Source organism: Ips typographus, linkage group LG6, assembly GCF_016097725.1.
Source record: "Ips typographus isolate SLU linkage group LG6, UJ_Ityp_2.0, whole genome shotgun sequence".
Classification (NCBI taxonomy): domain Eukaryota; kingdom Metazoa; phylum Arthropoda; class Insecta; order Coleoptera; family Curculionidae; genus Ips; species Ips typographus.
The window spans coordinates 529,143-637,882 of NC_138427.1; the positions used below are offsets into that span (position 1 = coordinate 529,143).

General features: G+C 36.4%; 9 protein-coding genes and 1 long non-coding RNA gene across 14 annotated transcripts; 5 read left to right on the forward strand and 5 right to left on the reverse strand.

The window, feature by feature from the left end:
• Positions 1–1,155: 1,155 nt before the first annotated feature.
• On the reverse strand, positions 1,156–11,195 carry LOC145731067 (tRNA-specific adenosine-34 deaminase regulatory subunit adat3). Its single transcript, XM_081982652.1, has 2 exons — positions 10,946–11,195; positions 1,156–2,173 (listed from the first exon to the last, which is right to left on the reverse strand). The coding sequence occupies exon 2, from the start codon at positions 2,154–2,156 to the stop codon at positions 1,191–1,193; it is 966 nt and encodes a 321-aa protein (XP_081838778.1). The 5' UTR covers positions 2,157–2,173; positions 10,946–11,195; the 3' UTR covers positions 1,156–1,190.
• Positions 11,196–14,477: 3,282 nt separating this feature from the next.
• On the forward strand, positions 14,478–21,586 carry LOC145730409 (ionotropic receptor 75a-like). Of its 2 annotated transcripts, none has more exons than XR_014178614.1 (8): positions 14,478–14,772; positions 14,819–15,005; positions 15,062–15,180; positions 15,231–15,492; positions 20,574–20,835; positions 20,885–21,142; positions 21,198–21,331; positions 21,389–21,586. XR_014178614.1 is itself a non-coding variant. In XM_081981605.1 (8 exons), exons 1-8 carry the CDS (start codon positions 14,661–14,663, stop codon positions 21,475–21,477), a joined length of 1,428 nt encoding a protein of 475 aa, XP_081837731.1. In that variant the 5' UTR covers positions 14,489–14,660; the 3' UTR covers positions 21,478–21,586. The 2 variants fall into 2 exon arrangements, 1 of the variants encoding a protein (XP_081837731.1); XM_081981605.1 differs by having other exon boundaries at positions 14,489–14,772; positions 20,885–21,147.
• Positions 21,587–24,178: 2,592 nt separating this feature from the next.
• On the reverse strand, positions 24,179–26,739 carry LOC145730400 (uncharacterized). Its single transcript, XM_081981594.1, has 3 exons — positions 26,579–26,739; positions 24,392–24,605; positions 24,179–24,339 (listed from the first exon to the last, which is right to left on the reverse strand). The coding sequence occupies exons 1-3, from the start codon at positions 26,636–26,638 to the stop codon at positions 24,209–24,211; spliced, it is 405 nt and encodes a 134-aa protein (XP_081837720.1). The 5' UTR covers positions 26,639–26,739; the 3' UTR covers positions 24,179–24,208.
• A 4,233-nt stretch (positions 26,740–30,972) lies between these two features.
• LOC145731066 (phospholipase A1 2-like) lies at positions 30,973–41,420 on the reverse strand. Its single transcript, XM_081982651.1, has 5 exons — positions 41,263–41,420; positions 40,777–41,040; positions 40,417–40,716; positions 31,303–31,503; positions 30,973–31,251 (listed from the first exon to the last, which is right to left on the reverse strand). The coding sequence occupies exons 1-5, from the start codon at positions 41,312–41,314 to the stop codon at positions 31,040–31,042; spliced, it is 1,029 nt and encodes a 342-aa protein (XP_081838777.1). The 5' UTR covers positions 41,315–41,420; the 3' UTR covers positions 30,973–31,039.
• A 2,643-nt stretch (positions 41,421–44,063) lies between these two features.
• On the forward strand, positions 44,064–44,955 carry LOC145730723 (uncharacterized). The gene is made up of 2 exons (XR_014178671.1): positions 44,064–44,607; positions 44,681–44,955. It is a non-coding gene; the product is annotated as an uncharacterized LOC145730723 (long non-coding RNA).
• Positions 44,956–54,777: 9,822 nt separating this feature from the next.
• On the forward strand, positions 54,778–56,999 carry LOC145730387 (uncharacterized). Its single transcript, XM_081981578.1, has 2 exons — positions 54,778–54,936; positions 56,608–56,999. Exons 1-2 carry the CDS (start codon positions 54,811–54,813, stop codon positions 56,971–56,973), a joined length of 492 nt encoding a protein of 163 aa, XP_081837704.1. The 5' UTR covers positions 54,778–54,810; the 3' UTR covers positions 56,974–56,999.
• On the reverse strand, positions 56,983–57,563 carry LOC145730388 (B1 protein-like). Its single transcript, XM_081981579.1, has 2 exons — positions 57,405–57,563; positions 56,983–57,351 (listed from the first exon to the last, which is right to left on the reverse strand). Exons 1-2 carry the CDS (start codon positions 57,438–57,440, stop codon positions 57,010–57,012), a joined length of 378 nt encoding a protein of 125 aa, XP_081837705.1. The 5' UTR covers positions 57,441–57,563; the 3' UTR covers positions 56,983–57,009.
• A 2,952-nt stretch (positions 57,564–60,515) lies between these two features.
• LOC145730386 (uncharacterized) lies at positions 60,516–65,756 on the forward strand. Of its 2 annotated transcripts, none has more exons than XM_081981576.1 (7): positions 60,516–61,091; positions 61,150–61,352; positions 61,405–61,901; positions 61,956–62,055; positions 62,108–62,212; positions 65,398–65,553; positions 65,609–65,756. In XM_081981576.1, exons 1-7 carry the CDS (start codon positions 61,004–61,006, stop codon positions 65,672–65,674), a joined length of 1,215 nt encoding a protein of 404 aa, XP_081837702.1. In that variant the 5' UTR covers positions 60,516–61,003; the 3' UTR covers positions 65,675–65,756. The 2 variants fall into 2 exon arrangements, with proteins under 2 accessions (XP_081837702.1, XP_081837703.1); XM_081981577.1 differs by having other exon boundaries at positions 60,521–61,091; positions 62,108–62,203.
• A 4,087-nt stretch (positions 65,757–69,843) lies between these two features.
• On the reverse strand, positions 69,844–75,360 carry LOC145731345 (uncharacterized). Of its 2 annotated transcripts, none has more exons than XM_081983094.1 (8): positions 75,067–75,360; positions 72,889–73,127; positions 72,305–72,835; positions 71,829–72,250; positions 71,322–71,487; positions 70,484–71,271; positions 70,254–70,425; positions 69,844–70,191 (listed from the first exon to the last, which is right to left on the reverse strand). In XM_081983094.1, exons 1-8 carry the CDS (start codon positions 75,206–75,208, stop codon positions 69,919–69,921), a joined length of 2,733 nt encoding a protein of 910 aa, XP_081839220.1. In that variant the 5' UTR covers positions 75,209–75,360; the 3' UTR covers positions 69,844–69,918. The 2 variants fall into 2 exon arrangements, with proteins under 2 accessions (XP_081839220.1, XP_081839219.1); XM_081983093.1 differs by having other exon boundaries at positions 72,889–73,304.
• A 4,189-nt stretch (positions 75,361–79,549) lies between these two features.
• On the forward strand, positions 79,550–90,928 carry LOC145731347 (uncharacterized). Of its 2 annotated transcripts, none has more exons than XM_081983095.1 (2): positions 79,550–80,270; positions 80,325–90,928. In XM_081983095.1, exon 2 carries the CDS (start codon positions 87,307–87,309, stop codon positions 88,417–88,419), a length of 1,113 nt encoding a protein of 370 aa, XP_081839221.1. In that variant the 5' UTR covers positions 79,550–80,270; positions 80,325–87,306; the 3' UTR covers positions 88,420–90,928. The 2 variants fall into 2 exon arrangements, with proteins under 2 accessions (XP_081839221.1, XP_081839222.1); XM_081983096.1 differs by having other exon boundaries at positions 81,767–90,928.
• Positions 90,929–108,740: the final 17,812 nt, after the last annotated feature.

Consider the following 108,740-nt stretch of genomic DNA (forward strand, 5'->3'; position numbering starts at 1 on the left):
AAAAAGTTTTCAAGACACCGTAAGGTGTCAAAATTTGCAAATGAACTGCCTAAATCAAATTTAGACAACCCAAACTACAATTGTAAAAATTATTGGGATAGTCATAGAAACCAAAAAAGGTCTTCTGGGCTATAAAATTTTAAATTTAACACTTATGTTAGCCAAATACCCATTAGAAGATCCTAAAGTAACAACTAAACTTAAGGCTTCCAAAACGACATCGAAACCCCAAAGTAAAAAATGTTACATTTGAACACACTAGCATGAGTTCAGAAGAACCTAAAGCGTCAAACTTAAAACGAACGCACCGTTCGTCTAAACCATTAATGTTTAAAACCTAATCGCTGATTAGCTCTATGACATCTACATGTCACTAACCAATTCCAAGTATTTAATCAACGTTTAGGCTAACGGTGCAATCGAGCATAAGTTGCTTAATTTAAGTAATAATACTCTTTTAAAATGACTTAAAAGACCCGAAATCCAGAATTGTAAAATTTAGAAATAAGCCATCTAAAAAGACTGACAAAAATGAGCTATCTACTAAAGTATTAAAGTTGGTAAACTAAAGTAATAAAAAGAATTAAACAGTTGATATCATACATCATCCCATGAATGGATGTGTGACATATCAACTGTTTAATTTCCTTACTGTTTACTGTTACCTCTTACCTCATATAGTTACGGAACTAAGAATCGGCCTTAAGTTTTTAGCTACTATTATAAGAATTTAGCTAATATTACTACTAACTATAAAAAAAGAAACTATCCATAATAACGAGAAATTCTATAATGGCAAATTGAAGACTTGACTTATCGAAAGCCACTTCAAAACGCTTTAAAAACTTTTAAGGTAAAATAACACTTAAACTTTCCGGAATACTTTTGAAAAACCGTTGGAAAAACCCCAAGTGGTCAAATTCAACACTTGATCTCTCCAAATTCACTTTCAAAGACCCTGAATTGTCAACTTTGATAATAATAATCATTTATAATATAATTGACCTTAACACTTGAGCTCTTAGAACGAGCGAAACCGACAGAAAACTCCTAATTGTCAAATTTATCACTTCGGCTGACCAACAAAAATTCAGAAGACTTTCAAATTTAACCGTGAGTAAACATGAGTCATGTTGCCACTTAAAAAACAACACATTTTTGTATTTCTGATTTATAATATTTAAAACTGATTACAAGTCAAGTAGTTTGCATTCTTCCTCACACAACCCAGAAAAAGCCTCATAATGGTGGTTCAAATCCTTCACTAAGTGGATTTTACATAACGTCCCCAAAGCCCCGTTGGCTGTGTTTACACCGTAAAACACTCGTTTAATCCGACTGTGCACTAAGGCCATGGCACACATTACGCACGGCTCATGGGTTGAATACGCGTAGTAACCTGTACACAAATAAGGACCTGAAGGGTCTTCCCTTTTAGGCGCCCCAAATTCGATATCTGGGAATTGCTCCTTCAAAACCAGAAGAAGTTTTGGTTGGCGGGCTGAAACAAATCTCTGCGTTTGGGCTACGTTATCAATGGCAACCATTACATGGTGTCTGCAGGGGTTTTTATGAGCTTCGGAGTATCCAAAGGCTACTACAGACCGAACTTTCGGATCTACAATTACAACCCCTTTTGAGGACATGGTCAGTTCAAGCTCTTTGGCCTTCTTAGCTACCCCAATAGCAAGTTTCATGTAAGTTTCATGTTCCTCCAGCTCATTACAGTTAAACAAAGTGTTGTTAACCAATTTTTCTACCTGTTGATCTGGGTGAAAATTGCAGGGCCAAAACTCTCGTACCTTAATATGCTGTTTCTTTGTTTTGGGTGGTATTCCTGCCACTTCAACAATTCTAACTTCATTGCACAGCAAGTCAGTGTCCACACCTTTAGCTTTCAGTAATTCATGCACCTCTTGACCAACTTCTTCAACTGGGAGCAAAAGCACTTCATTGCTTTTCACTCTTTTGAGATGGGCTAACTTTTCAATTGGTAAGCAAGAGTTTAGGCTTAGGATCAATTTTGATGTGGTTTTGGGGTCTTTAATTCTGTCCACGTAAACCTTAACTAATGGAACGTCGGCCCGTAAGTCGTCAGGGAGTATGGGGTGTAGTCGGAGAGGTTCGTCCAGCTTCGCCCGTTTGGATGGAATCATATTCGTCCGATGGTGACCTACCGGGATTAAGCACTGTTTTATTCACTGCACACATACCACTACCGTTGAAATAATAATGTAAAAAAAAAATATACGTAAAGTGAACAGCCGCGGAGAAAGAAATGCAAGAAAAAATGTGTGGAAAAAAAGAGAAAGAGCAAGAGTTTCTTAACTTTTTAAAATATCAGGATATCATCAACAATTGAGAAAAAAACAAGTAACATTTCTTTACAAAAATATATAAAATCGAAAAAATTAATTTCAAAATGTAGCAATATTTGTGGTCTGTTAATCTCTGCGAGCAACATACATACAGGGTGTCCGGATTTAGAGTGTTTTGACAGGAAAACCCCATTTCCCGGCTAGATAGAAAAAAACTAGTATGTAATGTCTAGAGGTCGATTTTTAAGAAAAAGTTAATAGCAAAAACCGTATTTCGATATTTTGTCAGTTCGCGGCCCTAGAGGGCTTTTTTCAAATTTCGCCTATTTTGAAAACTTCTCACAACTTTTTTGTTTATTAAAATATCGAAGTGAAACAAAAACGTTCTTAAGGCACTTTTTTTCTGTGATTCCAGTGGCGTGTGATTCCAAAGCTGCAGTTGTCCTTTCTCCAGCAAATAAAATAACGCTTCAGCAAATAAAACTTTCTATGCTTTTGGTGTTTTAAAACAGAATGTCAAATTTCTATTTAACAAACTAAAAAATATGGATTGATAGCTGCCAAACCGGAGGACAAACCACTTGTAGAAATTAATGGACACACTCCATTTGTGGCTTGTATCCAAATTTGTAGGAATAGATTTTATTGAAAATCAAAGTCACCTTTTTGTCATTTAAATAAATGAAATTTACGTTCCATCTTGAATCTCTTGAGATATTGTTACAATGTTAACAATATCTTTACTTGAGGGTTTAAAATGTGTAAACTCAAAATTACAACCAGAAAAAATTGTCGTTTGTGTTCATATTTCAGTTTTTATTTTTAAAAACTTAAAAATTACTTTCATACTGATATCGACTTTCTTGTCTGTTCTTTCTTGGGTGCTAAAGTTTTATAAATTTTGTTATGAATGACTTGAGGAGTCTATTTTCAGTTCATATTATCAGTATTAGAAATAAAATTGTAAGATCATTCTAAAAATACAGTGCATATTTAAAAAAAATTTGATTTTTTGTCCGTATCTCAAAACAGAGGTAGGCAATAAAAAAAAGTATTTGAACCGCTGGATTATACTCTCCTAAGAATTTAAGATCCTGTAGAAAAAAGTCACACATCTGAAAGATACAAGACAGTTTTGATAAAAAGTTCAAACTTAAAGAAACACGCTATTTCTGCCAACAAATATTCACCAAATGGCAGCAAATTAGGCATCAAGTAAGCATTAAAACAGTGTCGTGTTTTGTCGTGCTAATTTGGGTTGAATAACTTTGCTGCCAAAGTGCTGCTAACAAAAAAGATTACTAGCAAAAAACAATTTTGGCACAGCTGGAGTCAATGTGAAACAATTTGGCAGTTGGTAAGAAGAAATCAATCATGTTTGGAGATTGATCTTTGACACAATTCCTTTTTGTTTTCCATAATGGCAGAAAATATTTCCAAAGTCTCTGACAGTAAACATGCAGAAGGTATTTTTGGCTCTAGATTTTTTTTTTTAGAGATAGTGCCTATAAGAACTTATTCCCTCCATTAAAAAAGTGCTCTAATAATGTCTTATTTTAAAAATTGCGTTTGGATTGTTTAAGAAGCTATAATATAGATAATCTGATTGCTTATGGAATAAGTAATAGGAAGCTATACCATTGCATTTGATTTTTTCGAGATATCTAAGATAAAAGTGCAATTTTTGTAAAAACGCCCTCTATCGAAAAGACCGAAAACTAAATGGAACATTGTTTTGGGACACTCTACAGGACAGAAAATGCCGCAAAAACAAAGTTTCTACGATTAGCCGTTTTTGAGATATTTAATTTCTCTCAAAGTAAACTTCCCACTACTGGACTACTCCCACCACTTTATTTGAAGAGATAGAAAAAAAAGTTAAATAGAAAAATTCTTCCTTTGGATTTAAATTTTCAGAGTTTTTGGACATGTTTCACTTTAGTGGTATCAAAACGCCCCCTAGCGGTGGATTTAGAAAGCTGAAAATTACTTCCAGCATTTTTCCTTGGCCACATTTACTAATAAAACAATTTTTTCGTAGCCATACTATGTATAGTTTTCGAGAAACAGCCGCGTGCACGGCTTATTGGGACACCCTGTACAGGGTGGTCTAATTTGCTTGTTTTTATATGGAAACTGCCAGAACCGTGAAGAAATTTAAAAATCAAAAGGGCGTTGCCCTGGTATTTTTTCAAGGTGAGTTCGATGTCACAAACAGAATTTTGCCTTTTGTATTCTTGTAATTGTCAAATTTTGAATTTTCGACATTTTGGACAAGTCCCTGTAACTTCGGTCGCATTCGTTTTCACGCGAGCAGGGCTTTTTTGACGTCACAATGACGTAATTTGATACTTGCTAAAATTATGGTTTTGCTAAATTACGTCATCGTGATGTCAAAAACGCTCTGCTCGCTCCATGGAGCTTGAAAACGAATGAGGCATTCGTTATTATGAGAATTTGGTGAAAATAGATTGTAGGTACATTATCAAGACACTTTTTTGTGTAGATTACTATGTTAATATTTATAGGTACACAGGGTGTCCCACGACGAAAGACATCGATTGATATTGGAAAAAGTATAAATAGGAGAGTTTTGAAAATTTGGCAGGATACTGATGTGGGCATGCCCAATCTAACTAAAATATTTTCAAGATGGTTGCAAGTCGATCATAACTTTCTTATTTTAAATAGAACACCCTATATATTATTACATATTTGGATTCCTCACAAAATTCTGACCAACTTTTGTGTACAATGCCCTATGCCTATCTCTAGCCGTTTTCGAAATATTTGATGTTTTTCCAAAAAAGTGACAGTTGCAACGCTCAACATATTTTTATACTCTGTCAAAACCGTATTTCATTTTGCAATGAAACTTTGGGTTATTGTAAATAAAGGATCGTTTTGTTAAACTGATGGTGCGTAATGACCCATTTGTATACAGGGTCGTCAAAAAAAAATCATAAACTTGCCTCTAAAAAAAATGAAAAATTTCAAGTTTCTTAAATAGAAACCCACATTTTTTACGACGGAATCATTTTGAGCATTAAAAATTACTATACGTTTCAATTTACTTGCCTATACCTAAATCCAACCCATTTCGTTTTATTTGAGAATAAACATTTTTTATTATATAAACTCCAGATTTCTTGAAAATTTCTCTCTCTAATTACGTGTGGATTTATGTCACACCAGTAGTGTGAATTATGTCTATTGAGAACATTCCATTTTTAGTGAATTTGGCCTCGTCGCTCTAAATAATATTATTCAAAAACAATTCTTCTCCATAGTGACTAGTCAGCAAAAACTCACTAAAAACCACTGTCTTCGGAAAGTTAACCTCTTTTAAGTGTTGCACTAATTTAAATAAAAAAGGGTGAAATTTATGTTTCTTCAGGATCCTTTGAATTGAGCTTTTGGATATGCCTGATTCTACAGAAACTTATCTTATTGACGAAGTTGGATTTGCAACAAAAAAGCCCAAAATTGCAATTTCTACATTTGTATTATTAAGGATTGGTTTTGTTTTAATCGCTTTTCTCTTCACAGATCCCGTATTCTTAAATTTTTCAATTAAATCAAATCAATAAAACGAAATGGGTTGGATTTAGGTATAGGCAAGTAAATTGAAACGTATAGTAATTTTTAATGCTCAAAATAATTCCGTCATAAAAAATGTGGATTTCTATTTAAAAAACTTGAAATTTTTCATTTTTTTTAGTGGCAAGTTTATGATTTTTTTTTGACGACCCTGTATACAAATGACTCATTACGCACCCTCAGTTTAATAAAACGATCCTTTATTTACAATAACCCAAAGTTTCATTGCAAAATGAAATACGGTTTTGACAGAGTACAAAAATATGTTGAGCGTTGCAACTGACACTTTTTTGGAAAAACATCAAATATTTCGAAAACGGCTAGAGATAGGCATAGGGCATTGTACAGGGTGCTGCATTTTCGATGGTTTTACGGGGTACAGAGAAAACGGTAATAGATAGAAAAAAAGTAGCATACGTGTTCTGATCTCTTTTTCTGAGCTGAGATGACTGGCGAAAAGTGGGCGGCGCAAACTTCTTTTGTTTCAAAGATACGGGGGGTTTTCGAAAATTGGTAATTTTTGAACCTCTTCAGTATTTCAGTTGCTCTTAAAATTATCAAAAAAGGAAGAACGGTTCCCGGTAGTAATTTTCATGTAGAATCCAATGGCGTAGTCAGTTTTTTTCTATTTTGTTTAGTTTCTGACATATGACAGTAAGTTACATTTTTTTTAAATGAAACATCCTATATATTTTTACGTCATTTAATTGTTGATTTTTACCTTTTCAACGGTGTATTACAACATATAAGTTTGTAGAGGTTAATCCTGTTATTTTAAAAAAAGACCTTGCTAAGCTAAAAAAAGGCCAATATCTAAAATACCAAACAAAATCGGAAATTAAATAAACTAACACATCAGAAAATTAAATATTTTTAATAAATCTACAAGTTACAAACAGTTCTACCGTCACTTTAATAAGAAAAGTGGCCATTTCAATTTCCTACTATTTTTAAGGTAAAAGTTGAAAAAACTGTTTATAAACGACATGTAACATGTTAATATCAACATAGCCAAATTTTGTTTCGACTGTGGGTATTTTTATACATATTAGTTAGCACTTTTTTGTTAAGGAAACGCTTTTTTTCTAATTACCAAGATTATCGTTTACAAACTTATATGTTTTAATACAACGTTGAAAAAGGAAAAATCAACAGAATTAAATGAACTAAAAATATATAGGGTGTTCCATTTAAAAAAATATAACTTACTGTCATATGTTAGAAACTCAACGTAATAGAAAAAAACTGACTACGCCATTGGATTCTACGTCAAAACTTCTACCGGAAACCGTTTTTTCTTTTTTGATAACTTTAATACCAAATGAAATACAGAGGAGGTTTCAAAATGACCAATTTTCAAAAGCCCCCCGTATCTTTGAAACAAAAGAAGTTAGCGCAGCCCACTCTTCGCCAGTCATCTCAGATCGGAAAAAGAGATCGGAACTCGTATGCTACTTTTTTTCTATCTATTACCGTTTTCTCTGTACCCCGTAAAACCATCGAAAATGCTGCACCCTGTACACAAAAGTTGGTCAGAATTTTGTGAGGAATCCAAATATGTAATAATATATAGGGTGTTCTATTTAAAATAAGAAAGTTGTGATCGACTTCTGGTATAAACGGAAGTGCAACCATCTTGAAAATATTTTAGTTAGATTGGGTATGCCGACATCAGTATCCTGCCAAATTTTCAAAACTCTCCTATTTATACTTTTTCCAATATCAATCGATGTCTTTCGTCGTGGGACACCCTGTATATTATGTTTAATAATATATAATAGATTATTATGTTAATATTACTTTTATAGATTCACTATTTCTTGAGTTATGAACTAAACTTCTACTTTTTTAAATACCAGTCATATTTTATTTTTATCCCTTCAGAAATATTTTTTTTGTCTTTTAAAATGACCTATAACATGTATGGTTTCAGATTTGTGTTGCTTAAATTCAATTTCAAATATTTTTTTAAATTGTTTTTTATTTCTGAAAATACATTTCTACAGCAACTTTTTGCCTAGAATCTAGTAGTGTAAATAGTTTTTTTCTAATTTTGGCATATAAAGTGACACTTTTCAAAACTGATTAGAGTGACAAAAGGTTTTACTTTATGTAACTAGTTACATAAAGTATCACTTTATGTAACTAGTTATGAAAAGTTCATTTCATCACTCTCTGTTTTTATGCATTTCCGTAGAAACATATGGGCGACATCCATCATAACATGTCGTTGTCACTGTATGTACAAGGTGCTATGAAAGTGAATATTTGTGTTAAATCACTTTAAAAAACATTTGAAACAATCCCGCATACATGGCCCAGTCACAATACACGACATGATCATTGAAAATTATATGTCTGAAGTAAATAACCCAAATAACAAAGATCGTCAAGACCTAATCGTCAAACTAAAAAACAAATTTATTGAAATGTACCAGATAGATACACACGCCGTTTTCTCTGGGAATAAAATGTATATTCTAATGTTTGACACTCTACAAGAAAATGCGGCTACACCAACGGAATCGAAAGAAGGACAACAAACCCAAGTAGAAAACAGCAATGGCTACTAAATTTGTGTATTGCAACATCAATAGTTATACATCCAAAAAACCACTAGTGAACTATTATTTACAAAAGAGTGACATTAAATGTGCTTTATTTGTAGAAACAAAAACTAAGCCGGACAGTAGTGTAAGCTATCAAAACTGGGACATATTGCACAAGGTAGGAAATACTTCAAACACAAATACTAGGGGAGGTAGTCTCATACAAGCACACAGATCATTAGAAATGGGAAAAGCAAATCCGGCACAACTTAACAATCCTTTAAATGAGATGATGCACTGCACGGTAAATTTTCTACGTAAGAAACTCCACATATTTTTGGTATACAGTCATCCAGGGGCGTATAAACTTGAGGACAATATACTCACCAAAGCAGCACAATATGAAAACGCGATTATAATAGGAGACTTCAATCCCAATAAAGCAAAACTGAAACAAATACAAAACTTTTTATGCAATTCAGACTTCACCCAAATCAACACACCACCAACGTTTATTATGAACAATAACCCAAATTCAACGCCGGATCTTTTTTTCTGTACAAAAAACATCAGAAGCAATATTTCAGACTACATAAATAGCTATTATGTAACCAGTTATGAAAAGATCAATTTTGTGTAACAAATGAATGTTTGTAGGGCGAGCGCAGCGAGGTCCTACAATTTGAATGAGTTACACAATAAGACATTTTCGAAACGTGTTGCATACATAATTTTTTCTAATTTTGACCAAAAAGCGGTAAAAACCATCTTTTAAAGTGATTTAACACAAATATTCACTTTCATAGCACCTTGTATAAACTGTGACAACGACATGTTATGATGGATGTCGCCCATATGTTTCTACGGAAATGCATAAAAACAGGGAGTGATGAAATGAACTTTATCTACTCCTAGCATGGTAATCATTCATTACATAGCTCATTTTGAGTTACGTAATGAGCGATTTTACCGCACTAGTGCGATAATAATCGATTTTATCGCACTAGTGCGATAAAACAACTTTAAATGAAAATTTCTGCTGTAATTGTTTATTGAATTTAAACATAACTTTGATAAAACCATGAACAGACCTATCTTAAATAATAACTATATTTTACTTTTTATAAATATTAAAAGTGAAATGAATTCCTGAATTAGAAAGTTCTTGGATCGAATTTACACAAAAAAAAAAAAAGGCTGGATGAACTATAGGTTGCTGCCAAGGTTTCAAAGTACACGAGTAACACTTTTTCTTGAAAGGGACTCTTTATGTTCTTGGTCTCGCACCAGGTGACAAAACGTTGATACATTTTTTCATATTTCTCCTTTGACTTGGCAGGCAACAAGCCAGATACCACGTTTGCGGCAGCTTCTTCAATATCTGACGGAAGTTCTTCAGACATGTTCATAACGAAATGCACTTTTAAAAATTTGTGACTGACACTGTTAAATTGTCGCTTAAGTGATATGTGGAAACAAATGGCCACCATAGCAACAACACCAAAACAGTACAGCGTAGATGACAAGATTTAAGGGTAACAAATAACTACCCGTAGCAAGCATATACGAGACGTTCCTAAATAGTTCACATTGCACAAAATATGAATTTTTTTCTTACTTTACGCTGCTTCTGATGGTCGTAGATAAAATGTTGTACATCACCCGTGGGGTATGGCAAATTAACGTACTCGTGTGATCACCACAACTCGGTCTACAACCTCGTCGTGGCAACACTCCCACTCGTGACTATAAAAATGCTCATACCCCACTAGTAATGTAAATAACTATTTTATAACTAGTTACATAAAGTGATACTTTATGTAACTAGTTACATAAAGTAAAACGTTTTGTCACTCTAATCAGTTTTGAAAAGTGTCACTTTATATGCCAAAATTAGAAAAATAGCTATTTTCTATTGGACACAGTTTTTGAGATACAAGATACAAGATACCTTTTGGTCTTTTGGTAGTGTCATCAATAAAATAAACATACCTACCTAATCCCTGATATTTAAAATTCAAGGAGAAGACAACCAGTCTATGGGTACGAATGGTGAATACCTTCTATCTCTATGCAAAGCAACACAGGAATAAAAAAAAGTGGCACAACTTCCACTACAGTGCATATTGGACACATTATGTGTGTTTTAACCAGAAGAAACAAAAACTTTGACTTTTTTAAAACTGTGGAGCCAGGAAGTATTATACTGACACTATCAATATTCTCCTTGAACTACACTTTAAACTAATATATTTTTACTTCATATCTAAGAATAACGTTAACTTCCACCACAAATGCCTTATTATACATCTTTTTTGATAGTATTTATAGAATTTTATAGATCAAAACTGATAAATACTGTTTGAGGTTATGTTACACTAATTTACTGCCAGCACAGAGCAAAGTGGCCCCACTGGCTTAAATTGGTGTGCCAGCAAATTTACGACCTGAAAATACTGGTTTAAATAGGATTCTTACCTTAATTATAACATCCGCAATCAGGAAAAACAAGGATTTATGTCGTTTAGCTGCATCTCAAAGATCTTCAATATTCCAGACCAGAATTTAACCTAGGAAAGATTGCACAATACGTTCGAATCACCCGTATAATTTGTAGAATGAATTGACAAATAACATTTAACGTAATAAATAATAATAAACAATAAAATTAATAATAATTAATGTATAAAGTCAATAATAAGAATGAATGAAGCCTTGGACAGCTGGTTCGAATGAATGACAAGTGACAAGTATCAACAAAGTCGGGTCAACTGTCAACTGTCGAAAAGTTAAAGGTTGTTCCGAAATTGCACAATTTGTAAATACAATAGTTTTGATTTTGAAACATTTTCACATAAATGGAACCCAGAAAACCCAGCCCATTTCCGTATACTGTGATGATGTACAGGGTTATTCATTGAATTTTTAAGCTAACCTATTAAAAGCTTGATTGACCTCATTATATGATAGCTCGTCCAAAAATATGAAGAAAGTTTCTATTGGGATTAACCCTCTAAAATAGTGCATTTTAGAAATACAGTATGACATTGTCATGATTAGAGTCCGGATTAAAAAGCACTAAAAACTTTAAAAAAGCACAAAACTCTTTCAGAGATTTACTTACTTTTTTTGAGTTCTAGAAATTTTTTAAAGCTTTTAAACTGCTTTAGAAGCATACGAAAGATCTTAGACATAGAGACATTTGGAAGTTTTTTGGACAGTTTAAATAGCATATTAAAGGTTCTGGAATGCTTTAGAGGCATTTGGAAATTCTTAGACCGTTCTAGAATTTTTTTGAAATTTTTAGACTGTTTTGATATCTTTTGGGAGCATCTGGACTAATTTAAGAGCATTTGGAATCTTTTAGACTGTTGTAAAACTTTTGGAAGCTTCTAGATTGTTTTGAAAGGCTTCCGACTGTTTTAGAAGCATTTTGGTGTTTCTGCAGTGTTTTGAAATCTTTTAAGACTACTTTAAGAACATTGAAGGTTCTGGAATGTTTTTAAGGCATTTGAAACCTTGTAGACGGTTTAGCTTTTAGACTGCCTTAAATTTTTTTAAAAGATTCTAGACTAGTTGAAGATTTTTAGAAACTTCTATACTGTTTTGGAACACTTTCGACTGCTTGAGAAGCATTTTGGAGTTTCTGTAGTGTTTTTTTTTTGTAATTCTAACCGTTCTCGAGATATTTTCCAAAAACTACTTTGATGCACTTTTTACCGAAAATTAGTTCAATACTCTAACACCCTGTAGCTTGGTTATTTTTGGGAGTTCAGGGTGGTTCAACCACTCAAACAAATCGTCTTGAATTGCTGTTTTTAGTGATGTAGAGCAAAAAATTGTATTTGAAATAAAAAAAAATGTGTACAGGGTGAGCAAAAATAGTGATCTACTAATAACTTTGTGCACACCCTGTATACAGGTAACTGTATTGAAGTTCAAACGTTACGTAGTTTGGTTTAGTGGTCCATTAGGAACAATTTTGCATTCTTGTAGTTTTCATATAAATCTAACCGTTTTCGAAATATTTACTAAAAACCAGGCGGCGTTTTTAGTAAATCAGTATAGTAGGCCAGGAAAAACCTTCATTTTGACAAAATTTTGGTGCAAAATTTTAAATTTTAAATTTTAAAAATTGTCTTTAACTGCCTTAGTTAGTTTAGGTCAATGGTAGAAATGTGACGTAAAGTGTAGTTGGTCAAAATATATTTTTTAAGGATGCCATGTCTTGAAAACTGTTAAAAATTCTCTAATTTCAAAGTCAGTGACTAAATGGCGGCAGTTACAGCAAAACGGGCACCAGATTCGTGTTCTACATGCCATAATTAGTTAAAATTCCCTTTTTGGACTACTTTAGGATCATTTCGAAACTGTTTACAGTTTAAAGAGTGTAAGTGTAAGATAAGGATAATGACTTTTTTGTTTTCACTAAAAGGAGTACGGTTTATTTTTCTTCAAATTAAGTCTCTTATGCCTTAAATTATTTTATTAGATTTGTAAGTATCAATTATAAGGGACAAGTCCTGTGAATCCCTGAGAAACAATTTCAACCTTTTGTATTTTTCTTCCCCTTGACAGAATTCAGCAAAAGTCTAAAGGAAAAAAATTGTAACTAGTTTAATTCTCTAGTAGAACCTCAGAAAGACATTTTGTCTTTAAGGGCCTCAGAAAGCAGTTGTTTAGAAGTATTTAACATGGGCAAAGTATCGGAATGTCTTTTACTTAAGATACGGAAATTCAATCCTTCGAAACTCGACTACATGGCAAAATTCGGGGAATTGTTAAGGAAAAAAAATTGTATAGAATTTAATTTTATACAAAAACTTAAAAGGGACTATAAGCCTCTCCATCGAGAACGCCTCAACCGTGAAATTGTCGATCAGATCTTGAAGTTCATGACCTTTGTATAAACTTGAGTTGGTGCTCTTCATTGAGCGGGTAACGGTAACGGTTTTAGGAAATAGAGACTTAAAAAATATAACACCATCTCTTTAATCTCCCCTTCTTTTTTGAAATAGAAAAATCAATAATTATCCAATTGTTTATTTAATTTTTAAATAATAATCTTTATTTTTTATTTAATTTTAACTTAGTTCAACATCTTTACTTTTTAAAATGTTTAACTCCTGTGTGGCGCCAATGGTGAATGTGTGGTATATCTGGAAACTTGGCAAGGGTTTTCCTCTCTTCGAGTCCTGTTTGTGAGTTCACTGAGTGATGATCTTCTATGAGGCGGCTAAATCTGACGAGTAAGTGACTATTTAATAAAAAACCTTATCAACATCAACTCCTCCGATCTGATGATGACTATTGCTCATCAGATTTGGGCACTGAGGATGGCCTGTTAGACCGAAACCGGTTTATCACAAAGAATAAATAGGTACATATTTGCACGCAGTATACAAATTTGTTTCTGTTAAATGTTTATATCTACTCAAATTGTGTTGTGTGTTATTGATTATTAATGTTGCGATAAATTAAAACGGATTCAATTTCTTTTGGCGTTCTTTCCTCTGAGCTAGCCCATAACGTGACAATATGTGATTATTACTTACATGTGCGTAAAAAAAACTGCAAAAACTGCCAAGGAATGATAAATTTAGTGTTTTTGGAGTCCACTGATTGAGAGGAAGATAAATTGAAGCAGTAACTGGTTAGTTCCTACTTGTAAACAATTTATCAATTATTGATTCAAGGGAGATAGGCACAGCTGTCCTTCGAAGGACCTCTCAAAGATTTTTGCCCTATAAATTTGACGGTAACACCAGCCAAGAAGCAGTGTAAGGTAATTTTAATAGCTTGGGTTTCCCACAACCGTCATTTTAATCTGTTTAATTTGATATTAAATTTAATCTGATGTATGTTTACTTGATTATAGTCGGTATCTGCTAATAGTTTCCTGGTGCTAAGAACCTTATTAAAATGTCACGTCATCCAATTCGTCAATGATTTTCTCTCCATAAAAAATGTATATTTGATTCTAATCCACGGTAGAAAAACACGATCACAAACTAAAACATAACGGACATTTTTAATTACATAGCAGTTACACTTGTATTCCAACTTGTAATCAAAAACTGAGAAATTGATTACTGTTCTTAGTAAATTACACAGTGTTAAAAAGACTATTGATTTCACAATGGACCTGACATGAAACGTACAATTTCATAACTCAATATCAGTAGAATATAACATGTTATGTTTAAAGCAGCTATCCCTTATTCTTTTCTTCGTGTGTTATTCGTTTAGTTTCTCTATAAAAAATCCGTTCGGATTAATTAAGTTAAGGAAATGCTGCAACGAAGGTAGGTCATAAAATCGTTGTTTTCAATATTGCATTTGTTTTGTTAGGTATTCAAAATCTGAATAAGATAGTCGGTAAAACAGTAAATAGTAGATCTCTTGCAAGCAATTATTTTCAACACCAGAGGAACAAAAACTATGCTAGCAAAGCTAGCGTTGATGCTAAAAAACTGCATTTTACTAAAATATTTTATTACACAAACTCATCATCCCCTTCAGCTACTAGCATAACAGCGTAAGTTTCCTTTAAAATGAATGTAAACAGTTATTCCTAACGTTTCTGTGTTGTAGATTCACCCCAACTGAAGACAAAATCACCCATTTGAACTTTCTCTTGTTGGTCGAGATTATGAAAATGACTAATTCGGTACTTTTTCCCGTAACTAACAACAGCAACTTTGATATTCTTGGTACTGCAATAACCAGACAAATAGTAACATTTTCAACTTTAATTTTTTAGGGATACCAGTGGTTTTAACCACATCAACCTTTTCGACTTATAATGTTTTTGGAAAAATTGCAACCGTAGAAAGGAAATTCATCTTCAAGGCTGTTCCGCCATCTTATATTAGCAACGTTTTCATTCTACCTTTCGATACCCACGTTTGGCATTGTTGTTTTGGACTTACCGTAGTCATCTTTATTGTTGTTTACGTCATCACGTTTTGGGAATCCAAGGATCACGTGTTCAACAAGAATTTCGAGTCTAGTAAAAGTTTAAGGTATAGGTGAAATCAAATTCATTTAGGATGACGTCATAGAATACACTTATTAATTGCGTTCTTGCTATAGTACAGCAAAGACTAACTTTTAAAAATGAAACTCGCTAGCGCTATATAATTTGCAAATAGCACCTTTAAGGTGTGTCCCAAAATTGTATTGTCATTAATTTTCCATACCCACGGGTAATGTACAATAGCTTTTATCTACGAGACACAAAAATTAATCGTTTTGTAACTCTAACTTTGCGTTACATAATGAGCGCACTGATTACTAGTGCTGTAATAATTCTGGTAACAGTTCTCTTGAGGTGTTTTTCCTCACTAGTTAGGCATTAGTGCGGTAAAATCGCTTAACTCAAAGTGAGCTATGTAATGAATCATTATCATGCTAATCGCAAATAAAAATAATTGCCGCAGGCACATCTTGAAATGACATTAAGATGGAAATATGTATTGTAATGAATTTGTTTCTTTCAAGGAAGGTGAAAAATCTAATACGGAAGTTAACGTTTGCAGGTAATTTGTTGGTTTTAACGCCATTGCCAAGTTCATTTTATCCATGAATGAATAGGCCTAAATGATCCAAATAAATTTATTTCTGTGATATACTAACTTTAACTTAGCAGTCGAGGTTTTTTTACGGTCACAAAAGGATTCCCAACGACTTAATGAAAAACTTGGGCACCATTTTTAATAACCTCCGGAATTTTGCCGAATACATTGCAAATATTAAGATACCAAAAGGCATTTTAGAAGCAGCAAGCACGACTACGCAATATCTCATCCCACAAAAATCCATGAGAAGATACTTCAAAAATTTTGATGTGTTTATAAAACGGCGTTTTGAAAACAGAACAAAATGCTTTAAAGAAAAGCATTAACCATATTTCTAAAGATACGAGAAGGCGGAGATATAAGGTACATATTATCACCTGTTTTTAGTATGTAAATATTCCTGACATACGCCTTTCGCCCCCGTGTGGGGTTGCTAGTCCCCCATCGGGCGCCTCCCCAGGTGGCGGATAGGGGAACGCCTCCCAGATATGGGTGGTACCGAGGAAATCAAATACTCGGGGCGGACCAAAACTGGCATTGTAGCGTCTGACTCAAATTGAGCGGCTACAAACAGCGTCGGACCCAGAGTGGGCGGCTGAACTACACTCGCCAACACGCTCGGCAAGCGAGGCGTTTTAATGCCAAAAACCTTTCACATGTCCCATGCTGAAATGTCGAATTTAAACAAGTTACCCCAGGTGAGTAGTGTCAAACACGCAAAATCTCACACTGATGTCAGATCAGTCTGCCTCACGTTGGATTCTGGGGGAGCCTAAAATTCGATAAATCGGAACGAACAACACAAAATAAACGCCACAAAGATTTATATAGCTACATATAATATCGGAACAATGAGCAATCCAGAACACCTTGTCAAACTAGAAAAAGAACTTGAACACATAAAATGGGACGTCCTCGGTCTTTGCGAAACACGGCTGCCAGGATAAAAAACCACTATTCTGAAATCGGGCCACATACTACACCAAAACAATTCCGTCGAACGCACAGGCCAAGGCGGAGTGGCATTTCTTATTAACAAGAAACTAAAACATTTGATAACTGAAGTAAACTCGATCTCTGACAGGGTTATTTACATGATACTTAAACTAAACAAAAGATACAGTATCCAATTCATTCACGGATACGCACCGACAAGCCAGGCAGATGACGAACGGAAACATTTCTCGAAGATATATCCAAAGCCATGGACTCACACAATACTCACTATAAAATAATAAGTGGTGATCTCAATGCTAAAATCGGCCAGAAGAGCGCAACCGACTCAAACAACATCGGAAATTTTGGTCTGGGTGTAAGAAACCAAAGAGGAGATATGCTCATAAACTACTTAAGTAAGGAAAACTTATACTGTCTGAACACCTTCTTCAAGAAACCTCAACAGAGGAAGTGGACGTGGAAAAGCCCTGATGGCAAAATCAGAAATGAAATTGACTTTATACTCTCGAACAACAGGAAAATATGCACATACGTCTCAGTACTAAACCGGTTTGACACGAACAACGATCATAGGCTGGTAAGAGCATCTCTTAGCTTCAATCTCAAAATCGAAAGAAACAAACTCATTCGAGCAGAAAGGTTTCCTACCGTTGAAGAACTTAAACAAAGAACGACAGAATATCAGGAAGAATTGGGAAAGAAACTAGAACCAACCGAAACTTTGGATAAAATGGACATGAATGAACTTAATCGTAGAATCACTACTGACATCTGCATTGCGACGAAAAAGATTTGCGCAAAGTCAAAAACCGAAAAGAACTCTAAAATACAACCAGACACCTTGCAACTTATGGAACAAAGAAAAAGAACTCCCAGAGACACACCAGATTATCAGGAACTAAATAAAAGAATCCATAAAGAAATAAGAATAGACATTCGAAAGTATAACACCAGGATGATCGAAAACGCGATAGAGGACAATGCAAATATGAGGGTATTAAGGTCAAAACTTTCCTCAGGCAAACACAAGATTACCAAAATGAAAAATCCCCAGGGTAACATGGTTTCGGACAACAGAAGTATCGCGGAACACATTAAAGAGTTTTACAGCTGTCTCTATACGTCTATTAGACCAGACCCAAGAGCTACGAACACAATTATATGCAACGTAGGATCGGAGGACGTTCCAGAAATATCAAGACAAGAAATACAGGTTGCCCTTACGCAAATGAAAAATAGAAAAAGCCCAGGAGAAGACAAAATCAGATGTGAAATGTTAAAAATGGGGGAGCCGTCGTCGAGAAGTCTTTACAAATTCTTTTAAATAAATGTCTGCAAGATGGCAATATTCCGGACGCCTGGCAAAACGCAGAAGTAATTCTGCTATTTAAAAAAGGAGATAATACTAATATAGAAAATTATCGACCAATTAGTCTTCTCTCTCATCTGTATAAACTCCTCACCAAGATTATCACCAACAGGCTAACCAATAAATTGGACGCATATCAGCCAGTGGAGCAAGCGGGGTTTCGCAAGGGGTTCAGCACCATAGACCACCTACAATCTATTAGAACACTCATAGAAAAAACAACCGAATACAACGTACCCCTTCACTTGGCATTTATAGATTTTCACAAAGCGTTCGATTCTATTGAAACGTGGGCCTTTATACAAGCAATGGACGACGCTAGAATAGATTCCAGATATACAAATTTATTGAAAAATATATACGAAAATGCCACTTTTCATGTCAAAATAAATGAAGATTTAAAAACAGATAAAGTCAAAGTGAATAGGGGAGTACGTCAGGGTGACACCATATCTCCGAAATTATTTACCCTGGCGCTAGAGAACATCTTCAAATCATTACAGTGGGAAACAAAAGGCATTAACATCGACGGGTCCTACCTAAATCATCTCTGATTTGCCGACGACATCGTCCTGATAAGTAATAACATACATGAATTGAGTGACATGGTAAAACAACTGAATGATGCTTCAAAAAAGGTTGGCTTAAAAATGAACATCTCAAAAACCAAAATAATAAGTAACAACGAAGAACACATACTTATAGATGGGATAGAATTGGAAAACGTGGAAGAGTATGTATATTTGGGACACACAATAAAAATAGGCAAAGAAAACCAGTCGGCGGAGATAAGACGAAGAATAAGACTAACTTGGGCAGCGTTCGGAAAAATGTAGCATATACTTAGAAATAGTACCATCCCTATTAACCTTAAAAGAAAAGTTTTCGACACCTGTATAATGCCGGTGGCGACCTATGGCCTTGAGACAATGGCAATGACCAAAAAAACCGCAAATCGACTCAGAATAATGCAAAGAGCGATGGAGCGGGCGATGCTGGGTATTAGTCTCAGGGACAGAAGGAGAAACGAAGAAATCCGAGAAAGAACTAAGGTCGTAATTATAATGGAACGTGTTGCAGAACTGAAATGGCAATGGGTAGGACATGTGGCCCGACAAGACCAAATTAAATGGTCAAATAGATTAACACACTGGCGACCAAGGGAAACAAAGCGCAGCACGGGAAGACCACAGACAAGATGGCTTGATGACATCAAAAAGCAAGCGGGAAATAGGTGGTTCCAGATGGCACAGGACAGGACGGCATGGAAAAACATGAAAGAGGCCTACGTCCAGGAGTGGACAGGAAGTGGCTGAAGAAGAAGAAGAAGAAGACGCCTTTCGCCACTTGCGAAAAGAGTGTTTTTCCCACTTCGTATAATATAAACAAATTTTGAGAACCTCTGAAAACGGTCGCCTCAAAAATTCACTCAGCGGTTCTTCAAATGTGCAAACCAAATGTTAAACAGTTTTAATAGTGTCTCTCATAAAACTGTTTGGTACAATGCAGTGCATAATTTGAATGCATACGACACACATGTTTCCACATAATTTATTTTTGCCTCAAAAAACCTTTTTTTTTACCAAAAGGGATTAATTGGCGGTCGATAAAACTGAATCTTGTTTTGTAAGTGGATGATCTATAGCAAAAGAGCGTGATCGACATTCTTTGACGTAAATTCCAATTTCCACACATCAATCTTTTTGGAGTCTTTGAGGCATATTCAGCGAGGCCGGATTAATTTGCATATGACACTGTCAATCTTTTCATAGCAGGGGTTGTCCGAAGCATATTTATTATACCCTTAAGCGAAAGATTTCCTTGGGTTTTACCTTTAATCGCTCGCTATTCTTGAAACTAAGGAAGGGAATTATCAAGAGAAAGACCTGTAGAATGTTACAGAAACCCGCCATTGTCAGCTTCTTCTGTCACATTCTATCAACACTCCTCTTGAGAATTCTGTTCCCTGCTTTTTTTTTTTTTTCTAAGTTAATTATCAGTCAGTATTTACGTGACGGCTAGTTGAAAAAAAAATAGAGAAAACAATAATTGTGATAGCTTTTTATGCCAAAAAAGTCAAATTAATAGAGTACTACTACTACTACTAACTTGTAGTTTAATTATCCGTATATGTAAAAAAAATACACAGATTTCTCATATATTGTAAAATTAACGCACAACAAACTAAACATTGTTTTAGAGCACATCCTGTAGATATTGTTCTAATGGAGGTGAGCTGTACGGCCCAACAAGGTTTTGAAGCAGAACCGAGAAGCAATTCGGGACGAATCGCCTTCATTTGGACTTTAATTGCGTTAATGTTTTTATGCCACTCATTTGCAGCCAATATTGTTGCAATTCTACAATCTACGTCAGAAAGCTTAAATACTTTTGAGTCATTAGTTCAGTCTAGAATATCGGTTGGCTTTGAAAAGGACATCCCAATGCACTATTTTTACCAGGTAGTGAAAACATTTAAAACTAAAATGGTATTACATTAAATTTGTCAAGTTAACAAATTGCACTCCTAATGAAGAACATTTGGATAAACTGAGAAACCCTTGGTTTGTTACGTTGGAACAAGGCGTCAATACTTTGCAGCAAGAATTTTTCGCTTTTTATGCCAACAGCTTGGACGTGTACGAGTATATAAATTTATTATTTTCTGAAGATGAAAAATGTACGTTAAGAGAAATTGTATTGAGACCAACTAAGGCCGAATACTGGTCTTTGGTTAAGAAAGATTTTACGTACAACGAAATGTTGAAAGTGAGGTAGGAATTGAATGCACTGCTTACAACTTAATTTGAAAGATAATTTTCAGCATGATAAGGCTTAGTGAGCGTGGAATTTTGAGCAGGGAATCTAGAAAGTTATTTTCTACAAAACCTTATTGCGAAGGAGGGATGGGAGCGTTTGCTAGTGTTGGTTTTATGGAGAGTTATGGAGCTTTTTTAAGTGAGTGCTTTGAAAGTTTTAAAACTTGGAATTACAACAAAAAATATTGTTTTGCAGTTATGTTATCCGGCCTGCTTTTGAGTTGCATTTTGTTCTTTTTAGAACGCTTAGTAATCTATGTTAGAAAGCCATATAAATTATGTTAACACTTTTTGTTGTAGTTGCGATTATTTTTCAGTCCAATCAATTTAAAGATTTGTTGTTGATAATTGCTGGTTTGTTGATAACTCTGAACAAAAAAATAAAGAAATACCCGTATTTATAGTTCTTCCTCGAGGCTCTCTCGATCCTCAAGGCACCCTTAACATACCGAATTTGTTTCATAGACGCTCCTCAGCTCTTAAGGATTTCTTGACCGAGAAGAATTTTTGGGGGAGGGTGGAAGGTACCTTGAGGGGACCTCTGAGGCCATTAAATTATAGATTTAGATAGCTTTCTTAGTTTTGTGAACGGAGCAGTAAAACAACCGAATTTTTATTTACGCTTACCGCGAAGTATATGTAGAAAATCTTTTGAAATTTTATGGAAGATGAATGAAGATACAGGTACAAAACAGATACAAAATTCCTGTATTGTCCATTAGACATTAGAATTCTATTCTTGTGATTATTTCCTTCCTATCAATTTTGACCAATCGCTATCAAGAATTAGTATAACAAATGTAAATTTTAAGTGGAAAAATCACTTAACAACTGTCAACTTAGCTGTCAGCAGTTTTCCCGGAAAAAAATTCGAAAAAATTTCACACTCCTCACAGCAACATAAAGAATAGTGTTACCCTTTCTAGCTTGAAAGTTATTGTTCTTATTGTTTTAATTAAAATAAAATGTTTATTTAACTCAGGAAATAATCTTACCATATATCCCTCGTGCATACTGGTTTTTAAGTAATTTGTTTTAACAAATAGCATGAGCGAGATATACCATTCTGCTTATTAAAACAAATTACTTAGAAACTCGTTTTTCCGAATTTTTCCGGAAAAATTAAATGCACTAGGGATATTACCCCCGAGAAATTCACTAGAAGTAATGCAGATCGTGAGAACTGATTCCAGGAATTATACAGTATATGCATTTGTTATTTCCTTCCAACCCATGTTTTTCTTATGTAAATTTGTATCATCTATTTTTTTTTATTTTCAGTGGATAATTTGAATTTTTCAACTAAAGTTATACATAAAACCTTTCCTCTTTCAGAAATGGTATTCTAGGAATCCATTGTTTTGCTAAAATGAACATAAAATGAGTAAAAAGCCGCAGAAAACTGGGAATTCCATATTTTTGAATTGCCCTAATTTCAATTTTATTTCATAACCCTTCATAATATATCTTTTTTTGTCTAACTTTACTTAAATCTGTAGTACAGAAAGAGAGCAATATAGGTACTTCAGCTTTTTTGACACTCTTATTATGATATCGTTATGATATTTTAAGATTTTGCGGTGTTTCTATAATTTACAAGGACGCCTTACTCAAGGGCTACTTGAGGAGCGTCTATGAATCCTGATCGCCGAGGGCAACTCAATCCCAAGTTGTCAATACTTCTACGCTGTCCCTTGTAAACTTATCATATGTTCATCATATTTTCTCTGCATTCGGACCAGACCAACTCTATGGGATTGTATTGGCAATGATATCGTGGTAATCTTAAAATTTTGTGGCCAAAAGATTTTATATATTCATCCAGGTAATATTTTTTTGGGGAATCAATTTTGAACAAACTAAAGTCCAAATTTCATCTTTCATTGCTTTTTCTTCAAAATCGAAATATTGTTTCCTTAACCAGATAATTATTTTTTTTGTCCAAGATTTCTAAGATATTTATTTTAAGTCCCTCGCACCATTAATGAAGCCATTCTCATTTCCTGCGTAAAGTAGGTAGATACTATAGTATAACGATCACCTGAAATAGTAGTAAAAGTCACCGTCATTGTATTTATGTGGAATCTTACTTTATTAAATTACCTTGAGTACGTTTAGTGAAACTTGTAAACTACTACTACTACTTAAAAAATTTCAATCGCTTCATCTGGATGTCTGGAAGTTCCATCAAATATGGGCGGTTACTAGTCCTTTTCCATTTAAAACCAATGCTTTTACAACATCTTAGCAAAGCAGAAATGGAAGCGTTAAAAATGCTCCTCCAATTTGGTCAATTAATTGTTTTTTACTAGCATGTAATGACTATTACAACATGCTCGCTGAATAACAGTTGCGTTGTGTTATTCTGTGCTGCTTCAACCTGCCAATAGTGTGTAGTTTTAATTACGTATTGCAAAATTTAGACAATTGAAAGAATAAACATAAAATATAGCGGTGAAATAGCACCCTGACGTATGAGTCAAGTAAATTCCGAAAGGTTGGTAGCATCAAAGTTTTTTTTCATTCGAGCTCTCCTCAGGACCGATACTCCAAGTACTCCACCTCTTCTTACTAAGTAGTAGTGCCATTAGAATTATTAATGCGAGTTAGCCTCAAAGCTAACCATACATTGATAAAGAACTATATTTATTTTGAACCATGTATGTGATAACGTTATTTGTTTTGTGGAAACTAAGTGGAAAGATAAAAATTACCTACTCTCATTTTCCACCCACGAAATATGAGAGTAGGTCACGACTATGTCACGACAAATCATTCCTGTGACTGAAAATTGACTGTGATGGAAAATGTTTACTTCAAATATGATAAGCATTCTCATGAAAACGGCGAAGGCAGTAGAAAGTAAAATTGCTCTGAATCAGAGAAACTTTTAAAATTCTGCCTTAGAGCGGCCATCAACGTTCTGCTTTTATCGCAGCCTGAATGCGTTTCATTGAATCAGTTGTCAATAAAAGATTACTACGAATTAAACAGTCAAAAATTTATTTAATTACTTTTAAAATAATCCAAAGTTATGCAAGGAGTCTACGAACATGACCACTCCTGCTGCTAATTCCAGTATTCCTCCAATTAATTGTGTTTTCCCGAGATCATAATCTATGCTATAGATTATAACACCTACACCACCTATAAGAAATAAGTTTACTGTTTAAACAAATACTGATCAGTTTGAGCAAACCTCCAATGCACCAAAGTGCACCACATAGCAGAACTATAGCGGCCAACTTGGTGTCAGGATCCTCTTTGAAAATTCCATAACAGAAAAAGAATCCTAGAATAATTAAATAAGCTCCTGCAGCATAAATCATTGAATTGGAGACTAAATACCAGCGAATAAACTGGTCTTTGGTCATTGTGGCAACGTTAAGACCGACAGATACTGCGCATCCTATCTAAAATTGACAAAATAATATAATTAGTAGGTACCCAGTAGAAAAAGAAGAATATTTCCGGACGACGATGCAATTTGATGCAAACATCAAAAGACCCAAATATGTTTTATTTTCAACCATGTATGCAATAACGTTATATTGTCACGTTTAGGGGTGCGTAGTGAGGGATGGTAGAGAAACAACCTAGGTCACAGGCAAGCCTCGTTTATTATAAAACAATGTAAACTAAACACTTAAGAGGGGTTATTCTTCGTGTCGTTGAGCGCATGGAAGTTCGGGGAGGGTGAGTTTGGTTTTAGCCCTTCAGCTACACCGTAAAGGGGCACGCAAGGTGTTCTTGTACGATGTGACCAAAGGACCAAGTGAACAACTGACAGGGGGTTCTAACGGTCACTTCAAGTTGCGAGAGAACCCTTCTCTTTTCAGCCTGGGATCCTGAGAGGGTAGCGAGCCGACCCACCACTTCAAGTTAGGGAATGTTGCTCGCCGACCAACCCGGAGACCAGTCAGTGACCTCCCTCTGGGGAAGACCCCAGAGTTCGGTGCCTTAGCCGAGCTACGGTGCATCTTTTATACTCGTCAGCTAACCTCATTACGTTAACCTTGCTGACTATGGTGGTTACTGGGTGTGCACCGTAACTACTAACACGGGTGTGACAATATTTCTTATTTAAGATGAAAATTACCTGTTCACAGCACTTTCCACCCAGTTGATTGTCAATATGCTTTTTGTCATATCTGGGGTTACTTTTTACAGTTAAGAGACTTTTTTTCGCGACCTCTGCAACAGCTTGCAGCTCAGGTGGTGATAAGTAACATCTGCGCCTTCAGAAATCTCCATGTTTAAAGACCTCTAAGAAACATCTTAGCCCAAAATATTAAAGACCTAATAGCACAATAATGACGTTGTCAAGATTGTAAACAAATCACCAGTCGTTTATTATGGTTGAAGTTATTGTTAGATACTAGGTGATCATCATTTCAACTAAGTGATTTATTACAAGTTTCATAAGATTCTGATAAATGATTGAAAATAAAATAGTATACAAACAACGGTGAAAAGTTTTATTTCTGTCTCGAGATAAAGTTAACTACCTAATTTCTCAACAGAAATCCAATACTTTTCACCTGAGTATGTGCTTGCTCAATCAATTTGCATCGTCGACCGGAAAGCATATACAGTAACAGCACTTGTGCAAGAAACTTGCATATTTGGTGTCCCAATGAACTTTATGTAGTAACAACACTTATGCTATCATTCACATTAGTCAGTCTACTTATTTTCAACTATAACAGAGATAACAATACTACTTTTTTCAGTCGTGTAGTCATCAACTCTCGTTTTTTTTATCTTCCTCCAGATCAGTCACTATTTACTTTTACTCACTGTTTTCACGTATAGCTTACTTTGCTCGTATCCCACACTAACACCATGTCGTAAACTCTAGAAACAGAGAAGACTTCGAAACTCGAAAACAGTGAGTCGCAAAACCGAAAAATGTATGATGTAGTATTATGTGTGGGTAGTTGCTCCTTTCTTACATTAGTGCCATTAAAAAGGAAAAGACGTAAAACGTGCAAAGTTCATTCGATACTTAACTAAGGGTTTTTATTTTAGAATGCAATGGAACTCAATTTCACCGAAAGTCAAGCAACCCTTAACCAATCCTTCTTTAGGGTATTTCTTTAAGGGCCCGTAAGGGGACACGGGCATTACTCCCTTAACTTTAATCTGACAGCATAAAAGAATATTGAGGTAGGGAAAGGGGGAAAATGATATTTTCTCAAATCAAGCTCATCATTCGTTCTGACTAACTTCCAGTAAGCTGTTCAAATCAAATCAATATCAAATTATGCTTTATTGTCCAAATAATCAAGTTCCTACTGACAAAGCCAAATTAAACGTTTCATGTTGTCAACCATTAATGTCGTCGTGGACCAACTTAATCATTACTAACTAAAACGCTACTTACCACAGCCACGAGTCTCATAATAAAATTGACATCAAATGTTATGCCTGCGCCTTTTCCCATTTTGTGGATGTTCTCCTATACGAAGTGACAAAGAACCTTTTTTTCTAAAACTCAAGTTGAAACTAATTTAAAGGCATATTATTTATATGTAGAACAGTTATTTGACGTTTAGTATTTGACAGTTACGTTAGTTACTAAAGGTTAGTTTAACGAGCCCATCGGACTCGTTCCGATAATGGATTGGCATCGGCCAGAATGAATCCGCGTGCGGAGTCAGATTGCCCACTTCTACTTCAGAGGGGAGAGGTTGTATAGCTACATGTGTGCAGTCAACTGCACTTACGACCCCAGAAAAACCACCTCACTTCATATCCTTGTTTTACCGTACAGCTATGCTTCTTCTGTTGTTGGAAATTGTATGATATGACTTAAATGATTGATGATTACATATGTGACTTGTTTTAAACGCTTGGAGAGAGTCTGTGTCATGGACCCACATACTTCTGATAACTTCCTTGGGCCAATAAGTGAAAAGTTGGTAGGACACTGTGAACTTTGGGAAATCCCTGCAATTTCTTCTTTTTGTATTCTTAAATATGGAGATGTTTTATCATCCATATACAAAACACATCATCATCATCATGCAGCCATATACGTCCACTCTTGGACATAGGACCCTCGTAGATTTTTCCATCTAGATCTATCTTGTGCAGTGTTTATCCAGTCTCAGGCACTTGTAGAAACTTACTAGTTCAAAGATTTTTTTCTTTTTTTTTCATACATAAATTAGTGTTTTGCTGCCATAGATTTTTAGTCCTACTGAGTTTAAGACCTCGTTAAGTCTTTGTAGCATCTTCCTAGCTTTATCAACCCGATCCGCCATAAGAACAATGTCGTCTGCAAATCTAAGGTGGTTTAGTTTTTTTCGTCTATAGTGCCCATATCTCCAAACTCCACCTTCCCAAACATAAATTCCATTAGGGTTGTAAAAACCCTAACCTTGGCGTACTCCTTGCTTAATGGGAAAGTTTGCGGTGGCTTCATGTAGTCCCTCTGTCCTTATTGCATTTCTAAAAATGTTGTAATATGTATTAATAATTGCTGGGTATCTATTGTCTATTCGAGCTTCTAATAAAGATTGCAGCATTATTTTTTGGTTTATTGTGCGACATGAGTCACACGACTGAGTTATCGCGCGGTAGTTATGTAAATCGGCAATACCGCCCTTTTTATGTAAGATTACGATTACTGGGTGCGTATTCTTGAAACGAGGGAAAGGAATAATCAAGAGGAAGACCTGTAGAATGTGACAGGAACCCGCCATTGTCAGCTTCTTCCGTCACATTCTATTAACAATTCTCTTGAGAACTCCGGTCCCTGCTTTTAAGAATAGGCCCCCTGCTCAGTTCCACTGCGTAGGGGTTGTTCCGTTATCATTCAAGCATGAAAAAGCTTACAGACATTTTGATGTAGGGCATCTCGCCATGTTCGCCATGTTTTATAGATTATATTGTTACAAAGGCCACATAACCAGATAAAGAATTCCATCAAAAAAATAGGGAAAAACTAGCAAAGAACTAAAGAAATCAGTCGAGATATCTCCTGAAAAAATTCTACCAAATGCAACGCTTAAAAATTATAAGGTGCCAAAGTTTGACGGGAAAACTTTGTGGGATTTATACAAAAGACAGTTTGAAGTTGCTGCTATGGCTAATGGGTGGACTGAAGACCAAAAAGCCACCGAATTGGTGCTGGTGCTGCAAGGTAAAGATCTCGAAATACTCCAGAACATCCCGGAGAGTAAACAAGGAGACTACTTCTCCCTTACAAATGCGCTGGAACTAAGATATGGGACCAAACACTTGACGCCTGTGTACCAAAGCCAACTGAAGAGTAGATTGCAAAGACCATCAGAAACCCTACAAGAATTTGGTACTGAAGTTGAGCGGTTATCTCGACTGGCACATCCACAAGCACCCGAAGAGTGTCTGAACCAGATTGCTGTGCAAACCTTTATTGATGGTGTCAGAGGCGCAGATCTACAACCGGCGCTTCGCCTGGTCCGTTTTAACAACTTGGCGGATGCGTTAGTTTACAGACTGGAGTTCGAAGTGGCCAAAAACCTCTCCTACAAAAAAGATAGTGTGCCAGACGCCAAATTTTCGGAAGATCAGTGCCAAGCGGGTGACGTAGTTGTTATGGAGCAAATTGTAAAAAAGTTAGATAAACTTTTTCAATGTCTTAACCAGAACATCAGAACAAATCACCAGTACTCCTCTTCTAAAAGAAACATTACGTTAAGTTTTTAAGTTTGAAAAATGTTGTTTTTACATAGTTCGTTTTAAGTTTAACTTCTTTATCGCAGTTCAATCGTTCGTTGATCATGGCACCCAGATAATAAAATCAATCAAATGTGTTCTTCTAATGAAATTATAGGTTCTTCATCGTCGGTTTCATTTAAAATCTTACAAGAAATCTTCTGGGAAAATCAATGAATAATAGTATATTATAAACTTTAGTCACGAGGTTTATATACTATTTTATGCACTTTAGAATGCGAGAAACTAAAAATAAAAAAAATTACAAAACTAACAGTGGTTACAACGGTACTCTCGTATTACTGATAGTTGTTATTGATTGTTGTTGGCATGGTGGATTCACTTAAAATAATGCGGGATTAAAAGTGTCTCTTTTATCCCTCTAAAGTGCATAAACTAATAAAAGAAACGCCAACGAAAACTAAAGTCTACTAAATGTAACTATATGGTAAAGTAAATTATAATTCACTTTATTGAATAAATGATCTATCTTTATTGAATAATGGTTTATCGTATGATTGAACAGTATAATTTCTAGATTACTCTAATGGGTGTAAACGTACCAACTCAAGTTTACATAGCAGGTGCCATATTGTTGTTTTGTCTTGTATACATTGGCCTTAAGTAGCCTAACAAAATCATACAAGTTTGAATTTTTTGGTTGTCCAAGATCTATATCTCTCATATTAGCGCAAGTTAACAGAAGAGAGAGGAGCAATCGCACTTGTAGAGGCCAAGCCATTCACTAATGATGATCAATTCGATACTTACTGCAATTTGAGATATATTATATAAAACTAAATGAAACAAGTTTGTACAAGGGCAACAACTCAAATACTGTTATTGTATAATATAAGTTCGTCAGTAGTTGAGAAGTTTGGCGACATTGTTTATCTATGACGTAATGATCGTATATGACGTAAAGGCAGGCTGGCAAAAGAAACGAGAGAGAAAACGCATAGATCAATTCAATATTATATCATATGTACTACAACTTACCGATTATCTGGTTATTCTAATTGTTTTTCAGTTGTATCTAATATTTGACTGACAGAACTATCAGTTTAGTGAGTCTAATGCGGGATTTACATAACAAATTTGAGTTCAAAGAAGTTGTGCAAATTTATTTTATCAAATTCTACATCAAATAAATATGTCAACTTTCTTGGATGGTTAACTGTTTCATTTTACACCTACCGCCATTTGCACCGTCGAACTTCAAGTCCAGCTTAAGTTAAGCGTTGTTCAGACTGTGACTTTTTTAACTGTATTCTACACAGTCTGAATCACATTTAACTTAAGCTTGGCTTAAAGTATGACGGTGCAAATGGGCGCTAATCAAACTTTTTTATCGAGGCTGTCAATTTAAAACAGTTTTGCCACTTATAGTCAACTTGTAAATTTTTATTGTTTTTATACTTCAGAAATTAAATATACATGTATTGTAATTTAAAAGTGTATGCATAATTCTTGATTTGGTGTTCTAAGCTTGAAGTTATTTTTCTGTGACCTTTATGTTTATAATTAGTAAAAAGGTTTGAAGTTAAAAAAATTGTACACTCCCAAGTAAGAGCTGCTAAAATCAAACAGAAAAGAGCGGCTCTACTCGTTGTGATGATTGCTTCTTCTGTTTTGGTGATCGAATCAGAACCAGCTAAGATTCAAAGGAGGTGGTGGGTCAGAACATGGTTACAAAGTAAATCTGGATTAAAAATGTTAAAAGAAGAATTCCAGGAAGACCCTGCACAATTCAAGTAATATTTGAGGATGACAGAAGACAGTTTTAATTAATTTCTCAATTGGGTAAAGCCTTTCATAAAAAAAGGGACACCAATTACCGACATTATGCTGACAGTTAATTTTAGGAAGTCGTTAGAGGATCAGAAACAACAACCTAAAATAGGTAACACCTGAAATTAGTTAGGGATCAAAATTTACATGGTGAAACAGAAACAGGGTCCTACCTAACTTTATCCTTAACTTTAAAAAAAATCAATTTAATACTTAGTACTTTAATTTAATTACTTACTTAATACTTAATAACACTCATATAAGGTAGAAATAAAAGCACAAAAACATGTTTATAGGGTACGCAAAATAATATAATTAATTATAATATAACTGTACTATAATAAAATCTTAGTTAAAGAGGTTCGGCTTCCTTGTTGGTATATCCATAAAAGACACCACTTATACCAGTTGCATTGTTATTTTCTCCCATAATTACTACAATTCCGCTTAAACATTTTTTATTTCCGATATCAATCAAAGCAAAATTACATTTTTTTGAAATGTATTCTAAGCTTGCAATGGTTTTTATAAAGACTTCATGTGAAAAACCGTGACTACACGACACTGAAAAAGATAAATTAACCTGACGCAAAGCTGATTACTATAATAGATTACCATCTAAACTTGTTAAACAGTTTAGCTGATATGGTCCTCCATCATTTATGTAAAAATCTTGCTGTGCTACTGGTTTCAAATATCCAAGAACACCTTTGTTTGTGTGGTAAGCTTCAACAATGACGGCATCAGTAGGGCAAAATCTCTGATCGGATGATTTTTCAATTGGAGATTCGAACAACGGATTAGCAACATCTAAACCTGCAGCAAAAAAAAAAGGATAAAAAAATGAACTGATAAAGTTTTAAGTAGTCAAGAATATTAAATACAAAGGACAGATAATCTCAATTATCGTACGTACAAAACAGAGCGTTTTTATTGTTTTCTCCTATAAATATATTATGATTATGTTATAGTTCATTTTCAGAATAACAATAAAATCTATATGTTTCAAAATCTAAACTTCTAATTTATTTATTTTGTTGGCTTAATTTTAGGTTTTGCTGGGACCTATCATCGGAACTATACAATCGGGCCTTAATTCTTGAAATCAGGGAACGGGGTTCTCAAGAGAAGTGTTGATAGAATGCGACAGAAGAAACTGACAATGGCGAGTTTCTGTCATATTCTTCAGATCTTTCTCTTGATAACTCACTTCCCTCGTTTCAAGAATACGCACCCAGTACGACCCTTGGTCTCCCCATAGAAGACGTCGATGATCGTAATATTATTTTCAATTCGAAAACCAACATTTAAGACTGGTTTATAAAACAAAATTAAATTTTAGTATTAGTATTAGTCTTAACTGTAAAAATGAAAGGTGTTTATAAATGATAAATTTATGGGGGTTATTACATGACATGTAGATTGAAGTGCCAGTAAAAATAGTAAATATTAAATAAAAAGTTGTAGCTTCTAGCCGCAATCCCTTTACTTTAAGCGAGAACCCCAAACCAAAACGAAATAGTAATTAAGATACCAAGGGCATTATAAGGACAATAATGCATGAGGTCGATAGGGGACTTCGACCGATGGCATTATTTCCTATAATGCCTGTGGTGTCTTCAATGTTTAATATCCGACTTTCGATAGATAATTGACCTTAATAGGTGTCATTATTGATGAAATAATAGCCCTGTCGGACATTGAAAAAATAAAATCAGGTGGAACCTATCATTTTTGCAACAATACGCAACAATACAACCTGTCAACGCTGGGTTGTCAATACCGAAGTAATTTTAGTATTAATCATAAGAAATTTAGGATTTTGAGAAAATTCAATTATTACTGATACTAACATATTTTATTCTTCTTCTTCTTGTGGTTCCTATCCGTTACGGATGTTGGCAATCAGCATGGCGAGCCTAACCTTGTTTACGGCAATGCGGAAGAGTTCGGTTGATGTTTTTCCGGTCCACTTCCTGAGGTTATGCAGCCAAGATATTCTTCTCCTTCCTGGACCTCTTCTTCCATCGATTTTTCCCTGGATGATTGTCTGGAGTAAGGAGTACCTGGAGTCGTTTCTCATGATGTGGCCCAGATATTGCAGTTTTCGGATCTTGATGGTGTTCATAATTTCTTTTTGTTTATTCATCCTTCTTAGTACCTCTTCATTAGTGATATGTTCGGTCCATGATATCCTCATCATTCTTCGATAGAGTCGCATTTCGAAGGCTTCTATTTTCTTGGATGTGCTTTCATTGAGTGTCCAAGATTCCGTCCCGTATAAGAGGATAGAAAAGATGTAACATCTGAGAAGTCTCATTTTTGTTTCCAGTGTAAGATCATGGCTTCTGAAGAGTTTGCTCATTTTGTTGTAGGCGGCTGTGGCTTTGGCGATTCGTGATTTGATTTCTTGAGTTGCGTCCCAGTTCTCGTTTATACGTGTTCCCAGGTACGTGATGTGTGGTACTCTCTCTATTGGTTGGTTGTTGATGGATAACTGGATGTTGTCAATCTTGTTTTTGCTAATGACCATAATTTTGGTCTTTTGTATGTTTATGTCCAAACCATATTCCTTACTAACCCTTGCTATTTTGTTGATAAGTTGTTGTAGTGCTTGTGGGCTATCTGCGAACACGATGGTGTCGTCCGCGTATCTTATATTACTCAATTTCTTCCCATTTATTGAGATGCCCTCCTCTTCTTCGTCGTCGAGCGCCTCTTTAAAAATCTGCTCGGAGTAGATGTTGAATAGCAGGGGTGAGAGTACACAGCCCTGCCTCACTCCTCGCATTATTTTGACGGCCTTAGTTGTTTCTCCGTCGACTCTTATTGTTGCCGACTGGCCCCAGTACAAGCTACTTATGATATTGTCACGAATAACATAAATTGCACTAAGTTCCGTTACCTAGTCGGGCTCCGGTCTCCCCTAGTGCACTGTCTGAATCAGCAAGATCGGCAAATTGGGGTCACGATGTGGGTATTTAATCAGCGTCTCAAGCCATCGAAGAGGACCGAACTCTGGGGTCATCCCCAGAGGGAGGTCACGAGTGACAGTCCGAACTTTCTAGTGCCCGGACGGCTCGTTACCCTGTTGCAGTGCCTTAAGTAAATCCTTTGGGCGTGTCGGACATAGGGGCACCCTGCTCGTATCGAGCGGGTTCTGCTTGGCGGCACTTCAGAAGGCCTTACGCACATACACCCACACCCACACACCCCCTCTTGGACAGTGTTCACTGCCTAGCCTAATAAAAAAGACATACTTGTTTCTCTTCCTACGCTACCCCCTTAAACGTGACATGGTGGAGGCGCCCCGTTCAATCCCCGTCTATTAATCTTCATATTGATAGACACACCCTCGCAAATTGAAGCCAATTAAGTCACAGGGAAAAGATGAAGGAATAACAGAGGAAAAAGAAGAGAGGCAAAGACCAGAAGAAAGAAGAGAGAGAAAGAAAGAGAGATCAGGAAGACGACTCAACCATGCCCACCCCCACAAGTTCAAGCACACCCCAGAAGAATCAAGACGAGTTTTGAAGGACCAGCCTGCAGGTCCGCAGTTGCTTGAACTGAGTAGGGCTATATCAAGAGCGGCCTGTAGGTTGCCCTAAACATTTTAGTGTATAGGAGCACATTTTAGTTTGTAGTGTATTGGGTAAGATAAAACTAAACTTTTGATAACTAGGTTTCATAAAATAAGTGTATGTATAGTTAATGCAATAACAATATCTCGATTTCTAGACCAGTGACGCCATTCCCGACCTAGGTACTTTGCTGAGGTAGCAAAATCGCGCAAGTATAAGGTGTTTTGTTTATAAATACATGTTATGTCTGTTTATGTAATTGGAGTCGGGCTTGTTTGCTAATTAATTGTTGACTTTAGGGACCACCTAATTACCTCGTTGCGTCCATCGACAAATTGACCTGATTAAAGAAGCGAGAAGAAGAGGAGCAAGCCTAGGAGAAACCAGCATCTTCGGATGGGTTCCGCACCGTCGGTTCTACAGCCGCGTGCACCCAGAGTCCCTTAAATGAAGGGCTGAAGAAGGTTCTCCAGATGGGCTTAGAAATTACGATGTATAGTAGTCCAAAGCAACGTGTGCTAAAAAGAGAGCACGCAATGGACCAAAGATGTCGAAGCTAAGCGATGGATTTCCGCTTAGACAGTGTAGTGCCGAGAGAAGGTACTGGAAGATGGTGCCCGATGCAGGGGACAATTTACGCTTAAATGAGAAGGCAAGAAGATGGACGCAACAACAAGGTTGAAAGGTGACCCAATGAAAGGAATAATTGTTTTTTGGGTATGCAAACATGGCAACGTTTAAAAATCGAGAAGTGGTTAAGATATTTGTTCAATAAAGTTTTTCCACCCCTTTTCTAGAAGATAAGTAACATGTGTTAGTTTAAGAAGTAATATTTGATGATAGGTTGGTTTAAATAAAGTACTCCCCCACCTGCATTAGAAAATAAGAATAGAAAATAAGTGAGTTGATTTTGTAAACATGGACTTTTAGTGTTCGGGGCGAACACTTGTTGGAAGGGGGAGATGTCACGAATAACATAAATTGCACTAAGTTCCGTTACCTAGTCGGGCTCCGGTCTCCCCTAGTGCACTGTCTGAATCAGCAAGATCGGCAAATTGGGGTCACGATGTGGGTATTTAATCAGCGTCTCAAGCCATCGAAGAGGACCGAACTCTGGGGTCATCCCCAGAGGGAGGTCACGAGTGACAGTCCGAACTTTCTAGTGCCCGGACGGCTCGTTACCCTGTTGCAGTGCCTTAAGTAAATCCTTTGGGCGTGTCGGACATAGGGGCACCCTGCTCGTATCGAGCGGGTTCTGCTTGGCGGCACTTCAGAAGGCCTTACGCACATACACCCACACCCACACACCCCCTCTTGGACAGTGTTCACTGCCTAGCCTAATAAAAAAGACATACTTGAGCTACAGTCTTGTTTCTCTTCCTACGCTACCCCCTTAAACGTGACAATATTCAGGTCATTGGTATCGATCCCTGTCTTCTTTAATATTTTTATCATTTTGCCATGTTGAACCCGGTCAAATGCTTTGGCGTAGTCAATTAAACAACAGTAAACGTCAAGGTTAACGTCTCTGCATCTCTGGACAAGGACTTGGACAGCAAAGAGTGCTTCTCTGGTTCCCATCGCATTGACGAACCCGAACTGGTTTCGAGAGATTAGGTTCTCGCATCGATTGTATATTCTTTTATGGATGACTTTGAGAAAGGTTTTCAGCAGGTGGCTCATCAGACTTATCGTTCGATATTCTTCACATCGTTTTGCGCCTTGTTTCTTTGGCAGTGCAATGAACTCTGAGACTAGCCATTCTTGTGGTATTTTACCTGATTTGTAGATGTTGTTGAAAAGTTTGGTGATCTTCTTTAATCCATTTTCGTCTAGAAGTTTCAGGAACTCTGTCTGGATGTTGTCAGGTCCTGCTGCTTTTCCCTCCTTGCTCTGCTCTATAGCTGCCCTCACTTCTGATTCCATTATTTCTGGCCCACTCTGTGCGTTACTCCGGGGATCTGGGGGGCTCTCTCTATTATCCTCAAAGAGGTGCTCTACGTAATTTGTCCACATCTTCTTCTTCTCTTCCATGTCTACAATGATGTTTCCATTAGCGTCAACTAGTTTCCCTAAGTTTGTATTCCTTCTTTGTCCAGTGACTTCTTTCACCTTCCGGTGGACGTTAAAGTAGTCATATTTCAACTGCAGTGCCTCTATCTCCTCACAGTTCTCTTTCTGTTCCTTTTCTTTAGCCATTCGTATTTCGTTCCTTATGATGTTGTTTATCCTTTTGTATTCTATGGTGTTATTCTTGTTCAATCTTCTCTCTTCCATTAGGTTCAATATGTAATCTGTCATCCAGGTTTTCTTCCTTACTCTTTGTCCGTTATCCCTTAGAATAGTGTTCTTAATGTGTTCCACTTTACTTTTCAGGTGATTCAAGTGTTCTTCTACTGAGCTATCTTCTGTTGTTTCTGCCATTGCTGCATTCAGCTCTTTCTCTACACATTCTTTGATCTTCCCGTTTTTCAGCTGTCTTAGGTTAACTTTTAATGGAGCAGCTTTCTTTATCTTCTTCATAACCACTTTGAATCTTCCGATAACTGGCACGTGGTCGGTTCGCATATCTGCTCCCGGGAAGGTTCTCATACTTAAGCAGCTGTTTCTGTACCGCTTGTTGACTAGTACGTAGTCTATTTGATTCCTGACTATTCTCCCAGGTTTATCAAGGGGCGATCTCCACGTGTATAAACGCCTCGGTGGTTGTTTGAACTGTGTGTTGAGGACTACAAGGCCGTGTTCGTCTGTACATTTTTCGAGCATATCTCCTCTCTCATTCCTCTCTCCCAAACCGAAAGACCCGATGAGCTCGGTTTTTTCTCCAGCTCCCAACTTTGCGTTAAAGTCCCCCATGATGATGTTAACTTCTTTTTTGGGTAGCCTCTCGAGTATTTGGGCGACATTCCTGTATAATTCTTCAATTTCCCCTTCATCTTTATCTGCAGTGGGGGCATAAATCTGGATGATGTTTAGATTTACTGGTCGGGCGTTAATCTGTATTAGAAGGACTCTTTCTGAGAATGGGACAAAGTTCATGACACTCTGCGCTATCTCCTTGGTGACAACAATGCCCACACCATTCAGAAACTTACCATCCTGTGTTCCTGCATAGTACACTCTGTGTTCGTCCACATCCACCGAACCCACTCCCGGCCACCTCATCTCGCTAATTCCCATGATGTTTACTTTCATTCTTCTCATTTCTTTTGTTGCGTTGTTGATATTTCCAGCCTGTGCCATCGTTTTAACATTCCAAGTACCAATCCTTATCTCCCTGTTCACTTTCATTACACTGCTCAAAACATTTCCTCCCGGAGATCCGATCGAGGAACTATTCCGGACTTGTTTTGTTGTGAGCCTTGCCATGATGATTTTTACTAGGACTTATCCATTCTGGATCTTTAATGAGGTGGTTTGTCCAAAATTCTTCCTCATCCTTATGTCGTTGATTACTTGATTGTAATTCATCCGCCTTTGGGGCCGATTTCTCAACCCCAGGACAATAGGGTGCCCTTACTCTTGTCGGCTCATCCACCCGAAGCTGTTGGCTGACAAGAGGGGATTACTTATACCGGTAATCACTCGGTCGACAGGGCCTCGTTAGTTGTCTAGCAGGGTACACCACGTGCAGGTGAGGTTGTCAGTTGGTTAGGCTTTTACATTGTTCTGCCTACCCCTTACACACATATTTTATAATATAACAGTATTTTTTTATAAACTCCTTCGGTCATAAGCATTGATTCTATTCTTAGTACTAATATTAATACTATTTCTAAAATTAAATTTTGCTTTATATAATAGGCTTTAGAGTACTTTGACAGTTAACCTAAGAAAAATATGCAGAACTGTCTAAACCTTGACGCTCTTGTTCTAGTAAAGTTTTGGCAGAGAAAGACAGTAAAACAGGGTTATTTAGCAGGTGCTAATGATGAAAAAGAAAACGTTACTGGTCTCATAGCCGTAAATGCTGCCGGTCATCTTAAATCACGTCGTTATCAAGTCGATTGAATACAATACATCATGACTCTCGAGACAATTCATCGACGAAAACCCGTATTATTCTTTATAGACGGTCACCTATCACATATTTCCGTGCATGTCTCTGAATTTTGCCATAATAATGGAATATAACTCATTGCACTGTTTCCAAATGCTACTCATTTATTACAACCATTCCTGAGAAGATATTAAATCACATAGGAGAAAGGGTTAAGAAAAGAACTTTCCTTCTCTAGTAGAAGAAGTAATAAGTCTCAACAAACCTAAAGACATTAGTGAGCTTAGCCCATGGGATCCCCAGGCTTTCTTTAAACCACGGAGAAGATGAACCTTATAAAATAAAACAGCACCCGACAAATCCGAAGAAACCGAAAGATTTTATAAATTTTTTGGAACTAGAAATGCTCCTTCAAAAACTTCGATTTTTAAAAGTATCCAATGAAAAACTTAGAACGGACCATCTATCTCTTTTCATGTTACGGAAGAAAAACTATGAAAACCCAAACAGTATTGTAAGTAAAAATATTACCATACTTATTTCTTAATATTAAGTAACAACTTTTGTTCATGTTTAGGACAGCCATCAAAAACACAAAGAGCAATCTGAAAACATTGAAGCTGTTCAAGATGTGTCAGAGCTGTTGATGAACATGTTAGAACATAAAAGCTGACTCGTCACAAGTTAGGTCCGAAGCTTTACCTTCCCAGTCAAATTTAACAGGATCTACTTCTTCAGATGATTTATTGAAACTACATCTGTCTTTACAAACTAATGAAGATCAAGTTGGTACCAACTGTAATTAATTCTCCTTAAGGATTGATTTATTTTTAACGAAGGTCAGATGAAAGAGAACAGAAAATTAATTAAAGAAAAACAGGAGAAAGAAGAGAAACGAAATCAAAACCTAAAACGTCAAAAAGTTAAAGATAAAAATAACAGAAAAAGAGATGAAGAAGATTCCTTTCTAAATATTTTTTTCTTTTTGTTAAATTCTACTTTTCTATAAGTACTCAAACCGTAAGCATTCATTGAAAAATACATTTTTGTACGACTTGTCTAATTTTGAGTGATTACAGCACCTGTTTTGAAGGCGGGAATGAGGGGCTAACAAACCGGGAAGTAAATACCTGCTGTACTTACCGTTCAGCTAAACAGGAAGTAACATACAGGATTAAAGAAAATTTATTAGAATATTTTCATTTTATTTATTAATTAAGATGATTTTGATGAAGTCGTACAAAAAATAGTGTAAGCATCACGAACAGCACCAGCTTCACTGATCTCAGACAAATTAGAGTTTGATAGTTGTTGTGCAACATCTGGTGACATCTGTACTCAACTCTATGAGTTAGAAAGTACAGATGGCGTTCCCAAATCTAGGAACAGCACCATTAATGCCGCATCATTCGGTAAACACCGATCTGATTGGTTGAAAATGGTGAGGTTTTGTTTTTTGTTTATCAATCCCAATCCTCTGACCGGTTTCTACGTATTACGGCTCATCAGAGAGGCTATAGGGCTTGATAACCAAAGAACAAAACCTTCATCAGATCGATGTTTACCGAATGATGCGGCATTAATGGTGCTGCTCCTAGATTTGGGAACGCCATCTGTACTTTCTAACTCATAGAGTTGCGTACAGATGTCACCAGATGTTGCACAACAACTATCATTTCTGGCATCCAGTTGACTATACTGGAATGAAGGTTTTGTTCTTTGGTTATCAAGCCCTATAGCCTCTCTGATGAGCCGTAACACGGCGAAACCGGTCAGAGGATTGGGATTGATAAACAAAAAACAAAACCTCACTATTTTCAAATTAGAGTTTGTCAAAACTTTGTCATTGATCAGTAAATCTTACTTACTGTTGTTGATTCTTAATAAACTATTTAAATTTCGTAGGAGTCACTTACAGGTATACTTATCTTATTTGAAATTTGTATAAACGTCTTTTAAATTTTAAAGGAAAGTATTGCATTTATGACCGAAAGTATTAAAGTTTTACCACTACAACAAACTATGCTAAGATTAACGTCCATTGTGAAAGGACGCGGCATTAATTATGCAGCTAATCAAGAATCATTTCATATTTTGTGCATCTCTAGTACGAATAGACAGTAATTAGGTAATAAATAAATTACTTACCGGTGATTCGTCCAATTTTTTTACCCTTAGTAAGCACATTGATAGTTTTTCCTATGAAACCAGACACATGGGCTCCTAAAGAATGTCCAACTAAATGGATATTAGATAAAATTGTGGCATCAAATTCAATTAGGTCCTTAAAAATCCAGTTAGCAACCAGTTCTCCAACATTTTTAGTGGCTTGGGCGGATGCAAAATAATTTCTGTCGGCTGTATCCTGCCAATCCACTGCTAGAACACTGGCATTCTGCTTTACTTTATGATACTCTTGAGCCATTGATACAACCCAATCAGCTGTGCCTAATTTGGAATTATACGATGAGGAAGCTATTTAACTTAACACAGTGTTCTCCATGTCACCTGAGCTTAAATATCCATGAATAATTATTACAATTTCCGAACTTCTGCCATCTTCCAATAGATGAGAACCATCAAGATCAGATAGTTTATAGGAAACGCTGCTGTTATCAGATTTGTACTCAATAATGGCAATATCGGATGGTCTTACATTGGTCGAAAAGGCAAATCTGCTTACAAAATCCTCTAGTTTATCTATAGCAACATTGAAAAACTTGGATAAAAATTGTGTTTGGTTATTCGGCAATGCTAGTGATGCTCCAAAACCTGAAAGTGCTTCTGCTTAAAGTGGAACTTTTTATGTCAAAAATTAAAATGAAATAAGATGATGTAACAATAGAAAAGTAAATGTTTTGAATGTGACAAACAAAGAAGTTAACACACGTCAAATTCAAAACAATTACCTACCTTTCTATTACATTGTAACGTCATCCGATTTGTTTTGGGTGGTAGCTAAAATTCTCAAAAATATACAAAATGTTAACTTACCACAATTAACATTAATGACAAAAATAAGAACCAAAAGTGTAAGTTTTTCCATTTTGATGTACCAACAGCCTTGGAGGTAGCATATATTATAGTAAACAGAAAATATAGTAAACTGCTTAAATAGTAAATCGAAAGATAAATACTTTTTTTGTTGTTTTGTATTGTTATCAGTTTTTCGCAAAGCAAATTAGAAAGTTATACAGGGTCCTGCATCTGAACTCCCCCGGAAAGTTACGAACTTATTTGTAATCCGATTAAAATAAATTTTTGGGAATATGTGCAAAGCATGGGCAAGGCATATTTTGAAATTCGTCAGGACATTACAGGGTGTGACAGAAAATTGTTGCTTGCTAACGTTATATTTTTCTTCATTTAAAGGCCACTGAAGCTAACTCAAAGCCAACTGAAGTAAAATTAGTTTTTATTGAATTATTTTGTCATTTATCAAGCAAATCATAAGTTATTATACATCACTAAAATCAGAATAAAACGTACTATATGGTGGGCTAAAAATCCAATATGGCGCCCATAAATAAAAAGAAAGTTGATGACTGCCAAAAAACGAAACGTCGTGTGGCAAATTTGAATCCATCATCAAATAGCTAGTAAAAGGTGACAATGAAAAGATGCTTTTAGTTTTGGGATATTTTTTCAAATAAGGTTAGAAATAAATAAAGACAAAAAATCAATTTTTCAGTTTTTTCCGGATAACTTAACATTTGGTTGAGCTTTAAATTGCGCAACTTTGCCCCAATTTAAACTTTCTCGTATCTCTTATGGTTTCTGAGATCCCAATGGTGAGGGTCGAATTTAAATTACGCTGTATAGTCCTGACTAATTTTAAAATATGCCTACATTAATACATTAGCCTTACACATATTGCCAAAACTTTATTTCAATCGGTTAAACAAATAAACTCGTAAGCTTCCTAGGGAGTTCAAATGGATCCTATCCTCGTATACAGGGTGTCCCACGACGAAAGACATCGATTGATATTGGAAAAAGTATAAATAGGAGAGTTTTGAAAATTTGGCAGGATACTGATGTGGGCATGCCCAATCCAACTAAAATATTTTCAAGATGCACTTCCGTTTATACCGGAAGTCGATAACAACTTTCTTATTTTAAATAGAACACCCTATATATTATTACATATTTGGATTCCTCACAAAATTCTGACCAACTTTTGTATAGAATGCCCTATGCCTATCTCTAGCCGTTTTCGAAATATTTGATGTTTTTCCAAAAAAGTGACAGTTGCAACGCTCAACATATTTTTGTACTATGTTAAAACCGTATTTCATTTTGCAATGAAACTTTGGGTTATTGTAAATAAAGGATCTTATTAAACTGAGGGTGCGTAATGACTCCTTTGTATACAGGGTCGTCAAAAAAAAATCATAAACTTGCCACTAAAAAAAATGAAAAAACTCAAGTTTTTTAAATAGAAACCCACATTTTTTATGACGGAATCATTTTGAGCATTAAAAATTACTATAAGTTTCAATTTACTTGCCTATACCTAAATCCAACCCATTTCGTTTTATTTGAGAATAAACATTTTTTTATTAGGCTGCATGGTTGGGATTAGCTGGTATTCTAGTTGGTCATGCTTTTGACACACGGTGATATTGGAGACCTGCAGGGCATGTTAATAACACTAGTTTTGAGTGTTTTGACAACTGCAAATTGCCGTAGCGGTTACGTTATTCCAACCAAGATTACTTAAATCTGTTTATTATTTACGGAGAATGTGATAAAGTTGTGAGTAGAACATGTTAGGTATTTGCCGCTCGTTATCCAGAAAAACCAAAGCCATCACCAAAAGCTGTCAAGCAAATAATTGAAAATTTTAAGAATACGGGACAAAACCAATCCCTAACAATACAAATGTAGAAATTGCAATTTTGGGCTATTTTGTTGCAAATCCAACTTCGTCAATAAGACAAGTTTCCGTAGAATCAGGCATATCCAAAAGTTCAATTCAGAGGATCCTGAAGAAACATAAATTTCACCATTTTTTATTTAAATTAGTGCAACAATTAAAAGAGGTTGAGCGGCAAATACCTCACATGTTCTACTCACAACTTTATCACATTCTCCGTAAATAATAAACAGATTTAAGTAATCTTGGTTGGAATAACGTAACCGCGGTGGCATATTTGCAGTTGTCAAAACACTCAAGTCACTAGTGTTATTAACATGCTCTGCAGGTCTCCAATATCACCGTGTGTCAAAAGCATGACCAACTAGAGTACCAGCTAATCCCAACCGTGCAGCCTAATAAAAAAATGTTTATTCTCAAATAAAACAAAATGGGTTGGATTTAGGTATAGGCAAGTAAATTGAAACTTATAGTAATTTTTAATGCTCAAAATGATTCCGTCATAAAAAAAGTGGGTTTCTATTTAAAAAACTTGAGATTTTTTTTGACGTCCCTGTATGCAAATGAGTCATCACGCACCCTCAGTTTAATAAAACGATCCTTTATTTACAATAACCCAAAGTTTCATTGCAAAATGAAATACGGTTTTAACATAGTACAAAAATATGTTGAGCGTTGCAACTGTCACTTTTTTGGAAAAACATCAAATATTTCGAAAACGGCTAGAGATAGGCATAGGGCATTCGATACAAAAGTTGGTCAGAATTTTGTGAGGAATCCAAATATGTAATAATATATAGGGTGTTCTATTTAAAATAAGAAAGTTGTGATCGACTTCCGGTATAAACGGAAGTGCAACCATCTTGAAAATATTTTAGTTGGATTGGGCATGCCCACATCAGTATCCTGCCAAATTTTCAAAACTCTCCTATTTATACTTTTTCCAATATCAATCGATGTTTTTCGTCGTGGGACACCCTGTATGTAAGGTGAATAACAATTGCACTCAAAATATACCAAAAATGCTATACACTACTGAACAATACATGTAAACTGCAAACCATTCTAAGTTTCCTTTAAGTACGTAAAATTTTTCTAAAATTACCCTGAATACATTTGTGAAAGATTAGTTAGTTTGGAAATGCATAATCTTTTGACATTCATTTATAAACAATACCAAGAAAATTATTCAGAAAGATTAGTGTTGTACTATCTTTATGATATGTTAAAGTGTTGTGCAACTTGATGACATGATATCACATTTGTTTAGTAGGGAACTGCTACTGCAGTTGTCTACTTATCCATTCTCTGAACTGAAAATATAGTAATTATTATTCCAGGAGCAGAAAAAAAAAGTTCGCCACATGGAACCCAACATATATCTATTTTGGATGACGTCGGTGGTTGTATACATGCATTTATATTAATTGCTAGGTGCTGCTTTGCTTGTTATATCGAAGGTTAGATAATGACACACTTTTATAAAATTGTTGACTGTTAATGTCACAAACATACTTAAATTTTTTATTTCAGTTTTTTTTAAGTATTCACCGATGTCACTTTTTTACCAGTGTTAATTGTTGTGGAGAGAATGATAAGTAATGCTGAATGTCTAAACCAGCCCTACAGGGTGTCCCACGGCGAACGGCATCGATCGATAAAAGAATAACTACACGTTTAGTACGTTTTGAAAATTAGCCTAAGTAGTAATGTCAGCATGCCCAATCCCATTAAAATATCTTCAATGTTATAGCACTTTAAATGGAACACCCTGTATTACATATTAAAACACTCTTGACCATTCTGAATATGTTTTTCTAATTTTGACATATAAAGTGGCACTTTTCGAAACTGGCAACAGTGACGTAACGTTCTACTTTTCGTAACTAGTTATGAGAACACACTAACGAGTGATGAAATGGCCATTTCTTAACTAGTTAGTAAATAAATAGGACAATTTATTAGCTTTTCTGTGAAAGTAAAAAATAAGTACCATCTAATATCAAAAGGAACATAACAATTTAAAAAATCAATTATTGTAAATATTAATATATAAGTTCGACAGGTTGATGCCCGAATTTATCTTGCTGTTGCTTGAATTTCTTGTTACAGCAAGTGATTTGGCACTGCTTGTTTCACCAATAATGCTAGCAGAAATGCTTTTTTTGTTTTCAATTGAGTTGTATACTGCATTTACCATGTAGGTAGTTAATAAAAAATCTGTTGTGCTTCAAATTTTTTGGTTGCATATTTATGTATCTTCTTAGTATATTTACAAAACTGATTCCCTCAATACCTCCTTCCGTAATGACAAATTCACGTAATGTTTTTGTTTTTGTGATTGGAATGGTAACTCGAAAATGCGAGTGTTTATCTATTACATCTTCATTCCAAAGAAACGTTACTTCCACCTTTCGACAGGCGCCTGCTACACCTACAATAAGGACCACCTGAAATATGAAAATAATAATCTAAGTTATTATATCGAAATTTTGTGTAATAGTTTAGGCCTACCTTAGCTAACAGCCACTTGGAATCAGCTGCTTCTTTTAAAAACTCCGACATGTTTTCTCTAGTAAACACATTAGATTTCTTATACCCATCGCTGCATCTTTTTAAATACGCAATCAAACTGTAATAACCTTTAATGTATATGCCTTTCTTCAGAGACAGCTCCGCTCTCAACATTGAATAAAGTGACCATAATGTTGAAGATTTAAGATACCTCTTTTCCTCGAAGTAAGCAAGCATAACTTTTTCATATACCAGGTGTCCAAGAGCACCCTGGACATAGGAAATTAACATGGGAAAACGGTTTTGATTTTTTTGCGCCTGTACAGTTGATTTGATTGAAAAATCGTAATAATGAAAGTTGTAGTACCTATCACGGACTAGTTTTCTGTATTTTTTTCGGATCGCTAACTTGAGCCCTTTCGTCGTAAAACACGAACAAAAATGAGAACATTTTAACTTTTGGCCTGCACTGTATAGGCGGTTGTCGGGCAACGGGTAAACAGATCATTGTTGCTGGTACGGTTGCTCGACAACCGCTTATACAGTGCAGGTAAAAAGTTAAAATTTTCGAATTTTTGTTCGTGTTTTACGACGAAAGGGCTCAAGTTACAGATCTGAAAAAAAATCAGAAAACTAGTCTATAGGTACTACAACTTTCATTAATACGATTTTTCAATCAAATCAACCGTACAGGCGCAAAAAAATCAAAACCGTTTTCCCATGTTAATCTCCTATGTCCAGGGTGCTCTTGGACACCTGGTATGTAATTTACCTTTTTTGATTTAAGCCATATTTCAAATTTTTCGTAAGCTGTATCGTACAGCGACTTAGATTTTTCGGGAATGAGAGTCAGCACAGCTTTTCTTGCAACCTCTTCGATATCACTCGGTAATTCTGAATCTAAGTTGTTCATTTTTCAGTTAAATTATCGCACCATTAAATATCACAGCATAAACAATATTTGACGTGGCAAAATTTTGATATTTTAACAATACACGCACAAGTCACCATGGATATTTCATTTGGAACAACTGGTGGGGGATTGGGAGGTAGGAATAGATGTTGGATATGAAACTATAATTTACTTAGTTTGTACCACTTTTAACTATTTACCATCCAAAATTAGAAAAAATCATGTATAAAACATGTTTCGAAAATGTCTAATTGTGTAACTCATTCAAATTGCAGGAACTCGCTTTGCTCGTCCTGCAAACATTCATTCCTTACACAAAATCGCACTTTTCGTAACTGGTTATATAAATAGCTATTTATGTATCCTAACTTGTATGGGTTTTATTTTAAAAATGTAATTTTTACAATTTGAAGAGTCATAGGTCCTAAACTAATTGAGATTTCATGTTTCTATATTAAGTTTTGGGTTTATCACCCGGTCACATTTTTAATTTTGACAAAGAAATGAGCCCTACTAAGGTTTGCAATATCACTCTGCATTTTCTTTTATATTTTCGAAAATGTCGCCATTTTTACGGACTGATAAGATATAATATCAAAGTCACATCAATGCCATAAACAGTAAATAATTGCTGAATTGGGTGAAACATTGTATGCACCGCAGACTTTAGGAAGAGTATAATGTTCGTCAGGCCATCTATCCCTCAGGTCATAAGCCTTCGGACTGTTTCGGCCTTCAGGACATTATGATCTCTCTAACACTCTTGATACATAAATAGCTATTATTGCAACGTGACCCAACACTTCGGGTCAGATTAAGTGTGATGCTAATTTTGAAGTTTTTTTGAGGGGTAGATATGTGTCTCATACATAATAATAATAAACTTTTAATTGCTAGCACAATTACAAAGTAACATAAGCATCGTCACAAAATACAATTCCAGGTACAACAAAAGAGAACCCACTGGTCAATAATTGACACTAAATCTATTCAGCAAAGGCTGCTTTAAACTCAAATGTGTACAGACACTTTTCCACCCCTCCAACAGGTAGCTTATCACAGATTTTCGAAATTTTTTTTATATTTTCAATTGACTTTAGGTAACTAGGAAGCAGTTGATATGCTTTGATTGCTTTGGTGGCCCCTTTCGAAAAAAGGTTGATTGATGTTGGGGAATTCTCAAATCTCCCCTTGTGACTAAAGTAAGATTGTTGTCATACATGTCCATGTTGAGCACAAAAAGATGCGGGTATTTTTTAACAAACATTACTATAGAGACAAATAATATTGAGATGGCACTGTAAGTATTCCTAGTTCCTTAAAACCTAGTTGGTCTTCTGCCCTGCATCCTACTATTGAGGGCCCTTTTTGGTAGCCTGTTATCCGGCATTCTTACTACGTGGCCTGCCCATCGTAGCCTCTGTAGTCTGACGAATTCTGAGAAAGGTGCCTCTTTGAAAAGTTGGTAGATTTCATGATTATATCTTCTCCATATCTTATTTTAATTTAGTGGCCCGAAGATCCGTCTTAGTATTCTTCTTTCAAACACTTCCAGTGTATTCTGTGAGTTCTTTGTTATGACTGAGTATCCTCTGCTATCATTAATTTCCTGTTATTTTACTAAATAAATTTATATCTATCTTTAGTTGCTACATAGATGACAGAAAATGCAGTCAATGTCTCTGAAATTACATACTTACCTACTAAGTATGATTTTGTAACTTTTATACGTCGATGCTATAGATCTGTGTTGATTCACTTTATAGTTATTTTAAAGATCGACATCGATCATCTTCAATCAATATGTTGTGGCGGTCACTATGAATTTCGCTGACCACCTGGGGCCAATCTTGCTTACCAGAAGTTCCACGGCACGACGAACTTTGATTCAGTGACGTGTTCAGCAACCGTTTCGTTATTGTTATTGTTTAACTGTTATTCATCGTTTCACACGTTGGCCAGAAGCTATTCCAATTAAGGACATCACTACGGACACTGTTATCACTGCTTTTTACACTCATTGGATTTCATGTTTTGGAGCTCCTGTCACCATCACCACCGACCGAGGATCGCAATTTGAATCGCAAATTTTTACAGCTTTAACCAATTTAATAGGTTCCAAGAGGATTCGAACGACAGCTTACCACCCGGCTGCCAATGGAATGGTGGAACGTGGGCATCGTTCTCTAAAAGCCTCTATCATGTGCCATGGTAACAATGAATGGGTTGACGTTTTGCCCACCGTTCTTTTAGGACTCAGAACCAGTTTCAAGGAGGACCTAAAAGGCACAGCTGCGGAGATGGTGTATGGGACTACGTTACGACTTCCTGGGGAGTTCTTCACAGATGTCGATATGCTCCCTGATCCTCAACCTTTACTTGAAAAATTTAGACAACACATGCAATTAATTCGTTCAATTCCTGCCGCTCATCATCATAGAAAGCCGCTTTTGTTCACCAAGATTTGTTCACTTGTTCTCATGTTTTTCTTAGAGCTGATGCCGTGAAGAAACCTTTGCAACCACCATATGAAGGCCCCTACGAGGTTCTTGAACGTATTTCCGACGTGGTTTTCAAGATCAAGATCCAAGGCGAAGCCGTGACAGTCTCAACGGAGCGGCTTAAGCCGGCATTCATCGAAAGATGTCCAGTCCGAGAACTTCAAGAACAGTCTCAAAATGGTTCAGGCAGATCCTCAACTTTAGCAGCGCCCTCACGCACCTACTCCCGCAAGAAGAAGGTCCGTTTCAGTGACCAGGCAGGTTGAACTGGACTATGGTCAAGTCACTTGGGGGGTAGTACCTGTGGCGGTCACTATGCCTTTCCCTGACCACCTGGGGCCAATCTGAATTACCTGAAGTTCCACGGCACGACGGACTTTGATTCAGTGACGTCTTCAGCAACCGTTTCGTTATTGTTATTGTTGACTGTCAGATAGCGATTTGAGCGTTCAAGAGATAGTCGCAAAACTTTAGTACTCACCTTCGTATACGTTTATTTATTAAAAGCATTGTTGCATTTCTGCCTCTTTTTATTTGTAGACATCAGTGCCCACAATGTGTGATGCTGGCGCCATCTAGCGGCGATAAATTCTTCAAAGAACTGGCAAAACAGTGACTCGCCGCTTAGAATTGCAGATTTAGTTCTATATATGATTATAGACGGGTGTTATCATAAAGACCGCTTATAACGCCCTGAAACGTTTTTTATATTAGCAGTGGCAGTTTTATTGTTCGACGCTATAAAACTTCGTATTTTATAAGCTTTTGCCATTTTCACTGACTGACAGGACTATCAAAGCCACATCATTCAGGTAAAATAAACATCAAACAACGTACCGGTAAGGGTAAACCTGTAACGAAGTTACTAAGTTCTTCCGGAGTTCTTATCGAACCGAACCAACCGACGCTGCAGTCAGTTCATCTCGGAGTTCTTCCCGGACCACCGAACCGACCGACGCTTCAGCCAGCTGAACGGTAAATTTTATCGTTCCTGGGGGCAAGCTTTCAAGGTGAAGGTATTTCGGAATCGTTTCCTTCGGACCGCCAGTACAGGATGTTATAACACTGCTGGTTAACTTCGAGGGCCACGACTCCGAAAACCTCTCGGCGATTTGAGTTGTTTCCTCTGGACTGCCAGTACCGGATGTTATAACACTGCTGGTCAACTCCGGAGGCTACAATCTCACTATCGCCTAGGTATTTCCGAACCGTTTCCTTCGGACCGCCGGTACTGGATGTTATAACACTGCCGGTTAACTTCGAAGGCTACGGCTCCGAAATCCTGTAACCAGACCTGAATTCACCCAGGTCTTTCCGAACTGATTTCTTCGGACTGTCAGCTCCGGCCGTTTTAGCCCCCAACTGGTCAACTCTGAGGGCTGACCGTTTGAAAGCTGTTACTGATTCTCTGACCCCGTCTGTACCCCCAGAGCACAGTTTTTATACCGGCCGAATCTGTCATGCATACCGTAACCGTCTGTTTACCGTTTCGAAACCGTCCTAGTTCTCCGTACCGTTCCCCGTTCTGAACACTAGGTTGTGTTGTTCGCTTGTTTTCCGTTTCAAAGTTACCGTATTAATTTAGTTGGGATCTCCAGGTCCGACTGCACCGTTTATTGATTTGAACACGAGGCTGTGTGTTCTCCGTTTGTTTGGTTCTGATAGAGTTTTTAAGTAAGTTAGGATATGAATGATTGTTATTTTTTTCATGGTTAACACGACTTGTTTAGTTTTGCTGACAACCCAGTGTTTCCTTATTTCTGTCCCACTCCATTCATCCATTCACAGATAAACGTGAACTCTGTCTTCGACTGTGTAAAAGCTCCCCAGGTATACGAAGCGAGTTCCTTAGTTACGCTTCTTCAAATAAAACTAAGGTGGCGCCCGAGTTTCAAAACACCTACCCCTAGGTGTGGCAAAAACCGTACCAGGACCGGTACGTAAAGGCGGTTTCAAATTGGCGCCCAAGAGCAGGGACCGTTTTTCTGATTTTAATGAGTGACCGTTTTCCTGATTTGAGTGAGTGACCGTTTTTCTGATTTTAGTGAGGGACCGTTTTTCTGAATTTTTCGTTTTTTCCGTTTTTACCGAAAGCCGATCTCTGTCTACGATGAATACCGAACAGGAATTGCCGACCACCATTTCAGGCTTGCCTGTGTCCGTCCTTTCCGTTCTCGATTCTCAAATTACGTACATAAACCAGCTCAAGAAGGATGGGCTTATTGTGGAACTTTCGAAGTTGGGTTTAAGCACAACTGGGACCGTTGATACTTTGAAAAAGCGATTGATTGCTTATCTGAAAGGTGAAGATGTACCGCAGACCGTTAAGTTGACTTCTTCTGCACTTCCCAGTATCGTCACCGTATCTACCGCTCCGACAACCCCTTCTCTTACGCTTCCTCCTACCACAACCGTGACATTTACAACCTCTTGTGGTATACCGTCAATTTGGTCCTATTTACCGAACTTACCCGTCAACCCTTCCGCTACCGCTGCTTTCCAAACTACATTGCAACCCTCCGCTATTCAAACCGCATTCTATCCTGAAGTAAATCACACCGAAGTACCGAGGTATTCACCGCTACCGTTTCCAAATTGCAAGTCAGCCATAGAACCGAGTCAACACTCGTACAGCCCGGTGTATTTAAAAGTTGAGGACTGGCAAATTTTCTTTAGTGAACAAGATGACCCGGTTGCCTTCCTGGAACGACTTTTAGAGATATGTGATTCTCGTGGAATTAATCCTGATCTACTGTTGCCTCAACTGCCGATTTTATTACGAGGTAAACCTGCACTTTGGTTTCGTAACAACCGCCACCGTTGGAGTACATGGAAACAATTTGCATCCGATTTTCGCTCATTTTATTTTCCGTTGAATTATATCGACGACTTGGAAGCCCAGATTAGTCGCCGTTTGCATCGTTCTGATGAAACTGTTAATGATTACATCACAGAACTTCAGACTTTGATCCGACGCCATGGAGACATAAGTCCAGAGCAAGAAGTAAGATGGTTATACCGAAATCTGTTACCGCAGTTCCGACAAATGATCCGATGTACGGATTTTTATGATGTCTTCACGTTGTCTCAACAAGCTCGAGAGACTGAAAGTTTATTGAACGAATTACAACATACTCAAGCTTGTAGTGTTCCGCCCCGTTCATCATTTTTGCAAAGAGAAGCCGAAACAGAGCGACCGATCAGACCGTTACCGCGACAACATCACCGAGAGTCCCGAGAACAAAGACTCTCAATGACCGAAAGAAATAACCGTCAAGAAACAACCGAACAAACCAGAAATTTTCCCGTTGAGAACCGTGTCACTACCTGTTGGCGCTGTGGAGAAATAGGTCATTACCGCACGGAATGTACACGACCACCTAGGTTATTCTGCTCCAGATGTGGGCGACAAGGTGTACAGACACGACAATGTACTTGTTACCAACAGGGAAACTAGATTGGCGTCGTTTTACCCCGAGGAGTAGACGACGAACCGACCAGCAATCCTCGAAGCTGACTACCGAAAGTTTACCGACCATTACCGAAATCCCAGAGAAAGTAACCGCAATACAGAATCTACCGCCGCCGACCAAAGTAAAAGGGATACGTCGATTTCTTGGCGTAGCTTCCTGGTACCGCCGTTTTGTCAAGGATTTTTCGAAAATCGCCGCTCCCTTGAACCGACTGTTAAAGAAAGGTGTCAAATGGACATGGACTGTTGAACAGCAACAAGCTTTTGATACGCTGAAGACTTGTCTAACCGAAGCCCCAGTTCTGGCTTGTCCAGATTTTTCTCGTCCGTTTGTGTTGCAAACAGATGCCTCAGATAATGAGTTAGGTGCTGCTTTGATTCAGCATAGTTCAGATGGTGACCACGTCATAGCTTATGCAAGCCGAAGTTTAACCGCTACCGAAAAGAAATTTTCCGTTACCGAAAAAGAGTGTTTAGCAATTGTATGGGGCATTGAGAAAATGAGACCTTATTTGGAAGGATATCATTTTACCGTTGTTACTGACCATCAATCCCTATGTTGGCTACACTCTCTTAAAAGTCCTGCCGGCCGTTTAGCACGTTGGAGTATATACCTTCAGCAATATGATTTTGACATTAAGTACCGAAAAGGAGTGTTAAATAAAGTAGCTGATGCGCTGTCCCGAGAACCGTTACCGACAAATTTAGAGCAACAATCTTGCGCAGAAGTAACCCTTCTGGAAGATTTAGAAGAATGCTCTTGGTACAAAGCTAAGAAAGCTGCCGTTGAAGCAAATCCTTCTGCTTTTCCTGATTATTGCGTGAAAGAGGGACGTTTATACCGACATCTCTGGGACCTGAATAATATGTCCGATGCCGACTCGACTGATTCTTGGAAGTTATGTGTTCCGAAAGCTGCACGCCGTACCGTTTTAGAAGAGAATCATGATGCACCGACTGCTGGACATTTAGGAATAGCGAAAACAACCGTTAGAGTAGCCAAGCGATATTATTGGCCCGGCATGTTTAGGGAGATTGCCAAGTATATACGAAACTGTTCGTCATGTCAACGTTTCAAGAGTTCGCAACAAGCCGCTCCTGGATTTATGCAACCGTCCCGAAACAACCGCCCTTGGGAAACTGTCAGTACTGATTTAGTTGGTCCGTTACCGCGGTCCGCCAAAGGTAATAATTACCTGGTAGTCTTTCAGGATCGTTTTACCAAGTGGGTGCAATGTAGGGCCATTAGGAAAGCAACCGCGCGAGCAGTAAGTCAATCTTTCTACGAGGAAATCGTCACTCGTTTTGGCTGTCCAAACATAGTCATTTCTGATAATGGTACCCAGTTCACTAGTCATGTTTTCAAAGATTTGCTCTCAGATCTAGGGGTAACACATCGTTTTACACCTCCGTATACACCCCAGGCTAATCCTGTCGAAAGAACAAATAAAACTTTAAAAACCATGATTGCTCAATTTTGTGAAACCGACCACCGAAAATGGGATGTCCGTTTGCCCGATTTGCTTTTTGCGGTTAATACCGCCAAACATGATTCCACAGGTTTTTCACCGGCTTTCTTAAATTTTGGTAGGGAGTTAGAGCCTCCAAAAGCTCTGTACCGTTTAAAACCGTCATCCGTTGCAACATCTTCTTCCCCGACACAAAGTGATCCACAACCGACTGATTAAACAGATATGACAGACGGCCACGGACCTTCACTTAACTTTTAAAAGTTCTAGTAATTTGTTGTTTTCTGTGTTGTTAATTCGTTATCAAATAGATGTTTCAGTTTTTCCTCTTCTTCTGATGAAGAAGTCATGGAAATTGTCCATGCTAACTATTGAACCGATAGAGCTTGATGATGTTCAGAAACCGGGCATTAGTGATGTAAACGTTTTTCAGAGTCTAATAATGAAAAGTATCGTTTCTTGCAAGTCAGAAATAGTTTTTCCCGTTCTCGCATGACTTCCCGTGTCGGCTTCACCTCCCACGGAAAACTGTCACGCACGCACGGGAAAAAAACTTTTTTCTGGACTGGTAATGAAATATATTATTGTGTTATGTGGGAAACTACAAAAATCAAATGTTTTAAGGTAAATTAAAGCATATCCATCATGTCACTAAATTGTAGAAAATTATAAAAAAATTTACAAATCATGTAACCAAAAGTGTCAACAACGTATTGTTAAATTACACGGCCTTGGCCTCGAGATTTTACATTAGTTTCGGCGATTTTCACTTAAAAAATGCTGGGTTTTTTGGAATGGCGTTTCATATTGTATATAAAATGGGTCGAACATGGTGCAGTATAATCAAAATCGATATAAACACCACAATGAAGTCAATTCCTGTTTTTAGCGTGTGTGTGTTTCTGTTTGTGGCAGTAACGGTATGTATTTTTTTTAACAAACAATAATATGACATGTACATTAACCCTATAAATTATTATACTTTTCTATTCTTCAAACGATTTCAGGTAACTGTTTTCAAGATGTTGACATTTCAAAAATGACATTTTTACAATTTGAACTATCTGAAGTAGAAATATTTTTTATTTAAATTGAAAGTTATTTTATATGTTTTGTTACTCTCGGTTAAAAATGTATTGATGAATTGCATGGACTAGTATTTTTTTAAGAAAACTGGTCTGACAAACATTTTGCAAGAAACACAACATTTTCAAAATTAAGTCAGCTATACTCTACTTAAAAACTAGGAGGAGCGAATGAAAAAGCCTTACTTACACAAGCAAGAGTTACCAAAAAAATTCCCAGATTTTATTTGTGGGTTTGGGTGACATTGGCATAAGTTTATTAATCTTCTTAAGGTTAGAAAAAAAACGTTATAGTGCCGGGGTATAAAACATGAATACATAAATTTAAAGTTTTATTGGAAGTTTGACTAATATAAGCATTGTTAAATTGAATACTAAACATGCTGCATAACCTGTTTATTTATGATTTCTGTTGTGTAAATCATACCGCCAACTGGCCAATCACATTCGATCACTATTGTCAACTTATTTCACAATAGCTCATCTTAGTTTTTAAATAGGGTATAGTAGCAAATAATTACATTATTAAAGTGATTGATACAGGGTAACAAAAATACAAACTTTTATTTCCGAACCACACGTATTTTATATTATTTCCACCCAATAAAAAAAATATCGCGTTTAGGTCAAAACATGCACAATACATACAATTTATGTAGTAATTATTGATTCCAAAACTCATGAAAATCGATAAACGCGTTTAAAAATTATTTCGGAAAAACGATATTAATTCCAGAACTTTGGCGCCTTATAGCGGCAAAATGAAGAAACTTTGAATATAGGTGAGTTTGCCTAGATTGCCTTTAAACTTAAAAACCTTTGAAAAGCATTTTTTTTGAGCAATTTTACGTTTGTTTTTAATAATGTATAACCTAACCTAAAGTCCACAGAATACTAACTTTAAATTCCGTCAACTGCGGGCCTGCCAATTATTAAGTTGAGTCAATATTACATACTGCCAAGGCATTAAAGGGAAGGGATGAAGAACACTTTCTTAATTTTACCAGAAGGGGAAATATCATACTGTTTTCTCCACTAACTTTTAACTTTATTGTAGTCATAAAGGTAGACAGCGAGAACCGTTATGTGGAATATTTGAATATAATTGAAATGCGATTTGTATAAAGTTTAAAGGCCAAATAAACTCGAAAAATTAACAAATTCATATTCAATTATACTAAAATATTCCACATGGGCCTCACTGTCTTAATCTGTGTAAAAAATCAACAAAAGATTTAAACATTGGATAAAAGTTTATATTTTCCAGCACCTGCTAATGAGAATTTCTATGTCCTAAACTAATCGAGCACGCTCGTACCTTTAGAAGTCTACAATAAAGTTATAGTGGAGAAGACTGTAAGTTATTCCCCCTTTTGGTATTCTTACACATCCACTGCGGGTTAAAAAACTTCTTCTTAAAATTTTTTAACTTTGCTTTCATGCATGATTGACTTTGGACCTTCAATAAGTTCCCGTCAAGTACAATTTTTTTAATATCAATTTTAGGGTCACACAGAACTCCAGCAACGTTTCGTCCAAAACGCCATGAACTGTAAAGTAAAACATGGCATCGAAGATATCGTTCTCCAGAATCCTGACTGGGAAACCTTAAACGGCCACTCCGGATTCAAAGACTTTCTAGTTTGCGTAGGAAATCAGGAAAATTTCTTAGACGGTTCTGGGATAGCTCAACGTGAACAGGTCAAAGGATTCATGAGAGAGAATTTAGAAGTTTTGGGTCTTGGTGGATTGAACGTGGATGAGGTTGTGGAAAAATGCATTGTAGAACACCCTGAACCTCGTGAGGCTGCTTTCATGTTGTTCAGATGCACTTACGAAAATGTTGGGGTACCTTTCAAGTTCCCAAATTAAAATATAAGGCTATCTTGATATTTTTATTGAACTGTATTATTCCTCCATCAACCTAATGTAGACACACTTGGCCATTCTGAAGGCTGTTTCCTGTGGAGTTAACTCCGGATGGTAGCAATCTTCCAAGATAAAGTTTAGCAAAGGTTCGTCTTCAATGAATGGTAGAATTTTTTGCTTGAGAATCTCAATGTGATAAGTCCCATCTGGACTGATTACACCTCCCTTTCTGCCCATGCACACTAGTTGCTCCTTGAACTCTGGCACGTCCGGAAAGTGTCCGTGAAAGGCTCTAGACATCATTTCGTCTGTCGCTCCTGTTTCCAGCATGCAATCGTGCTGCATTGCCAAAAATTCCTCTTCTGGATCATGAAGGCTTTCCTAGTTTAAATCTTCTGTCATTTTTTAGCAGTTAACAAAACAAATCTACTTACACTAAGAGCTACCAGAATCAACATCAAAAACAACATTTTACTGCAAAGTTGTTGTAAAACTATTGCACGACCGTTTTCAATTTTTTATTTATAACGAAATTAGAAGGTTGTTAATTACTATTTTGCATTGTCTCATGTATTAAACGGATATGGTAAGATAATAGGCTATTATCGAAATTCGGATACACGCGGCGGTTTGAATGATCATGATGAGTAGTCGAAAAAAAATTATAGTTTTCGTTTCAAACAGTTCAACAAGAAAAATTAATTATTATTAAACTGTCCTGTTTATATTTATTTGATATACAGAGTGTTATTAAGTACAAACTTTGATGGCTCAATCTTTTACTAATTTTAAGCGAAAAGTTCATATAAACATAGATCCACAAACACAACATTTCGGATTTTTAATTTATAGGGCGCCAAAGTTTCAGTGTTTAAGAGAATTGATTTTTAAGAATTTTTCCCCTCACTTTAAATCATTCTAGGCACCTTTCCATCGGTCAAGGGATTTGACTTTAAATTGTGTAGCAGAAAATATGGGACTTGAAATTGACTTAGAAGCTTTAATTCCAGATTGAGCACTGCTATGTTACATTTTTCGGATAAATCAATACCTATTTCTTGAGACACAGCGCCTTAATTGCAAAACGGCCAAAAACATCGCAAGATATGAACCTAAACAACACTTGCCTATGTTAAAATAAAACCAAAAAAACATATTGGTCAATTGGAGACTAATTGAAAAATTTATGAAAATTAACTTTTTTCCACAAATGATAGTCAAAATCGCATCAAGATTTGTTGTTTCGAAATGGCGGGATTTTAAAAAGTTACTGTCCCGGTGGAAGTAGCGCGCAGTTTATTTGACATCACCAGAAACTCCTAATTACGAAAATTACGTGGCCCCTCCACAGTACTTAATTGTACTCTAAAAATTGTGAGTTACCTAATGACACATTAATGTGATTTTTACGACCGAAATTGTGGTTTATTTATTATTTACAATCATACAGATTTAGGAGTTGTCAAGAGTATCTAACAGGAGTATCTACATCGCACAGGTATGTGAATTTAGATTTTCAATATATTTCTTAAGTTCAATATTTGTGTGTTTGGTCGTTAAACATTCTATCATAGAATTTTTTTTAGAAAATAATCAAAATAAAAAGAAATTAAACAAGATGGATTTCAACTCTCAATCTCAATCAATTAGATCCTCCTCCTCATCCACCAACCTCAGGATAATACCTATTATTTACTACTAGTTTCTTACGGCTTTTTGAGTTGATTTTGAATCTACGTGGTTTAAAATACTAATAATCAACCTGTCTTTTCAACTACAGTCAGTCACTTATATGCAACCAGCCATTTCGTCCTCCTTCTTCTTCGTTTTCTTTTAGCAGAGAAGTCGTGAGCGCAGCCTCAATCAGTTGGTTACGCGGCCAACTATTCCGGTAGGTGCCGGAAGCAGCTTGATTTCCTGTTATCAGTGAATGCTTTTTTTTGGTCAGTCCAGCGTGTTGGGGACGTACCTTTGGGTCTTTACTACTACTCTCTCTCTACCTCTACTCTCTATCTACCTTCTGCCCCTGGACTATTAGTCGTTCCAGATTGTTCTCGTCTCTTCTAATCTTAATCTTAGTCGTCTCGAAATATCTGAGAATTCGTGCTATTTTAGATAACCTTTGGGGTTCTTTGATTTCCTGGAAGATAACCTCATTAGTTTTTTTTGCTGTCCAAGGAATTTGCAAGACTCTTCTTCAACACCAGAACTCAAATTCGTCAATCGACGGCTTTCAGTGACGATGTTTTCGCTCCGTAGAGTAGGACCAGGAATATTAGTGTTTTGGTAATTTTTTTGTTTAACGTGATGTCACTATCTCCCATGTTTTTGAAGGTATTTTGTTGTTCTTCTAGCGATTTCACGTCTACGATTAATTTCCTGCCAGCAGCCCTCCTTGTTTACAATCCGTTTTCCCAGATAGACGAACGTGGTTATATCTGGCTGACTATTACGAGCACTATCGATGATCATAATTTTGGTTTTCGAGTAGTTGATATCTAACCCAAGATCTCAATTTACAGTTTCCAGATTATGTAGGATTGCTAGGAGTTTTCCTCGAGTGCTAGCCAACAAGATCGAGAGAGAGGTGTCATCTTGATAGCGGAGGTTGGAGATCTTTACTCCGCCAAACGTAATTTCCCCTTTCCATCCCATGTCACCGTTCTCGTAATTTGTTCTCCATAGATGAACAGAATGAGCAGAAAGATGCATCCCTATCAGACCTCTCCTTAAAATGTCTCCTTTTTCAATTTTTAAAAAAATATCCTTTTTCAATTTTACACATGTTGTACTGTTGTTTGTTGTTTCTTAAAGCAGGCTTACTGGTTTCGAATAGAACGAAACTTGACATGCGGTCAATAAAAGCTTCTGTCTAAACCTTGGTTAATAATATACTATTATTATGCCAAATACTTCATTTTTCTGACATACAATCACCACCATAATTTAAAGAAAATCGCATTATTATTAACTTAGATATCAGGGTGTACTCTTGAAAAGCGGGACACACTGTAGATATATTATATCTAAAGGATCCTAGGAATGGATATGAAATTCCTAAACAGAGAAGATCATATGCACCTTTTATATTAATTTCGAAGGATGAGTAACTTTTTTGTATTTTTTTCTGTCGTATTTCTGGCGGGGTACACGTCAATGCTTCACCGGAGGACATTTTTCTCAATTTATTAATCCGGAAATGAATATCGATCTAACTTTTTCTGACATTTATTTATATTGGTGAGTTGTTTACCACATAGCTACGGTAACAATATACCTGATTGATTATTCTGAGAAAAATGCCTGCTTGGTAGTTTTTTGTTAAATGTAATATTATAGATATGATGGTTGTAAATAAAATAGTATACAAACCTTGGTAGGAAGTTTCATTCCTGTCTCGAGATCCTAGCTAAACCTCGACGCTTCGCGTCTCGGCTATCTAACTAATCTCTCGACAGTAATGAAACTCTTCCCACCTCGGTGTGTAATATACTATTTTCTAATAGACACAGTTTTTGAGATACGCACAAAAAAATCGTTAAAAAGAAAAAAAAATATACAGATGTTATCTGTCATTAGAATGGTAATTTTAAGATCTTTTCAAAAATGAAATAATATACAGGGTGTTCAAATTCTGAGAAACAGCCGTATATCTATCAAACGGTGACAGATATTAAACAACGGTTTTCGCCATTAAGTTTTGTATCAAATTTGAGCTTTAGACACCGACATCAGTTTTTGCCTATCTCTATTAATAAGAGCACTTCCCATTTAAATACGTCCAATTTGGCCCACCCTGTACAATGAACGACGTGACAGGTACACTTCGATGTATTGGCTAGGATATTTTTTTTATAAAATGCATGCACAAAGAAAGGTAGGGTAATTAAAACTATTTCAACTTTTTATTTCTTCATATTAAGGAAATGGCGCGTTTTATGGTCCTGACCAAGTATTTTAGTATTAAAAACATCTGTCTCTTTATTAAGCCTAACCGCTATAACTGAATTTTATATTCAAGGAGACATAAATTATGAAGCTACATCAAGAGGTTTCGGAATTTCTGAAGGATGCTAAGGCTACTTGTAAAGTCGGGAACTTATTCAAAACCCGAGTTGAAGGTTGGTGTGACTAATATTTGATTGGGTTAAAATATTGTTATTGTTTTTTTTTTTTTAGAGGAAAACTACGAGCTGTCACCTTTCGTCAATTTTTTCGTAATGAAACTGTCCTGTCAGTACTCAATAATGAACAAAATCTATCGGTTTTTCATCTACTTCATCCTCAGCATTATTACAGTAGAATACAGTTGGTTGTTGTTTCTAAATTACAGTTTGGGACAGAAAATCCGTTACTTTGTATTCCGTTACATTCACTTATACGTAAGTACTATTTTGACTGACTGAAATGGTCGTATGTTAAAACAAGTGATAGGGTATAATAATGGCCGCCACCGTCCTGACCACTCGTCATCGAATCATCGAAGAAAGCAACAAAGTCAAATGCCTTCAGTGGACATTGTCCTGGACTAGTCAGTCAACTAGAAAGGTCATAGGTTATCGGGGGCTATTGCAATCCGTCACTCTTGAAATATGTTTCGTATGGGTGGTTGCCTACACTGGAGCCGCTTACCAAGTACTTGATGGTACTCTACTGATGGCCATCATCACTAAATGGGACTATCCGTTTCTAACTCATTTGATGTATTTAGTCGAATGTGTCATTGTAACATTCTGTATTTTTTACGTCTCCATCATACCGCACATTTGTATTTATTTCGCTACCGAGGCGCAAGTTCAGACTCTGTTACTGTCCGAGTACGTACGCAAGTTGGCTGCGGACAGCAGGAAATTACTTAGAAGTCAAAATCTAAACCAACTAGTAAATGATAGTTTAAGAAAAATTCTGTACAGACAGATAGAACTTAAAAGGTATATTTAACTCCTCCTGGATAACTATGATCATTTAAGATGGGAATTGTATAGGTTGTACTTGGATAACAGGAGTCTCATCACCACTGTCGGAATGATATACGTCATACCAGGGACGATGTCTTTTGCCTTCAATTTGTATGAATTTGCTGAAGTATAAAATTTAGTTAAGAGTAAAAAAAAAAATAATGATCAAATTTTTTTAGCATGAAATCAACAATATTATATTTGCGTTGAATACCGTTTGTCTGGTTATCACAACCATGTACACTATGTTATGCGGCCAATACTATGAGGATGAGGTAAGGACTGTTAGTACTCTCAATACAATAGAATTTTTTTCGTTGCTACGCAATTCCCTATAACCGGAATAGTATATTGTACACGCTGTCCAAATAAAAACGGTTAAACGTAGAGCTTAGACAAAAACGATTGTTAATAAAAAAAAATAGCTAGAAAATAATTTCAGTTTTGGGAATGGTCAACAATAAGACGTACTAACATCTTTGATTCAACACAAGTGCAGATCTCTAAAATTTAAAAAAGCAAAGAAAAGCAAATCGTGGAGACACGTTACAGATCCGGCGAGTAGGCAAGGATCGGTCTCCATTCCTAAGGCGACAGCTCCTCGCAGGAAAGTATTGGAGGCCCTCAGAAAGCGGCTCCTGATTGACGACCAGCGATGGAAAACCTAATAAGGTGATAAGATGTTTCCTCCGCCATTCCACATTGTGAACATACGGGGCTCTTACGAATGCTTATAATATGCAGATATACGATGTTGAGATACAAAGAGTCGCTGGACTATAAAACTAGAGTTTTCAATGCCCAGCGACTCCTTAACATCAACGATTTGGATGTTGCCTTGGCGTTGCTACAAAAACCAATCAAAGCTCGAATAAAGCGCATATGAAAACTATATGCGCCTTAATCCACATTAAGTGTACCTGTTTCTGTTCTGCCACTTTGTTAAGGGCTTCCCAGGATTACTGTACCAGTCTACTGCCTAACCTAGCGCTAAGCAGTGCCTTTAGGGCAGCCTGGCTGTCGGACTAGATCTCAAACACTCTCCCTAGTGTTTTTGTAACTTCTTTGCTTGTGGTAACTTTAAATATGGCGCAGAATGCTTCCTGAAAAACTGTAACATAGCTTTCCAGCGAGAGGATGCCCCTGTATGGGTCTTGTCGGTACATGCCCGCCAGAGCCAGACCGTTTGGCGTTCTTGAGCCGTCAGCGTTCCAGCATTGCATCTTTCTCGGGTTTCACTAATTCTCTTTAGTTGGGATTTCTAACTTAAACGTCGTTTCCAACCTAAGTCTACTGTCAGATGGACCGTTCATGATTCTAGGATTGGAACGTCCCGGATCACGTCGGCCGCTATACTCGTATATCCCTGACGCAGATAGTTGTCACACCTTGTAGAGCCGCATCCCATCCTGCTTAGCCCCGCAGAGGCTTCTAGGCGTATCCACAGGGGAAGCTCAGGAAGGCCCAGAAGCACGTTGAATGTGTTTTTGAAATTTTGAAGATAAGCACTTTTTTTGATTAAAGCTGTTATTTTACGCCCTCTTGCAGACATGAAGATAAAGCTAAAGGTAAAGAAAAAAAAAGTCTTCCCAAAACTCCGGCGTTTTACACTTTCTTTCTGATCAATGGAATAAGTCCATCGTAATACTTTTACACAAGAAAGAAGATGTAGCCCAAATAGAAAACTAGACCAATTAGCCTGCTATCGGAGATATATATGTAAGCGGTTTATGAGAATAATCACCAAAAGGCTGACAGCTAAACTCGATCTTTACCAACCTATTGAGCAGGCAGGATTTCGTAAGGGCTATGGCACAAATGATCATCTTCATACAATTAAAATCCTCATTGAAAAATGCATAGAGTATAATAAACCGTTAGTTCTCATTTTTGTAGACTATGAAAAAGCTTTTGACACAATAGACCACCATAATATGCTTAGTGCCCTCGCTGATTGCAGAATCGATCATCGCTACATCGACATCATTAAGCAATTATCTTCTTCTTCTTTAAGTGCCATCTCCTCTCAGAAGGTTGGCAATCATCATGGCTATCCTCACTTTCGATGCTGCAGCTCTAAACAACTCAGTGGAACTACAGTTATACCATCCTCTCAGGTTATTCAACCAAGAGATACGTCTTCTTCCTCTGCTTCTTTTCCCCTGTATCTTTCCCTGCATAATGTTCTGCAACAATACATATTTATCTCCCCACATCACATGGCCCAGATATCGCAGCTTCCTTATTTTAATTGTGTTTAATATTTCCTTTTCTTTTCTCATTCTTCCCAGTACCTCCTCGTTTGTTACCATGTTCACCCAACTTATTCTCAAGATCCTTCTATATGTCGATTAGCAATTAAACAAGAACGCAAATTCTGTCATTAGACTTCATGAAGATACTCTTATCTTCCAAATAGAGAGAGGTGTGCGGCAAGGGGATGTCATCTCCCCCAAATTATTTACTAACCTTTTAGAGTACATGTTCAAACGCACAAATTAATGCAATAACATTAATGGTGAAAAACTTAGTCACCTTCGCTTCGCCGATGATCTGATATTAATTATAAATGATCTCAAAGAAGCGCAAGAAATATTGAGCCAGCTGAGCCTAGCATCCAGAGAGGCTGGGCTGAAAATCAATATAGGCAAAACAAAGTTCATGACAAATCTAGTTGCCAGTGAAAACCTAACAGTGAACAACTTAGCAAGTGTACTCCTACAAATAGGTACTTAAGCCACGAGGTTCGATTGGGAAGGGGTAATAAAACCTGCGAAATTGGCAGAAGAATATGGTCTTACATGGGCAGCCTTTGGAAGATTGAGCTACATCTTAACATTTGATATTCCCATGTGTTTTAAGAAGAAAGTCTTCGACTAATGTATTTTACCAGTCGGAGGTGGTGTAACAGATGCCATCCCAAGAATATCGAATCTAAAATGGAACTGGGCGAGTACCTAACCAGAATAAACTACGGCAGATGGACTAGAAAAATAACTGAATGGAGACCGCGAGACCACGCCTTCCCCAGCAGAGGCAGATCTCCCACTCGTTGATCAGATGATTTGAAGCGCATCAAAACCAACTGGTTAAATGCAGCACAGGATAGAGGGAGATGGAAATCTTTACGGGAGGCTTGTGGTCCAGTCCCATGTCCAGCAGTGGACGAACGTATAGCTGTGTGATCATGGTGAACTTAAAGAAACAGAATGACAGTAATTAACCTAAAAATTCAAATGGTGGTCGAGCCGGTGTTTTTTGACATAACCTGTTTATTTATGATTTCTGCTGTGTAAATCATGCCTTCAACTGGCCAATCACATTTGACCACTATTGCCAACCTAATTCACCATCATTCCTCCTAGTTTTTAAATAGTGTATACTTAATGTTTACTGTCAAATTGAGCAAATCTGCCTCCAGACAGACTTGCCATATTTGTTAAAATAAACTTGCTTTACTGACTTTTAGTGGCGTTGTTTCTATTACGAGCTGTGCAAGTTGAATTGGTACGAGTGGAACCAAAAAACCCAGAGAAACTACCGCCTTATACTGACTGGGTCGTCAAAAATCACAGAAATCGTGATAATCAGTCATTTTTCCGTCAATTTTAAATTTTTACTGCAGGTAAGCATGACGTTATTTTTCAGTTGGTGGTGTCGAGAGTTTTTTGTTTATACAGATTTTTAAGTACATCTATAGCGCGACCAACGCTGCACGCAATATTTACCGGACGAGAACCAATTAGATTACCTCTATTTGAAAGTTTGAATAAACATTTTGCTTTAAACTTGAAACGCTACTTCAAATAAAAACTCTGACACTAAAAATATTTGCTTCTGTACATATTATTGATATTAATTTGTTAAGTTGATCTTTTTTGATTTAAGCTTGTCGCCCATTAGTCCCGTTGCTGTCCGTCAACGGACAGTGCCATATACTGATCCATTTATTTTTATGGTTTTTATTCTAACCGTCTTTTTGACTTAACGTGCCACGACGGACTAATGGGTGACAAGTTTTACTCTAAGTAAATTTTGATTGAAAAAAAAAAAAAAAGTTACTTACATAATTAATGCAAATATTGAATTCGGACTGTCGGCAACGCCACAAGAAATCTTTATAATTTGTAAAACGACGGCCATGGTTTTTGTCTTTGAACCACCGTGCATCGTTGTCCAATTCAGAATCTTTCCTCATTACAAGTTGTTTTTTAGTAACAACTTCGCGTTTAAATCGAAAAAAGAAAAAACACCTTGCTAAAGCACAATTATTGATTGATTAGATGTAATTTGTACAACAATACAACTTAAAGCTTTCTATAGTGACTACTTCGTTCACGTCAGTTTCGGAATCCCAAGCAACTGAATTTGAAATTAAATGTTAAAGCAATTTGTTACTAAAAACTGCAACTTTGCACTATTTTTGAACAAGCAGATATAACATACCAAATGGTTTAGATGGACCATATGGATGGATTTTTATCGTCCGTATTAGATTTAGCATAATAATTAGAAAAATTTGTAGCGTAGCGGACAATACAACTAGAAAAGCCAATATTATTACCTCTTAAATAACAACCCTGACTTCTGGGGTCGGTATTCTATAGAATTTATAGGAAGGCCTGAGTAACTCATTCTCGCTTGTTGCGAATAATGAGAGAGAAAACAATCTTTTATAGTCAGGACTACAAGAGAATCGTCTAGAAAGAGGAAAATGGTAGACTTACGCATTTCTCAAAAAACACCAGTTTTATGTATTCTCCTTTGTCAATCTAACCTTTATTAATAAGCTATTATTTGTTGTTTGTTGTCATCTGAATATTTGAATTGTTTAGTTTCTTCTTGAAACTAAAATAAGACTCATAATGACCACTTAATCTTAGGATCAACAAACAAATATGCTCGTCAAATTTGTGACAGACTACTCCAAGCTATCTTCGGGATTATTCATCTTTTCATCATTTGGAAGATTCAACAGACAATAAGCCTAAAATAAAAATTATTGGAAACTTTCTTAGTACAATTGAACAGCGCCATTAGTGGAGTTGGACCAAATTGAAGAAAGAAGTAATTTCTCTAACTCTCCACTGCAAAGACATATGGTATGTTGGTAGTGTGGCTGACGCTAGCTTTAGCACTCACTAACACACCATCAGATTGGGTTTTCAGGATTTATTCACCAAACTTATCTTATTCCGGAATTACGCCAAACGTCAAGTATTGAGTGAAAAGACGTAAAATTGATGTTTGAGTCTCGCACTTGAGTTTGGATAACTGACAGACAAATAGCGATGAAAACATAAACGTATATTTAAATAGAGGTCGCCACAAATATTTCACACTTTTCTTCCGTGGCTGAACAGTCTTGATACCTAAAAAACCTGACGTTTTGGTGGAAAATCTAGCACCGTCTTCAGAGAATCTAAAAAACAAAACAACGGCAGATTCCAGAAAACACTAACTTATAAATAATAAATATTTACTATCGTCATTCCAATAGGTTATCTATTTTTGTAATACCTATGCATATGCATTATACACACACCGGCAAAATTAGGGGAACAGTCAAAATTTACACTTAGTTTAACATCAATTTTCTCTGGAACTCTTCGCTCAATTTCCTTCACATTTTTTATGTATTGCAGCTTGATTCTTAATAAATACATCTGCCTTATTACCATTTTTAAATGGTTTAGTTTTATGTCATATACAGGGACGTAAAGGAAAGAAGGAATTTTCGGTGTTTTTTGAGACACCCTAACATGTCCCAGACATTTTCAATCCAATGTCTGGAGAACATGCCGGCCACGCCATTGTTCTTATTCCGACGACATTCAAAAAGTCGTAGACACAACGAGCCATGTGAGGGCGGGCATTGTCGTTCATTAGCAAAAAGTTTTCTGCGATATGGGGGGCGAATGGTACGACATGGTCTTGAAAGTATCTATCTGCATTTAAAGCTCCATTAACAACCACCAACTCTGTTTGTGCCCTTAAGCATATTCCACCCCAGACCATCACCAAGCCTCCACCATAGGAACCAGTGGGAGTAAAATTAAATTGTTCATCTTGTTCACCTCGGCGGCGATATAACCTTTCTCTGCCGTCGATGGAATGAACACAAAATCGACTCTCATCCGTGAACAAAACACTGATCATTTTCCCACTGATCAAGCCTAGTCTGGTCACACGATGACGTCGCTGGAGTAGTGGAGCTTTCTTTGTTCTATAGGCCTTCAAACCAACTTCCTTAAGCCTTCTGCTAATGGTCCGAGCACTTGTTCTTCTTCCACGTACTTCTTTCAGCTCGCTTCTTAGTTTCGGTACTGTTTACGTCTATTCAATAATGTTTGCAAGACCATGAATCTGTCATCTCCAGCCGTGGTTGACCGTTTTCTTCCTTGACCTCGTCTCCTCGCATACTCTCCTGTTTGTCTCCAACGTCTTACATTACGATGTCACGTTAAGGGTTGGTTGAGGGGGAAGAATATACAGGATTCTACAGGTAACCCACTTTTATTAAGTTATAGGGTAGAAGGAACACGGGGGGCGACGCTTTAACGGGGATGAATGAACCCTAGACTTAGGTCCGAGGGCATTCACCGAGCCGGTAAAGACGTGAAGAACCTAGCAAAGGGAGGTAAGTAGGAACGGCAACTTAAGCTGCTCGCCCACACTATTTCCTTTGCTAGGGCTGATCTAGGGTGTGGCACTTGGTCACCTACTGCTCTACGTTACGTTACACAATAGGCATACCCAGACTAACCCAGAGATCAGTCAGTGACCTCCCTCTGGGGAGACCCCAGAGTTCGGTAATCTGTACGTGCTTTTGGTGCAGTATTTATACCCACATTATGACCCCAATTTGCCAATCTTGCTGACACAAACATTGTACTGGGGGAGACCGGGGCAACTTAGGGTAACGGCACCTAGTGTAATCTTTATGTTACAATATCGTAGTTTTTGATTTTTCTAACATATCAGTAACATCGCTGTATTTGTACCAATTTCAATGAACGTTACAGCTTTTGCCACATCAGTAGAAGCCATATCACCCATGCTGGACTTTTAAGAATCAAACTGATGTATGTTCTTGATTTTCGCTTGACAAAACCAATGACGTATAGCAAATATAGATTACCTTTAAAACAGGTGTGGAAAAATAAATCAATGTCCACATTTTCTTTGAAACCCTGTATTTTCTTTAATAATTGAGACATCAGAGGGAATAAAAAAAGGAAATGTTCAGAAAATAACGGGCTACAATTTGATGTTATAAACTGTTTTCAATTCTCAGTTGTTCTCTCCACAGGGTGTCTCAAAGAGCACAGAAAATTCCTGACTTCCTTTTCGTGCCTGTATATGACATAAAGACAAACCATTTAAAAATCGTAATAAGACAGATGTATTCATGATGAATCAAGCTACAATTCATAAAAAAGATATCAAAATCGAGCGAAGGATTGAAAAGGAAATTGATGTTAAACTAATTCTAAATTTTGACCGTCCCTCTAATTTTGCCGGTGTGTGTAACATAAAAACAAAATTACAAAAAATTTTAGTTTAGTAGACCAAGTGTTAATTCCTCCTCTAGAATATTTAACCATTTATTTCAAGTCTTTTTGAATAAGTTTCTTTCTTGAATAGTCTTAACACCTTTGCGATCACCCAATGTTGGTTTAACTGTTGCTCGGGACGACCCACTTTAATAGGGGAGCAGTGTTACGAAGGGGATTATCAGTTATTTGGTGTTACCTCTTATAGATATCATTGATTTTGTCTTAGTTGTGCTTTTTGTGAAATAGAGGAACTGATGTCAACGTTTGAAGTGTAAGGGAGAAGCCTTTTACACTTCAAACCTTGACATCAAGATGAAGAAGAAGCTGAAAAAGAGAATTTCATAAATATTTGCGAATCACCTTGAATCCATAGAAGCCTTTATAAACAGAGTACATTGTAAAAACAAATCAATTAATTCATCACATTTATATTAATCCGGAGTTTCCAAACTTGTGTTTTCAAAGTCATGCGGAACACAACAACCCAAAAATCTCAAAGCAGTCACCTGATCTTTCGTCATAGACTGGCGTAGTACACTAAAGTATGGTTCGAAACTGTCATTTAGAAAAAACACCACATGACTTATTAAGTTGATGTTGAACGGGTGTGTTTCGTATAAAATGGCTTCATCATCCCTTTTCTTGATCTGTGAATTATTAAGATTGTCCATACTGTGGTTTCTTATAAGAGCATTACTTTCTTGCTAAAATATTAACAACAGTTTAACTGTGTGATTGTAGTTCTATTAAAAAATCTCAAACATACCATTTCTACTTCGATTAGTAACAAATGGACAAGCAAATAAAAAAGATACTCAGTTCCGTTGAACGCGATCTTTTCACAGGAGTTGATGTTTTCAATCGTGATATTGTCTAGGGGAACACGCTCTTCTTTACGATCTAGACATTGCACTAGCATTCGCACCATCGCTTGGGCGCTAATAATATCAAGTAATTATTTTAATAAGACTAACAATAGATACAAAGCACACTTACAAAAGTTTTCTTTCGATTGCGCTCAGCTCTCGAAACATATGAGGGTGCCACTGGCTTAACAAGTACCATAGAGCATTTTCACCTTTGGGAGTTTGTAGGCCTGCAACCAGATCCAAAGCCCACCGCGCCTTTACCATAGCAAGAAAGATAAAAATTTCAAGGCTTGTTCTAATTTTAGTTCCTTCGATAGCGATTAAGTTCCTCAATATGACCTCATGCAATGGCTCCATCCGGTTATACAAAGAACAACACGCGTTCACCACTAGCAGACCGAGAACTTCTTGGGGAAAGTTTAGTGGCGCCATAGTAAACTTCTCAATTAAGTGCACGAAAGTTGTAAACATCGTGTGACATTTGGGCATACGCAGCATATTTGAAAACTGCGTTTTAAGCTTTACTAGCAACGTAATCAGCAAAATACTAGCGTGATAATCTATGTCGTGATCGCGGTCAACGTTTTCCATTAACCTAGTGACTCCTGCTTTAAAGGAGCGAAGAACAAAATCTTCTGGCATGTCTTGACCGTAAACGCATAGAGTGTTGACGACTTGTAAGGCGACGTCCAGATCGCGAACTAAATGAGCAGGTTCCAAGTGTTTCAACCATTTGTACAAAAATGCTAGGAACCGATCGTTCAACCAGGACCTGAATCCTTTAGACTTTGCGAGATGTTTTGTCACAAAATTTAATTGAAACATTAGGTCCGGATGCACAGAGGACTTGGTCAGAACTGTAATTAAGAGATCATCCAGGCGGTCTATATTGTCGCGCACCAACTTGGGTTGATGCTATAATTAATTTCAGTTCGTGTGTGTGTTTTTTTAATAAAAGTTCTTACTTTTATTAGGTAGCCAATAGCATTAAGTGAAGACACTAGTTCGAATCGATAAAGTCGGTTGGATACGGAGATGAGACTTTCGAAGAGCTTCTGTCCAAATTTGATTAGTACATCCTGCTTGTCCAAACTTAGCGATGTGTGGCATTTGAAATGACGACTGAGAGACCTAATGGAGTTTACAAACATAAAAAATTCAAGTTTTAATGATAGACAATTAGAGATTTTAAATTAATTATATTTGTCGTGAATTTAATTTCCTTAACTCAACATAGATCAATGGAACATGAATATAAACATTCAATCCATTGATCCAATGATGATCTCAACATAGACCAATATCCCTGACAAATACTAGCTGACTGATGATGCCAGTGGCAAATTCTATGGTCACCAGGCTGACCTAACCAGCAAAGAAAAATAGAATGTCGCAACAATATAATGTAACCTGTAGTGATTGTTTTGCATATTTGAGAGTTTAAAGTTAATAATGCAAGTATTGAAACTCACTCCATAACTGGAATAACCAGGTATCGGCTATCATCATGACGATTAAGAATGTTCTGGATTAGATCTAGGTGAGTCTCAATTTGCTCCACCATTAAAATTTGACTATACAATCCGCCCAACCAAATTATTCTGCCTTGTAGTGCCGGGCTAGACTCAACGAGCATATCAGTGTAGTAATTCAGGTACGTGCTCAACTGGACCGAGCTGAGTTTGGGATCGTGTACGTTACAATAACTTCTCATTAATCCCAGACCATAAGCCATGGATTCTTTGATGCGAGAAGCATAGCATTCTTTGTTTAAATTCCCGCTAGTCCGCACCGTCTCCAACTCTTTAAAGATTTTCTGGAATACATTATATGTAGTGGCCAAATATTTGGTCTTGCCTTCAGGTTGGCTTAAATCGAGTTCCTTGAGAATTTTCTGTAGAAATCTGAGGTTAGCAGCTTGCTGGTATTTACTTTTACGATTACTTACAATAAAAATTCGGCTGCACACATCTCTGACCGCCCAGTGGATACAACATTGGGCGGCTTTAGCATACAAATGCCTTTCCATATTGCCATGACAAGACATGAAAATATACAAATTGTACATTAGTTTTTCCAAATCGTTTAAGACTTCATACGGGAGACCTATTAACTGGTCTATAAATTCTAGAATCCACTTTACCAGATCGAAAAAATTGTCCGCATCTTCGTCGGCCCCATCTCTTTTCCCAACGATTGTTTTACATTTATCGCAGCATATATCAAGCAAACTCCAAACAGTTGGCAACAGCGCCGGCACCAAAATGGTCGACTGATTGTTTTGAAAGTCATTGGCTATTATCAAACCTTTCATGATGCCACGTTTCAATGCAAAATTTGATTTGGCTTCTTCAGGTTCACTTAAAGCCTCCCGGAAACTTTCAACTATTTTGGAAAGACATTCAGGACCGTTTTGGAGTTTTATCAATATAAACATGGGCTGAACACAATGACTTCTTACTTCCAAAGGGATATTTGTCTACAAAGTACACGTCATGTAATGGAAAGATAACATTAAAAAATCATAATTACCATTTTTAGGGTATCAATCAAACCTTCACACCATCGAGGTTGGAGGTGCTCAGAAACACTACCGGAGTCCATAGCCTTGTTCATAACCAAAATCCAGTTAGCTATTTGCGCCGGATCATGGGAACGAATCATGTAATCCAGGAAAAGCGAAACTTCCTTCCAGAAACCGAGTGCCAAGAGCAACGATACATTTGATGCGGTTATTTCTTTAAGTTCCTGATCATCAAAGTTTAGAATATCTAATAAGAGACGAAAAATTAAGATTTTTCCATAGCCCTTTTCTAAAATTGCGTCGTTTCTTAGAGTGTCATTGAATATATCTTCCAAATAGGACTTCAGACATGATGAAGCTATGCGCCTCTTGTAAATGTTTTCGCGGACAGACCCAATGAAATCCAACAGGACAATTGGATAATCTGGAAATGAAAAGCGACATGTGCTAATGAGTACGTGCTTTACAAAGTATTGATTATGAATATTTCTCCCCACGTTTTGTCTGTTAGAAACTCAAAAATCAAAACAAAAATATCAAATTAAAATTATCAATCATTCATAATCATCAAAAGTGGAACCTTTTTATATGGATCTAAAAAAAGCGCATAATGTATTAAATAGTTATTTATGCAACAATTGCAAAAAAGGACTTTTTGCATGGTTTGCATACAACATTTTTTATAAAATCGACTTGTTTGATGACAAAAGGACAGCAAATATAACATAGTGCAAAAAATACTTTGTTGCACTAAAAATTATTCAAAAAAGTGTAAAGAGGGAATAACAACGAGGAAGGAAGGAGCAATAACAACCAGTGGGAGACAAAAATCGTTCAGTATGGCGGCCGTAAATTTCCGGTTGGCACTGAAAATGTTCTTCTTATTCATATTTAAGATCTCGCGATCTGCTAGTTCTGCAGGTTCCTCTGGATCAGTTCCTGGGAGGTGGACTGCCAGCTGTCCTTCCATCTCTTAGGTGGTCTTCCGGGTGCTCGTTTTTTTATTGTTTTTCATTCAAGTGCGTTGCGTGGCAGTCTTCGCTCTTCCATTCTTCTCACGTGAGCGTACCAATATCTTTTTCTTTGTCAGTGTTCCTAATTCGGTCTATTCTTGTTTTTCCCATTATAGTCCTGAGCGTTTTCATTTCGGCTACTCAAAGTATTCTTTTCGTTTTGTTGGTTTCTTCTCTGGTTTCTATTCCGTATGTCATGATTGGCCTGATACAAGTCTTATAGATCCTGACCTTGCTATCCTTTCGCATATATTCGTTCGCCCATATTATCTGCCTTAAGCAGCCCGACATGGCAGACGCTTTGTTGATTTGGCTTCTTAGGTCCTTCACTGGGTCGTGATAATTCGACAGATCCATACCCAGATATTTGAATTGTGAGACTTGCTCGATGATTTTGTCCTGAACTACCAGCTTACATCTTACGGGATCTTTAGCAAAGGTTATGCTTTTCGTTTTTTGTATAGATATGGTCATGTTCATCGCTTGGCTGACCTGGCAGAATTTGTGTAGTTGTCTCTGTAGATCGTCCTCCGTTTCCGAAAAAATAAATGCATCATCGGCGTAGCATACCATGCTGATTCTTTTATTCTGTCCCATTCCGTATCCCATATTTAGTGATTATACTTTCTCTATAATTATGTCCATTAAGAGAATGAACAGAAATGGGCTAAGGCTGTCACCTTGTCTGATGCCCTGTCTTGGTGTCGGTACCTCTTCCATATAAGTGTCTTCTGCCTTTATTTTAGTCATGTTGTTCTTATTGAGAGTGCGGACTGCTCTTACGATGGTCATTTTTTCAGAAAATCAATCTGCTGTTGCCCACTATTCACAAATCCACTCGTCAATAATAATTCAACGAATTTAAGTTTGCCTTTAACGGACCGAAACCAAAACAAACAATAACAACAAATCTTTGCGGTTTTTAGCTAACTTCACATACCACCAAATATGAACAAAACTGTTTTACGGCTAACTTGGAAGTTTCATTCAATTGCGCAGTAGGCAAATGCGCAATCGATGTCGTTCACAAAGATGGCGACTTCCGTTTTGGTCGCTTAATGCACAAACGGGGTATACCTATTGTTACCTCGTGATACTTGTTCTTTTTACTAGAAGCTTCCTACACTATAAAAAGTTACAACCGGTAGTCTTTGTAGAATTAAAAAAACGTACCTGGATGTTGCTGGCAATATTGTAGACGTTCTTTTTTCAACTTAGGCAAGTTATTTTTATTGTACACTGCGCAGGTTAGTACATCGTTAAGGGAATCATACAGTTCCTTTCGACTAGATATGCGGGGATTGTTCACTTCCATTTTGTCTACTTAACTTGAAAAACTCGAGCTGTATTGAACGAGAATTTGTCACTAAATATGCGTTGTTAATAATATCCAAAGGTTTACACTAAAATTTAGATGCTATATTTTGACATTTTCACATTGATGTCAAATATGAATTGATATTATAAGATCGTGTCAAAATAACCTAACAATTTTCAAAAGTAATTAAATATAAACAGGGAAAAAATATATAAATATATACCAAGTATCCCAGAAGAACGTTGGATCTAAGAGATCATAAAAAATCGATTATCATTTTTTCCGTCTGTACGAATCATTTATTTGACTAACGTTCCCATATAATAATCGTAGATTAGAGTTGTAGGATCTAACGTCGCTAGGTGATCTGCTCTATTGGATAACTCACGATTCCTATCTTGGCTAGATTGATCTAAAGAAATCGGTTTCGGTTAACTCCTTTGACCTAGTATTGGTAGTTCTGGTCTGACATTATTATTTTTACGCCTGTGACTAGTTTTACATGAAAACACACACAGATAAAATATCTTGAAATAGTTGGTCAACACCAGCATGAAATGTTGCCATAATCATAAACATCACAATTTTTCAGTCTATCAATCAGTCAAGTCAATCATCAGTCAAGTTTTTTTTTTATCAGAGGGTCCTTCATTCTGATTTTTTTATATTTCATTAGCAATTCCCTAACCTAACTTACCATATTCGAACGAAAAGTCCAAGAACGACGTAACGCACTAAGCATAGCAACCAAAAATCGTTTATCGTGACCACCCGATTTAATCCAACCACAGGAGAAGTCATATTTAACATATTTATATTTATGTTTGCGTCAACAAACTACGTCTACTTTGATTGGTCGTATAACACACTTTCTTCGAGGTCGTCACTGCTTGGAACCAAGGGATCCTGCAATTTTATTGGGCGGATACACGAGAGATACTATCGTAATTTGTTGTAAAACATAAATCAGCTTAAAGGCCAAGAAACACTTTTCATGCACCGCTCCGATCCAACTGCAATCATACAGTCGACGACTGTCTGAAAGGGGAATAATACTGGTCTTCAATCGGGGTAGTTCACAGTTTTCCGTCAAATATGCAATCCAACTCTCACCCGACACCGATTTTTATTTGTTATCCAACTGCTGGACGAGTCGGTTGATATTTGGAGCCGTTTCACACGGACCACACTGCAGCGCTGCTGAGTAGCGCCACTCAGAAACGCATGCAAAGTATCTCGTGGGAAAAGCATTTAAATAGTTATTTTCCTAAGAAGTGCGGAAAGCAATACTTTAACGACGCGTAGTGGACGTGTACTTGAAATACATGCTTCCTGAATGCATTGGGCACTTTATTCTTATATGCTTACTATCCAAAGCTCCTAAGAAATTAGGAAAGTTACATATCTTCATGAAGTCTACACTTATTTTAAGGAATGCGTCTGTAGTTGGTGCTGGCATATGTATGTGTTTCCTTGACAATGTTTCCAACAGTGGTAGCTCCCATTCGAAATGCAAAGGACAGACTTTTGAACGATTCCCCTGTTGCAAAATAGCCGCAAAAATAAATAACAAAAAAATAGAAAAAAAATATTAATGGGTTATTCCTTAAGAATATAAAGCTGAGAACCCGGCGACACGTGAAAAAGATGAGAACCCGGCGACACGTGTTTTTGCTTATTGGCTTCATCAGGCATGCAACGTCATATGTATATCCGAAGTTTGAGTTTGAGTTTGTTACACAAACTTAACCTATTTTTTCTATCTTTAAGATCCGCACTAATTTTTTTTTCATAACAAAATAATTTTTATTTTAGAAAAAGCTGCGCAAAATATGTGAAAAAATTTAAAGGACTACTTTCGTAAAGAATTAAAAAAGGTGGACCCTGGGGACCCCGGCGACATTTTCTACAAGACCAATTTCTGCCAAGGCCTTCGACCAGCAATTTAGTTGAGTCTGAAGACAGCCAAGCAACAACACTGCAATTGCAGTCGGATGCAGATTCTGACAATGAGGTTGAAGAAACATCAACAAGTCAAGCAAATCAAAGTGTGAATGATGATAGTCTGATGCTCGTTCCAACTCCATCATCTTCATCAACGCACGTTGAACCGTGAACAGTTCTACGTAACCGGCTTCGAAAGCGTAAAAATCCTGCAAATGCTCTTGTGGATATCGAAATACAGAAATTAAAGCTTTTGGAGGAAAATAGAGTTCAACTCAGTGTACCGTCAGATCCACCAGCTGATGAGCGTCAACTATTTTTTAACAGCTTGCTGCCTCATGTTAGAAAAATTCAGGAAGGGTCAATTATGCAAATTCAGGAACGAGGTTCAGAATTTAGTTCAGAGATAAATATGAGGCATATGAGCATCGCACATTCAACACTTTCAGTTACGAAAGCGACACTAGTGGAAGTGGTGGTGAGACCAGAAGTATGTATTTTGCAGAATGATGACATGTATTGAGTTACCACAAAAATGCAAATTGTGGCGCACAGCTGTTTTAACCTGGTTGTTGCCATTTTAAAAAGAATAGCGATGATTTAACAAAATTACAATTCTCGCAACGTGTCGTGTACATGGTCAGGTCCATTTTTTGTATCAATATCAGATCAGGGAATAAGTTGAAGCTTGTTCAGAGATTGATTGACCCATTAACCCCAGTTTTGCGAACAATCGCGCCAGACTTTTGACGGCGTCATTTCTACACGTAGACAGCTAGTTTTTAGGTTGTTTCTATGTGATTATCCTCTAGCCCTGCCCTGATAACATCTTGTAAAGGACTTGATTTTAGCAGCTAGGGTTGTTGCCTTAAGTTTAGTTTTAGGTTCAAGGTTTCCCAACCACACTTTTAAGTAGAATAGTTAGGTAGTTTAGTTTTCTTATTAAATATTTAAATTTAGAAACTTATTGGGAATTCTTTTTTTTATCCCTGAAGGAAATAGGAAAGCATTAGATCACTGTTTTCTTTAATGTGTCGTTAACTAAAACTAAGTGGGGCAGCTCAGGAGAACCCACCAGAGGCGTTACAGGGGCAAGGACGTTCACTTAATGGCATAGTCTTAAACGGAGTCGTAAAATAGTCTTCACGGTCTTGCCATGATAAAGAAATGCTGATTTTACGGAGCCGAAATATAGATCCAAGTGAATTTTAGGAAGTTGAGTGGGATTTTCAGAAAGCGAAGTTCATCCGGGAAAATTTGTTAGGGGCACTTTCTCCAGGAACTTCTTATTTTTGCGTCGGGACCGAAAGACCAAAGAGAAAATTCACCAACCAAGCTTTTGAAAATTTGACATTCAAACACCTGTCTTTTTTCCGTTCCGGTTTTCTCCTACAGGAAAGAACCAGCGTGGTGTGTCGGTAGTGTCATTGATTTGGAAGACTGTTGTGACAGTACCCTACTAACCTAACCTAATCCTAAAGTACACTAATTTTGGGGGTTTTAGGGCCGATCACACAGACATATTTCAGGGCACCCTAGACTAGGTTTTAATTTGATTAAGTATGACATTTTGCACATGAGCTGTCACAGTCAAATCACAACTTATAACCTAGGTGAACCTTAGGGTGCCCTTAATTACGTCGGTGCAATCTACCATTAGTTCTGTTGTGAAGTTGATTTGGAGTAATTAGAAGTTTTTAGGGCATTTTTACAGGGTGATTTCGAGTTTTTTAGTTTTCGATTAAACTTAAGGTTTTGATTTTTTTTTGTTAAGATGTTAGATTTATCAAGTTAAGGCACAAGTAGTTTGGGGCTTTAAAGTAAAAAGTTTTTTTGTTGTACGATCGTAAAATTAGAGTCATTAGGAACCAGTCGGGGGGGATAGTCGTAAGGGATTTGGTATGAGTGCTAGCTTATGATAAGTCACGACAACTGACATTTAAAATTTGTTTTTGGTAAATGATTAAATACCCCAAAATGGACCCGAACAATGACAATTTTCTGATAAGTTGAGAGGAACTGGAACCGCCAACCTTATCCACATCCACCTTGACGAATCTTCCACCTTACTACCTACCACCACCTGGACTACCTTCTGGGCGCCTACAGGAGCAACGTAACGCCCGCTGCGGCCGAACAAGGAAATGATGATGCCGACTCTGAGATAGGAGTGGCCTCAGGGGAAGATCTTTTTACGTCCGGAAGAGGCGGTGTCCGCGACAACGGTCATATTATTTACTTGTAAACGTCCATCCACCACTATTCAACTATTCTAGCCTCCACGTCTACACACGGCCGAATAGCCCTAACTTGAGTCTCTTCCTGTGTCTTAATTGGAGCACTCTCGAGTTACTACATAGTACTTGAGTTTGACTTTTGTATGTTTGGGTTTTCGAAGCGTGACACGCCCTCGTCCCTCACCCCTGACGCACCATCCTTTTACTTGGTGCTTTATGCTCCTATAGAGTAAGTGATGTGTTCCGTGTTCGGGTGTCAGAGATTTTAAGCACTTAATACTCAGTGCGGACTAGTGTGGAGCACTTCTGGAGCGTAATACTCTGCACCCGAAAGCGACTTTGATACATAGGCACTCCAATGAAATGTCAAAAGCAGCTGATGATTGAAATTTTGGAAGTGCAAACACGGCTATTAAAACACACTTTCGTATGAATTTGGCAGGCATTTTATGAAATATCAACTAAAAATCTTTAGAAAATCGCTAAATTTAAGCTAAAACTCTTAAATTCATACGAAAGTGTGTTTAAATGGCCGTGTTTGCCCTTCCAAAAGTAACAATCAGCTGTTTTTGACATTTCATTGGTGTGCCAAATAAAAAAATTCTATCTAACAAAGAAAAGGAAGAAGATGTTTACTTTAACCTTACTTATAGGTTCTGATTGAGTGTTTTTTTTAAGTTTTTAGGTGGCCTTTAATTGTGTTATTGTTTTTTGTGATTTCTGTGATTATGATCATGTAGGTTGTTCCTGTTATTGAGTAGACAGCGATGGAGCCAGGCAAAATGACTTAATATTAATTAAAGGGGTTTGTGAACCCCAGTATAAACCTTTAGTTTTTTATTGACATTTTGGGACACCAAGGCAGGACTCAAGCTGATGTATCCTTTTTTATGCTACAAGTCAATCAGAATTAGTTGGACAGCTTTTTGCAGAAAACTACCATCCCAAAAAAATGCAAATGAGTATTCAAGGGATTGGAAGCAATTTCAGCTATTATATATACAGGGTGATCGGATCGAGGATCGGATTTAGTGTGTTTTGACAGGAAAATTTTATTTCCTGGCTAGATAGGGGTTGGGGTCTAGTGGAAAACACCATATTTTTTGTATTTTTTGAGATTTCCATCTCAAACTTTCTGTATCTACAGGGTGTCTCATTATAAATGGCTCCCCCGTTAACTTTTTTGTTTATGATTTTAGAAAAAAAAATGTTTACCTATACAAAAGTTGTAGAGGTTGATTTGAAGGCAAATTACTTAAATTATACATGATGTCCCAAAAAAGTGTGACCAAACTTATGTTTTTTTTAAATGGAACATCCTGTATATTATTCAACTGTTGAATAGAGCATGTCATCATTAGTTTCGGAAGGTCTGTAGCTACTAAAAAACTAAATAAAAAGTTCAGGTCCGTATTTGAAAAATTGAAGTTAATGATGGTATCTAAAAAACGAACCGTCGTAGCTGAAAATTAAAACTATTTTCTTGAAGAGCATAAAAAAGTTACTTGAACAGTTAAATATCCGTCAAAATAAAGGTATTATACATTTTTCTTTAGAAAACGATGAATAACACTATAAATAATTCACTTACTAAATTTGAACCGTCTACGTAGTCTCAATAGCTTTCTACTACAATAATTTAGTGCGGCTTTTCTTGTGAATTAAGCATTTCGTAAAAAACGCCATAACCCCAACCGTTTTTATAATAAAAACTGGAAATTTGGGATCATAACGTTTAGTTTTGATATTCAATATTTGACATAACCTTTACCAGTTAAATATACGTGATAATGTGTGATTTTTTATCACAAAACGGTAAAGGGCATTTTCCAAAATCCCTAGGCTGTCCCTAGGAGTCTAGGCTGTTTCGTTATTATTATAGGTGAAATTATTTTCATCTTAAAATCATTTCGAAAATAAAACTTATTACTTACATAATGTAATACTCTACTAGTATATTATACTCTTATTACAGAGAATGCTTCAAGCAAATAGTGTAGCTTAAATAGGCTTTTTTACTCTATTGTTGTAAGTTCAAAGGCCAAACCACTTTCAACCTCAACTTCGCAAATTGCATCAAACGCAGAAAAGTTTATTTTCTGGTTTAATTTATTTAGTATATTAATACAATGCATACTAGTTATCATCTGGTTATTTTGTTCTATTGTTCCTTACAAAGAGGTGCACACTAGCTGTTCACCTAAACTAAAAATTTGCTGATAAAAAAATTATAGTTACGTATTTGGCTATAAATACATATTTGAAATATATTTTTTTACTTATTAGGTAAAAGTCTAAACCAAAACGATCGTGTAGTGTTTGTTAAATTAATAGCTGCATAATTTTCTCAACTAAGTGTTTTTAATTTTTTTAGATTGAATAATCTGGACAAACGGAATGACGAATTCAATAGTGACATTAAAGCTGAATCTTTGGGCAAAGAGATTAAATTCAATTCAATAAAATTGACTATAACAACGATATTGAACCAGAAGAGAAACTAAAGGCGTGGTTTTCAGGGAGACAGCCCTTTAATGAATCGGAACATATTAAGGTTGATCGTAAAAGTGCCACAAGCGGAATAAGTGGGTCTAGTGATCAAAATGATGATACATTGACTGATACTGAATCTATTGCAAGAATAAGGAATCTAGATTATCATTTACAGTACCATGTGGGGGTAGTAAATGGTGAAAAAGCGAGTCATTTGTCTAGGCATTTAAAACAACACACCGGTGAAAAACCGTTTAAATGTAAGGAGTGCGACAAAAGACTTGCATATCAAAGTAATTTGCAAAAACATTTACGAATTCATACTGGTGTAAAACCTTTATTTTCAACCAGGTATGTAATAACGGTATTTCCTATGTGTAAACCAGGTGGAAAGATAAAAATTACCTGCTTTTACTTTCCACCCGAGTGGAAAGTACTCACTTCTCACTCGTGTAATGGGTTTTCAGGACGGGAGGGCGAGAGAGAGGTTTTGTCCTATTTTAGTTATTACTGTTATCAGTCTTAGAGCAATTTCTTCCGTAGTCTGTGTATATCTATTAATTTTGTCGGTAGCGTTGACTCTGAGAATGTGTCCGTAGTCTAGGAGTGGTTTGCCGATAGATTTGTTGATTTTTGTTGCCATTTTTGTACTAATTCCTTTGTTTTTATATGTTACTACCGAAGTTAGTACTCAAAATGTTTTGTCCATTTAGTAGTGTTCCGTGAATTTTAGTTTTTGGTCTAGCGTTACTCCTAAGTATTTAACGTCATGTTTTGGTTCAGTTCTATGTCCTTCTGCGGTTATAGTTGATAAGTTGTCTTTGATTTGGTGGTTAAGTAATAAAAGTTGATTTTTAGTGGCATTTGGCGTTAGTCTCTCAGTCAGTGATTGTAGTTTTGATACCGCTTTCGAGGTAGTTTAGTCGTGCACAATAAGTGCAGTGTCGTCCGCGTATTGTAATATGTAAGCAGTTTTGTCAATTTGATTTTAGTGTTGCTTATTGTGGTGGTATATGTCGTGAAAGTAAGTGTTGTACAAAAATGGTGAGAGGGTTGAACCTTGCGGCAGTTCTTGTTCGGGGGAGAAAGGGATCGAAGGAAAGCGGGTTGTCTATGCGAACTTACAGCAGTTCTATTTTCCAGTAGGTTTTTAATTGTATAAAGTGAATATTGAGAAGTGTTAAGTTTATGTAGTTTGTATAGAAGTCCTTTGTGCCAGACTGTTAAAAACTTTGTTGATATCCATAAATAAACATGCGATTTTATTGCCGTCGATATGTGTTGCCTGGATGTTGTTCGTAAAAATGAATATGAAGGAATGTACTGTCCAATTTGTTCTTGAAGTCAGCTTTTAATAATTATTTTGAGTAAAAACAAAAAAAATCAGGGCAAAAATTTTTGTTTTCACGACAAGCCAGACAGTGACATATGTGTATATCTGCGCAATAATGCAACTGGAATTTGAGCGATTGCTTCGCGAATGTTTGCCTTCAGGGCTGTTGTGGACGATTATTTTCCGCAGTTAACAGAAAAACGCTGCTTCGCTTTTAAAACATTTAATAAACATTAAAGAAAAAATGGAAATTTAATAAAGTACAAAAACAAAAGAAACACGTTATCTTATCCTGGTTCTTTTCCTAACCTAATTTCTCTATACTAATTATATCTAACCTCCCTCTTCTTTATATTAGTTAAGGAGTTAACAAACTAGGTATAAGAAAATACCTATATCTAACACTCTTCCTCGATTCGAACATTTGAACGCAATAAGAATCGGACAACAAATTCAAAAAATAAATAAAATCTAACTACTATCTTAACTAAACAAACTTAGGACACAAATTTATCTCTAAGATATTCAAATGTAGTTTTACACAAAGGCTTAGTCAAAATATCTGCAAAACTTGTTGGTACATTTTTGATGTTACCAAATCCTTGATAAGATGATTTCTAATATCAATGTGTTTTACACGCATGGAATTTTCATTTGTTTTAATTATAGAAACAGTACTTCTGTTATCGAAATATAGCACAGAGTTAGTGTTAAGTTCAAATTCCTCCAACATGCCTCTCAAGTCTCAAGTTCACTGTTTTGTGCACTTCTTGTGTTTTAAATTGAGTGGAGAAGTGTAGCGGGTAAGGGACAAGAAAACTTTCTTCAAAATTTTCAAAAAAGGGCCGACGTTTTGAAGTTTATTTTACTTCTTTTTCAAGAAACAGACACACCAGTAAATTTACGGCCTTTTCAAAAAAAAATGTATTGTTTTAGTATTTTTGTATTATATGTTTTTAAATTTACTGATGTGTCTCTTTCTAGCCTTGAAAAAGAAGTAAAATGAACTTTAAAACGTCGGCCATTTTTGAAAAATTTGAAAAAGTTTTCTTGTTCCTTACCCGCTACACTTCTCTACTCAATTTAAAACAATAGGGACGTTACCACTTTCAAGCGGAAATCCTTCATCCATTGGTGTAGACTTGGGTTTGGAGTTTTTCATATTGAAATTTACTAGCAGTTTATGAATATACTTACTCTGAGTAATTTTGAATTCCATGCCTAAGAAAGAATTTGGTGTTCCTAGTTCTTTCAGTTTTTAGGCCTTACAGTAGAGAACCTGGACCTACAGGAACCTACAGGAGCATACATTGGTTCTGTGTAGCTCTCCTCCTGAATTTGAAATCCTTTGGCGACAAGTCTAACCTTTGTAGTTCCATTTTCTTTTATTCTAAATACCCATTTTGTTTATATTGGAGTTATCCCTTCCGGTAACTCTGTCTCTGTCCAAGTTTTTAACTCTTGATGTGATTTTAATTTATTTTGAATGGCTTCATTCCATGATTTATCTTGAATGGCTTTACAAAAGGTTTCTGGTTCTTCATGTGACATCATTAAACAGAATGCATTGTATATTTCATACTCACTCAAATATTTAGGTTTTCTTATTATTCTTTTATGATTTAATTCTTGTCGGTTGTCTACTTCATCATTTGAGTCAAGTTTTGTTTCTTCATCTGTTTCTGTACTATCATTATGTATCAAATTGTCTTCATGAGGTTCTTCATTTTCTTTTTCTGTTTCATCTTCTATTATTAATTTATTTTCACTTTACTCTCTTTCATTTGTTGTATTTCTAAAGATTATCTGACTTTCATCAAATGATACATCTCTATATAGAAAGAATTATTTCATTTGTTATTGGATCCCACAATCTATAGCCACTTCCACAATAGCTAACCATAATTACTGGCTTTGCTCTGGGCTCAAATTTATTTCTTTTTGGTAAAATCACTGACCATGCATGACTACCAAATACTCTAAGTTTCGATAAGTCATTCTGTTTGTACCATCTCAATACTGGGGGTTCCCCTCCATTAGCTGAAGTCGGTGATCTATTTAGTTCATATGCTGAGCATTGTATTGCTTCACCCCATAATTTATTTGGCAATCCAGTAGATATCAGTTTAACTCTAACCCTATCCATCAGAGTTCTATTCATTCTTTCAGCTTTGCCATTCTGCTGAGGTGAATATGCCATAGTATACTGTAGTTCTATTCCTTTTTTGCGGCAAAAATTTTTAAAATAGGTAGATGGTTAAATATCAAACTCACTATTATTTGCTTAATAACAACTTTCTTTAAATGGAAAAGTAATATTTAAAAAGAATAAATCTCCTACTACTCACATTCAAATGACATGCTTTCATTCAACATTAAACAAGCACAACTGATGTTAAAATTAACACTGAAACCCTTTTTTAAAAGCTGAGAAACTGACAGCAAATTATGTGATATACCCTTAACAATTAGAGCATCTATAGAAATGTCCCTACCTTGACAAACAGCCTTCAAGGTCCCTTTTCTTGTTGCCACTAATGCATCTCCATCTTTAGCAGTGTTGATGTTGATTTTCTGCTTCAACGCCTCAATATTTTTCATAAAAGGCTTCAAACTTTCCATAACTAGATGTACAGTTGCACCTGAATCCAGCACAAAATTGTTTTTGAGACTTGGTAGGTTACTAGTTTCTACAGCTCAAAGAAATAAATGAGACTAGTCTTTCTTGAACTTCCTCCATCAACTTTGCATTTTGCCTTGTTTCTTGGGGATTAGAATGAATTCCAGTTCCTCGACTTCTAATTGTGCCTCTGAGTGTGCCTCTTTGTCCTCTAAAGTTTCTATTATAGGCCTGTCGATAACATTGGCTTTTCTTGTGACCTGCTTTTCCACATTGATAGCAAATAATTTGCAGCAAAACTTAGCTCCTCTCTTAATTGTTGTTCATTGGGAAAAACACCTTCTTAGTTTTAAGTTTCAACTCCTCGTCTAATAGTCTTGACTTGACAAAGTTCATGGTAACATCAGTATTTATTGTCTCTATAGCAGTAATTACAGCACTATAGTTGTCATCAAGTGTCAATAATAAATGGATTATCAGATAAGTGTATCTGATTCATCAACCTTGGAACTCCTTCTAATTCTCTAATTAAAGTGTCAAACCTCAAAAAGTGATCCTCCAATTTATCAGTTTCCTTTTTAACGTTAACTTTGTTAAAATACTTTTTCTTTCGAATACATCCTCCAAGCTTTTTAACATTTGCTTTGCATTTTTAGCATCCTTAATAATGTCCAGATGTTTATCAGTAGGTAATACACTGAATAATCACTGATTTTGCTTTAGCATCTTTGACTTGAAAATCTATTCTTTCCGTTTCTGTTTCCAAAGTAGATATTTCCTTTTCTAAAGCATCAAGAAGTCCTCTTTTTTCAAGCAAAGCATGTACACGAAACTTCCAATTATTGAAATCGGTGGAACTCAATTGCGGAAAATTATGTAGTATGGAGTTCATTTTCGATATCGTTCTCCATTAACAGTAACTGCATTACTCCTGACATCTTCAAAAACGAAGTAATAAGTAATGCCGTATTGACCAACTTATTTAAAGTAAAGTAAGTAAGTATCACATCATAGTGTTCATTAAAACTAAATTAATTTATTACTTTTATAACGAACTATTTTTAAGTTTTCAGTAGGCATAACTAATACATTGACTATCAAGAGGTCGTTTTTATTTTTAGGTAACCGCCTACTACTGGTAATAATCTTGGGAAAGCTTCCATAGATGTGATGACACTTCTATTGGTGTATATGTGCAAAAAGTTGGTCGTTTCGAACCAGATGTAATGATTTAATTAAATAATTTTTTGTTTGTTCTTTTTAAGATATAGACTTAAGTTTCTGATTTAGTTAGTACTGCCTATACAGTTTTACACAAACAAATATAAAGATGATCAATTTGATTTTTGATGTCTATATGTATCAATCCTTTCATCAAAACTTTATTAACAACCTCACTTTTTCTGTCTCGTTTTTTTAAATTAAATTGTACTAAGTGGAATGTTTTTGTAGGTTCAACGAGGTAAACATGTTTTATGATGATTATTCCATTGACATTAAAGAGGAGCCTATGGAGATTAAAATTAAAAAAGAAAGCGACAGCAGCGATGATGATCCGGAGCAACACACTGTTCCAAGGCCTCAGAATTTAGAAAGCGGTGTAATATCCATGGACATTAAAGGTGAAGATACAGTCATAGGAAGCAATCAACCCTCAAAATCCTCTAATAAAATGCTTAAAAAAACAGCGGATGAAAATGAAACAGATAGGTTTTCAGTCGATTTTTACGTTAAAAAAGGGTTTCAATGTGATCAGTGTGGCAAATGTTTTTCAAAAAAAAGAAACTTAAATATTCATTTAAAAATTCACTCTGGTGCAAAACCGTATCTATGCCAGGAATGTGGTAAATCATTCTTAAGTGGACTTAGTTTAACTGTTCATTTGCGAACTCACACCAATGAAAAACCGTTTAAATGTAACGAGTGTGATAAATGTTTTTCAGATAAATGTACAATGCAGAGGCATGTACGAAGTCATACTGCTGAGAAATCCTATAAATGTCAAATATGTGAAAAATGTTTTACCAGAAGAACTCATTTACATCGCCATGTGCTGACGCATTCTAGAAAAAATACAATTAATTGTAAGATTTGCGATAAACCTTTTTTGGACAAATTTAGCTTGCAGAGGCATTTACGGACTCATTCTGGTGAAAAACCTTATAAATGCGACGAATGTGATAAATGTTTTTCACAGAAATTTCATTTACATCGCCATGCGCTGGTGCATTCGAGTAAAAAATCTTTCAAATGTAAAGAATGTGATAAAAGTTTTTCGGATTTAGTTAGTATGCAGAAGCATTTACCAGTTCATAATAGTGAAATATCATTTCAATGTGAAGAATGTGATAAGTATTTTCTGACGAAAACCAGGCTAACAGCACATTTGCGAATTCATAGTAGTGAAAAACCATTTAATTGCGCAAAATGTGGTAAGGGTTTTTCGCAGAAAGGTAATTTATGTCGCCATTTATACACGGTACATGACGGTGAAAAAACGTTTAAATGTGAACAATGCGAAAAGCGCTTTTCGCAAAAAATAAGTTTGGATTACCATTTACAAACTACACATACCTCGTGATAATGCATTGAATATAGAAAGTGTTAAAAAATTAGAACCTGCTTTGTAAGACGAATGGTTTTTCATCAGCGAAACATACGCGCACCCAAGCAAATTTTTATAAAATCGTGATGCCTATTTCTTTAAAATGGTAAGGAATAATGTAAATAAGAGGAAAGTTCTCATTGACGTTGATTGAACGACTCTGTATTTCCCAAATTTTTACAGTTAGGTTTTAAATTACGCCCAATCGATTGACGAAGATTACATTGTTGTCGCTCTTACGATTAAGAGATTAGGCACCATCGTAAGGTAGTTTTACAACGAGACACACTGCTGTCGGCCTTTTTTTTTTTTCAATTTTGTTTATCAATTTTAAAAACCCAATATTTACAATACTTATATTATAATAATATAATAACTATTTCATTATATAGGGTGCTCCAGTTTTAAATGTCAATAATTCACTATTCAATAACTCATCAAGAAATAAGCTGACATGCGTTATGTCATTTTGCTGAAAAACGCTTCCTAAGAACGATACAGCCCTCCAAATTTCAGTTTAAAAACGCGTTTTTTTGTTATAGCTGTCAGACCGTTTGAGAAATTTTGAATTTGAATTTTTTCGTCCTATGTTCTACGCCACTGGATATTTTTCGAAAATAATTTCCTTAACATTAACATGAGAAGAAAGAATCTTTTAAAATCTTTCATCTTTAAAATTTTGATTTGATACTCTGTTTACCAGATAATTGAGTTATTACGTTTTAAAACCCAACAGAAACACCGGATATCCGGGCGGCTAAAAATTGGATAGTTTATTTTATAAAAATAGGACTTCAACAATTGGTTAATCCTTCAAAAAATGAGTTAATACCTGTCATTCTTTAAAAAAAATTATTTTCAAGGGACATAACATCCCATCAAAGTTCCGTAAAATCTGTTTTTTTTTTTGTTAATTCTCTGTAATATTTCTGGACACTCTTATTTGACTTGTTCTTGGATCTTTGTTAAATTCACGCAGGACCCGATTATTTCTCCTTGCTTAAATAGCGCCACGTAGTTTAGAGGCTGCCTAGGTGTTGCTTGCAATTTTCTATAAAATGCACAGTTTACGAGATAATTTAAATTGGAAGTTTAGAAAGACTTTAAAGATAGTTACTTATGGAAGTAATCGTCACATAGTAGGCGCTAGATTTGCTTAAGGACACCACACCCAATATGACACTTGTCAGTATCATCAAACGTTAAAAACATCAAAATGCCCTTTCAATTCTCCCATCAAGAATATGCTGATATGCACTTTATTTATGGATTTTGTGATGGTTAACGCGTCAAAAGCCCTAAAAATGATGTCAAACTACTACAAGCAGAACTCACTCAAACCAAATCCTACTAAAACCCAGGTAACTGCCTTCCATCTAAACACTCGCTTGGCAGACAAAAAACTAAATGTAACTTGGGAAGGACAGGCCCTAGAGCACACAGATAAGCCTAAGTACCTGGGAGTTGTTCTAGATCGATCTCTCACGTACAAATACCACTGCCAAAACACTAGACAGAAGGTCACTTCTAGAAACAACCTCCTTAAAAAACTAGCTGGGAGCAAATGGGGAGCAAACCCAAACGTTCTGAGGACAACGGCTGAGGCTTTGAGTTTCTCAACCGCAGAATATGCCTGCCCAGTATGGGGTAGATCCAGGCATGCGAAAGACGTCACCACGGCTTTAAATGATACCTGTCGAATAGTTACTGGTTGTATGAGGGCTGCTCCATTACCACTACTATACAAAGCAGCGGGTTTCGCATCCCCGGAGGATCGAAGAGACAGTGCCCAATACCAGGAAAGATTCAAACAAAAGTTTGATGACAGACACCCTCTGTACCAGCTCGAGGAACCTCATGAACCAAGCCGGCTTAGGTCCAGGAGACGTTTCATGAGATCTGTCAACATCGAGCCCCCGGAGAACTGCCCCCTGGACCAAGAACCCTCCCAAGGAATGGAATGGAGAACTTGGCGCATGCTTAATCGTATGCGAACCGGCGTTGCCCCTGTCAAATCAAACTTGGCGAAGTGGGGTATAATAGCAAACGACGACGTCCTGTGTGAATGTGGGGAAGTACAGAATATGACACACCTAACAACATGTGAGCTGTGCCCCTCAACATGTACCCTCGATGATTTATGGCTCGCTAACAATGAAGCTGTCGACGTAGCCCGTTTTTGGGCTGAAAGGCTGTAGTTTTGGACTCGGACACGAAAAAGTAAAGTAAGTTAAACTAATCAGTATACTGTTGTATTTTTATAGATTTAAGTAAAATATAGAATATTATTTATCTATCCAAGTGTTGCTACTACCTTTCTTGTGTTAATATTTTTGTTAGGGTCAATATCAGCTAAGAGCAAGACCAATATTCTAAGATAATGCCTACCGAAAATTTAATTAGTGATAAATGGTGTATGTCGTGTTAATGTTATTCTAATTAAATGTTTATTTTATTTAAACTATTCTAATAAAGATTATCATGATTTGTAGTTTTTGTGGGAATAATATTCCCAATTCAATAATTATCGGTCCCATATATTTATTTATTCAATAACTTTAATTGGGTTTCCGACCTATAAAATTGTGGATATGTTTGTGCTTAGTATGCCGAAAACGATTTGGCCGCTCAATAGCATGGATAATTTCCATGACTTCTTCATCAGAAGAAGATGAAACACTATAACATCCATTTTGATAACGAATTAACAACACAGAAAACCACAAATTACTAAGTCAAAAGTTAAGTGAAGGTCCGTGACCGTCTGTCATATCTGTTTAGGTTAGCCGTCTAGCTGAGATAACTTAGGAAAGCGAAAGGTTTGTTCAGAAACCTAAATTGGACAAAAATACGACAACTTTTCGAATCGATATTCTTATGTGAAAGATATTGTTACGATTTTCCCGTGGGTTCACACAAAGTCAATTTAACTGAACAATTAATAAATTTATTAACACGTTAAAACACTCCGTACAATAATTAACACAGCTACTAAAAACACTACTACAATTCCACAATTACTTCGCTATTTAAACTTAACCGCGTTCCCAAATTCACTACTCCACTAATCTACTAACTCTCGTCGACGCCGCTTCTTTTATATTCACAAACCACGTTCTAGAATGACCGCGAAACGCTTCGCGGGTTGCCTTGACCATTCAAGAATATTCCAGGTAGCGCTTTCTAACTGTGGCCTACTTTAATACGCGCCCGGCCAGATATTGCGGCGCATCGGTTTCAATCTGACTCGAGTATAGTAGGCCCAAACCGTAACACTGCCCCCCTCTTAAAGCTGATCGTCCCGATCCGCTTCATCTAATCCCTGGTATTTCTTGAGTCTGTCCAGATGGACAATTTTCATCTTGTCTTTGGGGCTGCATTGGACTCTGTACGCGACGTCGTTTAACCTTTTTACCACATTGTAAGGTCCCTCCCAGTGTCGTTGCCATCTTTGACTTAATCCTTTGCTCCTCCTGGGTTGAAACATCCACACAGCATCACCTTCCTTATAATTGCCACCAGTTGGTCTGTGGTCCAGTGTCATCTTCATACGGTCGTTGTTTGGTTTCATCTTCTCTCTCTCAAGTTCCCGAATTGTGCTGGATCCCTTCTGTAACGAACACCGGTCACACCGTTTACACCATTCCTCAACGTCCTTTCTGAAGTTAATCCAGTAAAATCGATCTCTTATTCTAGCCAAAGTCTGGTTTACTCCAAAGTGTCCTCCTCCGTGACTGTCATGTAGTTCTCGCAGCACATTCTCTTTGCAGGAATTGGGCACTATTGTTTGGTAAACAAAGCGTTTTCCGTCTGGACTTTCCCATTTGCGAGTAATTAAGTCATCTCGCAGTCGAAGCGAATTCCACTGCAACCAGTAACCCCTTACTGTTGGTCCATATCTGAAAATCTGTTGCCAATCCGGTTTCAAATCCTTCTCCAACCATCTTCTGATTACTTCCAAATCAGAGTCTGAGCGCTGTCCTTTTATTATGTCCTCCTTAGAAACGCAGCTCTTCATTCTTTTTGTAGCCCCTTTATCTGTCACCATCGCAATTTGACCAATCCTCCAACCATTATGAATTTGTCCTTTCCGATACCTTAAGTCAGTATCCAAAGCTTGACGATCCTCTACATATCGCGGTAAATGTCCTTCCGGGTTCTTCATTTTCTGCTCCTGGTTACGCCAGTTCTGCGGGGTCGGTAAACGAAACTGCTGTCTGCAATTCCATTGGTGATGTCCTTTACGTCCACAAATATAACATGTAATGTTTCTTTTAGCAGAAGAGTTCCGGTGATTTGTTCTGATGTCCTGGTTTCGTCGACACTGTGGGTTTGGAGAACAAGACCGCTGTCTGCAATTCCTTCTAATGTGTCCCGTACGTCCGCATCGATAACACTCCACTCTCGTGATCGGACGTGACCGTTCTAACTGTCTGGACTGACCATTTCCTAATGCTGCCATTTGTTGCACTAATTGGCCGAACATTGATTTAATTTCATCTATTAATGTAGCAACATGATCGGCTGGCGGTACTCTTTCCTCTTGAATAGGCTCTGGCTTTAAATCATTGCACGCAGCTTCAATTTCCAGCGCTCGAACCAGTAATTCGCTGTTGTTGCTCCCTTTGAACATCTTCAGCCATTTCTTTACCTCCGGATCTCCAATCCCATCTACAAAATACTGTGCCACAAGTTCTTCTTGGACTTCATCCGGGACGGCTGGGTAAGCCAGATGCACAAGGCGACGAATTTCGGTTTCAAACTCTTCTAGATTTTCACCAGTTTTCTGCTGTCTTGCCATTAATTGCGTTCGATACAGTCCTTTCTTATGTTGATCCCCATAACGACGTTCTAATGCAGCTACTAATGCTTCATAGTTGCTTCGTTGGGCGATAGGCACCGTCTGTAACAGCTCCAATGCAGGTCCTCGTAATGCCACCACCAGTGCTACAGCCTTTTCCTCGTTACTCCATCTATTTGCATTTGCAGCGGCCTCAAATTGGAGTTGGTACGTTGCCCATGAAGTTTGACCGTCGTATGTGGGAGGTTTGATCTTGTTGAGCCCGTTTCCGGTGATCACTGTAGAGTTGGGTCCTCTGCTGTCAATTTTCTGCTCTAAGTCGCGTAGCTTTATCTCAACATCGTTCTGAATTTTATTAATGTCGTCCCGAACATCATTAATGTCTTCCCGAACATCCTTTAATTTTTCCTCAACATCACTCTCCATCTTTTTAAGACTGTGGGTTACATACTCTTGGATTTCTGTTTTGGTCCCCGCTAGAACGTTCAATACTTCTTCGTTACGTTTTTCTTGCCGCTCTCTATCTTCTTGACGCATTTCCATATCTTGTTGTCTCATTCTTTCTTTTTCTTCCTTCTCTTGTTGTCGAATCCTTTCTTGTTCTTCCTTCTCTTGTTGTCGAATCCTTTCTTGTTCTTCCTTGTCTTGTTGTCGAATTCTTTCTTGTTCTTCCTTGTCTTGTTGTCGATTTTGTTTAAGCATTTCCATCATAGCTGCAAGTTGGGCCTCCATGTTTGCACTTTGACGTCTTGTTATTGGCATAAAATAAATTTAACACACCACTGTTTCGAAAATCTCTAGTCCGGTTCTGAACACTGTCTTTAACCCGAAGTTTAGTTCCAATTCACGTCGCACTAAAGTCTGATCGCACTTCTGACACCAATTGTTACGGTTTTCCCGTGGGTTCACACAAAGTCAATTTAACTGAACAATTAATAAATTTATTAACACGTTAAAACACTCCGTACAATAATTAACACAGCTACTAAAAACACTACTAGAGCTCGAATCAGCTAAGAAAAGGCCACAGGCGTCATCAAACGATGATGTCACGATCTCTGTACGTCTCGCTTTAAATATTGCTGCTCTCGTTACTTTACAAGTTGTTGCAGCCAGTCAGTGGTGTGCTATTATTTTATCAGTAAAATGAAACGTTTTCTTCGTTTTTAATAAAGAAAATAAATGACAAAAAGTTTTTCAAAGGAATGGAAACTCCTTCTGCTTCTTTCTTCATAAATTGTAAGACGTTACTGACGATTTCACGGCCTTGGCTGTGTATGATAACACCTTTCCTTCCAACCTTTTTGGAAGACATTATGACAAAATAACGTTTTTCATTCATAACACTGTGTGAACTTCAACTGCGACCATCAACAATACAACCAAAACACCAGACTAAAACGGAACCTAACCTAACCCCCTAAGTCTCCCTGTTCGCCACTACATTTTTTTATACTTGGCAACACCGTTTAGAGTGCCGGCTAGTAAAAGCATATAAAAAGGTCCATCTGTCCCTGGCCGCTGCCGCATCTGTTTTAATTGTGTCCAAGTAAAAACCGTACTACGTTGCCAAGTGGCTTTTTGACCGCTTAACAATTTATTTTCGGGAATATTTTAATAGGACGCCTCTGATTATATCTAATGCGACGGCAACTGTAGAAGGAGAAAGAAATAGTTTTAAAAACTGCGTCATTGATGATGCGGTGGCCTTTTCTCATCTGATTCAAGCTCTACAATTCCACAATTACTTCGCTATTTAAACTTAACCGCGTTCCCAAATTCACTACTCCACTAATCTACTAACTCTCGTCGACGCCGCTTCTTTTATATTCACAAACCACGTTCTAGAATGACCGCGAAACGCTTCGCGGGTTGCCTTGACCATTCAAGAATATTCCAGGTAGCGCTTTCTAACTGTGGCCTACTTTAATACGCGCCCGGCCAGATATTGCGGCGCATCGGTTTCAATCTGACTCGAGTATAGTAGGCCCAAACCGTAACAATATCTATTCGTTCAGAAACCGGGCATAAATCACATAAATAATGGCTAGTAGTTCATTTTGAGATATACGCTAAAATCTATTAGTTATAAATGAGCAAAATCATTTATGTTCCTCATTTGACAAGTACTTAACAGTGACAAATGCACTCATTCATAAAAACATGGAATTTTCCAATCAGGGCAGTTTCATTGTTACTCACCACCATTTTGTGAGAATGACACACACTGAACTCCACTGAATGTGAGATATTTAGTTTAGAGTATACGAGTACACACCGAATATCGTTTTTAAAATAGGATTAGGCTAAAATCTCGAAAAACCTTAATAAAAAAAGGAGCGGCCATTAGTTCTCTGTAATTATCATCAAGTTGAAATAGCCTCAGAATAGTTCCGTTTGCAATGCTCTGACTGCAAATAGGAATATTAACCGTAGAGTTTATGGCCAAGGTATGCAATGATTAGATTAATTCAGGCATTTGTCCAGTCGAATATAACTTGACCTCATATTTTCCTATATTTGTACTTAATCGCTCAACAGCAGAACAGAAAATACCTTCGCGATAAAGCGCTCAGTACTTTGATTCTTGTGCTGGAGTATCATGCTTTTGCTAGACAACACCTACAAACAAAATTGATCCGAATATTTCCCTCATGTGTGAAATGCCCCATAAAAGCAGAGCATTTTCACCAGAATGACAGCGATAATTGCACTCTAAAGTGAGTTACCGGATGTAGGTTTGGCGGTTTTGGCAAAATGCATTAATGCATAATTTGAGAGTGGTTTGTCCCCTCTAGCTTGAACACTGCGTCTGTGAGGCCTATTTATAAGAGTGGTGACAATGAGGTATCAAATTATAGACCACTCGCTCTCTTGCCGACACGGTCAAAGCTGATAGAGAAGGTAGACATGGACTAATAACGTTCTTCGCAAGGAACAATATTATAACTTCAAACCAGTTTGGGATTCAACCCAAAAAAAAGCACAAATGACGCAATATTCTTGTTTCTTGAGATAATGATGAGCTGCTGGTTGGGCCTGAAACAGTAGATTCTGAAATGCCTACAACATCGGAAATCCTCTTTAAAATGTAGCATCAATCAACCAACCGCACGTTATTAAAACACTTGAAAACAGCGTTTAGCGTTAATGTTTTTCCTTCCGGATTTGTTCCTTTTTACTGTAATTGAAAGTTATTTTGAACACAGAACTATTCTACGCGTTACCTTGAAAAGGTATGGAAGGCTTGTATATCTGTCTCCAGCTTCATTCATAATCTTCCAAAGACATTCCACAGAAATATTCAAATTTTTTATTTGGTTCTTTGACCACATCAGTAAACATATCCGATCCATTGTATCTAAAATTAAACAAAACGAACGAAACTACTAAGAATCATCAAAACTAACCTTGCCCGGCTCTTATTAAATGATGATGTTCAGCAGCGCCTTTTCTTTTTTTGAGCAACTAATATCCACTGAATATAGCCGCCGATGTCTATAAAAATTTGGTCCGGGCTCGCTCAAGCCGCCAAGGCGCGGCGCCACTTGCGATATCACGGGCCGTGAGAAGCACTCTTATGGTCAAGCAAGACCTCGAAGCTGGCACTTCGGTTGAAGTGACGCTCATCAAGTCAGTTCTTCAACCGCACCTGAAGAAACTCCAAGCTGTGGAAAACATTGCGCTCAGGACAGCGGGGGACGCCCCATGGTACGTCAGAAATGTGGACATCCGGCGAGACTTGAAGTTCACCACCGCAACGGAAAGGATCAAGCAGAGCGCAGTGAAGATATTCCAAAAAGCGGAAAGCAGCTAAAATCAGTTACTGCGAGAAGCAGTGAACGACCCAGAGCCAGAAGCACCCCACAAACGCAACGATAGCAGCTATTGGATAACGGGTAATTATTAATATGTTTTCCTTTCTGTTTCAGATAGACGACAATTCAGGACCAACCAGCCAAGAAGAGGACCACAATTCCCTCCAGACCTTCCCTCCGGGTGGCGAGAATTTTATTTTCAAAATCTGGGTAGAACCTTTCCACAGTTATGTGCTAACTGGGCTCTGACAGCACTCCTGGCACTTTCCCTCGCTTTGCATACGCAAAAGGGGGAAAACAGTCCCTCACTCACCAGACCCTAACTCCCCAAAACTTTAGGATGTATAAAAACAGAAGCCGGCTGTTTGGACACCCTATAGTTTGCCAGGACCACCAGAGATGGACGAGCTGACGAAGAAAGAAGAAATGGAGAACAAGAAGAGCGCCAGAAGAGCCCCTCCGTCAACGGGGGCATCCTTCTCCCCAAACAGAGGACGCGGATGCAACTCTGGGAACTTCCCGAAAGGGAAAATTCCTGGACTTGCAGCGACTTCTTCCAAACCTATCCTTTCGGTCTACAGCGATGGGTGGTTAAAAAGAGTCTTGCTTGACCCATCTATCTGAGGCCGCATTCCCAGCGAAAGAATATTAGCAGCTGAAGGTGTATTAGCTTTGTCAATAAGATTATTTGGGCTTACGTCAATAAAGCACTTGATTGATATTGTTGGGCAGTGACATCTTTTGCTTCTTCTTTCCCATTTATTAAACATGAGCTTCTTTGGGAGCTGGAACGGCTAAATTTTCAAGTATGATTTTTCTCTCTGGCTCGCGTACTTTAATTGCTTTGCTTTTTTCCGTAGTTCAATGTAAATCGATTTTGTGACAATATCGGTAAGTAACAACGAAATAAAACCATTTATTACAGTAAAAATATACCGTCTCACAGTTTTAAATGTTGCAATCTTAACTTGAGCGGCTATTATTATAGCTATTATAGCAGGGTTACTGTATAAAGCACTAATTAGAACATTGCTTAATTAACATAAAAAATACTTTTTTCTACTCATAAAATGACAATACCTAACAAAGTGTTTCCATTAATTTAATTATGGTTGACTCTACTACCAAATTTAGGTAATTTCACCAGTATACTATCATTTCTATTATATTTAGTCAGTAAAATGCTACCGCCCAAAGAAGAACCGTTTAAGTTAATCTACTTTCTAATTTTTACAATTTCTCGACCTGGAAAAAGGTTCAAGAAGTTCAAGTTGTTTTTATTGATAACCATGTTGATGCTGTGTTGTTGCCAAGTTTTGTCGTTTTTTGATAGTACTTTAACTGGATTTGATAAATTATTTGTAACTTCTGTTTATCTTTTCGTAAATTTTGTGAAAAAATAATACGAATCAATCATAAAATTAAGCATTTTCAGAGTATTCCTGCTTTACTATCGTTAACTTTTCTCCTGGATGTTGAGGATTTGTTGAGATACAAGGAGTACTTTTATTGGTCTTTGGATTCTGTTGGAGAGGAATTTCGAAATAGATGTTTCAAAATTGCCAAACGCATAGAAGTTTGGTCTTTTATAACATTGTCAATTTTGCTGGTAATTGAAGCACCTTTATTTTTGTCCGTTAAGGCAATGCGAAATGCTGATTATAGTATTATTTTGATGGGAAGATATATTCCACAATTTGAGCCTGTTTACGTCTATTTATTGATTTTCTACTTGATGATAATTTTGTTGATATCAACTTCTTGGCTTTTTTACTTTATATATTTTGACACACATTTACTTTTTCAAGTTTTGATGCTCTCGACTTTTATTAGAAGTAAGTTTTTTAACAGTTTCTAGTTCTACCGAAGTGATTTAGGCCAATTTTAGGTAACTTGCCTGATATTTCCACTTCAGTAAAAGTTGATAATACACGCGTTTCAAAACAACTCAAATTTTTTATTAAAAGACATGTTCAGCTTCTAAGGTAAATTTAATATATTTGATCACAATGCTACTACCCTATTGTTTACTTCAGATACCACAATAATTTGATGGAAGGCTTAAAAATTGAGATTAATGGGATGCTTATGGCGATAAGTGGTTCGATTTTATGTCTTGCATCCCTTTTAACACTGGTAATAGTCTTCAAACAGAATATATTTTACAAAGGGAAGGGAATGACACGCAGTCGTCTCCACAATACTCGATATTGTGTTGCGTGTCATTCCCTTGCTTTTGTACTTGTACAACTCCACTGAAAGAATATGGATTACTACTTCTTTTTGAATATATTTTAGCCTGTTATAGTCACTTTTTCTTTGTAGATATTTCTGCGTAAACTTGTAGCTTTACTTGTTATACCGATCTTCTTAATTATCTTAGAAATAATGACCTCTGGTGCGCAAGCTCATGAAGATGCGGTAATATCATACCATTATAACTCAACTGTTCATATTGTAACTTGTAACAATGTTCTAGTAGTTTTTCGAAATATTTAACGCCGTTTTTCAAAGTTGTTGGTATGCATGGAACACGCAAAACCAAAAGACGATCCTTTTGCTATTTCAGAGTTCCAGTCAAGCGGTACCATTCAAACTTTTTACCATTCGAGTAAACCGAGAGTTTCAATTGGAGGTAATAACAAGATGGTTTTTTTGTTATATGTATTAGTTTAACTTATATCAATTTTTTTTATTATTGTTGCAGCTCTGTAAGACACTGTACAGCCTTGCGAATATATTTGCCAGTATTCACGTTTGAGTATAAGTAGTAGTGTTTTTTATTATATACATATAATCCTATAGCTCCTACGCGGAGCAAAGAGCCTCAACGAACACATGCCATCTGGTTCTATTTTTGCGGTTGTTTTTGCTTCGTTCTATGAAGTTCCTGCTTGGTAAAGTTCTTCTAAGTGTTTTTTTATTATCATCTTTATCGGGCACTTAATAAAACTTATTATTAATATATTTATGAAAAAACAAATTATTCTTAAGAAGGTACCATGCGACTTATTGTAACAGAAACAGATCCATCCATGTCAAAAGTCAATCATACAATATCGATACGACATAACATTTTTTTTTCATTCCAAAAGCAGCGTCATTGCCACTTACTACTATATTGTCACTTTTAAATAGTGAATCCTTTTTGGTCCTACAAGGAAACGTACGTTTATTACTTGTATATAAATGCCTTTACTACATTGCATAATAGTAACTTAGTTGACCTGAATACTTCTGCTTCTAACCTACTTGCTCTACAACCGACTTATTGTTTTAGGGAGAGGTAGAATTAAACCACTTGGTAGACAACTAAAACTTAGTACCTAAATAACAAATAATATAACCTTTCAAATAATAACATCGTAATGCACTAAATATTACAACAGTTAAATGGTTTTACATTTGATTAAACGATGAGGGCAGCATTTTGTAAGGTTTACGTTAAGGATTACGTTCTAATTTGATTATTCTTACAATCCCGATTCGGGCATACTTACATGAGTTAAACTACATGTTGTTGCTCGCATTCTAACTCTGACAGACTCTTAATGGCCGTTTAGCCTTTTATTTGCATTGTAGGAGACTCAGATAAAAGCTTAAAAACTTTACACCATTTATTCGACTGTATAAACAAGATGAGTCAGAATCTGGGCAGGTAACAGATATACAAAGTTTCTTCTTTAGAAACAGGTTAATATTTATAAGATTTATTGTAAAGGAAGTAAAAATTATTTATAAAAGATGTTCAAAATGGCCACAATCTTGACTATAAACACAAACGTACTCGCTTTTGAAATCCTTCAGCGACATTGTTAAAGCATTTCGTGGGATATAGTCCTGAAAGCTTTCCTAATTCGCGCTTTTATATTGTCTGGTGTTGTCGGTGGTAATATCTTTCACGTATCTTCATAAAAAAAAAATTTCTTCAAAATAATATGGTCATCTGCCCATTATACCACCCCATACATTCACTGACGATCTGTGCTGGTTATGAACTATTCTCATCTTATGGGCATTCGAATCGAAATGATAATGAAAAACTAAAAACTAAACTAACTTAAGCTAAATTTACAAAACCTCACCATTTTCAACCAATCAGATCGGTGTTTACCGAATGATGCGGCATTAATGGGGTAACCTGGTCACCTAAAATCACTAGTCGTCGGGTCAGTCGGATGGGGAGCAAAATTTCTAGTAAATTGTAGTGGCTGTTAGAACCCTTAGCCTTATGAGTTGTAAATTATGTTCTTTCAACGTTGCGGTCAAGTACACTGTGCTTGAAGCTGCGTGTTTCACTTGCCGGCGCAACTGAAGCATTTGTCACACACCAACATACACCTATACAATCTGACTTCTTGAAGAACACATGTTCACTCCGCTGGAGGCGATACTGGCGGGCCTTTTGGTTTGACGGTAAGAAAAATTGCCTTGTTAGTTAGTATCTAAGATTTTTTCTAGTATCACGTGAAAAAAGGGAGTTAGGGGTATATTGAAAGACTACGAAAACACTTATTATTGCAGATGGGTTACGGTTCTTAAACTTTTCAAGACTGCTAGGACGGATTCTAACCCCATATAAAAAATCCAATAGACTTGAACCCGGGGACGTTGGTAGCCATTCTATCGACCCTTTCCTCTCAATGTCTCAATCCATTTACCTGGGAAAACATTATTTAATTAAGCTCCTACAGCAACGCAGTAGGGTAGAGGCGCTCCATCGTGCTGGAATCATAAATGGTGGTTACTTGGAAATAGTTGGTTCAGTTATGGTAACAGATAATCTTGAAAAAATATAAGATATCCAGCATGATCTGATTGTTCATAATTCTGGCTTTTAAACACTTTTTGCGGATACTGGGTGTGTCACTCTTGCCAACACTGTGGATTGTCATCTTTGTTATAGCGTTCTAGAATGATCTCGCAGAATTCGGTCCCGCTATCAAAATCATCTTCTAACAGCTCCTGAATCAGGGATATATTTATGTTTAATATAGGACATGATACATAAATTCTAGCTAAAATCAAAGCAGAATTTCAAAATGTATTAAAAAATAGGTTTTTGCATTTGAAAATCTAAAGTTATTGACTTTATTTTTGGGATACCCTGTACCATACATGAAATTCTCATCAAAAGTAACGCATTCAGAAACAATCATCGACGTTTCCGAGGGTTGTTTGAAAAAATTAACAGTCAAATTTAAAATGGAGATATTCCAAACATTTGCATCATACTGTATACATTTCTTCAACTCTTTCTTTTTTAAAGTATCCATTATTTATCTCTATTTGTTATCTGTCTCTATGTAGACAAGTTTTTCTATAAAATTAGTTAGTCTGCTTAAAAACTACAAAAGTGTTTTTTGCTTTTTACTCTGACCACTTTTATTAATAGTGCTGATATGTAGCAAATACCATTAGCATTGTCATTTAACGTAAAAAACATATCTTTTATTTATTATTCCAACAACTCAATTATTTTTCTAGAGCGACAAATCTGATCAGCTCTATCTTAAATGCCCACATACCTTTGGCTGCTAAATTTCATTCCTGTTGCTTTACTAACACCCAAGATAATTGAACGTTTCCATATTTTTACGAGAAACTATATACCATCTTCTCAGAAATACATTTACTATATTATTTCTGTTTTACTCGTGTACGGTAGGTATTGCCTTTTTTAAATGATTGAACGAAAATGAGTAATATGAATGAATTAAGCACGCTATTTCGAACTATTATGATGTTCGACTGGAATTACGAGTATTAATACCCTCAGGACCTAAAGCTGTGTCATTTACTAGAAATGACTTGGAACTGAATTTTACCATTTCAGCCGATATCGCTCAATCATTTCCTGTTTTTTGCCGGTTTAAATAAATTTTCTTGACGTCCTAAACAAATTAGTTTGTTTAATCAATGTAATGGCATGTATATTATTCAATATGGTATGTGTAGACAAAACAGTTTAAAATATGGAAGTGGAAGCAAAAATGGAGGCTCATTTGTCTTTGCTACTCAAACATAAAAAATATTTAGATGGTATTCAAGTAGTTCTATTGGTTGTCCAGGTTTTCGGCTGTGTGGTTTCGGTTTTTGGAAAAGTCAAGTACATGTACGACAGACTGCACTTTACTGAACATATATTTCAGATTGTGGACACTCTTGGCGTAATTATTTTGACCTATTCCAACATTCGTATCCAATATTCGTTAACTCAAAATATATATTTGTTGGACCAACTGGATTTAGAGCAAAAGATCAACAAATTTCAGAGTAAAAAAGTAGACCTGCTTATAAATTTAAGCTATTTGGTGACTGCAGTCATACTTAGTTTGAATGCCTACTTTTTGATACCATCTTTGGAAATACAAATGATAGTATATGTTATACCTCAATCGTTAGGTTTAATTCTGTTCAATATTGAAATAGGAGTGGTTCTACGCAATACATATTGTATTGTCGGCATTATTAAACACTTCAACTCTTCTATAAACCCGAAAAATCTCCAAAACTCAAAGCTGATTGACCTCAAGCACACCAAGTCAATTTGGATCAGTTATTTCAAGCTGATCAAATGGAACTCATTACTAAAAGAGTATAATGTACTCTGCCAAATGCTGGACGAATTTAATGAGAAATTTAGAAATATATTGGCTCTGATCATCGCTTGTCAAGTTACATTAATCATATGGAGCCTGACAATTAGTTTGAAATTTGGACTGGAAGCCAAAAATGATGCGGTGGAGAATCAAAAATGGTTGCTTGTTGTACCGTTTGTTCTAATTGGAATTTCGGTGTTTGTAAGTATGTCACAAAAGTGTGAAAGTGAATATTCGTCAGGTATTTTTAATAAATTTTTATTTATAATGTCTGGCTGCTAAAAAAATACGGTACGTCAAATCTTTTTATTACCTTTAAGTTGGTTTGTATCATACGCGTCTCCTTGAAAGTCATTGGTTTATTACCATCGACTGATATAATCAATAGTACTATGTTAAGTGCATGTAAAATTGACAAATCCTCAATTTTACATGCACGAAATGTATTTTGTGGACTATATCCCGAATAAAAGTAACTGTCAATTCTATAATATAACCTTTTTAGTTTTAGATGTCAGATTTGTTACATAGTAGGTCTGTTCACAGAGAGAATATCCAACTAGTAATCAGAGAAATAGATACATCCATTGGTCACAAGTCAGAATACGTCTTAGTCACGTGAGCATTCAACTAATAAAACTTGACATTCACTGTTTCTGAGTTGGAAACCAGTCAGGAATTGCTTCTGAGAACAGACCTAATAGCTATGATATACAGGGTAATTCAAATTCGACCCTCACCATTGGGATCTCGGAAACTATAAGAGATACGAGAAAGTTTAAATTGGGGCAAAGTTGCGCAATGTAAAGCTCAACCAAATGCAGTTTTAAAAATTTCGATTTTCCGAGTACTTCCGAAGATATCCGAAAAAAACTGAAAATTTGATTTTTTGTTTTTATTTATTTCTAATCTTATTTGAAGAGATATTCCACTACTAAAAGCACCTTTTCATTGCCACTTTTTCTCAGCTATTCGATGATGGATTCAAATTTGCCACACGACGTTTCGTTTTTTGGCAGCCATCATCAACTTTCTTTTTTCTTATGGGCGCCATATTGGATTTTTAGCCCACCAAATAGTACGTTTTATTCTGATTTTAGTGATGTATAATAATTTATGATTTGCTTCATAAATAACAAAATAATTCGATAAAAACTATTTTTACTTTAGTTATTGGCTTTGAGTTAATGGGCCGTTTTATAAAATGTCACTATTTGACAGTACTTGTCAAACACTATAATTCGGACGATCATTAGAGCTTTTAGAGATTTTACCTTAGTTAGCTTTGAGTTAATGAGACGTTTTATGAAGATTACTTGGTAGTACTTGTCACACGTAATTGGCCTGAACATACTTAGTCACAAAGGTGTACACGTGACTTAAACCGGTTTATTCACTCGAACAGCTTAGGCCACTCGCTACGCTTGTGGACCTAGTTGTTCTTTTCGTGAATAAAAAATGGTTTAAGTCACTTGCTGTATAAATAACTATTAAATCACTCTGAATGACATTCGTCTATTTACAGATGTAAACAAACAAACATCAATGTTACATCTACGGGGCGCGGTGCAAATTTAATAGAACTGTAATTTTAGTTTTTTTTTTAATATAAAAAGTCGAAATTTAATAAAATACTGTATAAGACACGTGACTTAAACCGGTTTATTCACTCGAATAAATATGAATGAATAAAAAATGGTTTGTCACTTACTGTATAAATAACTATAAACTTGCACTTAACATTATAAAAAATTGAAATTTGGCAAAAAATGAAGTTCCTAAAATGATGATCTTTCTCTTGGAAACATAAATAAGCCTTTTAAGTTAGAGATAATGCTAACAAATCTCTTGTTCTGATTAACCTAAATAGTTCAGCAATGCTTGTATAATAATAACATTTTCTGCGGGGATTTCTTTTCTAGATACATTTTTAACTATGATTGACGCTCTAATGATCGTCCGAATTATCGTGTTTGACAAGTACTGTCAAATAATGACATTTTTTAAAACGGTCCATTAACTCAAAGCCAATAACTAAAGTAAAAATAGTTTTTATTGAATTATTTTGTTATTTATGAAGCAAATCATAAGTTATTATACATCATTAAAATCAGAATAAAACGTACTATTTGGTGGGCTAAAAATCCAATATGGCGCCCATAAGAAAAAAGAAAGTTGATGATGACTGACAGAAAACGAAACGTCGTGTGGCAAATTTGAATCCATCATCGAATAGCTAGGAAAAAGTGGCAATGAAAAGATGCTTTTAGTTTTGGGATATCTCTTCAAATAAGGTTAGAAATAAATAAAAACAAAAAATCAAATTTTCAGTTTTTTTCGGATATCTTCGGAAGTACTCGGAAAATCAAAATTTTTAAAACAGCATTTGGTTGAGCTTTATATTGCGCAACTTTGCCCCAATTTAAACTTTCTCGTATCTCTTATGGTTTCTGAGATCCCAATGGTGAGGGTCGAATTTGAATTACCCTGTATATGGTCACCAGAGGGATGCAATTTTCACTTAGGAGTGTAATTGACGCTGTAATCAAGTGAAAATTGCACTTTAGTTTTAATAGATGAGGGATATAGTCGCGGCAATCCTGCTTTGCTAGAGGTGTTTCTACGATTATAAAATAACGTAGTACATACTATGGTAATACTGATATTATTAATAAAAAAGACAGTATTTTAGTAGAAATATAATATTGTTTGGTTAAGGTCAATTTCATTGGCTGTTATCTGATTGATATTAGTCAAGGTGGCGCAATAACAGCCACCTGCATTTAATATTGGTTAGCTTATCTATAGGTTTATATCTTAATTCTCCCCAAGAAAGTTGTAGGGTTTATTGGAATAAGAATGAAAGTAAGAAGCCTTACGGAAAAAAATAAAACTAGGTATTTTAGGTTTGTGGAAGAAACGTAAAATCCAGCTTTGAAGAAACTTGCTGAATCTATTGCACGTTCCCGCGGGTTTACACAAAGTCAATTTAACTCAACAACAAATAAATTTATTTACACTTCAAAACCCTCTGTACAATAATTAATTCAGCTACCAAAAAAACACTATTACAATTCCACAATTATTCTTCTATTAAAACTTCACCGCGTTCCAAATCCACTGCTTTTCACCGTCGAAACCGCTTCTTTTATATTCGGTAAACCACGTTCTAGAACCACCCCAAAACGCTTCACGATTTGCGTCGAACATCGAAGATGCTTCTCGGTATATCGCTTTCTAACGGTGGCCTACTTTAACACGCTCCTGGCCAGATATTGCGGCGCATCGGATCCATCCGGAATCAAGTGCTCGTTCAGTAAGTATCGAGCATAGTAGGCCAAACAGTATTGTAATTTTTTTGAGTTTGACAAAAAATGTAATTCTTCATTTGCAAATCATATTCTTAAAATGAGGAAATACCATGAATTGGTACTGAAACTAAGTAATTTAACGTAAAAAATTTTGATTTTATTATAGTTAAGCTGCTAGTAATTCAAGTATGCTAGTATTCCACATTGTAAGCATAGTCTAGCCTTTTTAATAATATAGCTAATAGCTTTTCAAATAACACGGTGGTTATTACTTAAGTCGTTAGCGATATTATTAAATTTAAAAAAATCATATGTTGGTAAGGAAACATTTGCGGACCCATGTTTATATAACATTTTCGACTCGAATTTACCTAAAGAACACATAGTAAAATGTTGTGCCTTACCTGGCGGGAGACCCTGTATAAATAAGTACCAACACAGTATTTCTTATGATGTTGAGTTTAAATGGCGCCTATGGAAAGTCTAAAACAACCTTTAGAAGTAGAATTTTAATTAATTATTTTTTAAATTTCTGTATTTATGCTCTAGTTCTTCCAACGTTCAATAATTTGTGCATGATTATTGTTTATGTGTTTAATTCTTTTAGGGTCAAAGCGTTCTAGTAGCTTGGGTTGGTGAGCAAATAGCCGAAGAAGGGGAACGTACCATCAAAATCAGTTATCTTCTTCTAAACAGTTTGCCCACATTAGCCACAGAACATTCTCAACTAGTGGAGAAGCAAGTGAAACTGCTTTTGACTCAAAGCAAATCAGGAAGGATCAGATTACATGCTGGAGGATTTTTCAAAGTGGATTTTGGCATTATAGGCTCAATAGTAGCAACCGTGGCTACCTACTGTATTGTGGTTATTCAGTTTTTGCTTAAAGGTCAGATTTGAAATTGTAATTTAGTCCCTGTCTTCACTCATATAGGTGTGGAAATTTGAAGATTATTTGATTGATATTGCCAATCAATTATAATAATACTAATTTTTCTAAATAATTTCTTAAAACCTTAATCTTCTTGAGATCACATCTTCTTTCTTTGTCCGCTTTGTCGAAAACACTGAGCCAAAGTATTTTTAGTATCGTAACGCAAATAGACTGAGGTCGTACTCAAGTTAACCTCTCAACGTTTATTCAAGTGAAATTTGTCCTTACATGGTAGTTAGCGCATAAACCATTTTTGGGCGAAGATACGAGTCAGAATAGATTCCCCTTAATTTTTGCGACAGAATCGTTTCGTTTTGCGGATAATTTCTAACTAACTCTTTCCTAAAATTTCTCTTCAATTTATTGTAAGGTCTCGCTTGAAATATTAACAGGTAATGTTTTATGTATTCTGTTTGTTACGTGTCTGTGTAGTATATGAATCATCATAATAATCGTATCAGTGTGCGGCCGACCTAAAACTCCCCTAGTTCAAAATGTCTTAATTGATGGATCATTCTCCGAATAATTAATGACCCGCGATTGCGACATCGTTGCTAGCTTCCGTTGTAAAAGATTCTATTGCTTACTTTTCAATTTGAGTGGTCATCGACTTGTTTGGGTCAATGGCTGATTTTCTGCTGACTAGACAATTAACCAAAATCTACTTGTGACAATACTTCTGCTTTAATTAGAATGGCTTGTGACTCTGACCCCTTGTGGCAAAGACACGTAGAGAGCATTGAGACAATTGTGTGAGACACGAAGAGCATTGCAGCAATATGTCCAATTACTTGGTCTCAGGTCTCAGGGTTGATGATACATTATTGTCATGG

Excerpts from the sequence above, each read along its gene's own strand:
- LOC145731066 (XM_081982651.1), bottom strand. The coding sequence starts at position 41,314 with ATGGAAAAACTTACACTTTTGGTTCTTATTTTTGTCATTAATGTTAAT. Across the intron at positions 41,041-41,262 it reads TGTCATTAATGTTAATTGTG|GTTTTGGAGCATCACTAGCA; the intron begins GTAAGTTAACAT and ends AAGCACTTTCAG. Across the intron at positions 31,504-40,416 it reads AAAAATTGGACGAATCACCG|GTTTAGATGTTGCTAATCCG; the intron begins GTAAGTAATTTA and ends TTTTTGCTGCAG.
- LOC145731347 (XM_081983095.1), top strand. The coding sequence starts at position 87,307 with ATGTTTTATGATGATTATTCCATTGACATTAAAGAGGAGCCTATGGAG.
- LOC145730386 (XM_081981576.1), top strand. The coding sequence starts at position 61,004 with ATGAAGCTACATCAAGAGGTTTCGGAATTTCTGAAGGATGCTAAGGCT. Across the intron at positions 61,092-61,149 it reads ATTCAAAACCCGAGTTGAAG|AGGAAAACTACGAGCTGTCA; the intron begins GTTGGTGTGACT and ends TTTTTTTTTTAG. Across the intron at positions 62,213-65,397 it reads ATGAGGATGAGGTAAGGACT|TGGCGTTGTTTCTATTACGA; the intron begins GTTAGTACTCTC and ends ACTGACTTTTAG.
- LOC145731067 (XM_081982652.1), bottom strand. The coding sequence starts at position 2,156 with ATGATTCCATCCAAACGGGCGAAGCTGGACGAACCTCTCCGACTACAC.
- LOC145730400 (XM_081981594.1), bottom strand. The coding sequence starts at position 26,638 with ATGGGAAAAGGCGCAGGCATAACATTTGATGTCAATTTTATTATGAGA. Across the intron at positions 24,606-26,578 it reads TTATGAGACTCGTGGCTGTG|ATAGGATGCGCAGTATCTGT; the intron begins GTAAGTAGCGTT and ends TGTCAATTTTAG. Across the intron at positions 24,340-24,391 it reads TGCACTTTGGTGCATTGGAG|GTGGTGTAGGTGTTATAATC; the intron begins GTTTGCTCAAAC and ends TATTTCTTATAG.
- LOC145730387 (XM_081981578.1), top strand. The coding sequence starts at position 54,811 with ATGGCGTTTCATATTGTATATAAAATGGGTCGAACATGGTGCAGTATA. Across the intron at positions 54,937-56,607 it reads TTCTGTTTGTGGCAGTAACG|GGTCACACAGAACTCCAGCA; the intron begins GTATGTATTTTT and ends TATCAATTTTAG.
- LOC145730388 (XM_081981579.1), bottom strand. The coding sequence starts at position 57,440 with ATGTTGTTTTTGATGTTGATTCTGGTAGCTCTTAGT. Across the intron at positions 57,352-57,404 it reads TGATTCTGGTAGCTCTTAGT|GAAAGCCTTCATGATCCAGA; the intron begins GTAAGTAGATTT and ends GATTTAAACTAG.
- LOC145730409 (XM_081981605.1), top strand. The coding sequence starts at position 14,661 with ATGTTATGTTTAAAGCAGCTATCCCTTATTCTTTTCTTCGTGTGTTAT. Across the intron at positions 15,181-15,230 it reads CAGCAACTTTGATATTCTTG|GGATACCAGTGGTTTTAACC; the intron begins GTACTGCAATAA and ends TTAATTTTTTAG. Across the intron at positions 15,493-20,573 it reads GAGTCTAGTAAAAGTTTAAG|AGCACATCCTGTAGATATTG; the intron begins GTATAGGTGAAA and ends ACATTGTTTTAG.
- LOC145731345 (XM_081983093.1), bottom strand. The coding sequence starts at position 75,208 with ATGGAAGTGAACAATCCCCGCATATCTAGTCGAAAGGAACTGTATGAT. Across the intron at positions 72,836-72,888 it reads TGATTGATACCCTAAAAATG|ACAAATATCCCTTTGGAAGT; the intron begins GTAATTATGATT and ends TGTACTTTGTAG. Across the intron at positions 72,251-72,304 it reads TGTGCAGCCGAATTTTTATT|AAAATTCTCAAGGAACTCGA; the intron begins GTAAGTAATCGT and ends AGATTTCTACAG.